The sequence below is a fragment of the Chamaea fasciata genome, unplaced genomic scaffold (assembly GCF_029207755.1).
Source record: "Chamaea fasciata isolate MVZ Bird 193981 ecotype frontalis unplaced genomic scaffold, bChaFas1.0.hap1 SCAF_2, whole genome shotgun sequence".
Lineage (NCBI taxonomy): Eukaryota > Metazoa > Chordata > Aves > Passeriformes > Sylviidae > Chamaea > Chamaea fasciata.
The window spans coordinates 83,186,879-83,307,252 of NW_027094087.1; the positions used below are offsets into that span (position 1 = coordinate 83,186,879).

The window sequence follows — 120,374 nt, forward strand, 5'->3', positions numbered from 1 at the left end:
GGTATTAAGACAATTCTGCCCTCAATATATAGGTTAGTATAACAATGATAATACATTTCAATTTCCAGTGTAATACCATGTTGATTTTATCACCCTTAGCATTTCCTTGTTGTTTGGGTGGATTTCTAAATTACATCTTGAGCAGTTTGCAAATCTAATATTTGTAGGTGAACAGTTTTATGAATATACTTTAGCACTGTAATAAATCCTTAGATGGTATTATTAGCTAACCTATACAGAATGTTTCTGTAATTGAAAAGGCTTTTTGAATGCAAGCATTTTCTTCTTGGCTCTCAGTTGAGAATTGTATTTAATTTGAAAATGATAGACAGCCTCTGGAAGTTGCTATTTTCTAGTATATGGAGGATGCTATTTTTTAGTATATGGAGAATATATATATATATATATATTCTATCTGAATTGCTGACACAGCCATTATTGCATGCCAAATGTTTTTAATTTCAACAGGTCTGTAATGGATATCTGAATATCTGTGTGGTGTATGCTTCCAAAGTCTCATGAAGATCTGTCCCAGTGGGCATACTCCACCGGCATTTCTAAAGCTACTTTTTCGAAGCTACTTTGCAAGTCAGAGAACAACATGCATCTCGAATATTTTATTAAGTGATGATTTTGAATTGACAATTTAAAGAAGTAACACAAAGAGCTACAGAGAATGAATTATTGTTGATGAGTTTAGAGATGTAGGATGAAATCTGATCAGACTGGTTTGGGCTGTAAAGCAAGAGACTCCCTGGATAGAAACACTGGGTCTGGCCTGGGGGAAGCAAAACAACCTTTTTTCTCTAATGGAAGACATAACCTGGAAAGCAAGCTTCTGGGCCTGTGTTTTTCTGGAAGACTAAAAACTTGTGTGGTTAGCATTGTGTGAGTAAGGCTATATGTATGAGTAAGGTTATATGAGGCTGAATTTCTGAGCTTAATGAAGTTGATGAAAACGTTACTGCTTGCTTTAACAAGGATGGGATTAGGTATAATATTAAAAATAATTAACTATGCAAAATGTAATTAACAGTGATTTCTAATTAGTTACCTGTGGAAATTGTGCCTTTATTGTCACAGTTTTTTTCACTCCTCTGTACTCTGAATTGCTTTTCCAACACCACCTCTGCAACTGGGCTGTGTCAGCTGTGCAATATACTGTGACTCACACAACACTTGTTTCACAAAGAAAAATTGTCACAAGAGAAGAACTTGTTAAAATTTTGACTTGTAAGCAATATTTGTCATCTTAAACTGGAATAATAAAAAACAGAGCGGAGTTAACCTAATTCTGTTTAATGGAGAAACAACACAGTTTCCACACTAGAACTTACATGACTGCCCAGTAAAGATATGAGTGAAATCACCTCGGAAGTGTGGAAGAATGTAAAGGATATAGGTTGAGAGGGAGATTCATTAGAGAAGTGGATGAGAAGTAGAAGAGAAGAGAGCTGTTACCACTGAAAATGAGAAAGGAGCAGAAAGCCATGGACACAGATGGAAGATCTTGTTTCATTGTTCTGAGGAGGTGTGAGGAAAGACAGGATACTGATTGCAAGAGGCTTGGGTTTCTGGATGTGGAAGCTGCTTCCTTTGTTTGGTTATTCTTCTCCTTATGTAAATGATATTTATTCAGTAATGAAAATGGTTAGTAGAAAGTGACATTGTGATTGTTTAGAAATAGTAAATATGGCAAAGGAGGAGAATCCTCTCGTGTCCTTACTGTCCTGTTTTCCCCCTGAAGAAGGCAGTGGTACAGCATAATAATACGTATTGATCAATTTGAACTGGTGGCATTCTTTGCAAATAACACAGTAAAGAAATAATGGGCCTTACCATGAGCTTTTAATTGTATAAAACTGAAATTTAGATCAACTGCTCAGTTCAGAGAGTATTAAAACAATAAAGGCTAATTGTAGGAATTCCTCACTTTCTTTGGGAAAGCCTCCATCCTTCAGAAGTAAGCCAGGGAATTCTTTGAGACTTGTTTTAAGCCTGAAGTGGACTGGATTTTGTGTTCTCTGTATAATAATACACAAAGGCTTCCAAACTCAGCGGGACAGCTCAACACAAATAGCTCTTGACAAAAAAAAAAAAATAATACAAACAAAACAGGCATTGTCTCGCAGTGGGCAGCTAGGCACTGGTCTTACAGAGATGGTTTTGTGTCCCATTCACATGCATAACACTTCTTGATATTCACTAATGAGAGACAAAAACGGCCCACATTCCACTGCTGTTAAAACTAGAATGGATTCCCTGGAGCGCATACATTTAAAATAATTATAAATCAGCAAAGATTTCATGCTGACACTGAGAAGACCTGCAGGTAGGACTAGATACTATTTTTATGTAAACATCTATTTGCTTATTTTTGTCCTTTTTTCATTAAAAAAATTGTTCTCACCATTTGTTCATTGGCTTTTGCAGTTTTGCATTTAGTTACTTGAGAATGCAATTGCCTCAATTTTTGAAAATGATCTTATCAATACTTATGAACTCATTTTCACAACTGAAATAGAAAGAAATATGGCGCTGTCCAGATTGCCCAAAGATATTTCTCCTTCTTCTGCCTGTTCTCCTTTAGATTCTTGTGATAGATTTACTTTATTCAATTAACATCCCACCTCCTTAGGCTGGCCTGACAGTGTTACAAATTGGAGGTGAGTGTACTAACTGCTTGGAGGTGAGAGGAGTACCATTCATGCTACCAACCCTACCTTCTTCAGCCTTCCATGGTCTTCACAGCACCACCATCCATCTTCCCTCTGCATCCTCCACCTCTACAGCACCTTGCCTCTTGTAGAAGGCAGTGTATCTCCTCTACCAGATTTACAACAAAAGAGAGGTCTCCTGCCCACAGCTTAACATTTTTAAAGTACTCTATATTGTTTGTAGGTGTTCCAAGAGGTGGAACAGAAAATGTGACCCCTTGGTTTTAGTGCGCCTTTCATTTTTATGTATTTAATTTTTGCTTTGATCTACAATAAGACTGAATTGATCTACAATATGCCTAGAAGTGGATACAAGTAAACGAGTGACTGTGTCTGAGCATGGAAACTAGATTTTTCCATGTTCAACAATTTTTCTGGAGCAAGTAAGAAAGATGGGCACAGATTTTGACAGACTTGTAGTGAATGCAGAGAGCTGACGTTCATTCCACCTCACTAGCTTTCTGCCCTGCAGCTTCTGAGGATGTTGGTGTCTTTAAGGCAAGGCCATCATAGAATCACAGGATGGTTTGGGCTGGAACAGATCTTAAAGGTCATCTCATTCTAAACCCCTTGCCATGGGCAGGGACACCTTCCATTAGACCAGGTTGCTCAGGGCCCCATCCAACCTGGCCTTGAACACTTCCAGGGATGGGGCATCCACAGCTTCTCTGGGAAACCTGTGCTAGTGCCTCAATACCCTCGCAGGGAAGAATTTCTTCCTAATATCTAACTGGGGTGTGCATTTGAAAATCCATCAGATCCACTTAATGATTATCTCGGATGTAAGGCAGGTTGCTTGAGCAAACTGCAGCACTAAGGATGATGCCTGGAGAACTGATTTGCAGGATCATATAACCCTGTTTTAAGATGGAAATATGCACCAGGAGAGTGAAGCACAAGGCTCGGAGTGGAAATACTTCAACAGCTTCTCTTGAACTTGCCTTCTGAAGTCTGTCAGACCTTCATGACCTTGGTCAGTCTGAAGTGATACAGCTCGCCATCATCATGTAAATAACATCAGAATAACAGCTATTGGTGGACTTAATACTGCAAATACTCTGTATGAAGACAAACTTCAAGTTCCTAAAACTTCAAATTTTCTGATTATTTGAAAATAAAATTATTTTTAATAATGTTATCAAAAAAATTATTCCTGTAGCCAGACATACTTTCTCTCTGGAAAATGTGGCAGGTGCTTTTTTTTATAATTGAGAATGCCATTTGATATTGCCCCATGCTATTACAGTGCATTTCAAATGGAAAGAAATGTTCATCAGAAGTGAAATCTAAATGTGGAAATACAAAATAATCCATAAATTCTTCATAAGTATCTCTAGCTTTGAATTTCCATGGTTACTGCATCCAAATATGATTTTTGTTGAAGTGAGTGTGTACCTGCTAATTGGACCAGTGATTCAAATCTAACGAGTTGGATCACTGAGTACTTTTCAAATTCCTTACATGAGGAGTTCTAGCAAAGGCTAATGCCATCTTTTGTTTAATAAAAGAAAGAAAACTTCTGGACATCAATGTAGACCGTCTAAAGATGATCATCTTGAAAAGCCAAACCAGAACTAGCAGTGAATGTCGCATATGCAAATTATCTCATTTAGGTATGACTTGCAAATAATTTAAACAAGCAGTAGGCACAATCAGTGGGCACTGTGGTTTCAAGCAAGTTTTCATAATTCCTTTTAGGTTGGGCACTACACATAAAATATAGAATTATAAAATACCCTGAGTTGGAAGGGACCGACATGCATCATTGAATCCAACTCCTGGCCCTGCACAGGACACCCCTAAGAGTTACACTCTGTGCCTGACAGTGCTGTCCAAATGCTTCCTGAATTCTGTCAGGCTGGTGCTGTGACCACTATCTTGGGGAGCCTGGTGTCCAACCACCCTTTGGGTGAAAATCACTTTCTTAATACCCAACATAAACCACCCCTGGCAACTTCAGGCCATTTCCTTGGGTCTTGTCGCTAACCAACATGAGGAACTGTGTCTGCCCCTCCTCTTCCCCTCATGAGGAAGTTGTAGACTGTGATGAGGTCTCCCTTCGGTCTCCTCTTATCCTGGCGGAAGAGACGGAGTGACCTCAGGGCCTACTCATACAGCTGCCCCTCAAGGACCTTCACCATCACTGTTTCCCTCCTCTGGACATTCTCTAAGAGCTTTATATCTTTGCTATATTGCATTGGCCAAAACCGCACACAATATTCAAGGTGAGGCTGCCCCAGTGTAGAGCAGACAATCCCCTCCCTTGCCCAGCTGGCCATGCTGTGCCTGATGCATCCCAGGACAGGGTTGTCCCCCCTGGCTTCCAGGGCACTGCTGACTCATGTTCAACTTGCCATCAACCAGGACCCCAAGATCTCCTGCTGCTCCTCCAGCATCTCGTTCCCCAGTTGGGACGCACATCCAGGGATGCCCCATCTCAGGTGTAGAATCTGGCACTTCTCCTTGTTGAAATTATTTTCCCAGACCTCCGATTTGTCAAGATCTCTCTGCAAGGTCTCTGTGTCTTTGGGGGAGTCAACAACTCCTGCCAATTTAATATCACTGGCAAACTTACTTGGTAAAAGTCATTTATGAAGATATTGAAGAGCACTGGCCCTAAAATGGAGCCCTGCCAAACTCCTCCTGTGACAGGTCACCAGCCTGATGGAACCCCACTTACACTATTACCCTTTGTGTCTGACCCATGAGACAGTTGCTCACCCATTGCATGGGTTTATCCTGCTGAATGATGCACAGGCATTGCAATGATGGGCCTGTAGTTACCAGGGCCATCCCTCTTGCCCTTCTTGAAAATCTTGAAAATGATGGATGCCGGCACCTTCAAAAGCATTTTCACAGGGGACCTTCCTAACTAGCTCCCTGACTGAGCAGCCTGAAGTCTGCTCTCCTCATATCCAGAGGTAAAGTTTTGAAGGCACGTTTCCTCCTGCCAAAAGAGAATTTAAACTGGGTTGCTTTGGGATTGCTGTGGCCAAGACAGCCACCAATCACCCCTTCACTCATGACACCCTCTCAATTAACGAACTAAAAAGTCAAGGAGGGCACCTTTCCTAGTCAGCTGCCTTAACACCTGCATTAAGTTATCATCTGGGTGTTTTAGGAATCTTCTGGACCTGTTTGTACCACCTGTGCAGTATTCCCATGTAACATCTCGCAAGTTGAAGTCCCCCATAAGGACAAGGGTGGTTGATTTAGAGGTGTTCCCTTAGTTCCTTAAAGAATAATTCAGCAGTGTTGTCATCCTGACGGGTGACCTATATTAGACTCCCATGAAAACATCTGCTTTATTTGTTTGTCCCTTAATCCTTACATTTCAAAGCACTTTTTATCCCTATCTGGATTATGTCAATATGACTACTTTCTTACATTTTCAGTCTGACAGGTAAGACAAGAGTAAAGTATTTCAGAAATTTTGTAGAGTATTTTCCTTCAAGTGCCTACTACATCTTGATCCAAGAAAGGTCTGTGATAAATGACAGGCTAATCAGTTAGGTCACAGTTGCATTTTTACTTTGAAAATGAAGCCTAGAGGATCATATTCCCTGTTTTATTACAATGCTTCTTACATAACAACAACTAAATGTTGTGTACCTTTGTCTAAATGCCAGCAAATGGTCTCAGTTCTGTTAGCATTTCATTGACATTCAGACTGTGGCTTCATGTTGGCCAAAGCCAATAATAGTCCCATCTGCCAAGTCTTGCTCTACATTCCTAATTCCTTAGCTGCCAGGGAACAGGAGTCTAAGTATTGTGAGAGACTTGACTTTTGGTTAATTTGAATTTCAAACTACTAATATATATCCCCAACAAACTTGTGCTGAAGGATGAGTATTTGCCCCAGAGCAGTTTCTCCCTTGAGGGATCAGTCAGCATTTGCTTCCAGTGTCCTGTCATTGCTTTCCATTAGCAAGTTCACATGTTATTCCCCAGCACCCTTATTCCTCCACGTGTAGTGGCATCACTTTACTGTTCCGAGCCTCTGTTCCTTCCCTGGTTATTGAAGATGCAGAGGAGGCAGAGTTACTGATGTCTTCTTCGCAATGGTCTTTACTTACAAGACCAGCAATGGGCAGAAACTGATGCACAGGAAGCTTCACCTGAATAAGAGTTTCTTTACTGTGTGGATGACCTTGCACTGGAACAGATTGTGTTGTGGAGTCCCCCTCATTGGAGATAGCCAGGAAGCATCAGGACACAGAATCAGGGTCACAGTATTATTAGGGTTGGCAAAGACTTTGGAGGTCATCCAGTCCAACACCTCTGCCAAGGCAGGGCCACCTAGAGCAGGTTACACAGGAACCCAGGGAGGTGGGTTCTGACTGTCTCCAGAGAGAGACACAATCCTGTGCCGCGTGCTCTAGGATGACCCGGCTTGAGCGGGGAGGCTGGACCAGACGCCCCAGTGCGGTCCCTTCCAACCTTACCCACTGCGACTCTGCCTCCGAGCTACTCGTTACAAACCTTTCTCGTCTGAAACGTTCAAAAGCCACTTTTTTTTTTTTAGAAATCAACAGCACAGTTTGCAGATGGCCCCTCAATGCCTTACACAACCTTTTTTTTTTTTTTTAATCTCGGCACGCCGGCGGTAGGGACGCCCGGATCTCCGTTAGCAGCAGCGCGGCTCCGCCCGCCGCCCCGCGCCGCTCCCCGCCCCGCTGCGGGACAGGATGTCCCGCCTCCCGCCGCTCTCCCGATTGGCAGAGAGCTCCCAATTATGTACGGGGGGGCCGAGCTTTCCCCGTCTCCAGTAGCGGAGGAGCGAGGGAGGGATCGCCGAGCGGCTCCGCCGGCGGAGGGGTGGGGGGTGGGCGGGCGAGGGAAGGAGGGGCGAGGATTACCCGGGGCCGAGCGGGCGGCGGTGGAGCGAGAGCCGGAGGCGCCGCCGTCGCTGCCGCGGCTGCCCGGTGAGTGTGAGAGCCCCGACAGCCCCGTCGGGCTCGGGGGGAGCGGGGAGGCAGGGGCGGGAGCGCCGTGGAGCGGTGGTGGGCGGGCAGGCGGCGGGGGGAGCGCGGCCTCCGCTCCGCATCCCGGGAGCCCCGCGGGAGGGGGAGGCAGGGCAGGGACGGCCCCCGCGCCGTGTGCGGCGACCCCTGCCCGGGCGGGGCTCTGCCCGCGCCTCCCGCCCCGCTGCCCGCGCCCCCCGCCCTGTCCCCGGGGCGGGTGAGAGCCGCGGCTGGCGGCCGTCAGGGGCGGTGACAGCGGGACGTGAGCGCGGGGGTGGGATGCTCCCGGGAGAGGGGGAGCCCCCGGCCTCGGCCGCCGCCGGGAGGAGGGGGTGCGGGTGACCCTGATAATCGCTTTATGTTGGCCTGCGGCTTGCGTAATCTGCGATCAATTATTTATTTCATGCACCACTTACGGGGCTGAGGGGCAGCGTTCAGGCCTTTGGTGTGGCTCAGTGCAGCAGAAGGGAGGCTTCCTTCACGCGGGTGTGATGGGGAAGGGATGTGGAGGTTTTTTCCTAGGTTCAGGTAGTATTCCTATTGCGTGTTCCTCTCCCCGTGCGAATTCAGGGGATGTGAACGAGGGAGCTCCTTCTTCGTGATACATTTTTAAAGATCGAGTGGAAGCCGTCCTAGCCTGAACAAAAATAACCTTGTGTGGTTTACTTCATGTGCTAGATTGTCTTTTTTAATTTTTTTTTCCCCTCCGCTCATTCTGTAGCAGGTTGGGCTGCTCAGCCAGCCTGGAGAGAAGGCTGAAGAAGGAAACATGTCTTCTGATTCTTTTTGTCTGTCTGCTCAAGCAAGGTTTGACTCCAAATGGTTGAAGACAGACTTGCAGGTAAGGAGTTTGATGGTCATATTGCGTTGTGACCTTTCAGGTGCTGATCAAGGATGCTTTTAGTCCAAAAAGTTGATAAGTAGAAGACTGCAGCTCTTGAGATAATGCATATGTTTTCCCAAGTATGCTGATTTATTAGTGGTTTTGAAGAAACGCTAGGTTATTTTGAGCTCAGAATAGATCTGCGTTTTCAGTCCAGTCCCTTCTGCTTTGAAAAGTGCTGGGCTACATATGTATGTTATCTTTGCTGAGTGCCAAAGCCCATAGCAGAGTATGTGGCATTTCTGCTAGAACTATAAATTCTTATTTAGGCTGTTGCTAAATGTCTTGCCTGCATATGAGCTGACAGTTTCAGTGCACAGGAGAACTGAAGCAAAAGGCGATGGAAATGTAATTTATAGTTTGAAGAGTTTAAATTAGATTTTGCTGTAGTTGTTTGCGTTAGGGTAAAGGGTTCCTTTAAATTTTGTCCTTTTTGAAGTGAGTTAATTTTTTGTCAAAGGTACAAGGTTGAAATGGAAGCGATCTTCATTGAAATATGCCAGTATTTGGTGAAAGTTTTCTTTTGTCTTAGAAGATTTCATTTAGCAAAGTTGTGTGATAGGAGGAGGATACTAACATGTTTTCCCAATTCAGGTTTTAGGGTTAAGTGGAAAATATAGAGAAAATAGAGCAGTTTGGATCAGTTATGTTTGTTTTAGATGAAATGAGTCACTGGATTAAGTCCTTGTCTCCTTTGTCTCTTTGCCTTCCTGTACCCAGATGTTGCATATAGATCCCTTACTTTGAATAGCCTTTCCAGGTTTCAGCTTAAAACTGTAACATTCTTTTTGGGATGGGCCAACTGGTGTTATTCTTTTGTTACTGTTACTAATAGTGCTGCTGAAAAACTCTTAAAAATTCTGTCGTTGTGACTTTATCCCAGATTACCTGCTGATAGTCTACATGCTTGAGTTGAGTTGTTCTTATGATTAGACAAGGATTTTCCCCTATGCAGTTGTGATTCGAAAGCAGCCTTTCTCCAGTATTTTACATCAAACAAGATAAATTGGAATCAGAAGTGACAGATATAGCCTAAGAGGTTCCATTATTCAGTAGATCTTGAATGTAAATGCTATGAAATGACAGGGCTTGCTCTTGATTTGGCTAGATTAATTCTCTTTTCATCTTTTGTTCCTACCAAAGTAAAAGTTTCAATCTAAAGCCAGATGTTTTCTTTAATGTAGTAAATAAAGGTGCTACACAACATTTTGGACATAAGCATATTAAGAAATAAGGAAATATTTTTATGTTTCCAGAAGGGTGGCTTTTAGATTACAAGTATATTGCTTCAATGATTGTTGAATACAGGAAGATTTATCTGAAAAAGTGGCAACCTTTGTTTGTAACACCTGCTGACTATGACATTGCCTTTTTTTTTCTTCTGTTTTATATGGGATGAAAAATGTGACTGTTCATGTGATTTATCAGATTTTTCCTTTTTTGTAGTGCCTTTTTTCTATATCCTTTTTTTTCCCTATTTATTTAAACTCTTGTTAGGAGGGTTTCAATTGTCATCTAAAGTTTTAAGGGTTGTTTTCAGTTGTGTGTATAAATGCAATGAAATATTTGTGGTGTATGAGACTGTTGTTCAGTTAATGTGTTACAAGAATTCCTTTTAATAATAAAAATCTTCATTTACAGCATGTTTCTATGAATAAATGCTCTTACTTAAATGAGTTCTTTATGAGTAATAGTAAGTTAGACTCTAATTGCAGAGTGCTCCTTTTTCTTTTTTTTTTTTTCTTTCAATCAAGCTGTAGTCAAAATAATGAGAATAATGAAATAAGAGAACAGTAATGATTTGTGATCTGCTGGACGCAAACATCACTTCTCTGGAATCTGAAGACAAGCCAGGTCTCCTGGGTATAATATAATTTTCTTATTAGGTTACCTGTTTTTGGTATTACACAGGTCCTCATCACAGAACTCTTAATTGAATGCGTGTGTTCAGTATTTTGAAAAATTGAGCATGTGAATCTTGAGTAGCATCTTTTAATGTATTAAATGGCACATGTCTTCTGTGAAGGAAAGGGGATTTTTGCTCTGGAGAATTTTTTAATACATGAATGGTTATTTTAGCTACTGGTTGACAAGCATGACCTGGCTGTGTGTGGTTATTTTTTTAATAGGTATTAATCCTGTGTCTTAATCCTTTAAGTTCTATGTGTACTGATTATGTAGATTTCTTACTGTGCATGTTTTTACTGGCTCAACTGTAGAAGAGCCCTATTGATGTTCAAGAGACTGTCAGCAGGAATTGAAATGGTGAACACAGTTCTATGAGAGGGTTGAAGAAGATGCACTAAATTTATGTGAAGGGATTAGGATGACTACAAATTGTTTGGAATTGGACCCTGGAACTCTTCATTTTACAGCTACCTTTTTAACTTCTCAGTGTACAATAGTTCAAGATTGAATAGGTGACAGTCCTTGGGGAAACACAATTATTCTGCGGAATTACCTTAGGAGACATACAGAGACTGATTAGTTTTTAAAATAAATTCTGCTGCTGCAAAACTTGGGGTGTATAGCTAGGATTGGAATTAAATTGGTTTCCTTTGGTGGCCTAGTAGTCTCTAAAGTACATTTTTTTTACTTTTTTCCTTTTGTCAGAGAGTTTGTTCTTAAGACTTGATAACTGGCAGTTATTGTAGATTAAGCCAATGAAATCTGTCTGAAAATAATCATTTTTTTTGTTTTAGCTCAAGATGATGTTGCATGAATAATGTAATACGCAGTATTCTAGTACTTTTTGCATTAATAAGTATTATATCGTGATATTAATACAATAAGAAAAGAATGACACAAGTGGATTGGAGCATGGCTTGTGTTTAATCACCTGTGTGCATCGCTGTTGTCCAGGCCAAATTTAAATGTACTTACTCAGTTTTGGGATGTTACTGCTGTGAGACAAAAGCAGTGTGATGTAGCATGTTATTACTGTTCCTAAGTGAATATCAAAGGCACAAGTCCTTTTGTAGTAGCAGTGAGCCTCTGGCCTGTGAGATTACCTGACGTGGTGTGAAACGTTAATGGAACTGTATCTTCACAATGTTTTTTGCTTACATTATTTTTTCTGAAACTGAACAATACTATTTTATTAAGCCAAAGTGCTCTACAGCGATCCAAATGCAACCTGTAACTGCTCCATGTCTTTTTACAAACTTTGTAATTATTTGTATGATTTATGGCTGCTAGTGTAATTTTGAAGTGCTCAGAAACATTAATTTTACTTAAAGAAAATCTAAATTTCCTGGTGGAGCAAAATAAGATACTCTGTGTTATCTGAAAAAATGAACTGTTACAGCAGCTGAAAATTCAGGGTAGTTCAGCTGAATATGAGAACATGAGTATACAATATGTAGTATGTTCCCCTATGACATGTCAATAGGGTGTGTATAACGTCACCATTAATCAAATAGTCCTATGAAGTTATGAAATAGGTGGATTTTAGTGCAGGCTGCTTTTTCATGTGTCATTCTTAATGCAGTCCCTTGAAAAGTTAATGTATTATTTCAATTTCTAAGTTATTTTTTAGAGTTGAATTAATACATTGCAAACACCTACCTATTGATGACTATTACTTTCACATTTATAGAAGCCATCCCATTTATAGCAAACACTGTGTGTAATGGGAGATTGTATTTCAATGACTATTCCTAAGAAAGACATCCTTTTTCATGAAAAGAGAAGATTAAAATTGTTTACTTAAACCTGGGTACCCAGTTTATGGAATCAAACTGTGCTTAAAATAATTCTGATTAAATAGATGTACTGTACAACTAAATTAGAATCTTATGCAGAGACCTTTAATTAGTGATGGATGAATAACTAAAAACTAGAATTGCTGTGAGCTAATGGGATGCATGTGTGTGTGTTCAAATGGAGTTTAATTAGGCTGCTTATTCTGGATCCTGTGGAGAGCTGTTGTGCTTAATAGCAGGAGTTAGAAGGAAAAACTTTCATTTTCCTGTAGTGTGGAGAAAAACTTTAGGCAACAGTCAAGGTGCAAGAGTTGTCTGCAAGAGGAATATGAGGCATTTTCATCAGTTTTCATTGAGTTCATGGTTGGCAGGCTATTTCTGTCATTATCTTTTGCCACAGAGATGAAAATGAGTTTTTTTTAATGAAATAGCGACCTTTAAGAGTTGCTTTGGTTGGAAATCTTTTCACCCTTACTTCAAAGTTATATTTGTCATTTTGATTTTCTTGAAAATCTCATTCTTCCAACATTTAGATCAGTGTCTTTACTTTTGAGAAGATTATGTGGAGAAATGATGTCTTGGCTATTAAAAGCACGAAGTTGGTGAAAGTTGCCTTCTCTATTTTATTGCTTTTATTGTTAATCTTTGTTTTGGTTTTCTGATGAAAAAATGAAGGGCTTTTTTGGAAGTTCTTGCAGCAAACTGCAAATGAGGACTCCTTTGTATTTAAAGGAAGTGAACTTTGCAATAGCAATTTCTAAAAGTTATTTTAAAAATGAAGTAATGCTGTCTCTCCGAAATAAGTGATTTCCAGATGGAGGGACAAACACTATATGTGGTGTGATAGGTTAGAGAAACTAGATTTAACACATTGGTTCAAATATTTGGGCTCAGGCAGAGCTATTCTTCAGCTGCATAGTTTCTAGGTTTGAGGGTATTTGCATAATATTTCTTTGTGTGTGACTATTAACTGGTACCTTTTCCAGCAAGTGGAAGATCAGCATCCTGCTATTATGGGGACATTTCTAGTTTAACCCCATATCTGGTGAAGTAACGTGGGGCTGCTGAATTTTTTTGACTTCGCTGTCCAAGCTTTTGAGCCCTGTGTTTAGGTCTGGTGATGTTGCACTGTGCTCTGCATAGGTGTGATAAGCAGCTGTGGTTTCAGGGCATGCTTCGTTCAGCAGGGAAGGAAGGAAGCTAGGACAAAATACTAACACAACAATGAAAAAGGAAACACAAATTGAATGGATTCAAAAAAGCAAAAACAAAAGAGAGAGTTAGGAAAGGACTTATTGTTCTGTGATTTTCTTCCCTACTACTGGGCTGAAAATGTTTTTCGCTTAAATATTTTTCTAACAAGAAAAGTTTTTTCATGTAGTCTTTAAAATATGGCCAGTGGCTAATGCAAAAATAAGTGAATAGAAGAACAGATTCTTCACTACCCTTGACAGTTCTGAGGTGAAGATTATTTAAGTAGCTTATATTTTAAATCCATATTGATGTTCTGTGGTTATGAAGTCAATTTCTTAAACTTCCAGTGCAACTATATAATGAAGAATCCTGAGTCAATCTTTGTCCTTTTATGTCATTTTATTTTCCTGGCTTCATTTTTCTTGAGTTCAAGTTAACTTTTATGAAGGCTTCTATGCTTTCTGCAGGGAAGTTTATGAAACCGCATTGAGAACATAATCTAACATACTACATAGAGTTTGTCTAATTAAAAAAGCTGACTTCAAAACAAAATCAGAATTGCTTTTTCCTCTTAAAATAACTTACTGAAAGCAAAATCGTTTCAGGGCTTTGAGGATTCTCAGGAGCTTACCCAGTTATGGTTGCAAGATTTAATTTTCTTGAAATGGAAGGAAATGTTAACGCCAGTGTGTTATTGTCTAGAGTTGATGGGATGGATGGGTATTTCACTGCCAGCCCTGTTGGAGGTTGGCAGCAGCCTATGTCAGTAACAAAACTAGATACCCCTTGAACATAATCAGATGTTGTACCAGACAGAATAAATTACAGTTCTACTGCAGGGATAAGATTAGCAAAAGATTAGAGTGGAGGCAGCCCAGTTTATAGTAGAAGTTCACTTCAAAGTCTCCTTAGGCCTTTGCGTTTTTAGTTTGGGATAAGTGAGCAAGACTGAGCCTTAGGTCTGCGTGGGAAGTATGGATTTGTTGAGATACATGGCTTTCAAGTGCAGGGATCGAGACATGATCTGGGGATGAGAAAGTGTGACAAATCATGGAAGAGGCTTGGGGTTTCTGAAGGTGAGATGCGTAGGAGATGGGGGTTGAGAGGAGGTCAGTAGATGTCATGGGAAAGGACAAAGGAGATTTTTAGCATAGGGAGTGAGTAGGAGGATTAAGAACATGGGCCAAAGTTGCAAGGCAGTGGATGGTAGTAATGGAATATAGAGCTGCTGTTGTCCTAGTCTTTGGAAGGAAGCATGTCAGTGGTGGGGCGAGCAGGGCCTTGAGCAGGAGATTCACAGAGAGTACATCGCTGGTACTGTTGTCAGTTGCAAAAGTTCAGTGAAAGCATTCCTAATTTGTTTATCGAGTTTAGTTTCATCCCTTTTAACACTTGCAAATGAAGTTACTAAATTATTAGAGGGAAAGATGTTCATATCAATCAAGCAATCTAGTGAGAGAGACTTCACAAAACACGAGTAGCTGCTCTTGTGTTTGGAACTCCAGTATGTCAGGAACAATGAAGACACCAAGTGTGATTTTCTTCTCTTGCACTGTACCACAAATTGCCTTGTGAACATTCTTCAAATAATTTAGTGGGAGAAGTACTTTTTTTTTTTTTTTAGTTTTCTAGTTTGAACTCTGAGATGTGTTGATAGATTCTTTATGAATGAGTGAATATGAGAGGTATTGGTGGGAGCAAAGGAAGAAAGTCATAAAATACTGTAGGAATAAAAAAATGCAGAACTGGGCAGTTAAAGCAGACACTTGACTTTTCTGCCACACAAATGAGTATTATCTTCAGCTGCAAGTTTCACTGGGTCACAAATGTTTGAAATTGGAAGGGACCTCTGGAGGTCATCTGGTTCAACTCCCCTGTTCAAGCAGGGCTACCTAGAGTCCAGTGCCTAGGTTTGTGTTTGGATGTCTTCTGAGTATCTCCAAGAATTGGGAATCTACAGCCTCTCTGGGCACCTTGTGCCAGTGCTTGGTCACTCTCTCACAGAGGAAGTGTGTTTCCTGGTGGTCAGAGGGAAGCTCCTGTGTTTCAGTTTACACTCACTCCCTCTGATCCTGTCACTGGGTACCACTGAGCAAAGTGTGGATCCATCTTTTTTTTTATACCTTCCCTTCAGATTTTATACATATATAGATACAGATATCTGCAGATTAGCTTCCCTCCCAAGCCCTTTCTTTCTGCCTTTCCTCATAAAAAAGGTGTTCTAATCCCTTAATAATTTTTATGCTTTTTGCTGGGCTCTCTCCTTTTTGTCCATGTCTCTTACACTCAGCCCAGCACTGGACCTATGCTGATGCTTGAGGCTGTTCCTCCCCAGCTGTAGGACTTTGCACTTCTTGTTTAACTTCATGAGGTTTCTGTCAACCCATTTCTCCAGCTTGTCAGCATGACCCTCCTTTGTATCAACTACTCCTCCCCATTTCTGTTGGCTAAAAGAAATACTTCTCTTAAGGGAGCTGTAAATTTTCTATTGTGATTATGTAATTTTGAGATAGTGAAAATAAAATTGCTTAAATAATTTCTTGCTTAAAAACTCAGACTTTTCTTTCACTTTTGGCTAATATATATAGCAAATACTAGATAGCTGCTGAATGTTGAGTAGATTAATAGTCATTTCATTACAGCTGAAGTTAAGTTACCCTCTGTTATGACACATGAATTGGTTGCAAATACTGTTTCTTAATTATCCATTTGGTTGGTTTCTTTAATTATTGCTGTAAAGCCAGTCCAGTGTTTCTTTACTTTAAACTTGTCTCCTTTTTCCCTTCCCCCAACACAGCTACTGCTGACAAAATGTCAACTACAACATGAGTAATAGGCAAAATTGTTTATCTGAGGGCTGCTTACAGTATTTGGAGAAGGAGCTGGAACTCTGTGACCTGTAGTCTTGGTGGTTCCTCTATCTTTTTGCAACATAACCAGAAAATTACTTTGATAAGACTTTGAACCAAACCCAAGGCCAAAGAAATTTTGTTTACTTTTTCAGTTTTTAGTTGCATGAAGGAGTTGAGTGAACTTTGTGCCATGTAAAAGGATTAGAGGTTGAAGTGGAGAAAACAGTTCCTGATTCTGCTGTATATGAATGCTTTCAAAAGTAATAAGTAAGTTTTCTGAAAAAGAACAGTGCTACATTATGAAGAATCTGGCATTTGAAACCTGGAGACATTTACATTCTATGGGCTGTGAGAATAATTTTCCATACCAAGGTGTTCTGAGAATGTGAAGTAAAATGTGTGAATGTAAAAGAAATGTGTGAGAAGACAGTTTATTAGAGAAAGATCTTTAATTTTTGAAAACTGTAATTTATTATGCAACCCATCTGGAGGGTTGCCCCACTTGCATTTTTTCAAGTTTGTCATTTACCATAGGTTAGCATTTAACAGGTGAAAGTTAAAAAAAAAAATCTATCACCACTATATGAACCAAAATCAGTGAAACAGCTGTTTTGCTATTTTACACAAGAAAAAAACCTATGAAAAGTATATTCCCTAGGTGTCCCACTAAAGTATATGACCACATCTAAAGAAGGAAAAAGTGCACAGCACTTGTAAAATATTCATAGACTGGGAACAATCAAGAAAAACGGTGAATGGCGAATGATTTTTTTCATTGTTGAAATGCAACTTCAGATTATTCAAATTTTTAAAAAATGAAGCCAGATGTAAAGTTCTTAGTGAAACACAAATATTTCCAAAAGCTCTTTGTGCTGTTTAACACTGGAGAATAGGGACTGTACTTTTCAGTAGAGCATGGTCAGAGTTTGATTCTGGTGCTGTACAATTGATACATCACAGGTAAGATGAATAATGTCTAGCTCACACTACATGATTCTGCCCTGATCAGGCAATAGTAAGTGACAGACATATACAATATGTCAACTCATATTTTATGCTGAAAGAAGAATTACTGAAATCATTAATACGTGTTGGAGTGGATTTCTGAAGTATGCAATATGAAGTCAAGGAATTACTATGGTCATTTAGTGTGTTACAGTGGTGTGAAAGCATGCAACTTTTCTTTCAACTGGTGTTAACTGTGATGAGCTGCATCAACAAATGTCTTCCCTGCTGGTGGGTGTGTCTTCTAAAACCTGTAATCCTTAATCATTACCATGTATTTTATTTGGAGCTATTTCCTCCAGACAAGTGGACTTCTCTATAGTGGTAAATATTTTATGGCAGTTGTTGAAAGCCACATCTTTGTATTACTTCTCAGCTAAAACACTTTGGATTTGAATGCTAGTTACATAACACAAAGACGCTTCTGAATAAGCCTTCAGCAGGTGCTGGGTTTTAAAATTTTTGTTTGTTTGGTTTTGTGGTGGTGAGGTTTTTTGTTTGTTTGTTTTTTGTTTTTGTGTTTTTTTAATGGGGTCCACTCCACCACTTTGGTATGCAGAAAGTATTCTGTTTTTCAGTTTCATGTCCTGCCCTCCTCCCTTACTCTATACAGTTGTGAATTACAGCCTAGTTATTATGGAATTCACTTGGGATGTAGCTACCTGTTTTGCAGCATTTTATAAAGCAAAAAACAACATCCGTAGAAGAGGAGTTATCCTGGTCATTAGGATTCTCCAAGGGAGATCCAAATTCCTAAATCATTAGGAGACTTGTGTTACAGCCAGTGCTTTTGTGAGTGGTTCTAGCTAGCAGAGTCTATGTTCTGTTGCCAGTATTTGTCCTCTTGAACACAAAGTGTATTGGGAACTGACCTGGGCTGAGGCAGCCCTTTGATCTTCCTCTGAGTGCAGCTGATTTTAGGCTTGATCCATTCCATAATCTGGTTCTCTTCTGGGAGAGGAGGCACTGTAGCAGTTGGAAAGAAGAAGCAGGTTTGTGAGAGATGCTTTTGCACAGCAGGACCAGATTGAACTGGCTGAATTCATTTACAAATCTGTGCCTTGATGTCATCATTCTGGTTAAGATGCCCAGCTCTTCAGTTGCTGGTTGGCGAGGGGACTGTATGCTTCTCTGTCTTGAGATTTTATGCAGCTTAACTTTTTTTGAGTAGCTTTTCCTGAACCAGAAGAAGGACACCCCACACCCTCTCCTGCCCTCCAGCTGATGTCATCTTGGAATGGATGGATAATTCTGAGGTGGCCAAATCCATGGCTTTGATGAGAATTTGTCTCAAAAAAAAAAGTTAATTTTGCTGGACTTGAACCTATCTAAAATTTACCATTTTGCACTTTTAACCTGAAAGTAGCATAGCTAGACAATCAGAGATTCTGAAGATAATATTAAGTCCTTACCACACACATGGAGTCTCATTTCCAGTGAGATGGTACATGTGTTTTCTTTCTTCTGGGATGATGTATAAAATCAGATGTGTTTTAAGTGTTAGCTTGAGTTGCCTTGAGAGAAAAGTGTATGTAATTATATATAATGTATTATTTTTAACAGCTTGCTTTTACACGAGATGGACTATGTGGCTTGTGGAATGAAATGGTAAAAGATGGAGAGATTGTGTATCCTGGAACAGAATTAATGCAGAGTGGTGAACTACCTCCAAGAAAAGGTATGAATTTTAAATTTCTTTCAGTTTGTTCATTTTTTCTTTCATTGTGATGGTGAAAATGGACTTCAGCTTCCATATTGTCGCTAAACTTTCATTTATCATCTATACAATTTGCAGGAGTTAGTGTTTTGAATTAAGAAATTACTTTCAATTGTATTTAAAAGTGTACAGAAAGGTAATGTCCAAGCCTCCAAATGAAGGCTTAAATCTGTTCCAGCCTTGTGAAATTTAACTTCATAACTAGGCATGTTATTCTGAGAGAGGCTTGGCAGTGTCTTTTTGTTTGGTATGCTTGGTGTGTTTACAGCTGAAGCCTTTGTTTAAAGGAAGTGGACTGAGGAATGGGATAAAGCTGATTCTGCTATTCCTAATTTTGTTTACAGTCTTCAGAAAGTAACTGAAAGGTCAGCTTAAAAACTGTCCCCAGTCTGCCTGAGAGTCTAGTGCTTTTTTTTTTTGGTTTTTTGTTTTTTGTTTTCCAGTGTACTTGAGAGCAGTTCTAACACTGCAAATACTGCAAATGGCTGAGTAATACATTTGTTTAGAGAGATTACTTTGGTGGGGGTTGATTTTGTTTTGTGATGGACAATGCTGGAATGGAGTGATTCTGCTCTTGGCCTTTTTTTCACCTTCACCGCAAAAGTGGTGCTCCTTTGACTCCTTACTGAACAGAAAATTAAACTAGTCGAAAAGGGAAATATTTGTTTCCTGATCTGGCTGAAAGGGACTCACCAAATGGTCAGATAAGTTTTGTCAGTAATTTGTAAGATTCCCAGATAAATGAGGAGATGGATAGAAATACTGCTGTTGGTAACAGTGAACTAGTATTTTGGTATCTATTTAATTTCCTGAACTGTGTGATTCACAGTGTATTACTGTGTGATAGACATGCTATTTCAAACCAATAATGCTCAGTTACTCATGTAGACAATTTTTTCCTAGCTCTATAGTATGCCTCCTTTAAAAATAGGAGGAATGGATATGTTTTTGACTAAAGGAGGTAATTTCTACAGGAAGTAAGATACAATAAAAAATTTATGAGAGAAGAATGAATTATACATTTACTTAACAAGAGCATAAGCTTTGTAGGTTATTGGTGGCTGCATGCTGTAGCAAAGAATCAGGTTATGCTCCTAACTGTTACAGAGTTAGAAAACTTTTGTCATCCCTATGCTTCTGGCCCTTTGGAATATTATTATTGACACTGGGTGAAAATACAGCTGATCTTATCAGAAAGGCTACTACAAAGCTGCTCATGAAATGAGTGGGGGTAGTGTAATATTTGGGTTGGCTAGTTCCATGTATATTAGTAAAAGGCATTGTAAAGTTGATGCAATAAAGGGAAGGATTGCCTCCTAAGGGAATTCTAGGAAATGCTTTCCCATTCACTGACTGCTCATGACAGAGGTGGTGTGGTTGTCATGGTGTAACCATTCAACACACTTGTGCTTTCATGTTGAAGAAGGGTAACAAACATCTGTAATACTGCAGGGGATAATAAAGTAGATACCTGTTTTGCAAATGAAATTGATGAATTGATCTTTTTTGTGCCAGATACTTACATATTGTTTTTAGAGTTGTACCTGTACTAGTCTTTGACAGAAAAGTGTTCTTCCAATATCTTTACAGCTAAGTAGCTGCAGAGAATTGAGATTTTTAGTTAGTTACGGTGCTGTAGTGCTTTTAGTAGTTCTGAGAAAACTTATAGAAAGATGTCATAGTATAATTGTTTTTAGTTTTCAGGATAATCCTTGAAATATCAGCTAGGAAAATGCAATCTTTCACTTCTGTTGCAAAATATAGACAGCAGTATAAAGTAAAAATCCTGAAGTGCTAAGTCAGTCATCTGTGACTTCATGTTTGTCCACGCTTAGGGCACTTATTCTGAGCAATGATGAGAATTTTTTTTTTAATGCTGGTTGTATGTATGTCTTAGAAGGTTCAGAAAATGAAGATTTAAAGTGTAAAGTGTTAAAGACTGTAGAACACTGTTATTTAAAAATACAGATTTTCTGATGCTTTACTGTAGGCGTAAGGCTTTTATGTTACTCTAAAATGTCCATGCTGTGATGAGGCTTTTGAAAGTTTTCTCATATGCACAGTGTGGTGGTAGTGAAGGCAGACTACAGCTTGTTTTTTCCAGTACTGTATTGTGGTGGGTGCCCACCCTTCCAGTTCCTTGCTTGCTGCCCCTCCTCGACAGGACAGAGGGAGAAAATAAAATAGGAAAGCTTGGGATAGTTGAGATAAAGCCAGGGAGATCACTTACCAGTTACTGTAATGAGCAAAATAGTCGTGGGAAAATTAATTTGGTTTATTTTAGTGCCAGTTAAGATGGAATTGGATGGTGAGTAACAAAAGTAAAAACTAAAACACCACCTTCCACTTGTCTTTGCTTCTGGAGGAGTTAAGTGTAGGTATTACATAGCACAGATCACACCTGTTCCTTTCCACAGCTGGAGGGTGTATGTTCTTCTACGTATTTCTTGAAACGCTTCAGTAGTTGAGAAATTTAAATGACAGCTTTTTCAGGCTCTTAACTTTTAGGATTAATGTATGAACTGTGTTTCAGTGAAGTTAGCCTTCATAAATGATATTATGTTGGCCTACAGGATTCTAAAATACAACTATCTTACTTACCAGGCTTGAGTTTTGAGGAAAAAAAAAGGCTAATCAAGGCTATTTTTGGTCACTGCCAAATCAGGTTGTATGTCTGATTCTGTTAGGCAGTAGTAAATCATGGAACCAGAAAAATTGAAGCTCAGTTTGCACCTCTGAACCTGTAGCTCAAATTGAGTTTCATAAAATTCAAATCAAAAGTATTTCCATCTGTTTAGTTGGTACTTACTTTTTTGCATAAATGATCTACAAATATGATTCAAAAGCAGAGGGAAAAGTACATACAAGTAATGAGATTTATATAAAACCCAATGGTTTTATATGGAAAGCAATATAGATTAATGTCAGTATTCAGAGTATGCAGCTAAATTGCCTAACCTGGAGATGAACAGGAAAGGTTGCTCTATGTAGTCCCTTTTATTCAGTCCTTTTAAAGAAGTTTTGATTTAAGCCCATCTACTATAAGTCTTACTTCTTTCCTACTGGTGCAGCTCTCTGTTGATGCTGACTAGACTGTTCAGAAGAGGCACTTCATTCTGTCAGTGGGTATTAGCAGTGGCAGTAGACTGAAAGAACATGCTGTTGATAGCTAAAAACATTCCTTTTCTCTCTAGGAAGAATATAGAAGTAGTGCATTATTTTTCTCCTGTTGGCAAGTAGGTTCAGTTAGAAATAAGGTCTTTGTTTTGAATTCATGGCACTTTAAGAAAAGCATGTTTGATAAATGTGCTCAACAGAATGTGTTTGTATGTTTCCAAGTATCATTTGAGGACACAGCTGTGACAGTAGTGATGTCCAAATACAGGTGCTGTTGTAGCAATGCATGTGTTTCAAAGACAATCAGGCTGCCCTCAGGAAATTTGGATTAGATTAATACCTCATATATGGGAAGATATGGTCTCAAAAGAATAAAAAGTATTAAATAATAGTATTCTTACTGAATTTTCAAGTTAGAGAACTGTTACTGTTAAGTTTTAAGACATAGCAGTCTCCTTAACACACACGGGTCTCATTTGTGGGTTGCTATTTCTTATTTATTTTTGATTTCTCAAACTTCGTAGGTGGAAAATTCTGTTTCATTTAGCTGTTTTAAGTTCCAGGAGAAAAATACGAAACCATCAGCTTCTTACCTCTGTCCTGCCTTTGGTAAACAGTGTGGGCTTCCTCTTCTGTTCCCCCTTTTCCTGAAAGTTGGACCTTTCTCCGCCTGGTGCCTCTGTATATACAAACCTCATTTAGTGTTGCACCTGCAAGCAGGTTAATTGAAGTCCAAATGCCACAAGCAATTCCAGGGAGGCTGGCAGAAACAAAATATTTATGACAAGAATAACAGTATGTGGGAGTTGGTTATGGTGGTTGCTGTTCAGACCACATTATAAATCAAACTGTAGTAGTTTGTAGGGATGTAGGCTGGCTCCTGCTTTGAGCCTCCTTTGCTGTGTAAGGGAGAACTTGTTAAAAGTGAGAAGTGGAACTTTTCTGCTTCCCCTGACCCAGCTGTGGGCTGTACCCAGTGGCTCAAGAGTTGGGTGCTCAGCTGTGGACTATCATTCTCTCTGCAGGATGGGGAAGTCTGTAGTCACTCTGGACAGTTTGACTTCAGGAGTGTGTAATGCTCTACTGTATATTCAAAAAATAATTTAATACTTTTTAAAAACATAGTATACCAGGGAAGAAAATAGACTTTATTTTTGATTAGGGTTAGGAAATCAGACTCTTACCATCTAACCTAGAAGGTTGTATAAATACAGTTTACATGTAGTAAGGCATGTATCTTTCCCTCACAAATTACTATCAATTTTGTGTATGTAGGTATGTATGTGTGTGTGTGTGTGTAAAAAATGAAGGATTTTTGACAGAAAACATGTTGCAGCCGAAATATTTCCTAGATCTGGGACTACCAAGTACTGGTTTCGGGTGGTTACAAGATACAGCCCTTGTCTAAAGCACACTGTGTGACTTTTTCCCTGTCAGTGGCAACATCTGTAGGGAAACTGTTGCAAGCTTTCTCTGTGGAGGGATTCCCAATTACATCAGTTCATTGGCATTTCAGAGCAGCGTAAGACAACAGGTGGCGGAGGCGACTATGCAGTGTCAGGTTTTTTCTTCATTGATTATGAAATCTAAGTTCCATTTTTAGTGCTTCCTTTTTGTCCTCTGTTTATACCAGATTAGGCTGTGGCTGTGCAAGATAGTGCACACATGGTGAGCTGCTGTGCTTTGATTTGGGAGCTAATTTCTAGTTGAGAATGGTTACTTCAGTTGCTTAGTTTTGGCTGCTGGCTGTATATACCTGCCTCAGTGTACAGGTCTAAGGCTGTAAACTGAAACACAATAAAGAGAAAGCTCTTTCAGGGAGGTGTTATGCATTTGTTTCCCCCACTGCAATATTCACAAAATTAGGTTAAATCATGCTGACACACTGCACTTGCTGTTTTTTTGCATACATTGTTTTGAAAACTGTCTTACTACTTGTTACTTTGGTCTGTTCTGGCTTCGCTCAAGATATTTCTCCTCCCTGCCCCTCTTTCTGGAAAATCTTTGGGTCTTCTTGTTTAAAAATCTTTCACGAAGCATAACAGAACTTCTGACATCTATGTTGCTGCTTTCAATCTAGACTGATACCAGCTTTGTCTGTTATGTGGCAAGTTGATTTTTTGCGAGTTTAGTAAACTGTCTTTGTGGAACAATTTGTCATGGTCTTTTGACGTGATTTTTAGCTCATTTCCTTCCCACTTTTTCTCTCATTGCTCCTCTTTTTGGTTCATACAGACAATTAAAAAAAGTCCTCCTCTGGATTTACATGCCAGGGTTGTTTTTATTCCATACAAAGCTTGAGTTCCCACCTGGACTGGGGTCTTCTCTGTTTGCAGCGAGGAGTTTGATAAAATGACGAAGTTTGTAGCCCTTGGTTGTTGTCATCCTTTGCCAAGGATCTGTTAAAAAGCGTCCCAAGTTCTCCCACAGCTGCCTGCAAAACAGTTTCTTGGCACAGCACCCTTCTACCCAACAACTAATATTCCAGACCCTGCAAAGTGTGTCTCTAGACATGTGGGTGAGTGGAGAAACAGTGAGATTGTGGTGTTACTGTGGAAATATTCTGGACCACTGGGGCTGAACAGGGTCCTTGGTCTGTACTGGGTTCTGTATTTTCAGTGTTATTTGCTTGTGCCTTTGAAACGAAACAGCTGGATTGAATTGCATTTTGGAATTGTTACCAAACTGGTGACTCACAGGCTGTTCCTCAGTGTTTGAGGGACACAGTCAGGTTCTCTGTTTGCCACTTGCAAGAGATATATCCAAATTTCATTTTCCTGTTCTCATGTGACGTTGCTATCTCTTCCTTGGCCCACAATCTCAGCTTCATCATCAATACTGCAGTTATGCCTCCTTTCCTTTTTTTTTCCTGCCCTTTAGTTTTCATCCTAACACCTCCTGAGCACTAGTGTCAATTATAGGTTAGGAAACAGTGATTACATTTAAAATTCGTGTAATTAAGGCTCCCCAAAAAAGCTTTATTTTGGGAAGTGTTGCCAGTTAGAACTTAACAAAGAGGCAATCACAGATCCAGTTCCAACAAGATGAAGCATTAATTTTCTGTTAGGCCAGATGGAAAGAATAGTTGAATGTTTTTGTACATTGTGATAGGTGTGTTTTGTACATTCTGAGGCCATGAGAGCCTTTGATCTCACTCTATGAGTGAGCCAGGCTGCAGCCAGATGTTCTGTGTCTGGCTACTGATGTAAACTTCTTGCTTATTATTTTCTTCTGATTTATGCTGGTACAAATGGTTTTTTGGTGGAGTATGTGGGGTAAGAGAGGAAAAAAGAGAAAATACTAGACCTTATCTGTCATGTTGTGACTGGGACATTTAGGGAGGGGAGTCTCTGGACTAGATTGGCAGATAGGAATGAAGGATTGGTCAGTTCTAGGAGCCAGCTAAAAAAGACTGGAACTGAACTCTTCATGGACAAATTTCAAATGCAGAACTTGAGAAATTTTGAGTGGTATGGTTTGAAAAGAAGGTCAGGGTGAGGAAAGTAGTTGGCCAGGTGTCCCTCAACTGCAAGGCAACTTTATGCATTGATCTGACTGGAGGTATGGATATGGAAATCCATAGTCCCAATATAAATAAAGAGAAACTTCCAGCTGTCTAGTTCTCCTGTGTTTAGAAAATTGAGACTTTCAGGCAGCCTTTAATTACAGAGATAAGTGACTAATGTCTGTGTTCTGGCTTTGTGAAAGTAGTCTCAAATGGATTGCGCATGCTGTTTCGTTGCTTGGGCAGAAAATGGTATTATTTTCATTACTTGCTAGTATTTACTTAGATGCTAGATGTTTTACAGATGTTGATATACTGATGCATAAAATTAGTGTAAATGACAATATATAGCTCTACTTGATTTTGCAATTAAGGCTATTGCTTTTTTTTTACATTCTGTTGGAAGTGAAATATAAAACCAAGTAAATACTACAGCAATATGGATAGTTGGGAGCACAGTCTGACTTCAAGTGCCTCCTTTGCATTACTGTGTATCGCAAATCCTTTTGCAATTCTTACATGATGGTATCTGTATTAAATGTTCATCATCCTGAGGAGGTTACAGAGTTGATTTCTGGATTGTAAGGTCACTGTCTTACAAAATGTAATATGAGACCCAGCACCTGTGACAGTTAACATGGTAAAATACTACTTCCCCCACACTGTGTTCTCTTAATGATAGACAATATATCTGTAAGCTTGTGGGCTGGGGATTTCACCTTTACATTTCTAATCTAGACCTGAATTCCAGCCTGAATTGAAGGTAGCTTATCTGGTCTTTTCTTTTCCCTCCCTTTTGTTTTCTTTAGATGATAGCACTGATTGCCAAACTGCATCAAAGAAAGAAGAGCAAAACGACAAAGAAAAGAAAGAAGAAGAAGAGACTCCACTGCCCACTTACCGGGCCAAATCGATTGTTGAGAGTTGGGTGTGGGGTAAACAACCAGGTATTACAGCTGTTTTGGTCATTATCACTGACATTGTGTACTTTTATAGCATCAGGAAGTATTTGTATCAAATGTACTTGCTGACCTATGCATCTGTTACGTTATTGAAATGAGTTGCATAAGTGTTAACTGTGATTGAAATGAAACATTTGCTGTAATTAATTTCAGGTTTAATTAGACTCTTGACTTGAAGAGTCAATTTGCCCCTTTCAGGCTGCTTGAAGGAATGATAGACTGACTTGGAATAAGTGAAGTTATCCAGTGAAAAGTTCCGGTGTCTTTAGAATATTTCTTTTCAGTTGCAGACATTATAAAGAAATGGCTTAGTTTCTGAAGCCTGAATTTTCTGTAGGCAATGATGGTTTAATAGATGATTTTTCTCTTTGGTTTCATGGTCTGGTAGATAGGTTTGTGTGAATCACAGGAGGAAGGTTGAAATGGTTAGTTCAGTAAACTGTTTGTCCTGACCTTTGCTGACAGTAATTGCAAATTGCAGGTGGTGACAGTGGTAAAGCAGTTTGTGTGTTCACATCTTCGTGTAGGGGTCTATAAAATACTTCTTTTGATACTGAAGCCAGTTGAAGTTCCTGGCTGGTTGTTACTGTAGAGCAGCAGTTCATTGTCTAAAATTGTCCATGTTTAAAAATAGCAGATCAGAAGAAGCCTCAGTTCAGTAGTTTATTTTACAGTTCCTGGTACATGATGTTGCCTGATTCAGATGTTGGCATGTACAAACTTCAGAGACATCTGTTGTGCCACTTGTCCTTTCCCCTTACCCAGAAGCACTTGAAGATCCCTGAGAAAAGTACTATCTCTTCGGTGCCAGAATCTGCATCTGTGTAGCTGTGTTTGCTAGGGGAGATACTTGTTTCTGTTGAGCCACAGGTCAGCTGCCAGTCTGCTGTCCTCTGCTGTGTGCCAGCCTGCTTGCTCCCTTTCCTTAAGGACAGGAGGACAGATGGATTTGCTGTCACTCTAGTAGTGGGACAGAATCTTGCAGTATATCAGGAATGATAAGAATTGCCACTACAGTGGAAGATGGAGAGAGAATTGAATGTGTTGGAGAGATGTGAGCTGAAGGTCACATTATTTATGTCCCATATTCTTATTAAATGTGTGTTGCTGAAAAGTAAAATGAAACTATTTTACAGAATGTTAATCTGAGTGTTAAAAATCTTACCAAATTTCTTCCAGCTGATCAAAGTGTTTAGGACAAGACTTGGCCTTTAAGCTCACCTTTCAATTATCTTTTAAAAATTGAAAAAATGGTTTTTCAGAATAAAAAGGATGGATGTGTTTTTGGAGTTTTCAGAAAGAAATATCTTTGTCTTGTAGTTACTTTTAGTCCTTATATATAGTATGGTTTATTGCTGCATATATGGATTCTTAATCTAGAAATCAATTTATAAGTTATCAGAAATAAATATTTATTCCTTGTTCTCTGTTACCATTTGTGCTTGAAGTTTGTATCAAAAATCCTTAAGCGGTACTATGAACACACTTGTGGTTTATTTATGCAATAAATATATTTATTGTATAAGTAAACTGCAAGTGTGGCTTTTGTTCATGACTGTAGGTTCCCTTGTTAATTTTTGTTTAGTGTTTGCCAGAAATATAGCTTAACAGCTACCTTTTGAGTCATCCTAAGTTTTGTAGCTTGGTAATTAATTTTGAAAAACAATATAGCATCACTTCCATTATGATACTTTCTGTTAATGTTTCATAAAATGAGAACTGTTTTATGCGTTTCTTCTGTTATCCTTCAAAAAATACTTTTAAAATTTTCCTTGTCAAAACCAGGAAGGAACTTTTTAAAAGGAGAATTGTTTCTTAAATATAGCATTGCTGATCAAGTATGAATTAAAGACTTACTATATCTTCATTTATGGTTTATATTCCTTAACAAGTAAGGTATAATTTGGAAATGGAGATTGGAAGTTATGTTGCAAAAGGAACTGAAGAGGCATTTAAAGGCAGTGTTTCAGGTCAATACACTGAAGTATTTCTACTGAGTTTAATGATTTACAGCTTTACATTATGAAAATAGTAACTAGATATTAGACACTGTATGTTTTAGAAGTGCTGTAATACAATCTTATTTTGCCAAGTGTGAAGGATCTTGGTGTTGAACTTGAACTAATCTAGGTCAGTGGGCCTTGTGACACCCCTCCCCCATGAGGGCTAAGAGATTGTGAGAGCACAGAGAAAAACCTGCTCATTAAATGTGTTGAGAAACAGTACTTCATGTGCCCCTCAACTCCGTGCTTGTTCTGTCATCCTGGCACAAGTTCAGAGAAACAAAATGCTTTCTGCAGGTCTCATTTATGCTGATATCACTGTGCTGTCAGAATAGGGCAAAGACATCACAGGGTTTTTTTCTTTTTTTTTCTTTTTTTTTTTTTTGTCATGGTCTTAACTGTTCCAAGTACTGTAAGAATACATAAGATAATAATAAATACATGCGTGTAAGTCATTATTTGACTTAAAGATGGTTTTTTTTCTTTCTCTTTGGCATCTTAGTGTTCTTCCATTTTGTGATCAGCTCTTTTGTGATACCACTGTTAAACTATTCATTTTTTACATGAATGCTCCCTTAAAATATCTTCTGCCTATTGTATTCATACCAGATTGAGTACATTCATAGAGTTATTCCTCTGATTTTTCCTAAAATTTCTGGTTTACTACCTTCATCAGTTTTCTTTTCTGAAGATACCTAGGTTTTAACATTTTAAATTATCTGAGGTCTAGGTGTTCAGCCCTAGGTATGGGGGGAAAAAAAGAGGAAACCCTTTGAAGTGGTTGTTCAAAGCCCACAGAAAACAGAGCAATATTTCATCTTCTTGGGCTTCTTTTTCTTAGTCATAATATGCTTGAGGTTGGCTATATTGAATCAAAATTTTTACAGACAGTGGTGCATCTTATTTTTCTGATATTGTTAGTACAATATATCACCAAGATTCCAACAAGAAATGCTTTTTTGCCACTACTGAAGAAGCGAGGTTAAAATTAATCATGTGACTTCAGTGGTCTTGTTGAGATACTTGTTTTTATCTAAGTACACTTGTATTCCTGCATTTGTGTTGTGAGAGGAGATAGGCAAAACTTCCATCCTTTAAGAGACTTTCAGTTACATGTTGAAATCTAAATTTACACTGTGTACAGAAGTAATTAAAAAGTAGTCATGACGCTGAAAATACCCTTCTTTTAGCCTTCTTCATTGAGATATTTTTGATTCATACTTCCAAGTTTGGATTTAGAAGTGCTGAGTCAAAGGATGAAATTTGACCTCCCTGTTTTACATTTCTCAGAACTCCTTCATCCCTGTATATTTTCTTTTACATTTTGCCTTTGCATCATCATCTCATCCTGTGCCCTCTACCTCAGCTTGAAACCACTTGTCCAGCTCCAAATATCTGGTTTTTTGCTGTTGGTGCTCTTAAGGAGCGTATGTGTTAGTGTGTGGTTTAACACACAGACAAGAATTTAAATTCTTGCTGTTTTGTTCCGTGCATGAGTGTTAGAACATCAAATTAAACAAGTTGAGGTGCTGATGATCTAAAACTTTCAAAATTATGGAACCGTAGAATATGCTGAGTTGGAAGAGACCCTTGAGGATCATCGAGTCCAGCTTTGCTCAGGGCAGCCCCAGGGGTCACACCATGTGCCTGAGAGCATTGTTCAAGTGTTTCTTGAACTCTGTCAGGCTGGTGCTGTGACCACTGCCCTGGGGAGCCTGTTCAGTGCCGAGCCACCCTCTGGGTGAGCAACATTTTCCTTATATCCAACCTAAACCTGCCCTGTCTCAGCTTTATGCCATATCCTTGAGTCCTGTCACTGGTTGCAAGAGTGGAGGATGGGTACTTGCCCCTCCACTTCCCCTCAGAAAGATGTTGAAGAGGTGTCCCCTCAGTCTCCTGCAGGCTGAACAAACCAAGTGTTCTCAGCTGCTTCTCATAAGGTTTCCCCTCCAGACCCTTCACTATCCTGCACCCAGCCACAAAATGAGAGGCATTCTGAATGCACATGCAGCTGATCAATATTTCTCCTGCTGAATACTAATAAGGTGAAGTCTGATGTTGTTCATCTTTTGAACAGGGGAGCAGAATTAAAAGCTAAATGCCCTTTAGGCATTATATTCTGTCTTGGTATGAAATAACATTGAAAGCCTATTTTGGTTTTATGTCTGAAGGAAATTATGTGTATGTGATGGCATTTTTGTCCTTCCCTCTGACTTTTCAATTTGCGCTTTCTAGAGGTTTGAAGGGTCATTAGAAGCCTTTTAAGCCAAGCCAGCTGCATCCTTTATCTCTTCTTTGTCCAGTGGAAATAGTGTGTAGTGGAAGAGGAAAGAGAAGACAAAATATGAAATTCTCTAGGAAATTAGAGCACATTAGTTCTGCTGGTGACAGGAATGTGTACTCATTATAACAGTAGATTCATGCCAGATTCTGCTTGAAATGTGTTTCCGAGTCTGAAATCTCTCCACACTGTAACATCTATGTTTGCTGTTACTAAAGTTTGAGAGTCAACCTTGTTTCAGTTTGATATTGGCACTTTTAAGGTGCCTAATTTATCTGTCAGAAGTGTGCAGTTTTCCCTAAAAGAGCTAATGAAGTGAGTGTTAAGGAACAAAAAAGCACGTTAATTTATTTCTTTGTGCTGCTAAAACAGGAGCAAATTGCCTTTGGACATGCTACCTACCTTAGGTTTGTGCCAGGTTAGTGTTCTGGCTGTGGCTGAGATGATTCAAGAAGCTGCTGTCTTCACCTGTTTGTTTTGTCCCGTTCTGCTCAAATATTGGAATAACACCATTTCTTAATGCTGTTCTGTCAAATGGACTGGGTTAAACAATTCCAGTGTTTTTCCTTCTAATGCAGGGAACTTTGGGCATGAGGAATTTTGAAGTGAAGATGTGTAGTTGTGCTCTTTGCTAAGAGGAGGGAGAGATGTGATAAATTTTAACAGAAGAGGGTAAAACCCTTCCCTGTCTCTACTGCAGCCAGCAACATACCTGACTGTAGCTGCCAGTTAACAACTATTCTACTACTGGTGGTTTGAGAATTTAAACTGGTGTGGTATGACTCCAACTCTTACAGTTGCAGGTGCAGATTAGGTAAATGAAGTGTCTCCAGCCTTCACAGAATAACTGGCAAAGCATAGCCTTGCAAAGGATGGTTAGCATCAAGGGCTGGTGTAGTGACATATGAACAGTTTTGTTTAAAGAGTTCCCTGTAACCTTCTCAGATGAAATTTGAATCGTTACTATTAATAAGCTATTCTCTCATTAGACTGTTCAGTTCATCAGTAACAAGTGTTGCTCAGATTTGAAGGTTTATTGAAATGAGTTTCACTGTGTTGATTCCCAGATGTATTTAAATCTTTCAAAAGATTAACTAATTTTTTTGTAAAGATAAATTTACCTGTGGAATAAGAGAAGATTTAAAGTGAGGAAGTGTGTAGATATATCTCATTTAAAAATAGTGTTACTTTTAATAAAACAAGACAGTCCTTGGTTCAGTTTTTAGATGTCTGAGTTGTAAGGATACTGTTACCTGTTCCAGCCTTTACTATACTTTGTAGATGAACTTTGTCTTGCATTCTTGAAATACTAAGGAAGTTTATATAAAATATTTATGAGCAGAATAATTTAATTTTGGTAGAAAGCCTTCCTGAAATTGCAGCCGTTTTTACTTGTGAAGGCACATCATTTCTCCCCCAGCTTGCTTAAGGTCCCCCTAGGTCTGAGATGGTTGAAACATGCCAAGCCCTAAACCTTAACAAGACAATTCTGCTGACAGGAAATGTATCTCTCTTAATTTATGTAACACCTGGATGTCATTGTGGCTGAATTGAAAGTGGTTTGAAAGGTATGCAGTTGCAGACTTTCAGAGAAAGTTCCTTCTGAAGTAATAGCTAGAGGATTGGTGAGTAGGTGGTTTCTGCTTGTCTTAAGTGTTTCTTTCTAGTAGTCTCCATGATGCATTTTTTGTAAGTATGTTGTTTTGAAACAAAGGGCTTTTTCATCTAAGTCTTCAAGTCTCAAGAAACAATTTTTGAGGGTTTTCACAATTAGGTAACTTGCCAGGCAGGAATGAAGGATGAGTGCTGTAGCTCTGTATTATCTGACAGACTCTGCTGAATCTATCACCCAGTGCTTGTTTTCTGTAGCACTAAACATAGAGTTTCTTCCTCGAATATAAGTGTTTAAGTGCCTTGTTTTTTCATCACTGAGTATTTCTTTACTTTTTGTATCAATATGAGACCATAATTTGGGAAATGAATCTGCAGGATGAAATTATTTGTCAAAGAGTGATAAGCAAAGTCTCTTTGTGAAGAAGAGAGCATGGTCATTCTGTACTTCTGTGTTGTAGCCTGGTGGTTATTTAGAGGTTGATAGGACTTTGGTGTTCAGGAAGTGGGGAAAACCATTGTCATTTGTATATCTTTGAATGGTTTACTTAAAGGGATCATGGACCTGGGATGTCAATGTTCTGTTGCGGTACTCTGAAGTACGCACTGCGAGATGGGGTTTTTCTTGTGTTTTTGCTTTGTGCTACAGAGTTCTTTGGGAAATTTTGTAGAGCTAAAATTAGGGATGATGTGGCTTTTTGTCAAATTTCTTGTTGGTTTTGTCGTATTTCTTGTTGTTTGAGTCAGCATGGATAGTTGCTGCTGTCGCTTTCATCTGAGAGGTCTAGACTGCAAGGGATATTTTCTAATCTATTCTCTCTTGTTAAAAAATAAGTCACTCATAGTCAGGTGGAAAGATATGAATTGCCTAGGGAAAGGAGTCTAACACATTATGAAATGGTGAAATATGAGTAGCAATATTGAAAACAGGCTGGGGGGATGGCTGACAGCAAACCATAAATGACTATGCAATGTGATCCAGTGGCAGAGAGGGCTGCTTGAATTCTTTCCTGGGTACACAAAGATGGGGGGCAAAACTTTGAAATGCTTTTTACAGCTGTGGTTGCAAAAGTAGTTCTGTGCCTCCTTAGATAAAACCTTTAACCATAGAGACTACCATAATTCTGTCTAAATTTCTATAGTTTGGAAGCACTTGTTCCAAAAAATATGTTGGTTTTGTATGGTTTTGGGGTTGGCTTTTTGTAATTATTTTGAAGTGTGTCCATCTTCTCACAAGCTGTTGTTACATGTATGCAGACATATGGTTTTTTCATACCCCTTAGTCAGGTGTCATTTAAAACAAAGATACTTCTGTGTAGCTGCCAGGCAACAAATGTGGTTGGCTTAGGGACAAGTATAGTAATGCAGTGCAAAGAGGAGTGGGATGGCTCAGTGATCAGACTGTTAATGAAGGGACAGAAAAGAAGCCCTTTAGAAATGTACTTTGTTGATATTTGTCCTAGGAATTAAAGCTACAGAGTATATAAAAATATTGTTTCCAAGTTCTTGTTTTAGAATGTTTTTTTTACCATTGCTTTTGCAATGTGCTTGCTACCATCTGTTATTAGATTACTAGGACTTTGGGCTGTTGTGTACTTACTCTGGTGAAGTGAAAGAAGAATTAATATTCTGGTGTTGGTACATAAATCAGATCTTTACTAATAGCTCTTGAAAGCATCTTAAATTTCGGACATTATTTGTTTCAGAAGCATAGCAGCTGTTGGCAGTGATCCTGGAGCTTCTGAGAGTAGTTTTATAACTTCTGAGAAACTTAAGATAATGTGTATCGGGTGCAAAATGAAAGCATAGTCTTGTGGTGACTTGCAAGGGACTTGCGTGCACTTAAGTCTGACTCTAAGGTTGGATGATGATAAGAATTTGTTGTCTAATTTGTTTTTTTTGGAATGCATAAATATTTCCTGTGATGTTTTTATTTCAGACATAAAATGTGAAGGTTTAGATATGTTTAGACAAAACCAGTTTTGATGATAAAATTTGTCTAAACACCTGTTAAGGATGATTGTATTTATGTCATACCATGTGCATTAAATATGGAAGCAGGGAGTTTCACTGGGTTCAGACTTCTGGTCAGTTTACAGTTTTCAATTTGTCTTTATTTTTTTTGATACTGTATATAACAAAGATGAATATCCATAAAATGATACCTCTCTCTGATTCTCAGACGTGAATGAATTGAAGGAATGCCTTCATGTGCTAGTGAAGGAGCAGCAAACTCTGGCCACACAAACTGCAACGACAGCTCTCTCAGCTATGAGGCTAAAGCAGAGGCTGGTTATCCTGGAACGATATTTCATTGCTTTGAACAGAGCAGTTCTTCAGGAGAACGTCAAAGTCAAGTGGAAAAGCAGTAGTGTTCCTCTGCCTGCTGTGGATAAGAAAAGGTAATAACACATGCATGAACAAGTTAATCCATTAGAAAAGCCATCAAAAGGTTATCAGCCTTTCTGTGAGAGCTTAATCTGATTTATTCCTCCTTGTGAAACATTAATTATAAAGAAACTTCTTACTTCTTAAGATGGCTTTACCTTATTAAGTGGTGTTACCTTCAATCAGTCCTCCTTCTTGCCTGGTGCTTTCTTATAGTATCTGTTTGTACTAGTAGGTTTCTATTGTAATACATTGTTGTAGATATTAAACTTTGAGCTATAAATATACATTTATTGAAGTATTTCTTATGTTCTGCTGAGCTCGAAAGTATGGAGAAGCCTGTTTCAGAAATGGTGCTAATGGAAATTACATCATTTGAAAAACAATGTATTTTTGGCCATAGTTGCTCAGTTAAGTAGTTCCTCAGCTCACATAAATTAAAAAATACAAATACATAAAAGCAGAACATAGAACCTTAGCTTGGGTGAGAAGTGATGCAATCGTACATTTTATATGCAACTATTTAATACAAATACAAAAAAAAGCTGAACATGGTTTTCCTTAGTTTGAGTGAGAAATGATGTAATTATGCATTTTATATGCAGCTATTTCAAGAGAAGTAACTGAGTAAGGAATCATCTGATTACTTTTCATGTCTGGATAACTATCTAGACCTAAAAATAGAAAAATCTATCAGATAAGGCATTAAATAAAGTGTTCAGTAGCTGTCTGACAGAACAAGCAATTTGGCTAGGGAAATTTTTGTTAGATTGTCTCTAGCTTCAGATATGAAGGGAGAATGTAAGCAGATATCACAACTAGTTATTATGGAATTGGAGTTCTGACAAGGATATCTTTCTCTTAGTAGGCTGTTCCCTTGAAATTTTTTTTCAGCTCTGATTAAATAGAGCACTGATATGTCTAAGTTATCAGTTTGTTAAAAATGCTAGTAAAATTTCTTGAAAAAGTCCTAAGCTGTTCGCTTTCTTTGTAATATCACAACCAAACAAAATAGACTTGGTGATTCAGTGTTGGGAGTGGTAGGGAATCTCTTGCTGCTGACTACAGAAGGGAGCTTATTTAAATTAATTTGATTGTCTCTGTTAGAAGAGAAGTTAACAGAAATGAATGTGAGTCCATGGTGGATATTACCAAAAGTTGAAGCTATTTCTCTTCCTTACACACACAAGTACAGAAAGTGCAAAGAGAGATTTTTACCACTGACACTTGAATAGAAAGATAAGTAATGACAAAATGGGTGGAATTAATTATCAATAATTAAAGGTTAATTTTAAGAAGTATACAAGCTTAGCTTATGCAATCCAAACTAACTAAAAATACAGACTTCCCAAGTAAATAATTAGTGGGTGAAGTACCTTATGTTTGTGTATTTTAAGTAAAGAGTCGTAATTTCACTAGGAGTAACAATGGGCAATTTTTTTTGGCAGTCCATTATGCTGGTCTGGTTTATATTTTTCTCTGTGAAGCTTTTTGATATTGGACATTGAGTTGTTTCTTTGAAGTGGTTGAGGTTGAATTTTGGTTGCCGACATTTTGTTGTTGTTCACCTTGTTTGTCAAGGCACAGCTATGGTTCTTTACAAATAAAAATTGTGTAGTTGTGTATGCATGCATATGGCTAAATTATAAAATCTTTGAATATATGTTATACAAAATAATCGTAACATACATATAGGTTATTGTAATACAAATTTATTGAAACTATTCATACGTAATTTTATTTAGCTCAAGACCTGTAGGCAAAGGTGTGGAAGGACTTGCACGTGTTGGATCCCGAGCAGCACTTTCATTTGCGTTTGCTTTTCTACGTAGAGCCTGGCGATCAGGTATGTCTCCTCTTGAGCATATTGCATATGTATTTCATTTGAAGCCAGGTGATTCATTGAAGTGTGTGTGTTAAATATTGGCATAGAACTATAAATTTATGAATGATAGATTTGCATAATTGCATTTATGTGTTACTGTGCCCAACCGTGTTGTTGCTGATCAAAATCACCCAAGCCAGTATCAATGTTGGGTTTTTCTGGGGTATTTTATGCTGAGGAAGGTAAGTTGGGATTTCATGAAAAGCATGTATTTTTAGAGCTAGATTTCAGAAAAGTTACATTTATTCTTCAGACAAGGTCAAGCCACTATGTTATTACATGACTAGCAGCTTAGAAAAAGCTTTGAGTGTGAAGCTTTTGTTTAGTTTATGTACTTGTCAGCTATTGTCAAATTGCAGAGGTTGGCAGAATCGTCACCTGCGCCACTAAACCTGCCTGTGTCAGTCTGCACCATTTTGTCACATGGCAGGTGTGGCCTTACTACAGCCAGCCCTAGCTCTCCTCTTTTCTCAGTGGGTGCCTAGTAAAATGAGCTGGTTTGGGTTTTCACCTTTCTGAATTTTGTTTTTTTTTTGGTGAAAATTTCTTCAGAATCTTGCAGTCAGATGTTCATGTGGAAATTGTGAACTTTGTCTATAGGAAGTAACTGGTACCTTGTGTTGGAGGAAGGCTCCACAAAATATTGCGTACAACAATTTCTCTAACTTCTGTAAAAGTAGGAATGTAACTGCTGATGCTGTGTTCCTTAGGTGAAGATGCAGACTTGTGCAGTGAATTGTTACAGGAATCACTTGATGCACTGCGAGCTCTACCAGAGGCATCCCTCTTTGATGAAGGGACTGTATCTTCTGTGTGGCTGGAAGTGGTAGAAAGAGCTACTAAATTCCTAAGGTCTGTTGTGACCGGGTAAGTTTCTTTTTTTGAGCTGTTAAGTGGCAAGCTTGCATCTCTCAGAAGGTAGTGATGTAAACATAGTGATTTATAGAAAATTCGTAAGATTTCCTTCCTTTTCTGTTGTTATACAAGCAAGAAAAAAATAAATGAACTATTTAAATGATGCTCTTTAAATATGATTTAATGATTTTAGCTGCTTAAGAAAAATCTGAATTGGAATATTCTGAATCACTGCAGGAAGACTTACCAAAGGAATTGTGTTTTACTAATGTAAATATATCCACAGAAGAATGCTTTGATAGTACTATATGTATGCAATCTTAATTGTGCCCTTCAAGTATAGTAAAATAATACAGATTTTTTGTGCATGAGGGAGAATATACTCGTGTTGGACTTGGAACAGTCCCCTGCTTTTCCCTGTTAAGTAGGCTTCAAATTGTTACCTTCTTTCAGTAGTTACTAGAAATGTCTTTTCAATACTGGAACTGCATCCTTAAGGTGATTATCATAAAACATACTTGAATTTTACCTGTGAAAAATGTTTTTCATGTTCTTAACATGTTTAATAGAACTGTAGATAGATAGTGAAGCTTGGGGCATTTTTAAAGCCTAGCTGTTGCTCTAAAACTTGATCCAGACTGGAATGTGTGGGCTTTTCTTCTCAGTTGCTTTTATCACCCCTTTGATATTTTTCTGTAAGTTTAGTGGTTCTTGGGGGGCTGTAAATGCTTTTGCTAAGCTATTGTGTATTATTTCTCATTAGTTAATGTATACTGTTTGACTTTTAAATAGAGATGTGCATGGAGCTCCCAGTACCAAGGGGCCAGGAAACATTCCTTTGCAAGACCAGCACTTGGCACTTGCCATATTGCTTGAACTGGCAGTGCAGAGGGGTACGCTAAGGTGAGAAGCACGAGCACTCTGATTTTTAACCATCACTGTTGGAATGGGCCGACAGTCTTCAGTTTTCATGGATTTGGGTTAATGTAGTAATCGTGGTTCAAAGCTTATGCACCTTTTCACTCCGACAGTGGTGATTGAGACCTAATACTATCAAGACTGCAAAATCCATTGTTTATATTTTGATAATCTGGTTAAAACAGAAAGCCCTGACATCCAATTTCGCTAAACTTCAAAATGTAGAGATTGAATTGTATGGATAACCTAACCCAATGGTTTTAGGAATGCTTATTAATAGAAAATGTTGATTCCCTCTTTCAGCCAAATGTTGTCTGCAGTTATGTTGCTGCTTCAACTTTGGGATAACGGAACAAGGGAAACAGATAATGAGCGATCTGCACAGGGAACAAGTGCACCCCTTCTACCTTTGCTACAAAGATTTCAGAGTATAATATGTAATAAAGACGTGCCCAATACTGAGGAAGAGATTCAGGTACTTATTCTTGGATTATTTGAAAGGGGCATCATGTTGAAATCAAATTTCATTTGCCTAGCTAAAATCTCAAAATTATTCAAACAAAATGGGTGGTGGTGTTTTCCATGTAAGATGTCATGTGTGAACAATTGAGTTTCTTGAGGTAGGGGGAAGAATGTCATAGCATGTTTAGAGGTAAGCATTGTGTTTCATAGTTAATGCTGATGTCATAATGAACTTAGATGAACTTTTCTGCATATTTGGATTGTTTTTGTGTTTAAAATTAATTGAACTATAACTTTTAGTGTATTACTGAGGTTGATAAAACATAATTAATTTTATTATGCTTGTAACTTTCTATTATGTACACAGTCTGATTATTTTTTCAATGTTCATGTTTGAAATTTTTTCTGTAATGTAAAAGAGAGGATGTACAGAGTTAATTCATTTTCTCTTACTCTTGTGCAGATAGTCATCTTGTCTAAACTTCATTGTGTATCTGTGTGTGCAGTCTCATAGATATAACTTGAATGTTTTACTGACTGCTCTTTTCTCTTTTCCAGCTCCTGACTTACCCTCTAAGTCCAAATGAAAGTTTTCTGAGGTATTTGACTTTGCCACAGGACAATGAGCTGGCGATTGATCTGAGACAAACAGCTGTGGTGATCATGGCCCATTTAGACCGCCTTGCCACCCCATGTATGCCTCCACAGTGTAGCTCTCCTACATCTCATAAGGTAATTGTTTGCAGTATCAAATACAGTAGGATGTTTTCCCTAAAAGCATAACTGAATTTCAGAATGCAAGGAGAACAGCTCCTAAGATTCTTCAAATTCCTTTCTGATTTTCACATTATAACCTTGAGTTCTGGAATTTGTCTTATTTGGGTAACTTACTACATCGGCCCTTTTTCAGTGAGGTTTGGAGTGTAATTTTTTGGTTTATGAACTATTTCTTACCACACTATGGCTAATTCTGCCATATTTCGAGCTGTTCCTTGTGTTTCTCAGAGTAACCTCCCAAGACCGGACTTTATAGAAGTTGAAGGTCTGACGTACTAAAACATTAAAAGAAAGAAAAAAGTAAAGCCAGACTTTCCTACCTGAAAAATCTCTGAATCTCTTACCATACATACTTGTTGTTCATTTAGTAACAGACTGAACTGAATATGATGCATTCAAGTCTTTAGTTTTGGTGTCTTCTAGTTAGGTAGGTTTTATTGAGTATTGGAAAGCATGACGGTCTCAGATTTGAACGTATTTGGCATATAAAGGTTTTAAAAATAATTTGCTCTGTGGATTTTCTTAAGCTGTGTGTTTCAAAATTTAGTTCTTACAGAATTTCTTATTTCCTAGGGATCACTGCAAGAAGTCATTGCTTGGGGATTAATAGGTTGGAAGTATTATGCTAATGTGAGCGGTCCAATTCAGTGTGAAGGACTGGCCAACCTTGGTGTTGTACAGGTTGCTTGTGCAGAGAAACGTTTTCTGATATTATCTAGAAATGGAAGAGTTTATACACAAGCATATAACAGCGATACACTGGTGAGAATTTTTTATGTGTTTTTAAAAATTCGTTCTGTATTACTTCATAAGTTTCTTCTTCTAAATATTTACAGATCTTAGGAGAGTCGATGGAGACATGCTGATTTTTGTAAGCTTTCTGTACTGTTGTATTTGAAGTTGCAGAAGTAGTGGGGTTTGTCTCTTGGGTTGATTTGATGAAGAGCATATGGATTCGGTAATTTCTGTCAGGCTAGAGGTTATGGATACCGTGATAATTGCTTTTATTGATATGCTGGTCTTGGTAACTTCAGAAATTAGCAGATATGAAACGGATTTTACTTTAGTGATATAACTGTGTCCAAGCTGTGTAGTTTCTCAAACAAGAAGATACTGTAAGTAGAAGTCTTTGTCACTAAAGTATCCTGTAATGTTAAGATAAACACCATTTTCATTTGTACTCAAGACCTAGATTAATGGGAAAAATAACTTCAAAGCATTTCTTTTGTCATATTTGACCGTATTTTTCTTCATGCCTTCACCGCGTTAATTTGAGAGCAAAGTTTTGGTAAAACTGGAAATAGGAAAAGTATACCTGGCTATGTGATGGAAAATGTCAGCAGATTTTGTAAGCATTTTGCTTTTGTTTGGTTTACAGGGACCACAGCTGGTGCAGAGTCTAGCTTCCAGAAATATTGTGAAGATAGCAGCACATTCAGATGGGCATCACTATCTAGCTTTGTCAGCAAATGGTGAAGTTTTCTCTTGGGGCTGTGGTGATGGTGGAAGACTAGGTCATGGGGATACAGTGTACGTATTAGAAATAATCATAACATTTATTTGCAAATGGTCTGAATTCATAGTAAAAAATTCTTTTGTTGTGTATGTAAGCAATGTTCAGCATTTGACATTTGGCTCTATTCTGAACAGTGCCTTCATTCTCCCTGCGTATTTTCTCTGTCTAGAATATTCCCAGTTCTCTATTAATGCTACTTTCTGAATTGAGGGTGTGGTAGTGAGCAGTGTTATTAGGCCTTTTATTAATGGTTTTATGAATCTAGAGCACATTTTCTCTGAAATGTTGACTCACATGTTGGAGCAGGGTCATTATTTTTTATGCAGTCGTGTTGTACATTATTCCATTTTTCCCAGACATAACTCTCCTGCTTTTTGTGTAGAAGCAGTCCTCTACAACAGTATTATCTAGGGTGTGTACATCCATATATTTTAGAGATTTTAAGTGTCTTCCCCCAGTGCAGAATTCCCTCTAAAGCAAGAGAGATTACACAAGGGTTATCAGTGTCATGAAATTATTGGTCAGATACAGTAATTAAAGGTAGTATTTTTAACAATAGACAAAGGTAGTATTTTTAACAGTAACAGTAGGCAAACATTTTTAAAAAATGTTGCATGAACTCAGCTGGAAACAAGTTGCAGTTGTTAGACCTTCCTTCAGTGGTTTGTATGTTGTTGAACAGTTTGAACTTAATTTTAGCTTCTAACTCTATTTATATGTTGTTACTTCAGATTAATAATAAGCTTTGCAAGTAGAATTCAGCAATTCTAACGAGTATGTCACACCTTTTATCTACTACTCATCAAATCACCTTTTGCGGAATATGTCACCTTCTCTTTAAATAGGCCTCTGGAGGAACCTAAGATGATATCTGCCTTATCTGGGAAGCAAGCTGGGAAACATGTTGTTCATATTGCATGTGGAAGCACCTACAGTGCAGCCATTACTGCTGAAGGAGAGCTGTATACCTGGGGGCGAGGAAACTATGGCAGGCTTGGTCATGGTGAGTTGGTTGGTATCTTCAGAGAAGTTGTTGAAGATTTTAGTGCCTGTTGCAAATTATCTTTCATCCCACCTGAAGCTGATTTGAGAACCTTATGTGGCTTCATGTGAATTGAAATAATTATGGGAGGGATTGTCTCAAACCCATTAAATCGCCTTTGTGATCTGGAAGTAAGCAATTGAATGGAGAAGAAAAATCTGTGGTGTTATCTGTTCCTTTCCTTGTGAAGTTAAGGCTATTTCATGGAATAAATCTTTGTTGGATGTCACAGAAATCATAAGGGAGCTTAGTCCTGATACTCAAATCTCAAAACAAAGCTAAACAGCACCATCCTACACCCACATAACAAAACATCCAAAAGCAAACAGGCAAAAAACAAACAAACAAACAAACCTGTCAGGCCTTCTGGGTTTTGCTTCTCACAGAACTACTTTGTTTTGAAGGTTCCAGTGAAGATCAGACCATCCCAATGCTGGTCACGGGGTTGAAAGGACTCAAAGTTATTGATGTGTCATGTGGGAGTGGAGATGCTCAGACTCTTGCAGTTACTGAGAATGGTTAGTAGCAAAAAAAAAAAAATTAAGTAAGGTTACCTGTCCTTCCTTTTACTTTGAATATATTTATACTGCAGATATGCTTATTTCTAGCAGCTTGAATTCTGTAAGTATTTGAAGCTGAAATTCCTTATGGGGAGATAAATATGTACATTTATACATTTTGCATATAATGTTGCAGAGGTATTTCCGTGCATAGATATGCAGTATGTTCCTTAGGAATATGCAAATATATTGAGCTATGGTATATATTTCATGTAAATGTGTAATGGAAGCACAAAATAATACATATATGTGTATATGTCTAAGTTTTATTTGTTACTGTATAAGTGCAAATATTTCATGTTGTCACAAGAGCCAGAATTCAGAATAGGAGAGCTGTCTCTTTTAGCTCTTTGGGAGTGTCAAAGAGAAGCTGCATGGAAGTTCATCTTTCCAACATCCGTGATCAAGGTGCCTAGAATGAGGCAGATTCAAAACCTGCATTTCATTGTGTGAGGTTAAACCCCAAAGTCATCTTTTAGAAAGCAGATAGCTCTTGGAAGTTAGTTTTTTCTTTGAATTATAGTTAGTTAATATGATGTGCATTATTTAATAACTGAAATGTTTACTCATATAGGAAATGGAAACTCAGATTTTATCAATTTTTCTTTTCTCTCTGGTCTCTTCCTTGCATGCTTCCATTGTTTATCAGACAGAATACGTTAGGGATTCTGCTTATGCAAGTAGGGAATGCAAATACATCAGAATGGGAAACGGGAGTTTCATTTTGGACATGCATGGGTTTACCATTCTTGAACCATTATTTTATTTCCTGCAGATGCAGAATGACTTGACTGTTTCTAAGTTCCTACTTATTCCTATCAGAACTAAGAGTTAGTAGTATATTTCAAAAGAACATGATAGATGTGGTGATCTCATTTGATTTTGAGAAATGCTTGAATGATATAAACTGAAAATAAAAATAGGTTTAATAGACAGTTTGGCCATTTGATGTGGAAAACATTCTGTAAGTTCTTTTAAACAATAAAGCCGTTTTTAACTTGCTTGATTTACACTAAATCCTATGCTTCATGTATTTTTAAGAAGGACTTTTTGTACACTGATAGATTTTCAGTGCAGGTTATACATTGCACTTCTTATGTTTAGTTCTTGTCAGCGTGAACATTTTTCAAATATTCTTTCTTATTGTCACAAACAATTAGAAATTATTTTGGAGCTGCTTTTCTTAAAACACTGTTTAAAATTTGTGCTTGTTACAGAATCTTGGATTTTTAAGTACTTACTTGTTAATACAGATGACTTGATTACACAAAAAAGGAGTACAATTTTTTTTTTTTCTTTCTCCTAATTTAAAGGCCAGGTGTGGTCTTGGGGTGATGGAGACTATGGAAAACTGGGAAGAGGAGGTAGTGATGGTTGCAAAACTCCCAAGTTGATAGAAAAGCTTCAAGATCTGGACATTGTGAAAGTACGCTGTGGAAGTCAGTTCTCTATTGCTTTAACCAAAGATGGCCAGGTCTACACCTGGGGGAAAGGGGACAATCAGAGACTTGGGCATGGGACGGAAGAGCACGTTCGATATCCCAAACTGCTGGAAGGCTTGAAAGGTAATTATCAGAGTTGGAAATATTCCAGAGATCTTTCTGTTGTTGGAGCTTTTTACCCAACACAGATGAACTCTACTGTGAGTGATGATACCATGTACTCTGTCATATTTTATGCTGGTACTATTGAAAAAGGTAATAATGTGCATTTCCCATCACTTCTGCATTTACACCTGCAAGATTTTAGCAGACTTAAAGACAGTGTGTTATGACTACTTTAAATGCTGCATGCCTTGTGTTCTCTTTATTCTTATTGCTTTTCTTTTATTAAGTTAACAGAAATGCTTATTTAAAGCAAGTATGTTTGCATTGTCATGCAAATAAATATATATATAATATATGCTTAGATTAAGGCAGGTGAATGGAGTAAATGAAGATAACAGACAACAAATAACGTCAATAAAGTTTTGCTTGACTTTTTACTGGTTTGTAATGGAGTGAAAATTACTTCCTTCATTTGTGAGAAACCTGAGGTTCTGTAGGGGAAGATGGGAGAGAAACCTTTTTTATTGCCTTGTCTTTCCTTTAAAGTGTTATTCATATATGTTGAATGATCAAAGTGAGAATAACTTTACAGTCTCTCATGGGAGATCTTTAAATAACTCTTTCCCAAAAAAAGTTTCTAAGTAGAAGGGACACAAAGTAGAAGATTTTTTTTTTTAACTTGAAAATTCTGTACTTATCTGTCTCTTGGTTTATGCTTTGCTGTACTCTTCCCATCCTCTGTTGAGGCAGAAATAAGACTCATAGCATCCATAATATTTCCTAGTTAGGCATGGTTGTAATTAACGTAGTTTTCCTTACCTCTGCTATTTTTCTGTCAATGATTGTAATATCTAAGTTATATTTTCAATATCTAACTTTCCTACCAGGAAAGAAAGTGATAGATGTGGCAGCTGGATCTACCCATTGTTTAGCACTGACTGAAGACAGTGAAGTGCACAGCTGGGGAAGCAATGATCAGTGTCAGCATTTTGATACTTTGCGTATCACTAAACCAGAGCCCGCAGCTCTCCCGGGGTTAGACACAAAGCATATCGTTGGAATTGCTTGTGGACCTGCTCAGGTAGGTTTTACTTTTGAATTACTTGGTTTTACTTCCCAGTGAGGTTAGTTCTGTATTCTAATCCTGGTTATTCACTATGCATTTGCATAACTTTCTGTATTTTTTTTCTTACTCTGAATAAATTAAGGCTTTGGGAAAAACAAAAAGTCTTTTTCAGTTGTTCTGCCCAAAAGGGGTGATTAGATTTCCCTCTTGGGTGTTCTGAGAAGTAGCTATTTACCTGTTTTCTTTTGTCTGGTACAGCGGTTGAGGAGTTGTCAGCAGAATGTTTTCTGTGGCAGAAATACTGAGGTATCTGGACTGGGTATGACAACATTGGAAAATTTTATAAGAGAGTTCTGGATCAGTAGGGTTTTATTTATGTTTACAACAAAGCAAGTAGAGCATTCTTTTCAACAGTTGTGCTGGTATTATTTCCACACCATCTATTACTGGTTGAAAGCAGATTTAGCTTTACACTCTTATCTGTAATCAGTGTCACAGTTAGAAATTAACTAACTGTGGAACTTTGTATATTGTTTCCATTTATAGAGTTTTGCTTGGTCGTCATGTTCAGAGTGGTCAATAGGCTTGCGGGTACCTTTTGTGGTGGATATTTGCCCTATGACGTTTGAGCAGCTGGATCTGTTACTGAGACAAGTGACTGAGGGAATGGATGGATCCTCTGACTGGCCCCCTCCTCAGGAAAAGGAGTGCATGGCTGTGGCAACATTAAATCTTCTAAGACTTCAGGTGCCTTCAATTTGTTACACTTTGAGCAGTCGTTGAGCTGAATGTTTTCACTAAATTGCTTGGATGGAAGCTATGACCTTTAATGTGCCTTAAAAAGCTTCTATTGATTTTAAAAAGTGAAATAACTACACTATCATTTTATACTCTCTGAAATTTGGCATCTAGTGGTTTTTTTTTGTTGTTCTTGACAGCTTCTGGGTTTCATTAAGAATGAACTATAGAAACAGTATCTAAATGTATTAAAGCTTTGTATACTCAGAGATTTTGAGCATTTTTATGAATTTTAAATACCATTTTTAAAAGTGACTGACCTCTTTAATTGGTGTCTGACAATCACTGAAAATGTGCTGTTTTTCCCAGCATAATGTAGTGATGCAGAAACAGCTTAGATTATTCTTTAGGTTTACTTCAAACTTTGGGACTTATAGCTGTAATCTTATCCTGTAATCTTTGAGTATTGGTTTAAATTCAGGATGTAGGCAAGCCAGTATTTCCCTTAAATTTTACAGATTTGCAGGTGAAAGTTTGTATCTTGGTCACGGTACTTACTCACTTGCTCTGGAAGTGACTTTTCCCCATCCCCACCAAGTTCATATGACTTGTTAATTAAAATTTACCTTTTTTCCCACTGCCCCCTTTTTTTTCCAGCTTCATGCTGCCATTAGTCATCAGGTGGATCCAGAATGCCTTGGCTTAGGTTTGGGCAGTATCCTGCTCAACAGCCTGAAGCAGACAGTGGTGACACTGGCCAGCAATGCCGGGGTTCTCAACACGGTGCAGTCGGCGGCGCAGGCGGTGCTGCAGAGCGGCTGGTCTGTGCTGCTGCCCACGGCGGAGGAGCGTGCCAGGGCGCTCTCTGCGCTCCTGCCCAGTGCAGGTCAGTCCTCACATTGAAGCCTCTTTGTTTGGCCCTTGGTTTTGACTTCATTAACAGCTTCTTTCATTCTTAGTTTCAGGAAATGAGATGAATGTAAGCCCAGGACGTAGATTTATGATTGACCTCTTGGTGGGCAGCCTGATGGCTGACGGAGGCTTAGAGTCTGCACTGAACGCTGCTATTACGGCAGAAATTCAGGTATGGTTCTTCAGCTTTGCACTTCAGGTTCTTCTGCAGGGCACTGGATTTGTTACTTTTATAAATGCAAGAGTAAATGTGCCTTCAGATGTGAGCTGAGTAGCAGCTACTGGCATGTGTCCACCATGGTTTTGTGGAGTTTCTCTATTTTTTTTTTTTTTTGCCTTCACAACCCTCATCCCTCCGTTCACCCTTCTGTTTACGTTATAATTGTTTTTTGAAAAGTGTGCCCATGTGCTTGTTGCAGAATATATAATACACATTTTGTTTGGTAGTAATTGTTTCATTTTTGCTGTAGGTAAAAGTAACTGTATCTTACTACCGTGAATACTTGTTAGCAAATTGTTTCGTAATCATCCTGGAAGTTTGTGTGCTTTCTTTAACTTGGTTTACTCTTTTAGGATATTGAAGCAAAAAAAGAAGCACAGAAAGAAAAAGAAATTGATGAACAAGAAGCAAATGCATCAACACTTCATAGGAGCAGAACTCCATTGGACAAAGACCTTATTAACACTGGAATCTATGAATCTGCAGGAAAACAAAGTTTACCATTAGTTCAGTTAATTCAGCAGTTACTAAGGTAATCACTTTGAATTTGTCTTTTACTTTTGTACAGAATATGTATTTAGACATTCTATGAACTAGTCAGCTAAACAACGGTTAATTTTGGTTAGCAAATAAAGTCTCTTGCTAGCATTTTTAGCTCCTCAAAATTCAAAATATTGAACATTCTTGTAACTTATCTGTAGTTCTGCTCTGTTATGTTTGGTAAGGAGCAATGTTCTATACTAAATTACCTAATTTTAGAAAGGCTGCCTTGCTTTTATGGATTTTGATACTTCTCTGAAAAAAGTATTGAAAGATTTTGTACCAAGTATAGGACAAATGTTTAAAAGACTGTACTTACAAAGTGTGAGAATCACTACAAATTTGTTTAGAACTGAGTACTTTGTCCTATTTATTTAGAACTGCCTCAAGGAGACTGTAAGTGAGGAAGAAACCTCAATTTCATATTCTTGACTGAGAGTTGTAAATGGATGACCAATTAGGGTGCTGAGAACAAAGCTGCTTTATATGAGCCAGAGGAGCTACAGGAGTACTTAGCATATAGGATGTATAGCAGGAAATAATTACAAGTTTACCAAGAAATTTGCTGTACTTTTTCACTTAATTGTGGTGACAACCATGTAATTTAATCAATACTGAGACTCTTTTGAGCTATGTAGTGTCATGGCTTTCACTGAAGCTTCTCACTGAAGATTGTCAGATTGTGTTTTGTAGCGAGTGATTACAAAAAGCACAAACCTGAGATATTTTACAAATCCTGGTAACTAAAATGTATCCACAAAACCACTGACTTTTTGAGCACTACAGTGCAAAGAAGTGAAAGTTCTGCATAGAAACTTCACACAGGTTTCTTATATATTTATGCAAAATTGTAGCAAAAGCTTAACGCATGGACTGTGGACTGTCTTCACTCTGAGCTCCTCATAAGTGATACTTTTAAACCACTCAGGAACATCGCTTCACAGACAATTGCCAAACTGAAAGATGTTGCTCGTCGCATTTCTTCCTGCATGGAGCAAGAACTTTATAGCAAGGAGAGATCTGCTTCTCTGGACCTGTTGCTCCGTTTTCAGCGTCTGCTTGTTAGCAAACTTTACCCAGCAGATTGTGTTGGCCAGGTCCCTAATACATACAGTAAGTTTTAATTTTAAAAAGCAGAGAACCTCTGACCCCCTCCCCAAGTATTTCTGTAACGGTTTTCACAGGATAGCAGTTTCTTTCTTTAGTTTATCTTCTTGTTGCATTTATCAGCCTGGTTGCTGTCTCAGCAGTGTTTGAAAGTAGTTAGTTTATCTTGTTTCCTGTAAGTGAAATTTTTTATGGGGATAGGTAATGGGATCTAGATAATAAACTTCTTAAAATATTTAAAAATTTATGATTTCTTAAGTTCGGGCTAATATCAAGTGGCATAATTTCGAAGAGTATGTCAACTTTTGGAGTCTGTTTCCTAAATATGACTATGTGATGGTTTTCTGTGCTCTTCCTTTATTTTTATACAGGTCCTGACCTATTAGGTGTTGGTTCTTTGCTGAAGAAATACACTGCTCTTCTATGCACTCACATTGGTGATATACTTCCTGTGGCAACCAGCATTGCTTGTAGTAGTCATAGGCATTTTGCAGAAGTATCTTGTGTCGTGGATGGAGATTTAACAGGTAGGTTTTTACTTGTTGTCCTCTTTTCTTCCCCTTCCATGGCATTTTAAGACTTCCTTGAAAGTTTTAAATTTCTAAGAAGGAGTCAGTTCAATTTCTTGGTTAATGGGAGAGAAGGAGGGAAAATCCAGTGAGAAAGGCAAGAGCTTTGTACTGAACACTAGTCGAGGGCAGAATATATTAATGGTGATTTACTTCTGCAGTGCAATGAATGTAGAACTTGAACTAAATGTGAGTATCTTCTGTGTTTGTTTTTTGTTTTAGGCATTCTTCTTCCAGAACTGGTGGTTTCTATAGTGCTACTCCTCAGCAAAAACGCTGGATTAATGCAGGAAGCTGGTGCTATCCCTCTGTTGGCTGGCTTGCTGGAACATCTAGACAGATTTAACCACTTAGCCCCTGGAAAGGAAAGGGATGACAATGAGGATTTAGCATGGCCAGGAATAATGGGTATGAACTTAGCAGCATCTGGACTACTTTCATGAGAGCTGTTCATGAACAACTCTCAGGAAGGGAATCCTACTTGACAGTACAAAGTTTCATTAACCAAATTATATGGCAGTCATAAGGCAGTGTTTATTTCTGTCAGTACATTCTTAAGGAAGTTACTTATAGAGGTAGTATTAGGCAGAGTACAGATGCAGCTTTTTCAAGAAGTAGTTCGCATCATTTCACATTTTGAGTGAAGGAAGTTGCAGTGAAAACCTGAGTAGTGTATCTAAGCATTTTGTTACTAAATTCTGTCTGTAATACAAAGGATGAGTAATGTGAAAGCTTTGAAATAAGGAAATTTTATTTTCTCAAGGCACTTTGTAATATGAGCTGTATCTGGTCAAAAGAGAGGCTTCTTTGATATTAAAATAATCTAGATTCAAGCTGAAATGAAATACACAGCAAATTCCTTGCAGGCAAGTGAGTAATAAAACCAAAGTAATTTGGAGGAAGAAGCAATTAGAACAGTGATTTACCAGAAAACTGATTTGTTCTGCTCCACCTCCCCACAAAACAGCCATATAGCTGGGCAATGCTAGGTGACATGAAAGATTAGTGCATAGAAGAACACAGTATTCAGACAATTTAATTGCACAATATGTAGACAGGAACATATTAATAGCCACTTTTACTTCTGAGCATATAAAATAATAAGCAGGTTTTGAACAGATGTGAGGAACTGGATTAGGCAACTATTAGAAGAGTGTTCAGAAAAAATCCCTTACTTTCTGATTTTATGTTGATAAATTCTCTCTTCTGTTCTATATGGATAGGTTCCTTTTTTACTGGTCAGAGTTGCAGAAATAATGAGGAGGTGACACTTATACGTAAGGCTGATCTAGAGAATCACAACAAAGACGGAGGATTTTGGACAGTGATCGATGGGAAAGTGTATGACATAAAGGACTTCCAAACCCAGTCTTTAACTGGCAGTAGCATACTTGGTGAGAATTTTCATTTGACTTAAAGACACAAGTTACTTTTGTTTCAAAACCAGGTGGAATTAACAGATTTTTAGATACTGTATTGACTACTTCATTTTTTCTTTAGCTCAGTTTGCTGGTGAGGACCCAGTTGTTGCTTTGGAAGCTGCTTTGCAATTTGAGGACACACGGGAATCAATGCACGCCTTTTGTGTTGGTCAATATATAGAGGTAAAAAATGTTACTAATGGGTAAATGCTTACTAAAGCACTGCTTTGATGTCAGATTTCTTGTTGGAGCTCAGTTGTAGCTTACAATTGCTATTTCTTTTGTGCAGCCTGACCAGGAAGTGATTACAACGCCAGATCTCAGCACTTTGTCATCGCCTCTGATAGACACAGAACGGAATTTGGGTCTTCTCCTTGGGCTGCATGCTTCCTACCTGGCAATGAGCACACCACTTTCTCCTCTGGAAATTGAATGTGCCAGTAAGCAGGATGTTATTTTGAGCTTTAATAAGTGATAAATACTTGTCAAAGCATGCAAGGAAAAGACAAAGGACAAATAAGTTAACTGAACATTTAGCACTTCTTTTGTCTTGATATCTTCTGTAGGAGTTCTTTATTCTTAACTTTAACTACCACACTTATCTCAGTAATTTAGCAAGATTTAAATAGGGATTAGGTAATTTTGAAATTATGAATTTAGCATTTCATAGTATGCAACATAAAATTGGAAATGCTACACAGTCTCCTATCTCACCAATTTGTTGTCAGTTAAGAGTGCCTAGATCATGTGGCATTGGATGTTTTCTTATTGGGTGTTTTGGTTTGGTGAATAGAAGGTATAATTCAATATAAATAGTGGAAAAATTGCTAAGGCCCTAAACCTCTAAACATATGCCAGTTGTCCTGTTAGTTAATTGTTTCTTGGTTACAGACCCTTTTCTTTTCCTGTGAAAAAGTTTCAGCAGATGAGAAACTTGCTAAGTGTTGTTGAAGCCTTTGAATGCATTTTATTAGAGGAAATTGAGTCTTGGTAGTTTAGTCTTTGATCAGAATATTTACTCATGTTTTCTTTATTTTAGAATGGTTGAAGTCATCAATCTTTTCTGGAGGCTTGCAAACTAGTCAGATTCATTACAGTTACAATGAGGAAAAAGATGAAGACCATTGCAGTTCACCTGGTAACACTACCCCAAATAAATCAAAACTATATACACATCGATTAACTTTGAGTGACCATTCACAACCCTTTCTCCAAGCTATTGCAGATAATAATATTCAGGATCACACTGTGAAGGTAAGCCCTCAGTAGTTCTGTGCACACTCGTTCTCTTTCTGACAAGTGATAGTGGTGGTGAAAATTCTCCAAAGGTTATAGCAAAACAATTGAAAAAGTTGTTTCAGAATTACTTTTTGTGAAAGGAATGGTTGAGTACTACTAATGGATAGAATGTGTATATTTTACTTAATAACACAACAGTATGTTATTTTTTCCAAATTTTTGAGTGGGAGAACTAAAAAATTTGAATATTCTTACAAAAAAAATTAGTAATGCATTACTTCTCATGTCAGGTTTCAGTAGCATGCAGAGGTCCTGCTCACCTCCAGTTGAACTAAGATGGAGTTTTTTTTCAAGATGCAAATGTATTTTATGTTTCGGATTCACGTATGCTTTTGTCTTAAAATCCCTTTGGGCCTTGAGGTTCAGGTTGGAATTGTGGATATTATGAAAAACCCTGTGATTTACATGGATCACTATCTTCTATAATACATTTAGATTTTCTAACCCTTTGAGTTCAGCTCCTTTATGAAAAAAAACCTAAATAGGTCTTTGGGAATATTGATAATGGTGAATCATGATTTATCAGAAGACAATTGAAAATAGTGTTAGGTGACCTGACTGTCGCATGAAGAGATCAAAGTAGTAGCAGCTTTATTCTTTGAGTCATGTTGCTCTTCATACAGGAGGAAGGGTTTAGGGTATTTATAGTATTGAGTTGTAGTTGCTGTGTGTTAAATTGCACATACTGCCTATTGTATCTCAGGAATGTTAGTTCAGATTGTGGAGATTATTCAGTGGTATTTAAATGCTGCCTGTGGTATTTTGAATCCTTTCATTGTATTTTAAAACCGAAGTTAAACAGAGGCTGTTGTGTGTTTTCTTAGGATTTCTTGTGTCAAATAGAGAGATACTGTAAACAGTGTCACTTAACAACACCAATCACATTCCCTCCTGAGCATCCTGTGGAAGAAGTAGGACGTCTGTTACTGTGTTGTCTTCTAAAGCATGAAGATTTGGGTAGGTAGGCTTGTGATGTGTTTGTTTTGACCAGTTTGAACTCTGCCACGCATGGTTTTGGAAATGCATATTCAAACATTGTCTTTTCCCATTAAGGTCATGTAGCACTGTCTCTTGTTCATCCTGGTACCCTTGGAGTTGACCAGGTAAAGCACAAAACCTTACCAAAATCTGTAGTGGATGTGTGTCGTGTTGTCTACCAAGCAAAATGCTCACTGATTAAGGTAAGCCTCTTAGCTGCTGATGTTAAGATTAATTTTAATTTGAAGTGTTATATTGAAAAGTTATGTATTGTTCATTTTATTGTGTATTATACAATAATTTGATCTTTCAATGTCTTTTGTAGACACATCAGGAACAGGGGCGTTCTTACAAGGAAGTTTGTGCTCCTGTCATTGAGCGTTTGAGATTCTTATTCAATGAGCTGCGTCCTGCAGTTTGCAATGATCTCTCTATAATGTCCAAGTTTAAACTCCTTAGTTCCTTGCCCCGGTGGCGAAGGGTAGCTCAGAAAATCATTAGAGAAAAAAGGAAAAAAAGAGGTAAGGCAGAATTAATGTTGTATTCTCTTTGAAACAATGAAAATCCATCTTATTTCAAGGTTTACTGCTCTATGAGACTCTGCTTAGATAATGCATCAAAACCATTTGCTTTCTGCTGCTTTTTCATAAGGTTTCCTAAACCAGTGGTTGCCTGTCAGGTCCTACCACAAGAACTGGCAAACAAAAATGTCAAGTTTAGTTGAGGCGTGTTTCTTCATGTTCCAGTGTATTTAAAATAATCCTTCAATATCAGACCCTCTGAACTGATTTTAGTAACATTCCAGTGGAAGTGACATCTTTTTAGAAATCATGTTTTATTAAAGTGTAGTCAAACAGTGATTTAACCGGAAGTAAATTAATGTGATGAGCAGACACCAAAGGACTTTACAAGTTTGTCGTTAAAGATAAAAGCATATTGCAGGTAATACCAGAGTTAATTTGGTAATAGCTGGACATAAAGTTTACAGAGGATACATTTCCATTTTACCACAGACATATCTTAAGTATTCTGTGCGCTTAGATTACCATGCAAACCTAAAGATGTGACGCTGTAAAATCTAATCAGACTGCATGAAAAAATAGTACTTCTTTTTTATAGTGCCTAAAAAATCTGAATCTGCTGATGTAGAAGAATCCAAAATAGGAAATGAAGAGAGTGATTTAGAAGAATCTTGTGTGGTACCTCACAGTCCTGTACCTATAGATAAAAAGCCCATACCAATCAAATCACCCAAGGTAGGATATCAGATTTTGAATCACCCTTGAAAATAAAAACAACAAGAGAAAAAAGAATGAGCTGAAGCATGATTGCCATAACTTGACATTTAATGTGCTGATAATGATGTTTGGGATGTATAATTAAGTGTGACATGTTGTTTCAGTGAAGCCTGGAATGATTTTTAAAAACAAGGTTGTACTATGTATTTAGCATATGTAAAGATACCTTCTCTAATTTTTAAATTATTGATGATCTTAAATAAAGCTTCATTTCAAAATAAAATGTTGCGATGGGTTACTTCCTCCTTTTTTTGAACATTAACGCATTTGAAATTTTATGTAGCAGTAGAGATAATGAGTTAAAATAGTACTAAGCTTTTTCCTGACTTTGAAGAAGTTTTCATTTTTCCCCCAGGCCCCCCAGTATTTTAAATTTGGAAATTGTTTTGCATGAAATAACTTATATTTTCAAGAATTTAAAGTTGTTTTAAAAAGTTTTAACTTGCTACCTTCTTCTTTTGCAGGATAAGTGGCAGCCAATTTTGAGTACAGTTACAGGCGTCCACAAATACAAATGGCTGAAGCAAAATGTTCAAGGCTTGTATCCACAGTCTGCCCTCCTTAACACCATTGTTGAATTTGCACTTAAAGAAGAGCCGGTGGATGTAGAAAAAATGAGAAAATGTTTATTGAAACAGGTAACATGAACGAAAATGTGCCACTTACATAATTATGACAGTTATTAGCAGTTTACATAAGTATGACAATTTGTTTTTTCTCTTTGACAGTTGGAAAGAGCAGAAGTTCGTCTGGAGGGAATAGACACTATTCTGAAATTGTCAGCTAAAAATTTTTTGCTCCCATCTGTGCAGTATGCTGTGTTCTGTGGATGGCAGAGGCTTATTCCAGAAGGAGCCAATATAGGGTAAAACTTCTTGTTCCTTTTGCTTCCACAATTCTTTAATAAGAAAACAATACTTACTTTTGTTGTTGTTTTTCTTTGAAGGGAGCCTCTTACTGACTGCTTGAAGGATGTTGATCTGATCCCACCGTTTAACAGAATGCTGCTGGAAGTAACTTTTGGGAAGTTGTATGCCTGGGCTATTCAGAATGTCCGGAACATCTTGCTAGATGCTAATGCAAAGTTTAAAGAGCTAGGTGAATCTCATCTTGTTGCTGTTTTCTGTGGAGAAAGCTGTTTAATAGCAATACTGTTGCTTATTTTTTTAAAGTTCCCTATGATTAGGATGTTGAAATCTGTTCCCCTGATATGTGTTGAGAATTACTTTATTTCTGTGTGTTGTTCCAACCTTCCCACCTTGACCCCCCGTTAATTCACTTTTCAATGTTTGAGTATATTGCTGATTTCCCAGCAACAGGTGATTGATTACTCATTAGTAACATTTTAGCATTAAAATACAAATTATAATCAGCTTCTTGGAACTTCTGCTTGTAAGTTCTCAAAGCCAGGCAGGGAATGAAAATATTTTAAACCATCATTCAAACAAATCTATAACCTATTCTATTGTAGCTCCTCAATGTCAGCTGACTTTGTTATTTATTTTACATTTGAACTAGGTCTACAGCCTGTTCCTCTTCAAACAATTACTAATGAGAATCCAGCAGGACCAAGTCTTGGAACGATTCCACAAGCACGTTTTCTGTTGGTCATGCTGAACATGTTGACGCTGCAGCATGGCGCGAATACCTTGAGCCTCCTCCTCAATTCTGGCATGCTGGCCTTGACACAAACCACACTGCGGTTGATAGGTACAGTTCTTCTTTCTTACTTGGAAGAAAGCACTTGTTTTGCGAATCTCCTGTGTTTTTTACCTGTTTGTGTACCCAAATTGCAGAATCACTTTGCTGCTTGAAGATAGTGCTTAATGCTATTTCCCTTTACCCTGATACAAAAGACAGATCTGCAAGCATGATTGAGGGGGAGATTAATTTAGTTGCAGCCTTTATTCAGTCATTATTTTTTTAAGTGTTTGCTTTGACCATCCTTTGCTAAAATTTCAGTTAATGCGTAGTTTTGGTGTAGCTTTTGCAAATAAATTAAAAATGGAAAATTTAAAATTAAAGTAGTAAAAACTGCCTACTTTCTACACTCCATTTCATTTGTTCTACTTAAGAAAAATGTTTCCAGTCTGCATATTTAAACTTGAGGCTTTTTTTGTTCTGTTACAGAAGTTCTCTGGTGTGTTTTGCTATGATTCAAATTGCCATGGTTTTTCTGTTTCCTTAGATGATAGCAAACATTTGTTCCTGTAACTTGTGTTCAACTGGAGTGTGCATCAAAAGTTTTTAAAAAAATTATGTCTGTAGAACCATTGAGCCAATGGAGTTGTTATTATTAATGTATCTTATCTGTCACTTGTTTCTTTGTTCAAAATTAAATATTTCAATTCCTGTGCATTCAAAACCATTGCATCCCAGTTTTCCGAAAGGTCATTTGACTTAGCACCTGCTAGTCAGTGTCCCTGATTGTTACTGCTTTTGTATTACAAAGTTTATGTGCCTGTAAGTTTGTGTGACAAAGGTACGGATATACATGTATAGCTGGATTTAATCTCATTTGTGTTTTTTTCCTTGTTAGGACCCAGTTCTGATAACATTGAAGAAGATATGATTGCCTCTTCTCATGGGGCTTCTGCCACGGTCCTAGAAGAGTCAAGAAAGGAAACTACGCCTGTTCAGCTCCCTGTTTCTGGACCAGAGCTGGCAGCCATGATGAAAATTGGTACCAGGGTGGTGAGAGGGGTTGACTGGAAGTGGGGTGATCAGGTACAACTTCTTTTATACACATTTTGGGTGCGTTCTTATATAAAGTCCCTGTTCAGTAGACTGTCTCTAAAGTTTCTGGTCAATCAAACTTAAGGGCATTTTACATTCCAAAAATGTTGAATTAAGGATATAGGAATTTACCAGAAAATAAACCTTGCATTCCAGCTGATCCTCAGACGTCAGAGGGGCTGGTTGCAGCTGGTTAATTTCTGCTTGCAGCCCAGTTTAGCATTGTAAGTCTGGCTGGGTTCAGAGGAGAACTTCCCTGAGCACAGAAGCACAAATAATGCAGTTCACCAGTGCCGTTTTATAGGTCTGATGGATTCAGTGAGGGCTTGCATGATCCTGATTCACAAATAGTGTGGTTAATTGAAGCACCAGAAAAGTAGGCTCAGGATTGCTGGTGATAAGTACAGAGTCTTAGTAAGCGTTGTGACACACATCTGTATCTCTGTGTATGTGAATTACTCTTCCTGGGTGTGCTGCAGTGCTGTTGGAGATGCAAAGCTCACATAAAGGCTTCTGTTTGGGAAAAGAAGAGAGATGTAGTCTGTCAATAGATCTTGAGCAGGCAGAATTTTCCCCCTCCAGTCCTTTCTGCCCCTGAAGCCACTCTTCTACGCTGTAGATTTTGGCCTGTCCCAATGGGGTGGAACAGTCATGTTATAGGTGGGGTTTGGTGACTTTGGCCATACATACATTATTACACATCCCATGTTTTCCTTCATCTGCATCCTGAGAGGTGCCTAAGTTAATAATAGCGCTTAATGAGGGTCTCTGTTACACTTTGTCTGAATTTATAGTTGACAAAAGAGGTAGAACAAACACTTTGGTCCTCCTCCATGTACTGAGGCAGCAGTAGGGGCTCTCTGACCTTGATCAGTGGGTCTTTGTGTGCATCCTTATCTCCTGTATGAACTGGGTTTATAACAGGCTTGTTTTCCAGGGTGAAGGGAGTGTGTCTGTTGGGTTGGGCCCAGGTGCCCTTCTGTGCCTCACTGAAACATGAGAGCTCCATGTCACTCCAGATGTCACTCTGTTCTTAGGCCTTGCTGGAACTAGGTGCGAGATAAGCAAGAGGCCCAGCTTGTGTTTTTCACAACCAGCTTTATCAATCCTTCACTGTCTTACAGCAATGCTGTGCAATTCTGACCATTTGCCACAAAAGCCTTGGAGAATTAACATGAAATACGTTAATTATTTGTTCAGCTTCATTTTTGGAGATGTTTAAAATTCTCTTTTAGTGAGACTCTGCTAGTTCACCACTTAACAGGAAATAACTAATATTTGCTATTTTAGTATACATTTCCAACTATGTAAGACATAACTTCTACTTATGTAAGACATAATTAAAAAAAAAAAATCTATTTGTGACTGTCCAAATATGCAGCTTACTGGGGTAATTGTTTTGAAAATTGTGAAATGCTTTCGAACTTCATGCCTAATTTTTGAAACCTCATTGAATGTATACTGCCTTATCATTGGGTTAGCAGCAAAAAGAAGCAATTGCATTATTATTTTATGAGCTTTGGGTATGAATTAGTGTTGTTGATTGAGTAATTTGAACCTCTCTCTTGTCAGGATGGACCCACACCAGGTTTGGGTCGTGTGATCGGAGAACTGGGAGAAGATGGCTGGATTAGAGTGCAGTGGGACACTGGAAGTACAAATTCTTACAGAATGGGAAAGGAGGGAAAATATGATCTCAAACTAGCTGAGCCACCACCTGCAACGCAGCCCACAACAGAGGATTCAGATACTGAGGATGATTCTGGTAAAAAAAAAAATTATAAAAGTGGAGGCACAGTTTTAGTTGAATTTTAAAATTGGTATCTTGTAATATAAAATAGTTTTTTCACAGGAGCAAGTGCTTCATCAAAGAAGATTTATTTAATAGGTGTACACTTCTGACCAGAATCTTTCTTAATATAACTTTACTGTGAGAAAGGAAGATAGACAAGATGGTGTCACTTTTGTTGCATATTCACGGGTCAGAGAAAATACTGTTGTTCAGTTGAAATAGTTTCAGTTGCAGATACCTGGAGGTATACATTTTAACATATGTTAATAGCATTCTGAAGTGGGATTTTTATATGGCTTAATTATACAGTTAGTCAGAGTGTTTCCCTGTTCTTGGCAATACTTTGGAATTCCTTTCAACTGGGTACTGCTAGAGAAAAACTTGAGAATATGTGTGCAAAGTACCTGGTTTATATTTTGCTCTTAGAGTTGGCAATAAGGAATCGTCAGGTCAGATGATTTCAGAGTAGATATTTATGACAAACCATTTACATAATGTTTGTTTGAAAACCTTTGTGAAATAAAATAACTCAATATTAATGTGTTCCTTTGCCTTTTGTGTCTCCCTTCAGAAGGAGAACAAGTTGAGAGGAATCTCCACCCTACTTCCATGATGCTGACAAGTACTGTGAACCTGTTGCAGACACTGTGTCTCTCTGCTGGTGTCCATGCTGAAGTCATGCAAAGTGATGCTACTCGGACTTTGTGTGGTCTGCTCCGTATGCTTGTGGAGAGTGGAACAATAGATAAATCAGGTATATTACACAGCAACAGTCTGGTTGAGTTGTGTGCTTCTGTTTTGTGCTTTGTGTCTTGTAAGTTTGTAAATCTTTTCTTACTAGTTTTTAATTCTTTTAAGGCTAAAGGCTGGAAAATGCATTTTCAGAGCTTTTAAAATCCTTATTTTTAAAGGTACTATAATTGATTCTGTGCATTCTTAGAATATAAACAGTAAAAGCAGAAGAAATGCACGAGATGTGAATTGTTGACTTTGACAGTTAATTTATTGGCAGCCTTTTTGTGCTTGGCAACAACAGTACGACTGGGTGTGTTATACTCCTTTTTGTAGAGTTTTTGTATTTTCAGAAGTAATGCTGTTAACTGCTTTGGAATGAGGAAGCAGTGTAATGATGAGAATTGTTTTAAAGGCATGTTTAATAAAATAAATTACAGGCTCTAAAATTGAAATTAATAGATCATGTAAAGACAGTGAAATAGCTTGGTGTTCTGATTTGTCCAGAAAAGCCCCATATAGCATACAGAGAACTACATAGCTGGTGAAAAAATCAACTGTTACATGTATATATCTTTTTGTTTTTAGCTTCCTTGCCAAATAAATTAGTTTATAAAGAACAGCATAGGAGTTGGTGCACGTTGGGATTCATTCGAAGCATAGCACTCATGCCTCAGATGTGCAGCACTCTTAGTACATCTCAGTGGATAACTTTGCTAATGAAAATTGTTGAGGGGCATGAATCTTTCACTGCTGCTTCACTACAGAGACAGGTAATGTGTGTATTTCCAAATTACTTCAATAGGCAATAAAATGAGTAGACTTTAGTTGTCTTGAAAAGAAAGGTGTATTTTACAAAACAGCTGGGAGATGTCCATAAGTCAGTTTTTAGTTAGCTGGGAAAAAAAGGTAACATTTTCTTTATATTTAGCACTTACTGTTCTAAATTTACATCTCTTGAATTTTGAGCCTTCGGGATACTATGGACTCCCTTGCTCTATTGAAAGAAAGGTCAAAATAGTGTTCCAAAATTCTGCTTCAGAAATTCTCAAATAATGTCCTATAAGTTGAATAAATAAAAGAATAACAGGTGTATGGTTTGGAAGAAGTTAAATTCCATTTAAAGTTACCAGATTATGTGTTGTCTACTGTCCCTCTTTCCATAGGAAACTGTTAATATTACTTAAACTACAATCTCTTTTAAGAAGCAACATCTTTGCATCCTATTTTGGTATTGTATTTCCCTTGTCATCTTTCCCCTTTTCTCATCCTTTCTTTTTAATTTTTTCTCTTTTTTTTTTCCTCTCTTTTGCCATTCCTTAGTGTCTTGTTAGTGCCTTTTACTTGAGACTGAAAAGAAACTATATTATGGAATAACTGCCAAATTTTAAGGCTTGGGGAACAAAAGATCATCTTATTCCTTTCCTTGATAAGCTATCAGCATTTGTTAACTAAAGCCTTGTGTCATAAAGGCCTGTTGATTTTTGTGTGATCTTCCAGTAAATTCTTGCCAGTATTTTTATTATGCTGAGACTTCTATTATTATCCAGGACTTAGTGCAGTAGAGTCACCTGTGCTGTTCAGGGAAAACTCAAGAGAAATGATCATTCCTCATGTACCAGCACCTAACTTAAGGAAAATGAAAAGATGAAACCTTGAAGTTCTATAAAGACATGTTATTGACAGAACTTTGCAAGAGGAGAGTTCTTTTTGTTGTTAGTCACTTGTATTGGTCTTCTCGGTAGAAGAGGAGGAAGCTCAAAACCTGAAGTGCTTCCTACTCAACATACACAGCTCCCTCTGCTCTTTGATGCTGCAGTGCTGCACCTTCCCCTGTTCCTTGTCAGTCCTGCCCTGAGTGTCTGGGTTCAGGGATGCCAGTCTGTTCCTTCTTTACTGTGTTGGAGGCCCTGGTTTCGCTGTGGCTACTTTTGAGTGTCACTGTGGCTGCTGTTGCCTGCCTTCCACCATTCAGCTATCTCATGAATTTTAACTATTATAGCTTCTTTGCAGAACACTTGGAAACTTTCATTCTGAAATACATCTTAATACTAATTTCTGAGTCTGCAATCTGAACAGACTTTCCCATTCTGTATTCCTATTTTTCCTATTTGTTTTTGTTTCTCAGTGTGCGTGTGTGTCTCATGTCCTAAGTTTTTAAGAGATTGGTTCACTAATATAATGTACCGTTAGAATTGTTACTGACTCTACCCACTTCTTTTAAAGTATTCCTTAGCAAACTCAAGATCAGTAGCTCTGTAATTTCCACAGCTGGAAAGAAATCAGCAGTTTAGAAAGAGCTACAAAGGAAAATGGACTGCAAAAATGTCGTTCTTCTGTGCTTAATATGTTTGAGAGTTTCTTTAGTATTTGGTGACTTAGACTAGAATAACACTAATTTTGTTCTCTTTTTAGATTCTTGCTGTACATTTATTGAAAGCAGTACTTCCATCCTGGGATAAAAATGAAAGGTCAAGAGACATGAAATTTCTTGTGGAAAAACTGTTTGGATTTTTAGGGAGCCTGCTTAGTACTTGTTCTTCGGATATCCCACTACTCAGAGGTAGAGGAGTTTTCCCTCAGTGGCTTATTTTTATGTATGGTAAATGCATGCACTAAACTCATAACTGTGTGCCACTGCTTTGCCTTTTCAGAATCTACTCTGAGGAGGAGAAAGGCCAGGCCCCAAGCATCTCTAACTGCCACTCATAGTAGTACTTTAGCAGAAGAGATAGTGGCACTGCTGAGGACGCTGCATTCGCTCAGCCAGTGGAATGGACTCATAAACAAGTACATCAACTCTCAGCTAACCTCCATCACCCACATCTTTGCAGGAAAACAGTCAGAAGGGGTAGTTTCCACGTTTTAAAATAAGCTCATTTTTATAGCAATATTTATTTTGAAATTATAAATACTAAATCTTTGTAAACAATATTAAGCTTAATATTGAAACCATTTTTCTGTTTTTATATATATTTGTGTTGTAATTTTTAAGTTGCAATTTGTGTGATTAACTTTGTATTTTAAAGCAGATAGAAGGGTATGTTTTCTCCCTACAGTTAAATTTTATTGTTCTTTGTTAGGCTGTGTTGGATGACTACTTCCCTGACACTGAGAATCCAGAGGTGGGAGCTCTGATGGCAGTCTTGGCTGTGATTGGTGGCATAGACAGTCGCTTGAGACTGGGTGGACAAGTAGTTCATGATGAATTTGGAGAGGGCACAGTGACACGCATCACCCCGAAAGGGAAAATCACTGTGCAGTTTTACGACATGAGGACATGCAGAGTGTGCCCTCTCAACCAACTGAAACCAGTAAGTTTGTTTTATTGAGGCTTTAATACTGGGAAGGTTTAAAACTCTAATATAGACCAAAGAAAACATTTGTTCTTCATTGGCTAAATACACTGACATTCAACACACAATGCTCTGAATGTACATCTAAGGTGGTCCTCATGCAAACCTCTGTAGAACCTTTAAATGCCATCCTCCTTTGCTGGGGAGGTGAAAGGAAGAGGGATTTTAACTGGAGTTGTTTGACTTGAGGTAAAATCCCAAGTTATTGTAATGTTGTTTATAGCTCTTAGATGAGAGGAACTTTCTGTTTAACTTGATTTGCTAACTGATGTAGAAAGTCTTGGGTATTTGCAATTGCATCTTGATTTAGTTGATACAACTTTGGTGAAAGCACAGGCCAAGTGCTTGGTCTGCTTCAGAGTCTGGAGTTCTTTCTTGTTCTGACTCTTCTCCTTTTTCACCAAGAAGAGCTGCAATTGTGTGGTGCAAATACAGGGCAGGCTTAGGAGCTATGTAGGGAATAGAAATCCTCTCTATTTATTCTTGGTCAAGAACAGTAAGACAAATGCTACTTTTCCTCTTCTGCAGTTAATAACCATTGAAACTTTTTAATGACTTGGTAAGATTTTAGGAAAACGCTTACATGGTTTTTTTGTTAGTTTTTTTTGTCTGGTTCTTCTCCCACTGTCTAGCTTCCAGTTGTGGCTTTTAATGTGAACAACTTGCCTTTCACTGAACCTATGCTATCCATTTGGGCTCAACTAGTAAATCTGGCTGGAAGTAAAATAGAAAAACAAAGAACGAAGTCTCCCAATCAGGGTCTTTCAGGTACAGTTGGGGGCTTTTTGCTGTTTGTTTTCTTTGGAAGTAGATGAATATGCTCTGAGAAAAATACTAGTATCAGCAAACATAGATAAGGAAAAGGGTCTCCTGGAACCTTACCTGTTTTGTTATTCAGCACTGGATAAAAGGCACTTAAGAGACAAGTTTAGCTTGTGAATTGCTCTGGACTGTAAGTGAAGTATCTTTGATTGGAAAATGTAAATAAGGTTTGGGGCTGATCCTAGTCTACTGAGTTGTTTGAGTACTGGTTCCAAGTAAGATCTCAGCTGCACTTACTGTGTTATAAGTCAGCTATGAGATTGTCCAGGGTGTGAAAAGTAAGAAGGCAGTGTTTTTAATACCACGAGTCATACAATGTGTGCAGACTTTTGATCCATGTGCTTTTTAAACTGACTTGTGTAGCAGTAGACAGTGAGTTAAGATGTAAACAGATGTTTGGGCTGAGGTTGTATGAAAGATAATCTTTCTTCTCTAATACAGCAGATTTCTAGCACTAATGACTGCTTAATATTTCTGATAGGTCAAGTTGATCTGGATCTGCTGCGGTGCCAGCAGTTAAAGCTGTACATACTAAAAGCCGGACGAGCTCTGCTTTCTCACCAGGATACGCTGAGGCAGATCTTATCTCAGCCAGCTGTTCAGGAGTCTGCATTAAATCCTGCAGGTATTCTGAAATGCTACCTGACTGTGCTGGTCTTTGTTTAAATGGTAGATAGAGTATGGGACCATAACCCTTGCTAGTGGCAGTTGGACAGCAGAAATTCAGTTTGCTCTCTAAAGATTAGAAGTTAAAATTCATGCATCTTTTAAGCCTCTATGTTATAAAGATTTTGACTTTTTAACTTAAGTTTTATAAACTAAGAATGTCAAGTGTTTGAAGCTTGAAATACTGGAACTAGCTAAATTTGTACGTCTTCTACAGTTAGTAAGGTTTGTAAGTAATTTTAAAGTACATAATACTTTTTGCAATTGTTTTATTTTTCTGTTTCAAAAGTTAAAATTGGCTATTGATTTTACTTCAAATGTCTTGCAGTTTCCAGTCAAACAAGTGTAGAAATGCAACTTCTTAAGCATAATATTAAAGGAGTTGAAGGAGTTGTAGTTCTAATAATTTGAATTATTTCTTCTACCTGCATTCTGCGTATAAAAGTATTTACATTAACTGTCAGCTTTCAGGGTGGCTATCAATGCCTTTTGGAGTATGTATTTATTCCTTGGGTATTTTTGAAGCATGCAATATCTTTAAATATAGTAATATATTTGTCTTATATGGGTATTTCTGTGGGACTTTTCGTCAATTTCCAGATTTTAAGTCAACAGGGTTTTTTTAGGAGTGGCGCATGGTTTCACTCTTACCATCATTTTTAAAGGGGGGAAAAAGGTACCACTTTTTTTTAACTGTAACAACATATGTTGAGGACTATTAACTGTTTTATTATTGTTTAATGAGGAGAGAAAATTTTTATGTTATAGTCACAGTAAAGATTTAGGAAACCCAAATATTTATGGCAACAGCAATACAAAATTAAATATGAAAGGTGCAGAATTGTGAGCAAGTTCGTTCAATAAAAGTATGCTGTTTTGAAGGGACAATTAATGCTTACAGGGAGCTCTTCCCAAGGGGTACATTATAGGGAAAATAACTCCTATAATTGATGCATTGTATTTTGAAGGAAATCCAAAAAGCATGCACCGGGGTTTTGGGATCACTAAAATTCTTGGTTGTCTGTATCAAGTGGTTTATCCTGGAAGTACCTCAAACTAATAGTCTTCTTGCAAAAAAGATGGACTCAAAAGACACGAGGTGCAAATTCACTGTCCACTGAGTAGTTTCAGTTAGACATGTCTTCCATATATTTTAATAAATATATTGTTTATCTACAAATTTTGTACTTGCTTTTTTGAATGGGGATTGTAGTACATATGGCTTAATCTTAAATGCATTGTATCTCTGGAGAAGAAACGTGTGAAAAATAAAAAAAGACCTAGAATAAGTCTCCTGATTTGCCGTGTTGTTACATGCGTTTGGTTAAAATAATGTTTTTCTTTAAGAGGATGGAGCAGTTGCCTCTCCCGACATAGGAGATATGTCTCCTGAAGGACCTCAGCCTCCCATGATCCTTTTGCAGCAACTTTTGTCAGCTGCTACACAACCATCACCTGTGAAAGCCATATTTGACAAACAGGAGCTTGAGGTAGAGTCTGTTTTCTGCTAAGTAACCTAAGAAATAACTCTTTATAATTCACATTCCAGTTGAAGGCTATTAAACTATAGGTTGAAAAAAAAAGTGGCACAGGACCCTTTTGAGCATATAATGTTTAATTTAAGGCATGCATGTTCACACACACAAATGTACTAAATATTCTTGTTTTGCTTGTACTGATTTATTTGTTCTCCTGTAGGCTGCTGCTTTGGCAGTGTGCCAGTATCTGGCTGTAGAGTCTACACATCCTTCAACTCCACTGTTTGAGGACTGCAGCTCTAGTGAAGCTACAACACCCATCACAGTGCAACATATCCGACCCACAAAAGTGAAGAAACGCAAGCAGTCTCCAATTCCACCCCTCCCCATTGTAGTTCAACTGATGGAAATGGGATTTCCTAGGAAAAACATAGAATTTGCACTAAAATCTCTGTCGGGAACCTCTGGGAGTGCTTCTGGATTACCAGGTATTTTGTTTAGTAAAATTAATAATATTCGAAGGAAAAGAAGAGTTGCAAGCTGATTAAAACAGTACTTAGGAGGGAGCAGTTGGTATCCTCTTTTTGGATACGGTCTTAATGTCAGAGAATCCCTGGGAGACAAACTGAGTTTGTTTTCTGTGTCAGGAGTGGAAGCCTTAGTTGGCTGGTTGTTGGATCACCCTGATGTTCAAGTTACGGATCTTTCTGATGCTGATACCATCTCCGATGAATATTCAGATGAGGAAATAGCAGAAGAAGTGGAAGAAGCTGAAGCTGCTTGTCCTGTTGTGAGTATTAGCTTAGTAAGCTTAAGTTATACTAGCTAGCTGCAAATTTTGTAATTCTTCCCTTTTTGGGAAAATGGTGAGAATACAAGGACAATCTGCTTTCAAAACAGTAACAAGGATCATGTTTGCCCCGTGTTTCTAAGACAGTACATAAAACAACTGAGAATAATCCATAAATACTTTGTGAGTTAGCACAGGGGAGAGTAGAAAGCTGGTAGATGTTTCACGGGTGGTAGCTCCAAGTATCCCTGATAGATGCTTTTAGTTTCTTCAAAAATAGTTGATGTTACAGTGTAACGCTGGTAAAAGAGTTCTCCCTTCTCCTTTCCCTTGGTCTGAAAAACAAACATATGTTACCTACAAGAAAGGACTTAAGAACTAGTGAATAAATGCCAAAAAAAGTCCATTAAATAACTTAGCCTTTTCCATATAAAAGCTTTTTCCGCTTACTGATGATAAAATTACTGTTACAGTGCCTATTGAGTGTGATAGCTTGAATGTGAATTTATATTAGTCTTTTGTTGACTTTCAAGAACTGTTTCAAAAAAGGACTTGTCAATGAAATTAAATGGGTTTTATATTTCCATTTATCCTTGAAGGACTTAGGTTTTCTTGCACATGTGGGATTTTACAATTGAAATTAATGCTTTGTATTTTGAAGGAAATTAACTTGACAGCTTTTGGTATCTTAATCAGTATTGCAGTGAAAAACTGCTATGTATTGCCTTTAATGAAAAAAAACTCCATTTAATACTCAGAAGAGAACAAAGTTTTCTGAAAATTCTCCTTACAGTTAGAATGCAGTAGTTCTCTTAAAAAATAAATCTAATCAAACTTGAAAGGAATATTTTTTAATAACTATTTCATTTTTCTTAGCTTGTTTTTCTAAAGAAGTACTTTAAATCTATTGTACTATCTAAAGAAAAGTTAGTAAGCTTCAGGTTAGAGATTACCATTCACCACTTTTTTTCCTTTTTTTTTCTCGCCCAACAAATGTCCTAAGAAGTGAAGTGTGAATGTGCATCTTCAAGGCTAATTAGAGCAGTGATAAATCCTCTCTGTTCTGATTTTCCTTGGCAATCAGGTTTCACAGAAGCAACTTGCAGCTTCTTTCAAACATTTTGAGAATTGGCATCTATGTTCCTTGATCAGTAATTTTGTAAAGTAAATTTTAATTTAAAATCAAGTAGATCATAAATGTTATCCTTATAGTGAGTTGAACCTGTTGAAGTTTTTTTCCTGTTTTGGCATGCAGCCCGGATATTGTATGGATTTATTTTTGTTGGGTCATTTTCATTCTTTGCCAACAGTCTTATTTATCTGACTTGAAAATGAATTTTGTAATTTTCATGGTTTTTTTGGGTTTGTTTTTTTTTACAGTCAAGTGGTGCTGTTGTAACAGAGAGCCAGACCTATAAAAAACGAGCTGATTTCTTAAGCAATGATGACTATGCTGTCTATGTTAGGGAGAACATTCAGGTAAGTACGATGATCAAAAGCAACATAGACACTGCTTTCCTGTTGGTACTAAAGCCTTTACAGAGTTATTGCATTCTAGTGTCCTTTTTTCCCTAGGTGGGGATGATGGTTAGGTGCTGCAGAACCTATGAGGAGGTTTGTGAAGGAGATGTAGGCAAAGTTATTAAATTGGATCGAGATGGATTGCATGACCTGAACGTGCAGTGTGATTGGCAACAAAAGGGTGGTACTTACTGGGTCAGATACATCCATGTTGAGCTTTTAGGTGAGTTCTCTTCTGACTACTTTTTAACTAAAAAAGTGAATGGTAGACTAAGGGAGATGTATTTTGGAGCGAGGAAACCCCACTCACTATACATTTATTCTTGGATCTGCTAGGATTCCCGCCACAGAGTTCTGCCTCTCATATCAAGATCGGTGACAAAGTGCGTGTGAAGAGCTCTGTCACCACACCCAAATACAAATGGGGATCAGTCACTCACCGGAGCGTGGGCATCGTCAAAGGTAATGTGTGTTCAAAATGGGGCATGGGGAGGAAATAAACTCACAACCACGCAGGCTTTCTTCTAGATACGCTTAAGAGTCACACTGTTTTCGTGAAGTATTGTATGATGGTAGAGAATGCAGAATGCATGTGAAATCTGTGGTGAATTCATAGACATGTACTCTGTGGCAGCCCATTTTGTTAGTGTGTCCTTTTGAGGACACAAAGACTTTGACACAAAGTCTGCTTTTGAGACACTTCATTTGCACACAGTAAAAGTCTTTAAGCATCTGTGCTTCCTGCTGTAGTTCTCTTTTACACTTTGGATGAACCACAAATGATTTTCCTTTAAGAAGTAATTGTAACTTGAAGGCTTCATAAGGAAGTGAGGAGAAAGTGGAATGCATTGGTGTCAGGCTGTAAGGGACGTTATTGAGGCAATTTTTGGCACACAAGCTCTTTGAAGAGGTACAGATTTTGGCCATACTGTATTTGTGCTTAGAAGTACATGCTTGCTTGGGAACTGCTTCTAAATAAAATTAAGAAAAAAATCAGAGTAGAGGAATTCAAATGGAATCCTACTCTAAGGACTTTCAGCTTCATTTTACAGAGATTTGCAACACTTTGTATTTTCTCCACGTTTTTGTCACAGCATTTAGTGCCAATGGAAAAGATGTTATTGTAGACTTTCCTCAACAGTCACATTGGACTGGCTTGTTGTCAGAAATGGAATTGGTCCCCAGCATTCATCCTGGAGTCACGTAAGTGATGATTTGTTATCTTGTCTCATGTTAATGATTAACTTGTACCATGTATATGTTGACTTGTTCTTCTCTTGTCAAATCAGGTGTGATGGCTGTCAGATGTTCCCTATCAATGGGCCTAGATTCAAATGCAGAAACTGTGATGATTTTGATTTCTGTGAAACGTGTTTTAAAACCAGGAAACATAACACCCGACATACTTTTGGCAGAATAAATGAACCAGGTAAGTTTTGCAGTCTTAAGTGTTTCTTAGATTAATTAAAAATGCATGCAAGTGGTTTTGAAAAAAAAAATATTTAAATTTCAGTTCCTTAATATGATGAAGTGTTCAGATTGACCCCCTAGGCAATAAAACATTTATAGCACTGCTACAATTGCATGTGATAGACTACAACAAAACATTAACCCCTAAGCCCTTTTTGTAGTGTTGAAAAGTTTAGAAAATATCTGTGACAGTAACTCTATGTGTCAGAATGGCATTTTTACCTACGCCAAGAGTAAAATTGTGTAATTTTCTAATCCTTCTGCCTTTTGCTGTCAGCCTGATCTACATCATATGTAGATGAATGGAATCCTCATGGTGCCAGGGGCAGCTGAAAATACTCAAGATGCCTTCTTATACCTCACTTGCTCTTCAGCTATTTTGCCTGTCAGTGTGTGATGGCTGTTGCCTCATTTCCTCTGTGATGTGGAGGCTCCAGAGGAGTGTGGTGGGAAAAGGAAGCCTTTTAAAAGACTCATAATCAGACTTCTTTTTTTCCTAGGGCAGGAACAGCTACAGCCATTTTACCTCCAAAATTTTTTGGCTTTGCATTGTTATGCAAAACTTACCTGACATTTCGTTTTATTTCTTTTCCATCCACCTGTCTAAGAAATAATCTCATCCTTAGTATTTGCGGGATAATGCTGAATTCTGTACTAAATTTCTCTGTATTTACACATTACCAGTGTAATTGTTTTGGAAAATGAATAAACCTGATTCTTCCCTAGAGATTGTGAACATGGATTACATGTGCATGATGGTTTGTCTAATGGGCAAGAAAGACATTCATTTAATAAGTCAGTTGACATGGTTGTGCAGCTGGAATGATGTGAATCTGTAATCCTTCCCCTGGCCCTGTGTAGGGCAGAGGAGTTAAAACACTCTTTTCGTCAAGATTTCTGGATGCTGCAAAAGCAGTGAAGGAAAGTAGAAGTAGGGTTTTTGTAGGGAAATCTACATCTCACTAAACCACCTTCTTCTGGAACAAGATTTGAATTTTCCAGTGTTCCAACTTTTTTATTTCTGTTCTTTGGTAGGGGATTTTTGTTGAGGTTTAGTTGTGTGCTTTTCATATGCTGTAGTGGTGTAAAGAATTCGTGTGCTGTGGGGCCTGTATTTTGAATTACATATTATAAACCTTGATCTGTATTTTAAAGAGAAGGACCTTTTCATGTAGGTGTCTAGTCAAGAACTTGGGAAGTTGAAACTCCTTTAGGAAAAGGAGCTTTAAGCATGAGTGTTGTGTACTGTGTACTATCATTATGCTAATGGGACATGTGCCTGTGTTCTAAATGTAGCCAGCACACCCAAAATGTTGGATTTGGGACATTTCCTTTCACCCTGCCTTTGAGTTTCAAAGAAGCAATTTTCTTTCAGAGGTGCATGCCTTATGTGTCACTTTGCCATGCAGGTCAGTCTCCCGTGTTCAGTGGGCGTTCTGGCAAGCAGCTGAAGAGACGGCACAGCAGCCAGCGGGGAATGTTACTGGATGATTGGTCAAGGATAGTCAAGAATTTGAATGTCTCGTCCTCGGTGAATCAGGCTTCCCGTCTTATTGATGGTAGTGAGCAGTGCTGGCAGTCTTCTGGTTCACAAGGAAAGGTAACTTTAAGCCCTAAATGCTTTATTCTGGTATACTTCATGCTTAAAAGGATCTCCCCAGAGCCTTCCCTTCTCCAGGCTGAACAAGCCCAACTCTCTCAGCCTGTTTTTGTAGGAGAGGTGATCCGTCTCTCTGATTGCTTTTGTGGCCCTCTTCTGACCCACTCTATCAGGTCCATGAGGGTGTTTTGTGCTGAGGACCCCAGAGCTGGATGCAGCACTCCAAGTGGGGTCTCACAGGAGCAGAGCAGAGGGGGAGAATCCCCTCTCTTGACCTGCTGGTCACTGCTCTTTTGATGCAGGATGCAGTTGGCTTTCTGTGCTGTGAACGCACACTGGTGACCCGTGTTCAGCTGTTCATCCACTAGAACCCCCAGCTTGCTTTCTGTGAGGCTGCTCTCCAGCCTCTCATCTCCCAGTTTGTAAGTGTAAGCAGGATTACCCCATCCCAGATGGAGAGTGCCACACTTGCCCTGGTTAAATTTCAAACAGTTGGTGATTACTCGGCCCTCTAGTCTATCAAGGCTTCTCTGCCTTGGATGGAGTCAACAACTTCTCCTGGTTTAGTGTCATTGCCAAAGTTGCTTAATGTTGCTTCCTGCAGCCAGATAATTTATAAAATACATTAAAAAGGTGTTGTTCCTTAGTTTATGGTTTACTAGTTTCACTGGCCTGCAGCAGTGCTTTGTGACCAGCCTAGGCACCAGGATTTGCAGCTGGGCATCTGTCCAGTGTGTTTTGATGCTCTGTTGATGGCCAAGCTGAGAATATCCCCAGGTACCCTTACTCCAGGTTTTCTACAGACTGTAACCTAATACTTTATGCCCCATTACTTAACCTCCAGTGTTACTGTGCTTTCTGTGTTCTCAGTGGTATTGGTCTTGGCTGAAATAAATTGTTTACTACAACTGTTCCTCTTGTAATTGGAGGTAGGACAAACAAGAAGTTCACAAGGTCACTTCCATTTGGCCAGTTGCCATACATTGCAGCTGTTCTGTACCATTCAGAGATGTTTTCCATTCTTTCTTCAAAAACATCCCTTATATGTTCTTGTTAATCGTATGGTGGTCATAACAATACTATCTGAAAATGAAATTCTGTGTTTCCACTAGCACTGGATTCGCTTGGAGATTTTTCCAGATGTTCTTGTTCACAGACTAAAGATGATAGTGGACCCTGCAGATAGCAGCTACATGCCCTCCTTAGTTGTGGTTTCAGGTATGTGTATGTTCTCCAATAAGTCAATTTTTTTTTTTTTTTTTTGCATACAAGAGCAGGTATTTATCTGTTTTTTGTTAACATAGTCATCTGTTTAACATGCCCAGTGTCTGTGAAACAATCACAGTATCCTAAAATGTTTTTTATTCTGTGTTTTGTTTTCTAGGGGGTAATTCATTAAATAACCTTATAGAGCTAAAGACAATCAATATAAATCCTGCAGACACCACAGTGCCTCTACTCAGTGATTGTACTGAAGTAAGTGAAGTATGTGTGAGAATTGCTCTTGTGCGCAACAGAAAAATATTGTGCTGCAAGTGGTGGATGAAAAGCATTGTTGTGATCATTAAAGCCTGGTATTTTATTTTTCCTCTTACCTTAGCAGTATTTCTGGCAAGTTAGTAAAGTTAATAATTTACCATAATCACAAAGTAACACTATAATAGACTTAGATATTTTGGGGGTTTTATGTAAATCAATATACCTGTGAACCAGTAAGACATTCTGATAAACTTAAATTTTGGGCATAATTTTGGATAGCAGTTCTGATCTTTTCTGGCAACAACAAGGAGAAATGCATAATGAATTCTTTAAGATTGGGAGTGGAATTTCTCATATGAATGAGGCCATATGCTAATGATAAAGTATGAGTTATTTAGAGCTGAAATGACAAGCATTTGAAGTGACAGGTTCATTTTCTTAAACTGAAAAAGTCAAGCAAAAGTTCTAGTTCTTTCCTGTGTTTTATGAAGTTAAATAGAACCCAAAAGATGTCAATAGAGTATTTTTCTTCTTAGTACCACAGATATATTGAGATTGCAATCAAGCAGTGCAGAAGCTCTGGCATTGATTGCAAAATACATGGCCTCAGCATACTGGGTCGTATACGTGCTGAGGATGAAGATTTGGCTGCAGTCCCTTTCCTGGCTTCTGATAATGAGGAAGAGGATGATGATAAAGCTAACACTGGGAGGTAGGTAACTGCAGTGGTGAAGGAAGAGGGAAATAGTAAAGAACCTTAGTGTCTATATATTCCTGTAACTCTGGAGATGATTGGAGGAAGAACAAATTAATTAAGTTGAATGGTAGTAAAGAGAATTCAGTATCATAGTTTACAGGAATTGTAAGCAGATCCTTTGTCAATAAATGCATTCTCTGAGATGATCACACTGGTGAGGTGTAACATTTTGTATGACACATGCCCTTTTGCCGTATACTTGGGGTTGAAAACTGAGCTGAAAACTTGATGTGCTTATATTTGGTACATGGCACGTGGTTTGATTTTCTTTCTCTCCCCCCCCCCCCCCCCCCCCCGCCTCTGGTAGTGTAGTTTGAGTCTTGAAATTGTTCCAAACTGTAAAAATAAATAAATACAATAAAAAGATGCCTATGCTACAGCATGCTGTTGTTGGCTAAACTGATCATGCTTTCTTTTCTCAAAATGTTCAGTCTTGTTAGAAAGAAGGCAGCTGGGCTTGAATCAGCAGCTACAATAAGAACCAAAGTTTTTGTCTGGGGACTGAATGACAAAGACCAATTGGGAGGACTAAAAGGTTCCAAGGTATGTTGTTTTCACGCTTAAGTACAAAAGAGAAACAGTGAAAAATAAAATGTAGAAAAATAAAATTAAGAGTTACACAACTTAAAATTAATTCAGATTTAATCAGAATTTTGCAGTTTATTACTGAAAGCTACAAAGAGCAGGTTTGGTGGCTTTTTAGTGTTTAGACGTGTAGATGTGTGCTGGGTGGAAAATTGGAGAAAGATTGCATTTTGGTTGATTTTTAGCTTGGTTTTTAGCAGCCGCTCAATCATTTGTTTTAGATGATAATGAACTAATTGTTTAAATAATGTATAACACTCTACATATTCTGTTCCCGTTGAGTTTGCATGCATAAAATAAAACTTCCAGTGAATGAACTTATGTATTATACCTGGCAATTGTACTATAGGAATTTCAACCCACTGTGCAGCCATTTACATGTAATTTTAATATAATACAAGATGAGATACATTGCAAATGTGTAATCAATTTAAAACACCATTCATTAATGTGAAAATAATGTTGAGAGCATTTCTTCAATTGATGTTTCAATAGTGAAAATATAGTATTGTATCCGTAGAGTACCTTTGAAGAATCAAAAAGTTAACCTTTCCTGTACTCTTCAGTTTTCTCAAGAAAACTTTACTAAAAGAAAGTCCTTGTTTATATCACTTTTCATTTTTTCTCTGGTTTTCTATTTATCGTAGTTTCAGTATTAAATTATTTTAATTGCTTTTTGTCTTTTGCCTGGTGTAATATTAATTGGCATGTGTGAAGCATCTGAAAGTACCTGTTAGAGTAACTGGTTTATCACTTCAGAGCTCTTCTTTTTAAAGTGAAAAACATAAAGTGAATTGTAATGATTTTTATTTCCTGTCTGTTCTAGATAAAAGTCCCTTCTTTTTCTGAAACCCTATCTGCCTTGAATGTTGTGCAAGTAGCTGGAGGATCCAAAAGCCTTTTTGCAGGTAACGTAAGTTTAAAATAAGTATAATTATTTCAGGCCAGAGACAGATTTTGAATTGTGAAACACTAATGGTGTTCCAAACTTTTTTCTTAATTTTAGTGACTGTAGAGGGTAAAGTGTATGCCTGTGGAGAAGCCACAAATGGAAGGCTGGGTTTAGGAATATCTAGTGGAACTGTGCCTATTCCCCGCCAGATTACAGCTCTCAGCAATTATGTGGTAAAGAAGGTGGCTGTCCACTCAGGTACTGACTATTGCTATCTTTATGTATATAAACATAACACACTAAGCCTGAAAATAGTTGGTTTGCAGTTTTCTTGGGTGCTGTGATGCCCTGTCATATCAGTTTGTTGTTGTTGTTTGGTTTTGTTGGGTTTTTTTTTTTTAATAAATACAGGTTATTGAATTCTGTCTGTTGTTTATAATGTCAGATTAAATCTAATGGTTCTTTTATTAAAATCAGAGAATTTAGACCATGCAAGTTTTCTTCTCTGCTGGAAGGTAACTTTGGTGTTTCCATTTGATTGAAAGGAAGTGTTTTCACTTTTAGTATTTCCAAATGGTGGGTTTGTTTTTCTCATTATTTTTTCTTGCAGCTCTGAAAATAGAAAATTGAGTGATTATTGGTTTGGTGGGGGGTTTTTTTTGGGTTGTTTTTTTTGTTGTTGTTGTTTTTTTTTTTTGTGCCAGGAGACCTACTGTCACAAAAGTTTTTTATTTTAAATTAAATCAAATCACATAAAAGCTCCAAAGAAAATAAGTAGTGTCTGTGGAGCTAAAAAAGCTGATACAGTTGCATTGTAGAAGAACAGCAGTGTCAAATTGTTGCTGAGACCTGCTGTCTACTTGAAAGCTCAAAAATGTCAATTTATGTTTACAATTTTAGGTGGCCGGCATGCCATGGCATTAACTGTTGATGGAAAGGTGTTTTCGTGGGGTGAAGGAGATGATGGAAAACTTGGTCACTTCAGTCGAATGTAAGGGTACCAAATTTGTCTGTATTTCAGTAAAAGTTTCATGTTGAATGTTATAGCACAGCTGACCACCACTGTTGACAGCAACAGTATTCTTAATACAGTAGAAATAAAAAAATGTGTTGTAAGAAGACTTTTTTCCACAGTATATGCAAATTTATGGTGCAGCATTTGTAGCAGGCTTCAGCCATTTAGAAAGGAGGCATTCAATTAAATATAATACTTAAAAAGATGGATAAAGTCTTGACTGGTATTTTCAAATTTCTCTGATGAAATTCCATACTTTTGGACATGCAGTTTTTTGGTTACTTTTATAAGGTATGGTTTTCAGAGGTGCCTTGAGGAGTAAAAGCAATTCGATATTCCTGAGCTGTAACAGCTGTAACAGTTCAGAATTTAAGCTGTCATTTTATAGCCCCTTTCTTTAGACTTCAGTTTACAGATGTGTTAGCCAGAAATAAGCTTCTTCCACTTTTTAGTAATATGTAGTTTAATCTTCCACAGGATATCTTTGAGAAAAATCTGAATTTTCTCAGATTTTACTTGGTATGTACCCACAAAACAGTATTTTGAAAGAAAAAAAACCCTGATAAAGAAAGCCCATGGGTAAATATTTTTGTCATTCTGATATATTTTGAGAACCTGCCTATAATACATACAAAATTAAATCAGATGGCTAATATGTTACAGCAAATAAATGTTTATAAGGTTAGGTCAGACTAATGAAAAGGGAAATCCAGATGAGAGCAGTATTAGAGTTTATTGCTCAACTGCCTCATGTTTTATGTTATTTTACTGAAAGCAAGATTTGGAACTCCTGGGCATTTCATAGTAGCAATATTTCCAGAGGCCATTTCCATAATTTTATGGAATGTTGTTAGTGATTCTGGTACAGCCAGTATTAGAAAATCTTGAGTTGAATCTTTTTTTGAAACTAAGAGAACACTGAAGAACCACATGAAGAACAAATGTTAATGGTACTCACATAGAAGTCTAACATTAAATTCTAGTTTTGATTTCTTATTGTGAAGAGCAAAGTTGGGATGGGAGTGTAATCTCTTAATCTTTACTGCGTGTCCACTGCTACTAAGCCCCTCAACTTTGGGCAGTGACAAGAAATTGATTTTCACTTTTTATTATGCACTGTTTAATTGTGTTGGATTAATTCATTGTGTTGACATTTCGAATTTCTCACCTAAGTTTGGTAGCATGTACATAAAATATTCTTCAAATAAACTTTGAAGTACATTACAATAGTGTAAACTTTGGATTTATGGTGCTGCTAAAGAGTATATCTTGGAATCAGAGTATTGCATATAACTTTGAGATTACTTTCACTTATTGCACAATTTGTGTTGCAGCAGTTGGAGTATATTGTGTGGCTGTTTTATGATTAACACAATGGGTTTGTTGTTCATTTTCTTCAGGAACTGTGATAAACCCAGGCTGATAGAAGCATTGAAAACCAAACGCATCCGTGATATTGCCTGTGGCAGTTCCCACAGTGCTGCTATTACCTCTAGTGGTGAACTGTATACCTGGGGTCTTGGGGAATACGGAAGACTAGGACACGGAGATAATACCACACAACTGAAGCCTAAGATGGTAAAATTAATGTTTCTTGTTTCTGATGAAATGCCAATGTGTTTAACAAATGACAGCAGCATGAAGGTGAAGTAACAAAAAACATGAAGGCGGTATGAAGATATTGTTTTGGAGTGGTCTAAATTAGGTTTTGGTACCCATACCTCTAGTGAAAGTAAAGAAAGCTATTTCAGAAAGGCTGAAAAGATCCAGTGTCTTTCTCGGGAAGTGATGTAAAATGGCAAGTGCTGCTTTCAGCATTCATGTCCTGTATCTGCTTTGATACATATCTGGAAGCTACCATGTAGTAATGTTGGATTCTGAGCATGGCTGGATAGTTCTTCATCCAGGCTGGGCCTAATGACCAAGATGAGTCATAAGATCTTGGAAATGTAAGGTTTTGAAATATAATTTCTTTGAGAACTTCTTTCTTACTCCTTCTCTTTTGTAGGTTAAAGTGCTCCTTGGCCACCGAGTCATTCAGGTTGCCTGTGGAAGCAGAGATGCTCAGACTCTTGCTTTGACAGATGAAGGTAGGAGTATCCTGTTTTGGAAGCTTTTTAGCATACAGGAGTACTGTGATCATTGTTTGATGTGCAATTTGATGTTTGTTAGGTTTGGTGTTTTCTTGGGGCGATGGCGATTTTGGAAAACTGGGCCGAGGAGGAAGTGAAGGATGCAACATTCCTCAGAACATTGAAAGACTGAACGGCCAAGGCGTTTGTCAGATTGAGTGTGGTGCACAGTTCTCCTTGGCACTGACCAAGTCAGGAGTGGTATGGACATGGTATGTTACATTTGCCCGGAAGTATTAACAAAGCACTTGCTAACTGTGTGCTGTGTTTAATGCTATTCAACTCAATTTGTGCCTTATCTGTGTGCTTTGTCTTTTAAGTTGGCAGCTCTTCCAGGCAAGCTGCATCCATTCAGTCACTCTAACACTCTGTTTGTAGCATGCTTTCTTGTTTGCTGTACTCTGTTAGAATGCCTGCCTCCTATTCAATTAGTGGCAGAAAGGGAAGATCATTTCTTCGATAGGTCACCCTGAGACATGTAAAGGAATGTTAAGAGTGGAGAGGAAAGAAGAAAACTTGAGAGCCATAGCTTGGATTATGAGGCCTACAGCTAAAGCAGGGACTTGAGAGAGTAAGGATGCAAGAGAGTAAGGAAGTAAGTTGAAAGTCAGCAGATGAGAAGAACTTCCTTGGGAATACAGGAACACAACAACAGCTTGTTGCTGCTCAGAAGGCCACTGAGTTGTCAGTAATGATGCCTTGGAGTGAGAATTGGTATGAGATGATCACTGAGAGCTACTCAGATATGGTTTGATTTTTCTTCTATTTGCCTGCTTGCTTCTGCTTTGTTTTGACCACAAATCTGGCTTTTTGAATTTATAAACCTTTTTGTAAAATCTGAGCGCTTACTGCGTGGCAGGTCAGCTTCAGAGCACTAATCAGATCAAGGTCTTAACCCATCCTTGTGTAATAAGACTGTGACCTATTTGATGTATATCAAGACTAAGTAGACTTAAACCAATCATTTTTGTTGTGTTGTCAGCAGTTGCTGAATAACATGAAGAGAAATCCTTGAAATTTTTGTTTTAATAAGTTACTGCTATTGTTAAAGGGGAGAGAAGTTTTTAACAGAGATGATGTTTCTCAGAATGGCTATTGGAATCTGTATTTCTATCTTACTTTTTTTTTTTTTTTTTTTTTTGTAGTGGAAAAAGGAGCAAGAAGAAAGATAGATAGTTTGATGGTATTTTTTTTTAACTAAGAACTCATGCCAAAATTCTCATTTGTTCATTCCTTGCCCTAGTTTTTCTTAGCACTGTTACGTCTACTCAAAAATCTACAGCTATTTCATGTCATTACAGGTCTACAAGTAGACTTCTGGGTCTGTTTCAGCTGGGAATGGCTGAATTGCTTTAAAACTTTTATTCTTCTTGAATTTGTAATAGTTTGAGTAAAAAATCATCACTTCTGGCTTATAAGTTTAGGTAGTTGACAGTACTCTATATCGTATTTCTCTTCAGCATAATGTAACCTTTCTTGAGAAAAATTGGTGGTGAGCAAAAGAACTGAGTGAATGATTACTAAAAACATAGTGGAAGAAATATGAGGGTTTTTTTATTTACTGACTTTTGGTAGAGGCAACTTTTTGTCAACAAAAGGCTTACATTAATTTTTGTGCATGCTATTTATTTTTAGTGCAGTTTGTGTACAACAATTTCAGAAGGATTTAAATTATGGAGACTTGAAAATCTATACTGAGGCTTCCAACAATGTGAAAAAACTCAATTCTGAAAACATTTTTAGTTCCCTGTGTATTTTTTCCATTGAAGCAGATGCAGGTTAAAGGTTCTGTTGTTAGGTTCATCTTCAGTAGTTAAATATGCCCAAGTCTTACCAAACTACGTGAATTTTGTAAGTGTTTATAATGACAGTGTTTCTGCAGCAGAGGAAATGAAATGTAATATCAGTTGCTTTGCATATAAAAATAGTCATAATCAGGCTTTTCTTTATTGAGGTGAGAAGCTACAGTGTAGTAGAACTGCAGTTACCCTCATTCTTATGCCTTTGGGATTCAGATTTAGCATTTGCTAGTTGGTGTGTGTGTTTCAGGCAGTGATAAATGAAGTATGTTCAGTTGAGTAGCTGCATTGAAGAGGAATGTGTAAACAGAATGTTGTTCTGAATGTTAAATTTACTGTCTGTTACAGGGGTAAGGGTGACTACTTCAGGCTAGGCCATGGCACAGATGTGCATGTACGAAAGCCACAGGTTGTGGAAGGACTGAGGGGTAAAAAGATTGTGCATGTGGCTGTGGGAGCACTCCACTGTCTGGCAGTGACTGACACTGGACAGGTATGTTGTGCATCACCCTCCTTTGCCCTCTTTCCTTCATGCAGAAAGGAATAAACTGTTTAGGAAGGAAAGTATAACAGTGTTGGTGCTGATTAAATGAAATAAAAACTTCTGATGATATTTATTTTCTTTTAAAAGTCCTGCATAAATATAAGCATGATTGTAATTTAAAATGTATTAGTATCTAAAATATTAGTATTGGAGTTGAAATACTTTTGTCATAGTAGCTTTTGTAGTGTTCTGCTTCTATTATCTCATGATCAGTTTTCTGCTTCTTACTCGGGAAATGCAGCAGCACTAATAGTATTCTGGACAGATTTTTCAGCTTTATCATAATATTGTTTCAGATCTCCAATGTAATTACTAAGCAATTAATTCTTCCAACTTACTATGAACATTGAGTGATTTATGAATCAACTGATCAGTTATGATTCAGCAATAATTTATGAATCATCTGATAAATCAAAACTTTGGTTTTTATTTTCTTTTCTTTTAATGTATTATAATGCCTGCTTTATTTAATGGAGAGGGGGAATGTTACAATAGATTGTCTAAAGCGTCTTAGATTACTAGCACAAATCACAAACATTCTTTTTAGGAATTTTTAAGAAAGCATTTAAATAAGATAAGCAGGGAAGCTAAGTGATACATGGAAATTTTTCCTGGCAGGTTTATGCTTGGGGTGACAATGACCATGGGCAGCAAGGCAATGGAACTACTACAGTCAACAGAAAACCCACTCTTGTCCAGGGCTTGGAAGGCCAGAAAATCACTCGGGTTGCTTGTGGGTCTTCCCACAGTGTAGCATGGACAACAGTGGATGTAGCTACACCATCTGTTCATGAACCAGTCCTTTTCCAGACAGCGAGGGACCCTTTAGGTGCTTCCTATCTTGGTTGGTATTTGTTGTCTTACATTGTTTTTCATTTACTGCCATTGGAGTGTTTGTTTTGTGTGTGGTTTAATAGGTGATAGAAGAGTGTAAAAGAAAATGGTTTAAAAAAAACCAAACAAAATCACAAACCAATGAAATATACCTCTGGTGAAAAAAAAAGACCAACCAAAAGTCTTCATGAAGGTGGAACTTTTAAATTAAAATGCAACATGCTTTCTCAAACACCCAAAGGAGTTTCTCTTTATGGAGGTAATGATAGATGAATGCTACACAAGTATTTATCTTCTTACACATTACCTCTTGTTTCTAAGGTAGGTGACTTAAGAATTAGGGAATCAAACAGCAGTGTTTTGTGTTGAATATAATAACATCAAACATCTTGCTAATTAAGCTTTTTCATGACCAAGGCAATTTGTACATAATAAATATTCTTCTTATTTCAGAACATTTGTGTACGTCAAACTTGTTTAAGGTGCTGATCACTAAAATATTTGTCTGTATTACCTTAATCCTCATAAGTGAGTAGTAATATCAAATACCGTTTTTTGAAAGTCCTTGTTGGAAAGCCTCAGTATTAACTTTATATTGTAGACGCTGCAGTTTAAGAATCTCCTGTAGAGTTAGTTTCAGTCATCTCTTCTGATTTAACAAGAAATTAGATAAACCATTTTCCTTTATGTATTATGCCAATAAATAATGCTTACCTTCTCTTTCCCCCTGCCTCTTTTTAGGTGTTCCTTCAGATGCAGATTCTTCTGCTGCCAGTAACAAAATCAGTGGGGCGAATAGTTCCAAGCCGAATCGCCCTTCCCTTGCTAAGATTCTCCTGTCACTTGATGGGAATGTTGCCAAACAGCAGGCATTGTCTCACATATTGATTGCATTACAAATCATGTATGCCAGGTAGGCATGGGAACATTCTTTCTGTCACAGAGCAAAAGATGACATAGCTTGCCATCTATCAGGAACTCTTGAGTGAGGTATAAATTGTTTTAACAAGTTTGAACTCCTCAGGATGGGGCTAAGCATCATTTAAATTTTCTTTTTATGTCGATGTTAGCTTTATTTTGTTATGTTTACAAAAGTTTCCATTGCCTGGGGAAAAATCATTCATTCTGAAATGCTCAAATAAATAATGTAGAAGCCGTGTAAGTACATCATGATGGATGATATAGAGGAAGCAGTAGAGGGCACAGTGGAAATAACTATAAAACTTTGCAGTGCCAACAATGTTAGTAGAGAACAGAGAATTTGTGCTACAATTTATAAAGAGAAACTCGTGTTAAATATTGAAGTGTCAGGCCCAAAAGAGAATAGCAGTGAACTACCCTATAAATTCTAGAGCTTGGAAACTTTACCTTATTTTATTAAGACAAGCTAATAAAATTTTTCTAGTTCAACAAGGGAATACAATTAGGTTTATGTTAATCCATCCTAAATGATTTCAGGGATGCAGTCGTTGGAGCATTGATGCCTGCAAGTATGATTGCACCAGTAGAATGTCCCTCTTCATCACCAGCCCCCCCATCAGATGCTGCTTCTGCCATCAGCCCTGCAAATGGAGATGAGTGTGTGCTTGTAGGAGATATTGAGGAGAGGCTGAGCCCAAACCCATGGCAGGACAGGAGAGGGGAGGTAAAGTGTCACGTTATTTTTTTTTCATTAGTTTCTAACTGTAAAGCTGACAAATATGTCAATTAGTCTGACAGTAGCAGAGAATAAAAAATTCCTTCATGCTCTAATTTCAGGACTAGGTTCTCTGCACATGTCAGATTTGAAAAAAACTAAAATTTTAGTGTAAGATCAGTTTTGAACTTTCAGAAAGCATTGTGTCATTTAATTGTGATGGTTGTCATGCAATTGTGATGATTTCTAGCAATATTTTAGAGATACTGAAGTCATTTTACAGAAGCAATATTTAAAAAATGTCAAGAATAGCAGAATATTTGACCATTATTTAATGAAATTTAGTTGTGAACTTAGATCAATTGATGTAGACACGAGACCCTGAATGAAATTTAACTGTGTTGATTCCCAACTGCTAACAAAAGGAGTAAAAAGAAAAGGCTTGCTACTGAAGAGGTCTTTTGCATTTACAAACTGTGAACTTGATATGTATTGTCAGGGCTTGCCTTTTAAGGCTTTGTAAACTTCTCTGCAGATGTTTTATTGTATATTTGTGTAGCAGCTGGCATTGAGGGGAGTGTTTGCTGTTTTACTCACACGAGGACCATAGAATAGAAGCTAAAAATACAGGCACTGAATCTATTGGTTTTGAACTTATGACTGTTTTTAAATTGCTGCTATCTTTGGGCACTAGCCCTTTTAATAAATAGTTAAATTCTTAAAGGTTTTACAGTGTCTTGTTGAAGATTTCATTAGTTACTGTTTGTTCTGGCTAGGTTGTTCCCTCAGAAGATGCTGTGACACCATCTGCTGTAACTCCCTCAGCTGCTGCTGCCTCTTCCCGTCCTTTCATTCCAGTCACAGATGATCCTGGAGCTGCCAGTATTATTGCAGAAACCATGACAAAAACCAAAGAAGTAATGTCAATACTCTTCTCAAAACTTAAGTCCTTGCTGTCTTTTATCAAGCAGTTTTCTGTTTTTTATGCTTTAGAAGTTATTCTGTGAATGACTGCATTTTAAAAAATCTATCCAAAGATAGAAGAATGTTTGTTGATTTGTTTTGTAGGATGTAGAAAGCCAGAGTAAGGTATCTGGCCCAGAACCACAGTACTTGGATGAGTTTACAAGTCTCCTGGTCCCAGATGACACACGGGTCATGGTTGACCTGCTGAAGCTCGCGGTGTCCAACCGAGCGGGCGAGAAGGGAAGAGATGTTCTCTCAGCTGTGCTGTCTGGCATGGGCACGGCTTACCCACAGGTCAGGTTTTGTTCCTGTTGCATTTTAACTGGGTCCTTTTTATTACTAGCTTGTTGGAATACTTCCTTGTATTGGAAGTACAGCTCGGCATCCTGAGAAACTTCTTACACATGAAAATTTGAGTTGAACTTTAATGCATGTGAGCTTCAACCATTTTAATGAAAATATTACGTGCTGCAGATGTCAGTTTTAAACTAATTTCTCCATTTTTCATGCTGCAATTAAACATTAAGATAGTATGTATTTGTGTATTGACCAAGTGTTGGTGAGTATTGGAATGAAGCTGTATTAACCAAGCTCTATTTACTCGACTTGTAGAATGTTAGTTTAAAAACTTCCATGACAGGTTTTTTTTGCATCTGAGTTTATTTCTCAAATTGATGCAGTCATTATTGCTAGCTAAAAATGCTTTTAGTATATTGTATTGTTAACGATACAATAATTCTTCTGAACTGTTAAGATTTACATTTCATGCATTGAAGTTTCTAACTTTTTACAAAGTATCCATGGGCATGGGATTTTTTGGCACAGCTGGCAGAATGTTAAAATTATTTTTGTCATAAATTATTATCAAAGAAATTAGTTCTAGAATATGCATGTGCACTAATGAACTGAAAGTAGTTTAATATTTCTTGTAGCTTTACTTTTCAACTAGTAATTTTCCTAATGAGTAACAATACATTTTTTAAGATTTCTGAAACTGTTACTCCCCCTGCCCAATTCTTGGTGATTAGCTATGAATATTTATGTTGGGCCTGAGTTTTACCAGTCAAATTACACACACCCTATATGTGCATTAATTCTGGGTTTTTTATCATTGGTAGTGAGTAACTGAACAGCTTTGGGTTTGTGTGGGGTTTTTTGTGTTTTAGATCCGGAGTTTTTATTAGAAAGTCTTTTAAAATTAGTAAATTTTGGCATTTCCTCCCTAAACAGCGTTTTGCAATATTATGTACTAACAAAATATTTATACCTTTCTATGCTGGTGTATACTCCATAGCTTAGATTTAATAGTTTGCTTTTTCTGTAAGGGAAAACAATTATTTGTGTTGTAATTTACTTACTGAGAACTGAAGTTTTTTGGCTTTTAGTTTTAGGAGTTTTTCTAGCCCTAACAGGATCAAAAAGAATATTTTTGAGGTAATAAGATGGTTTATGAATCAGATTTCCAAAAACAACTTATTTTAAATTTGGAAAGAATGGTAATTTACTTAGATTTCTTGGGTTAATCATACTGTTTATAAAGTGAGTATTTTTCTTTTCTCAGGTTGCTGATATGTTGTTGGAGCTTTGTGTTACAGAACTAGAAGATGTAGCAACTGATTCACAAAGTGGTCGCCTCTCTTCACAACCAGTTGTGGTAGAGAGCAGCCATCCATACACTGATGATACATCTTCTAGTGGCACAGTTAAAATACCAGGTACAGAATTCTTAGTTATGTTGCTAAGATTCAATTATTTTTAAGCCTGCCTGCATTAAATTGTTCCTTAGCTTACAAAAATATGTATTGAACTTTTAAAGCCATGTTGTATGTCCTGTTGCTATAAAAAAGTATTTCTTGAAGCTGATTTGTTACATGTTGATGAAAATCTCTCTATACAATGTGCATTTCTGGATTCACTGGGTGTGATTCCAGTTGCATATCATTGCTGTTCTCCATTCAGTTATGAAGCTGAGAAAGACTGTGTCTTTTTCAGGTTTAGTAATTGAAAACTCATCTTCTAGTCTTGAGCAAGCAAAATACTACTGTGTTTTAATGCTTTCCATTTAGTGCTTCCTTTAGTAATTTACCTAGTACTTACCAAAAGTTACAGACTTCAGTGTAAATAGGCATTTTTTTGTCTTTTGCAACTTGAGTTTTGAATGTTCTGGTATGGTCTTTTGTCTGCCAGCCCCTACTCACATGAGCTTGCTGTGATTTAAGCCTTGCAAGGAGAAGAAATTATGGGCAAACAATGTCATTAAATCAAAAGAAGTTATTTTTATTAATGGGCACTATGGCTTCTGAACAATTGTTTGATTTCATGTGGATTGCTAAAATACTGCATTTGTCTGTGATATTGATTCCTCTGTTGAGCTGTGTGAACTCTTTGTTGCTGTTTAGGTGCTGAGGGGCTGAGGGTGGAGTTTGACCGCCAGTGTTCCACCGAGCGGCGCCACGATCCCCTCACCATAATGGACGGCGTCAACAGGATCGTGTCTGTCCGATCAGGTACGGAGGGCGAGTGCTTTTCTAAAGTGTCGTCTGTGATTCCCTCTTAAATGCTGAATGAAATGAGCCACTGCCTCTGGCTGACTTCCTCTTAGCGATATGCCAGTAAACAAGAGGCAAACCTGTGTAAATTGATGCTGTCTTTTAAACTAAAAAGTCTGTAAGATCTAGACACGAAGATTGGTCTTGCATCTTTGGATATAGAGACTCTATGGGAAGTGAATGTTAGGTTGTCCAGTTCTTCTGAAGAGCGGATAGAGTGTAAAACTCACTGTTCAGCACCTCTGCCAACTTGTGTGAATTTCTATGTAATCAAATCGTATTTTAACAAATCGGAGAAGGATACTTACTTTACTAGCTCTTTCCTTTTTCAGGTAGTACTTAGAGAAATTTCAGTCTTCATACGGGCAAGACAAATGCTCTTCTGCTGTCAAATGTCCAAAATAATAGCTTGGTGTTCTTTCTTTCTGTTTCCTGCTCTGGCCTTTGTATGTGACACTACATGAATTCTTCGCATCTTTAGTCTTGCTATCTCTGATTTAATTTTTAAGCACTATTAATTTGTAGTAGGTTTTGGGGGAATATTTTTAATCTCATCAAATTTTATGCTGAACCTACCCATAGACTACATTATGTGCAAGGATCTCAGTAGTTAATGCCTGTGCAGTCATAATGTGGGCTTTTCGTGTTGACCCATTTTTCCCCAAAGGTATTTCATTGCTGAGATATTTCTGCTTGGTCCCTGGTTGGAAGCTGTAAAGCTTAATTTAATGTGTAGGTTATTATCTATTTTTGTAATGTGAAAGATAGTTTGAAAATAGGACAAGGGATTTAAGTAAGCTCTTGTAGTTGACTCTTGATTGTAGTACTAGGCTATCTGCTTAGCAGTGCTAATTGAACTTTTCAAGACTTGGTTTTCAACTTCTTATGACTTAATGTAACATCTCTACATTTATGTTCATGTACTTGATTTAGTTAGGTTTTTTTCTTGGATGCCTTTGTGCGATGTTTATAAAATTTAACTGGTTGCTGTTGATGAGTGGCTAGGGTATTGGCTCAGACAGTATAGCTGAGATTGTTTGTCTTGTCTACTGTAACAGGTCGTGAGTGGTCAGATTGGTCTAGTGAACTGCGAATTCCAGGGGATGAGTTAAAGTGGAAGTTCATCAGTGATGGGTCTGTGAATGGATGGGGATGGCGATTCACAGTCTACCCTATCATGCCAGCTGCAGGTAAGGTATCACATACAACATTTACAGGAGGGTAAGAGTAGATTTTATTGTTTGCTTTTTACACTGCACTTACTGCATGGTATTTACATGCCAAAGTTCCATAGTTCATTAACATTTATACTAAGAAAACATTTTCATTCATACTTAGGAAGCATTTTCAGCTAAGTCCTGAGAGTTGCATTTGTATATAGAGAAAAGGAAAAAAAATTTGTAGTCACTCTAGTTTGCCTCTTCATCAGTAAAGAGAGGATGCTTCTGGGACACAAGTCATCTGAAATGCTGTTATTTTTTTAAATCCATCTCTTTTAAATCATGTAAATTAAGTCATGAAAGTACATCTTTCTTCCTGTCTCTTTAAAGGCAAGTAGAATTGATAACTCATGCAGACTAGCACTCTAGAGTACTGTGTTTGGTTAGCTAAATCCTGCCTATGTTCTGTTGTTATTTCAGTCTGAGGAGAAACCTTCCTCAGCTTTTTTTTTGTTGTTCCTTTTTGTTTCCTGCAGGCCCTAAAGACCTTCTCTCAGATCGTTGCATTCTTTCATGTCCCTCAATGGACTTGGTTACGTGTTTGTTGGATTTTCGCTTAAATTTTGCTTCCAACAGGAGCATAGTTCCTCGCTTGGCAGCTTCCCTTGCAGCTTGTGCTCAACTGAGTGCCTTAGGTGAGTATAGTCTTAAAATTAGGTCTGTTTGTTTGAAGTTAGGATGCTTGTTTTAAGTAATTGCTTTCTTTGTGTGCTTATTTTTCCTTAGCTGCTGGCCACAGAATGTGGGCCTTGCAGAGACTACGGAAGCTGCTCACCACGGAGTTTGGCCAGTCCATTAACATCAACCGGATCCTAGGGGATAATGAGGGAGAAACACGAGCTTTGGTAAGAAGGCAGTGGTGCTCTCCTCTTCACATCTTTCACATTAAGATTAAAGTGTCAGCCCTGATGTATGATGTTTTTTTGTGTTCATGGCAAAATAGGAAATGGGCAAATGAATAGTCTGCTTGCACAGGTCTGAAAGTCTGTAAAAGTACTCCAGTTTAGAAAAGAAAAAATGGCCAATTCCAAGACTTAGCAGTTGTGCTTTTTGAATTGCCAAAAAGGTGTAAAAATAACTTTGAGCAAGTGGATGGAAATGGTATTTCCCACAGCTAGCTGTAGTTTGGGAAGCTGTGTTTTGTCACAGTCATCTAAATAATGTGCTTCCTGTAATGCGTGCACTATGACTAACTATCTAGTTGTATGGTGTCTCTAGAGTTTCACAGGGAGTGCTTTAGCTGCTTTGGTTAAAGGCCTTCCAGAAGCTTTGCAACGACAGTTTGACTATGAAGACCCCATTGTGAGAGGTGGCAAACAATTGCTCCACAGCCCTTTCTTTAAGGTAATGCAGTACCATCAGTAAAGAATACATTAAAGTAGTTCTGGCATTTTTTTTGAGATCTGTTAATAAGCTCACTTAGTCCTATATCAGTAACGTTTAGTCACAAAATCAGAATACTGCTTCTAAAAGGAGAATCAAATACACAAAACCAGAATCGTACTTTTAAAAGGAGAATCAGTTATGAAACTGAAAAATAGAGAGTACCTAGCTAGGCAGAGAAACTCAGGAGAATATCTTGTAAGCACGCTTTTTGATAAGTGATTTTGAGTTTTCCTAATAAGAGTGTTGTGTATTTCTATTTAGTTAGTTTAGTACTCTGAAGGTTTTATTTACATCCAGTTGAAAAAAATGACAATGTCTTAAATGGACCCTGGACTTCAAAGTAAAAATAAACAAGCTGAGGAAGTCTAGAGAAGAGCAGGAAGAATAAAAGGTGAAAAAGTCCCCTTTGTAGTATAAAAGTAAAACTAAGAGGGTGTACCTATCAGAAAAGAAAATCTTAAAAGTTTGTAGAAGGAGGAAGAAATATGTTCTTCACAATATTAATTTGAAACACCGATTTCAAATTGAATCAAACTTTGAAAATCAATTGAAAATTCATTGAATTGTAGAAATGAGACTGTTTAGAAATGGAAGGTAAAATGTTAAGCACATGGAATTTGATGTGGAAAATGTGATTAGTCTGGGAATGTTTTTTAGAGGGAGGCTATGAAAATTTCTGGATTGAAAGAGGAAATTAGATACCTAACCATGTAAGATAGTGGGCTAAACTTGATATTACCCCATCTGTGAGGGTAATGAAGATGGCTCTTAGTGACTTTACATGGCTTTGAGATTGTTCAGGCCCTACTGGCCTATGTGCTGATTTTTTTTGCATATTTTTGATACCTCTCTAAAATGTTTTTTTGATTGTCTGAAGGTGCTTGTGGCTCTTGCTTGTGATCTGGAGTTGGACACTCTCCCTTGCTGTGCAGAGACACACAAATGGGCCTGGTTCAGGAGATACTGCATGGCATCCAGGGTTGCTGTGGCTCTTGATAAAAGGACACCCTTACCTCGCCTCTTCCTTGATGAGGTACTGTAGGAGTACTTCAAATGGTTAATGGAACATGTGGAAGTGTCTCATGTGAAAAGATACACAAATGAATTATTTTATGCCAACTGTGATAGGAGTAATCGATAATTTGAATAATGTTATTTAATGCAAAATATTTCACAGGTGGCAAAGAAAATCCGAGAATTAATGGCAGATAATGAAAATATGGATGTTCTTCATGAGTGCCATGATGTCTTTAAGAGAGAACAGGATGAGCAGCTTGTCCAGTGGATGAATAGGTAATTTCTTTCAACTGTTACTGTTTTGGTCTTGTGCTGCTTTGTTGTTGTACAATGATAAGCTGCATTTTTTGTGACTTTTAGAAAGCTTTTTTAAGATTCTGTTTGTTTTGCATTTCCTGCAGACGACCTGATGATTGGACACTTTCAGCTGGAGGCAGTGGAACTATTTATGGTTGGGGTCATAATCACAGAGGACAACTTGGTGGCATTGAAGGAGCAAAGGTCAAAGTCCCAACTCCGTGTGAAGCTCTTGCCACCCTTAGACCCGTGCAGTTAATTGGTGGTGAACAGACTCTGTTTGCAGTGACTGCTGATGGGAAAGTAAGGATACAACAAATGATTGCTTGTTTGACTCTCTTGAAATATTTCACCCTCAATCAGAATGGGTTTGGCTAAATGAAAAATAGTGTGCATAGCATACTATGCATTATTATTGGTAGTAGTAACTTTGTTTTTTTTTAAAGAATCGGAACTGTACCAACTCCACCAGTACTTTCTAGGACTGCAGTTACTAATGCGTTAGATGGCTGAAACAAGAAACGTATTTGAGTTCTCAGTTCAAAAATGTGGTCAGATTTTGTCAAACTAAGTTGGCTACAAGCAGCATGCTCATGGAGTTCCCTAAAACAGGGGTGATTATTTCTCTCTAAAAGGAGAGAGGTGTAATGTGAGATTGTTCACAGTTGGCTAAATGTAAGTTATACATTGCAGGATCTAATTTCCAGGTGCTGAAATCCTGAGTGAAAAGAAATCTCAGTGCAGAAGTTTAGTGTAAGGTATAGGAGAAGAAAGTCAGTTCCTGAGTTTGAAAAGTTTTTATTTTTATACAGATGGCAGCTGTTAAGGACATGATGGAGAATTTTAGCTAGAGCTTTGTGTAAGAGTTACATTCATCTAGTGAGGTACTGTAATGATTCCTTTGGGTCAGTATCATCCTAATTAACAATTCACAGAAGGGTAAAAGGCAGATTAGTGGCATTTCTTGACATCATTCTGTTGAAACAGATTATTTCAGAGAGATTAAAAAAAGAGCAGTAATTAAAACTATTTGTGGGATAGAAGGAAAAGAAGCAACTGTGTTTAGGTGTGTATATTTTACAGAAGAAAGAAAGTAGTGCTTCTTGGAAGGAGAGCTACAGGCGATAGATGATTTTGTAATGCTATCAAGCAAAGCTGTGGTCTCTTGATAGTTTTACAAAATAAGCTTTAGTATTTCACACTAAATCCATTAAGTCAGTGAGAGTTCTTATTGACTTGAATGTAGCCACATTTTCCCAAAGTTTTTTTGTGAAATATTTCAAAATATTTCCTGATTTTCTAAAAGAGAGAAAATAAGAAGCCTGTAAGTATCAGGGGTTTTTTAGACTTCCCTTGAACTGCATTCTGACATATATACATTAAGAATTCTTCTCTAGAATTCATTTCTAGGGAATGTTCTGCTTGAGGCAAACAAAACTAAATTTTATTCTTTGCTTTAAAGCTGTATGCCACTGGATATGGAGCAGGTGGTAGGCTTGGAATTGGAGGAACAGAATCAGTTTCTACTCCAACTTTACTGGAATCCATTCAACACGTGTTCATTAAGAAAGTTGCAGTGAACTCAGGAGGAAAGCACTGTTTGGCATTGTCTTTTGAGGGGGAAGTTTATTCTTGGGGTGAAGCAGAAGATGGCAAACTTGGTCACGGAAACCGAAGGTAAGTAACACTTGAAAATGTTATTTTAAAAAAAACGTTAATGGATACTTATAGTTGCTGTATATTAATGAATTTTTCTAGTCAACAATAAATCCTTAGGATATTAAACTAGAGCAAAGCAACTACTCAGCGATTTTAGGTCTGCATTCTCATTTTAAAAGAGGACTCTCCATGCACTGGTGAATGTGAATGGTCTATCCCAGGAGTTTTGTCCAGACAGATGTTTTCTTTTCAGCCCGTGTGATCGCCCTCGTGTGATTGAATCTCTGAGAGGTATAGAGGTGGTTGACATTGCTGCTGGGGGAGCACACAGTGCTTGTATCACAGCTGCAGGAGACCTCTTCACATGGGGAAAGGGACGGTATGGACGCCTTGGCCATGGAGATAGTGAGGACCAGCTAAAACCTAAACTGGTAAGGGACCTTTGGAGCACTCAACAGTCTTCGTCCAGTTAATACCTTCTGATTTATAGCTTTTTGTATTTCTGCTTACAAAGAATGGAAGGGCAAAACAGTGGCATATATTTCTAAGGAATGAACAAGCTGCCATGATTGAAAGGATAAAATGAAACAGGAGCTGCAAAACTTTGCTAGTGGTCACCAAACAGCTTACAAGGAATTTATTTTAGAGATTAAAGAAAAAATCAAAGAAATAAGTGAAGTTTCTTGGCTGCTTTGAATGATGGGATTGTGCCCCCTGGAATCTGTTTCAGGCAGTGGCAAGGATAGGAAGGATGTGATGTATGTGAGTCACCAACCTTTTACTTTGTGATTCCAAATCCCATACTTCATCACTAGGTGGCATCATTTCAAAAGATGTCGACTAAATTCCGGTTATGATGTAAGTGCTCAAAAATTGTAAACTAGTAAAAGACTATTTGAAAATAAGACTTTCTTTTTCCCCTTACTGTATTCAGTACATGCCCAGAGTGCCTGAAATTATTTCAACAGAATGTAGTCTTTGATAACCTTAGATGTTTTGTATTGTTTTCCCTGACACTGAGGTAAAAAAATTCAACTAGTTCACCAATAAAAAAATAAAAATCCTGTATTTAAAATTCATAGTTGGTTTTCATTTTGCTGTTTGAAAAGAGCAAAGCTTTTAGACTTGCCTTTATTTCCTTGTTCCTGTGCTGTTTCAGACTTGTAGTTTCCAGTCATCACCTCTCTGAGCTGAGTTTGTCATCTTTTGTGAAACTTAATAACTGTGTCTTTTACAGTGAACAAAAATGGGTGATTTCATTGCAGGTGGAAGCTCTCCAGGGTTACCGTGTGATTGATATAGCCTGTGGCAGTGGAGATGCACAGACACTGTGCCTCACTGATGATGATACAGTCTGGTCCTGGGGTGATGGAGATTATGGAAAACTTGGGAGAGGAGGCAGTGATGGCTGTAAAGTACCAATGAAGGTATTTCTGTGTAATTTTTTCATCTCTTCAGAAACTATGGTGTTGGTGGAGGATGGTGGAGACGGATTTGTCAATATGTGTGAACTTTCATCCATCCTGGAACATCAGGATTCTTCTGGTGTTTGTTAAGAATGAGCTTTGTAGGCTACAATAACTAGACTTGAAGCTTTGTGGTCACTGTTGAAGTTGCACTTGTATGTTTTTCTTTGGAAAACATTGCTGCTTTAAATAATTATCATTTTAATTTTGGTTCACGTCAAAACATTAGGTTTTGTCAAGAAGTCTTCATGTTTCCTTGTGCTAATAAATTTACAATAGTCATAAGGTCAGTCCAGAAAGGGATATCAATTCATTGAAAAGTAATCTTACTCCATATTAAACCCTTTCTGTGAATGCATGGTTGGCTTGGAATTTCTTCACATGTTATGGAAGAAATCCACATAGCCAATAAATTTGAATTTCAGCATTTGTTATGAAGGTGAATGCTGCTTGTGTTTGAGAAATGTGTCTGTCACTGTGTATACCTATGCACAGTGGATTTTAGATCCTAAATCCAGAATCACACTTAATTACTTGGATGGAAGTATCCCCATTCTGTTTCCAAATGTTTCCAGTGTGATGTAACATAATGCGAAAATAGCTTGTTTATGTTTCATCAATCAGTTCCATCCCATAGGACTGATGGTAAAGCAGCATAAAGTCCTACACAGAATAAATATGAAGGGTCTGCTGGAGATAGAAATATTTCTGTTATGTCAGCAGAATCACATCCATGTCATACAAGCTAAGGATGATTATGAGTATTAGTAGATAAAGCCTTATCATTTCTACTCTGGGCAATTGCAGAATAAGTATGGGCAAAACATACTGGAGCTGAGTTTCAACAGTTTGTGAAATCTGAGCTTCTTTTTAGTACTTAAGCAGAAAATGGTAGAAAGATGAAAGGAGTGTAATTCTTCTAAATCATCTACATAAACATTTGAATTTGTAAATATACATAACAGACATACAGTAGTGTGTTATATTTTATTTAAGACAGTTCAGTCTACAGGCTCCTTAATTAACTCATTTAATTTTCATTTGATTTAATTTTCCTAGATTGATTCCCTCACAGGTCTTGGAGTGGTTAAAGTAGAATGTGGATCACAGTTTTCTGTGGCCCTTACCAAATCTGGAGCTGTGTATACGTGGTGAGTATTCTCAATTTGTTATTTCTACAGTGTTAGGTGTCACTTTGTCTGTAACAGATATCGGTGTTACACTTCCTTCACTGTTTTGATCTTTTTCAAAATTTTTTTGAGCTCCTGAGTCTTGATTAGTAATAAAATCCCCCACTTTGGGGAAGATTTTCTAGTGGCATGAATGAAAAATCCAAGTATTTTGTCTTGGAAAGTTAAGCACAGGGTTGTCATTCCAGACACTGCCCACTGCAAGACGCAGAACTTCTAAGGAGGTCAGTAGCATTATATGCATGGGGTGCCATGCAGGGCAGAAGGCAATAGCATAAATAACATTCTCATGTATTACCAAAATTGTCTAGCTCGTGGCTGTTGTCTGAGAATTTGACTTTAGAAATCATTGTTTTAATCTTCCTTACACCATTCCAAATTTTGTAGTTTAAACTGCTAGAATGAAATGTTTAAAAAGACTTAGCAAAATACCTTTCCAACTTCCCTCAGCTACCTTGTTTGTATGACATTTAGGTATCTTTAAATTGTATGAAGTTGCAGTCTCTGAGGTCCATAAATACACTGTTTTTGCAGACAATGTTTCTAATACTTGACTTGAAAACACTTTTAAGAGTTAAAAATAAAGACCACCCTCTGGAAAAGTGACAAAAGGAGCGACCCAGATTAAGCAGGAATATTGTTTTGGATGTGTAAGAATCTGTACTGAGTCAGCAGAATTACATCCATGCAAAGTAATTGAACGTTTGGAGAATATTTTGGTATTGGACTTTATAAGTATATCTGCAGGTCAGATGTCAGACATAGCCTGTGATTTCATTTTCTCCACAGTTAAAACAGTTTTTAAATGTTGACTTCTCTGTGCAGGGGCAAGGGAGATTATCATCGCTTAGGCCATGGATCTGACGACCATGTTAGAAGACCACGACAAGTGCAGGGACTGCAAGGAAAGAAAGTTATTGCAATTGCTACGGGGTCTTTGCACTGTGTTTGCTGCACTGAAGATGGTATAAAAATCAAATAATTTACCTAGTTCTTAGCACTGAATTTGGAAAAATTGAAACTTTATCTTTCAGTCAACTGTTGACAGGTTGTCCTTGCTAAAAATGCTGGTTCTCTCTGTGCATAGACATATTTTGTATTTGCAGATGTTGCATATTGAGCAGCAAGCATGGCATTGATTTAAAGGGATCACATAAAACTAAATTAATGAAAATTAATAAATTCAAGTTGCATAAGCACTGATAATCAAACTAAAATATAGAGCTCTGAAAATGATTACAGAATGGTCAAGCAGTAGCATTGAATGGACTTGGCTTTTTTTTTTTTTTTGCAGTGTCTTAGGAGTTTCTTGAAGTATTTAACTTGGTAAATGAAGCACTGCACAAGCAATATTGGTTCTTACATAGCAGGCTGAGATAATGAATGTTCCTTCTAGCAGATTCACTCCCACAATTAACAAGTCTGCACAAATGAGTGTTTTATAGGTGCTAGTGAAATATAGATGCCAAAAATGAATGTGAGTAATGAACGTAGTTGCAGAAAATGAATGCTCAGGATTGAGGTTGTTACTTTAAAAGTATTCCCCAATTATCTTGCAACAGAAAGTAACTGTTTTATTATCTTGTCCGGTAATACAGCTTATTATAGCATTTTTGTCTTATACAAAATATTAAGCCTTTTAATTTTTTTTTTTTTTTTTCTCATATTGGCTTTGCTTTTGCTATGAAACTATCAAGTACAGGCTTTCCTGATGTTCTGTTACAGGGTGTGGTGCTCTACCATCTCCTGTTCGGGAGCAGAAAATTTCAGTTATACAGACTATGAGGAAAGATATGCATCTTGTGCTAGCTGCTCTATAGAGACTATGGACCTGACTGAGTCAATCAAGATTTGTCTGCACTAGATAGCGGATTTCAGGATGGCCATCAGTCACAGAAAGCTTGTTTACAGCCCAAGGCCTTATCTGGTTAAATAATTGGTAATTTTATAAAAAGGTTGTATATTAGCCTGAGGATAATACATTCTTTTTATTGGTTTAGGGGAAGTGTATACATGGGGAGATAATGATGAGGGGCAGCTTGGAGATGGAACAACTAATGCCATCCAAAGACCACGCCTGGTTGCAGCGCTTCAGGGTAAAAAGATCAACAGGGTAGCCTGTGGCTCAGCACATACTTTAGCTTGGTCGACCAGTAAACCTGCTAATGCTGGCAAGCTGCCTACACAGGTAATGTTTTTGGCTTATTGAATTCAGATTTTAAACATACTTAGTGTGCTTATTGCTGACCTTTCAGTAGATGTATTTCCTTACCAAATCCCTGCATAAGCTCAGTGTGCTTTAGTTTGACTTCAAGTTTGAGCCAGTTATTTTGTTTTACTTCAGTATTTCTGAAGCATTTCATTTTTCTGAGCTGGAAAAGCCTCTTCATTCAGTTTTTAATCCAAATGTGGTAAAGTAACTCAGTTTGAGAATTGGCAGGAATTTAATTCTGCCTTGCAGCTATGAAAATGTTATGCCTTCCAAGGGAGTTCTTAGTTGCTTGCTTAATATTGACAAGACTTGTTTTTTGAATATTCTGTATTTCAGCTATGCCTGGAAGTAGTGATGACAGGATGTAGAATGTATTTGTTTATGGATAAATTGTAAAATATGAAACATCATTTGTATTCTAGCCATCACATAATTCTTGGTTCAGTTTTGATGAATACTCTTAGTATCTTTTATAAACAACTGAACTCCATGTATGAAGTTTTGATAGATAAACAAATATCTGAATTTCTAATACAAGTTTACCTACAAATCTAATGATTGTGGTTCTGTTGAATACAATAAAGTGTATAATAATTCTAATTTACATTTGGATATCGTTGCCTTATAATAGGTTCCTATGGAGTACAATCATCTGCAGGAAATTCCCATCATTTCATTAAGAAACAGGCTTCTGCTCCTGCATCACATTTCAGAACTCTTCTGTCCTTGCATTCCAATGTTTGATCTTGAAGGAAGACTTGATGAAACTGGCCAAGGACCCTCAGTTGGGTTTGACACATTACGGGGAATACTGATATCACAGGGAAAGGTATTTTATCAAAATGTTTCTGAGGGAGAGATTTGTAACCATAACAGAGAAGTGCTGTTTAAGTTGTTTCTGAAGAAAAAAGAACTGTGTATCTCCATTTTTTCTGTAAGTTGTGTATCAGATACTTGCAATCTGATGATGCAGACTTCTTTGTGTTCTTTCTGCAGCGTTTTCCTCAGTTCTTCATCATAGTGCTTTTGTGTGTTGATCTTGAAAAAAAGATTCACGCTGTAAATCTTCAGTTTGTAGTATAGCTGAATTCTTCTAGAGTATTAAGTGGATGATATCCTGGAAAAAATGCAGGATAGCAGACAATGACCAATTCATACCTGTTTGTATTTCAGTTATCAAGGTCAGGTGATATACTAGTTAATGCAAAGCTCTGTGCAGGTACAAACTTGTTTTAGACTAAGCTCAAAGTGAAAATAGAATACCTAGGAGTTCAATCTCAATTGGTAGTGAAAGGGGGTTTCTGTAGTTAAGTTAGGTTAGTCATGAGGAAATGTAGATAACTGTTATGTTTCGAAGCTGCAACACTTATTCAAAACTTCAGGTCTGATAAGCCATAAAAACATGATTTGCCTTCAGTATAATCATCAGTTTTGGGTCTGAATTTTCTCACTGTCACAGTAATATGTCTGACTGAAAAAGAAAACATTATACAAACAGACAGAATCTGCTGGGAGATAACCAATTCTCTTTTCATAGATAAGTTTCCCCCTGCAGTGCTGTTCTGTGTCCTTAAATAAGACACATGGCCTGTAACTATTCTTCTTCGTATTTGTTGTCTCAGGGTCTCTTTCTCTAGACTCCAGTAAAATTGTGTAGTAGAACAACCAAGCTGTGTACATACTTCCCAGGCCAAGGGAAGTCATCAAGAAAGGAAAGGAAGGAAATCCTAGAAAGGAAATCCTTGCTGTTCCATTAATGAGACTTTTATTTGTTAATGCCATTAATTGTGAGTCCTTACATACGTAATGTTACATATAAGATGTGTGTACAGGAGGCACATTCAACCTAACCTACTTGAGTCTGCAGAATAGTTACAGAAAGGCTTCAGACATAAGATAAAATGGGATATCAGGCATAAATGCATCAGAAGCATTCATGAGACATCAGAGGTTGTGATGCCATATTCATATCTAGGCTTTAACTCAAGCTTACCTTCAGAGGTTCTAAAGACTTCACAATCTTCTTAATCTTGCTTGAAATCGACTGTAAAATTATATCCAAATATTTTGTGAGGGAGCCTCAGATAATTGAATTTGCTTTTTTAAAAAAAATTATTTATTGTTTATTTTTTGCATTCCATAGCAATATGATCTCTTTGGCTTTTTTGATTGTCATTCTCTGATGTTAATTATTCTCTTTATACTTATATTTTTCTGGTGTAAGCTAATTTATACGTGTACTCAGCAATATGTTGGTTGGTTAATAATTGTATCTGGGTGCAATGCAACCTTTCAAGCCATGGGTTTAAGTGATACAGATGAGACTTTCCTCTTTACTTTTTTAGTATCCCCACTGTTTCAGACACGAAACATCTTAGCACAAATAACATGATCACTCACTTACATCTTGCACCTTCATATTCGAGTGCTCTTTTATTTCCTGGGTTGAACTATGTGTTTGTCTACAAAATGTGTGCAGGGTTCTTACTTGATTTCAGTTTTGCCATTATCTGTTTGGTTTTTTTTTTTCAGGAGGCAGCTTTCAGAAAAGTTGTGCAAGCTACTATGGTGAGAGATCGTCAGCATGGGCCAGTGGTGGAGCTCAACAGGATACAGGTAACTTCAGCTGAAGTTATGATTCACTCTCTGTATGATTAGACTACAGTGCTGTGTTGGTCAAAGCTCTTTCTTTGTTTCAGGTGTTTGGTATCTGAATGCTAAAGAGTTGAATTTTTATCAGAGAATCAAACAATAAAGAAGAATAACCGCAGTTTCAGAGCTGCTTATATTCTTCTCAGTATGTTTTTATCCATACTGCAGTTGTTTGGGGAGGGAGTGACACTTGTTGAAATGTTAAGTGAATGATTTAGACTCTTAAGGAGCAAAGTATGTCCTTGATAAAGGACTACCTTTTCAGAACTCACTACATTAGATAGTTTAAAAGAGTAGTGATTCTGTTGCTTTTCTGACCTTTCCAAATGCTCAGCAAATGAATGAAGGGTAAAAAAAGAAAAAAAAAATTAAGGGTGAGGAAAAAAAAAGCAAGGAAAGAAAGCTCTTGAATATAATTAAAATTCAGGATGTTGAACTCTTGTCCTTTGTTGGTCATCACATGTAGTCATATTGATTGCAGAAATCTTTGATACAAAAAGGCTTTTTTCTTTATCATTGATGTTAGAAAATGTAATGTTGTGCCTTAGGCCAGATATGCCTTTTTTCCCTAGATACTTCTGTAACACAGAATAGTAAAACACTGTTTTCATTTAAATGAATTGCAGCCTGATCCTAGATTCCTGATGCATTTCTTTCCTGTTGTGGAGGGTTCCTTTTTTTTTTTTCCCCCTTCATATTGCAAAACCGTTACCATTTGTGAGGTTAGAGTGGAGAAATTGTGAAAATTTAAACTTGTTATTTTCTGTTACTGAACAGAAATGCATCCTGTTTTGACTGGACCCTCTTTCTACTTCTTTGCAATTTTCTGTGGATATTTAAAATTTCTTGTGCTTATGTTCTGTGACTGTGTTGTTCTAGTTTATTAGAATCATAGAATCACTAAGTTTTTACTTATTGAGTCTAACTGTATTATTTGGGAAGCTGAAGAGAGTACCAGAGATTTTTTAATTACTTTTTAAGTGTGCGAATTCAGAAAGTACAATAAATATTGCTGGTATTTTAAACAGGAAACTAGAGATGAGTAGGTTTTGGGATAGTCTCCTAGTGTCTTCCTTCATTAATTGGGATAGGCTTTCTCTTGTATTTGTTATTTAAATCTGTCTTGAACCCTAGAAAAGAACTGGCAGCTTCCCTTCTTCATAGCTTCTGGGAAAAATAAAATATTGGTGTAACTAACTGTCAACTTAGCCAAGTGAATACTAAAAAAGGTCACATTCATAATGTGGCCTGATTACACAGTACCAGATATGGCTTACAATATCGTGAGTTAGCTTTTGCTCAGAATGAAAATGTGGATTCTGAAACTGTTTGATCCTTTATAATATTTAATTGAAGATTCAAGGCTGTTTTACATAGTCTCAGTAAAGCTAAATGTCAGTGTTAATAAATTTCATCTTATTTGCAGTTGTAAGTTAAAGTGCAGCTGGACTTTAAGACCCCTTGGCTTTCAGAAGACTCCTCTTGCAGTTTATAGATTATATGGTGTAGTCAGTTCACTTCCTCTTCCTTGGTATAAAAAAAACAGATGTGTTTTTAAATTTGTTTTCCAGGTATTGACTTGTCTTTTACAATACTTCCTCAGCCAGCCATGCTGTTTTTTTAGTGGTTTCTTTGGAAGCACCAGAACTGAACATAACGGCAGTGTAAACCCAAGCAAAGCAACACTCCCTTATCCTGGTGTCCGGTGTTACAGGGACCAGATTCCTTTAGAGTAGATCACATTCACCTTACATACTTCTTGGCCCTGAGTCCTTTCTGTTGGGAGCCTTGTAATGGTGGGACATGGTAGTTTTCTGTAGTTTTTCTGCTCAGAGTATGTGAAAAACAATGTGATGGCTGTACTGTAACTCAGCTAAGTGCCAGCCTGGTGTTTCAATAGAAGAAAATGGACTGTAGGTATTTTGTGCTTTGAACTGTAGCATGGAGGCAAGCTTGGATGCACAAACAATAGGAGATGTTTTTGGAAGATGGCATAGGGCAGAAAAAACCAAATTTCATGCAGGTTTATCCATACTACTTTTTGGGAATAGGCATTAAGTAAAATGTTCCAAAACAGCACCTGGGCCCTGTTCTGGAAAGGTGTAATACAAACAGTCAAAAATTAAGCCAGAAGTGAGCCAACAGTTAAATGACTAGACAGGGTTCCAGTGCTCAGGTTGACTTACGGACCCTCTTACTTGCAGATCAGATTTTCCTAGTGTTTAGATTGTGGTGTAGTTCATGCAGTGTCAAATGGACAGCGTGTTTGCCCTATAGGCAGATACTTTCATAATGCTGTTAAAACATCTTTGCACAGCAATTGAAAGGAATTTCTTCCTTTTCCAAAGGAAGTGAATTTCAGTCATTAAGGAGAATGTCTACTTTCATGACTGTAATATGGCAAAGAATCTCCTGGTTTAATGTTCTTTACTCTCAAGGAAGGAATGTGATACGTGTGGATATGTGAAATACCACTTTAAGACTAGTTTCTTCCTCATTACAAAGACCCCTTATGAAATGTGGGTTGTAGGAATCTCACTAACATGATGCGTAAAAATGATCTGATCTTCAAGTAGGCACCACATATGAATGAATTATTGGATTGTTCTTTTTGAGTGTCATTTCAAATTAAATAACATCTCTCTTTCCTGGTTATTGTCTTCTCCTTTATCAAGTTTACTTTTATAGGATACTCATTTCATGATAGCCTTTATTTTCCTACACTGATCAGGCAAAAGGTTTTTTTGTCTGTAGAATAGTCTTTTCTCTACTCTTTATCTTTTTATAATTTTATTTATTCTGTAGCATTTAAGTTTGAGCACAGAAAACTGAAACTCGGGGTACGAGTGAGAACTGTGTCTGTGCTTTTATAATTATTACAGTGATACATGGCTACCTCGTCTGGTGATTTTGTGACCTGTCTTGGAACTGAGTTTGTTTCCTTCATAGATCTGTCTTAACTGTATATGTTTCTCTTTCTTAGCTGATTCCAACTTAGAAGCTGTCATCTTTTTGTAAACCCTTTTTGTTAGTGTCTGAGTGCATGGCTTTATGTACTAGATTTCTCCCAGCTTCTGGAAAAGAATTCTACTGGGTTGAAGAGAGGATGACAAGTATTTTTCAAGCTGCTTAAGACTAAGTTTCTCAGTTTAAAACTTCTTGGGCATACAGTTTTCTCAGAAATCCACTGAATTAAAACCAGCTTGTGTTTATAGAGAACATCTTACACATGAGGAGAATCTGGGTGTCTATGCCTTTCACTAAAACCTGAAAGAAATCTGGTGGTTGTTTTGTCCAGAGCCATCAGAAATATGCAGCATGAGAACACCTGGATTTTGAGATGCACTGTAGTTTGTAGTGTGACTAAGTATAGTGGGATAAGTTTCAGCTATTTCTGAATGAACAGTCTCATGGATATTGGTGATCTATGTGCATGTAGGAGTCCATTTGGACTCAGGACAGATGGAGAAGATAAATTGCAGAACACCAAGTGGGAAGAAAATGAACCCTCTGTTCACTTTCCATTTCTTTCCTCTCTATACTGGTGAAATACTTTTTGTATTCTTACCTCGTTGTGTGCGTCTCTTCCAGCAAAATCCTTGGAAATTTACTTGCATGCCAATCTTAAGGATCTCCATCAAATATTAAAATACACTTTTTCTGTAGATGCCTAAGAACACACTACCTGTGTATTTTTATATATATATATATATATGTATTTTGATAGCATTTACTCATTTTTAGAGGCTCCTAGTAAGCATCATAGATGCATGTTTAGTCATTACTATTAAGGTATATAAGAATAACACATATTCAGTTTTCTGGCCAACAGCACTGTCTCTAATCTGTCTCATGTGTGAAAAACTTAATCAGATTTGTCAGTTGAATTTATGAATAGAGATAGATTGAATTAACTAAATGGACTGAAATCAGAAAAACTCAATTAGCCAATTCATCACCTGCTTCTTTAGAAACGAGAAGAAGTCTTTATCATCAGACTTCATCTTTGCTGTACCTCTGTCTTTCCATTTTCCTTTAAAGATGAACAGATAAGGTGCTGATTAGTGACAGATGAACAAAGAACCCTTGGAAGTTAAAGATAAGGTCTTGGTGTTTGGGGGACTGGAAATTCCTTATTTATCTGCACAGTGATGCCAGTTGAAATAAGTTCTTACAGTGACTTTTATAATGTGCTCAATAGGTAAAACGCTCCAGGAGTAAAGGAGGACTGGCTGGACCTGATGGTACAAAGTCAGTGTTTGGGCAGATGTGTTCTAAAATGAGTTCCTTTAGCCCTGATAGCCTTCTGCTTCCTCATCGTGTTTGGAAAGTCAAGTTTGTTGGTAAGAAAATTCTCAACACTCCACCCCTTCCTCCTTTGCACTTAACTTTGCAGTTTTCTTGGGATTTACTCTTTTGGAGAACCTGAAGGAAGGAGGAAAGGGATCCAGAAAAACAATGTATATGTATGGGCAGAGGAAGGTGCTTAAAATGTTGGGAGGTAAAAAAACCTTTCAAAATTATTTTATAAAATCCCTCAAGATTTATCGAAGTGTGTCTGTAATTCTCTTCATGCTCTGGGGCAGCTCTTCCTGTTTACAACAAACGTTCTGCAAAACCTAAACCTAATTTTTCAGCTGTCTGAATTTGCAAATAATCCTGGCTAGCTAATTTTACTGCTAGGAGTGTTTTTACAATTCACGTATGACTCTGAGCTTTTTTAATGAAAAATACTTAAGGAGCCATTATATCTATTGTATATGGACTAAAGAAAACATACCTACTTTAAAATGTCACTCATGAAAAAGCAACACTATTCCTTTTCTAATTTCTGTTGTATTTTATTGTGATTAGCATACAGCACAAATTATTTTTGCACTCTGTTAAAATAGCATTTTTGGCATTGTGATATGTCATATAATCCAAATAATATGTTTTTAAATGAACTGGAAGCACGCAAATGCAGAGCCAGACTTCTAGGGTTTTGCTATGAAGGGATACAACACTGCAGCTTTTAGTAAACGTTTGTTTGCTCAATCATCCCCAGAGAGGAAATACAGCTTGTTTCAATACTTCAGTTATTTTTGAAAGAATATTTAATTTTGAGCCTTTTTTCTTCTCCAAGGTGAATCTGTGGATGATTGTGGTGGAGGCTATAGTGAATCAATAGCAGAAATGTGTGAAGAACTTCAGAATGGGCTGACCCCTCTGTTAATTGTGACACCAAATGGAAGAGATGAGTCTGGAGCAAACAGAGATTGTTTCCTCTTAAATCCTGCTGCTAAGTCACTCCTGCATATGAACATGTTTCGCTTTCTTGGTAATTTCTTAGCAACTTTGTGACATTCTGTGTTCTTTATGTATAATCAGAATATTGGGAATTTAACAAAACCAATAAACAATGTTTAAACTTACAGGTGTACTTTTGGGCATTGCTATCCGGACTGGCAGCCCTCTGAGCCTCAACCTGGCTGAGCCAGTGTGGAAACAGCTTGCAGGAATGAACCTAACAATTGCTGATCTCAGTGAGGTGAGAAGGAAGGAAGGTCCTGGGTAGGATATAGCTTACAGAGGACAAGCAGACTCCAGCATAAACTTCTCAAGTGATTGGTCTCCCTGGTTTTTATTTGCTTGTTTGACTGGCCTTTTATATTTTGAAGCATTATACAAGGATGATTTGTACTGACTCTTAAAACTGTAAATTTAAGTTGTTCAGGGGTAGTTAAATACTGTATTTGAGTTCTAGACCATTCTCAAATCTTCTCATGGGTTTGACTAAGCAATCTTTGTGGTTCAATTCCTACATCCCAGTAGACCTTTCTGTAGCTGTCACTGTCTGTTGTACCAAGATGTGATAGCTGATTTGAGGGCAGGTGCCTGCACTGTTTTGAAGTAAAAGAAAGTAAGTTCAAACTGTTACGAGTTTGTGCTCATAGACTGAATGTCACAAGCTTTCAGTTTCTGTTTACTGAGCTCAGTAGATGCGGAGTAATACTTGGGTCTTCATTATGAAGAAAAGTTCCTTCTTAAATACTGTCTTGTAGAAATGCACTTCTTATAAAAGCATTGGGTCATTTACTTGTCAGTGAGGAGATTCCTTTTGTGCCAAACCCAGTGCTGGTGGGGATGATGATGCTTTTAAGCTTTAAATCCATTTTCTTGTATGATACATTTTCTTGGCAAATGCCCTTCGGAAAGATTGAAATCTAGAATACGTGCACTCTCCCACATCCAACATAGTGAAATTTTATATAAAGTACTAAGCCATTTTATTGCTTTGTATTCAAGTTAGATGAATTGTGGTCAGACACTGCTCAAAGCTTTTGTTGAGTGACACATTATGCACTGATATTGGTATGCAAGAGATGCTGTTGTGTAGTGCTAGTAAACTGACTTCATCTCGGGTTCTTACTTTCAAAGGTTGATAAAGATTTTATTCCTGGACTTATGTACATTCGAGACAATGAAGCTACTTCAGAAGAATTTGAAGCTATGAGCCTCCCATTCACTGTGCCTAATGCAAGTGGTCAAGATATTCAGTTGAGTTCCAAGTACACCCATATTACACTGGATAACAGAGCGGAGTATGTGAGGCTGGCAATAAACTACAGGTTTGTTGAATAAATCATTAAAATTACTGATATGAATATGCATTTTGTTTTTAGAAATATAAATCAGCTTTTAAACAATATGCCACTTTAGCCTGATATATACAAGTATTTTAATATTTTCATGTGATTACAGTGTTGATTTTCTGAATTCACTTATTGTATCCAAGGAGAAAAATCTTAAACTTAATTTTTAGGAAGCAAAATAAATGAGCAGGTGTGCCTCTAGACTTGTCCTGACTAAGCAGTTTTGGCAGGCAGTTTTACAGGTGGAGAAGTGTCCCATGCCTCTAATGTTTCCTATGGGCTAAAGTAACAGGGCTTGATCAGTAAGCTCTTTGTGAAGAGAGCTTAAATCTAGTACTGCTGCACTCGTACCTTTTCATATCATCAACTGCAGTCAAGGGCAGTAGCAGCTGAATACTTACTCCAAGTTGGAATGTACAAACCAAAATGTTCATTCCTTGGGTAGGACACTGATGCACACCCATGGGTGCCACAAGCTGAACATTGCACAGAAATCAGTGGGAAATAACTGCTTGGTGTTTGAGAAGACTGCCTTTGGTTGCTTATGTGGCCAGGTAGTTAATCTAGATGAGTGCATCTCAGAAACAATCATAAGCATCTTGTATCTGAAGCAGTGGGCCTAGTGCCTACTGAAATATGTAAATTTAGATAATTTGGATAAGAAACTGGTTCAGGCTTGTTTTATTCAGTCCACCATATTCCTCTTCTTTAGAGAGTGCTTAAGCAAGACTGTATCATCACAGTCTTATATACTTGCCTATTAATTCATAGTTCAAGTGTCTGCCAACAATTATGAATTATAGCCTTAGTTTTTATCTTTTTTTCCCCACTGTAAGTGGTTGTGAACCAAACTTAGACCTATTTCTGACAGTAAAGAGAGAGGTCTCATTTGGAGCTGATAATCCTTAGACGAAATGTCTTTGCTCTCTTGCCAGTTCTGGCTGTCCTCAGAGGACAGGAGCATTTCTAAAGCATTTTACAGTTAAAAGGCCTTGTGGAGAAACACTTAAAGGTTAAGTATCAAGTTTTTTAACTATATGAAGCCCTTGAGAGGGAAAACTAGCACCTGAATAGAATCCATGTGGAAAAGTAGATGCAAAAGATCAAACTTGTCCTGACATCTTTGTTTACTTTGGTGATGACTAGCCTGAGGACAGCCCTTGTAGGAGATGTGTCTCTGCTCTGGAGGGCTCTGTTAAACATCTCAGAAATTACTTGACAGGGAAAAAAATTAAGCCAAACACACATCACGTGTGGCATCAAAAGCAGCAGTGTGTTACTTATCTAAGCCTGTCTTGAAATAAAAAAAAAACTACTGTCCCCTCAAACATCCTATTTTGGTTCAGACCTTTTTTTTTTTTTTTGTTAGAGTTTCAAATACAGTCACTCTTTTTCCAAGAGCATATTGTTTCCAAATGGGGTATTGGTTTGTTTTTGCCAGGCATAGCATATGAATGAAACTGGAAATAAAATATCTAAAACATTGGGAGATATCTCCTCCATACTGAGCTTTCCTGTGCAATAAGAATTAGTGTAGAAAATCAAGTATCTTGTAATAAATGTTTGTTAATGTTCTTTGGTACATAGCTGAACATTTGAGGAGAATGGTTAAAGTTGCTTTGGTAATACAGTAATTGCTATAAATAATTGCTAGAAATGGCATTCATAGAAACTCTGAAAATGTTTCTTTACAGGCTTCATGAATTTGATGAGCAGGTTGCAGCAGTTCGTGAGGGGATGGCCCGTGTTGTTCCAGTTCCTCTACTTTCACTCTTTACAGGATATGAACTGGAAACGATGGTATCAATTTCTGCTTTGTTACTTCTCTCAGACTAATTGGGAGTGAGATTATTTACTCATTTGTTTTAATACAAACCCCACATCAAATGCTGTTTACAATGGTTGCTGTGTGGTTGAAAACATCAGTTCAAGGAAAGACCAGAAAATTATATTTAAAAGTTTAATTTCTCTCTTGGTATTAGTAAAATTGTTTTGACACAGCTGACCAGTGTTGCAATGAATTATTTCCGGAAGAAACAAACAAGCAAAACCAAGACTACATGCCAGTGATCTATAAAGTAAATTGGAGGTATTTGTCCTAAATTCAGGAGTGTGAAAGAAGTTCATTACTGTCACCTGACAGGAAGATGTATATTCAGTATTATTCTACTAGGAGATTGCATGGCATTTCAAAGATCTGAATGCTCAGTTTGTCAGAGTAAAAGCTGATTAAATGTTTTAAAGGAAGGAAGGGGACAAATTACATGTCATTGACTCGACTGGACTCATGCAGCCTATCACTATGTTTCATTTCTCAGGTATGTGGAAGCCCAGATATTCCACTTCATCTCCTGAAATCTGTAGCAACGTACAAAGGCATTGAACCAACTGCTTCCTTGATACAGTGGTTCTGGGAAGTGATGGAGTCCTTCTCCAACACAGAGCGATCTCTCTTCCTGCGTTTTGTGTGGGGCAGAACAAGGCTGCCCAGGACTATTGCAGACTTCAGGGGGAGGGACTTTGTTATTCAGGTAAGGTGTGTGGGATGGGGAAAGTTGGGGGCATCTTAAAAAGCTGGTAGTGGAGAAATAGCAGCGTGACATAACAAAAGCCTGATTTCATTAAGCTGTTCTGCAGCTTTGTAGATTGAACAGTGCAACAGTTGAATAAGGTCTGTGACAGTTATATAACGTATAGAACTATTCTTCCCTCTTGACTTAGACAAGTGGATGTTAATTTAATTACTCAGCCATTTGTTCCTGTGAATTTTGATAGTTGTCAGGCAACTTTTTGCTGCCATTTATTTAGCATTTAATTCAGTTCAGTTAATAATTTCAGCTATTAAAACCAAGCTTCAAATCATCTTTTGATATCTTCTGAAATAATAGCATCCTTTTTAGATTGCTCCATACCACATATTCATAATCAAAGCAGCTTATACTTGTCTGTTTTTATTTATTGATTTAGTGGAGGGAAAATGGATTTGGCCTCTTCATTGTTCTTCTAAGAAACTTCAGCATCAGAATCAAAAATATATCTAGCTGCTAAAAATAAAAAAAATCTGAGTTTTTATTTTGATACTTATTTGTGTTTTGGACAGTGAATCAAAAATCAAAAAACAAAATGCTTTTTTTTCTTTATTTGTTAACAGGTGTTGGATAAATACAATCCTCCAGACCACTTCCTTCCTGAGTCATACACATGCTTCTTTCTCCTGAAGCTGCCCAGGTATTCCTGTAAGCAGGTGCTAGAGGAAAAACTGAAGTATGCCATTCACTTCTGCAAGTCCATAGACACGGACGACTATGCCCGCATAGCGCTGACGGGAGAGCCGGCGGCTGATGACAGCAGCGACGAGACTGATAATGAAGATGCAGATTCTTTTGCTTCAGATTCTACACAGGACTACTTAACAGGCCACTGAAAAGTAATACAAGGAATAGTTGTTCAAAGCACTGAGGCAAAAATGCCAAAATGACAATGAAGCCAAGGACAGTTTAGGTTTGAGAATAGAGACTGTATAGCCAGAGGGATGGTAATCTTCTGAACATGGGGAAAGTGTGTTTGCTACTCACAGTAGGACTTAAGGATTACAGCTTAATCCATCAGCTTAAAATAAATGGCACAGTATATGGGCATTTAACATTTATTTTAAGAGCTGAAAATGGCCCCCCATAATGCTGCACTACATTTAGAACCTTTGTGTTTACTGAAGTGTTGTAAATGTTTATATAAATATGGTAGTGCAGCATCCAAAAGGCAGTGAAACCTTTAAATTGTGGGTGCAATAGGTTTTTTCATATTAAGTGTTGTGTTCTGTGCATCTTCTTGATTGTATATTGGAAATACTGTGCAACAACGGAATAGTATTATAAATATTTCAATTAACTTTACTAGAAGTTTGTTAAAAGTTTTTGAACATTGAATAAACATTATTCCTTGAAATTCTTCTATAGATAATTAAAAATGGCCAATAGTTTCACCTCCACCCCTGGTTTGTATATTTTAGCTTATGCATTATTTATCTCAAATTTGATACCTTTCTGTGAACAGCATCATAATTCTTATCATGGAAAGTGTACTGTATATAATTGGTGCCATGTAAATGCAAAAGTTATAATTTCCCTCTAAATAAAAGTTCTGCCACATTAAAAACCAGGATGTGTTTTTTCATGGTAATGCAGCTTGGACGTGGGATGAACATTGAAACACCTCTGCTAGGAAATGTTTCTGGAATTTACAGCTTTTGACCAAACTGCTCCACCAATAGTAGGTGCATTGCCGGAGAGATTTTGTGAGCTACAGTAAACTTGAGCAAGTCCAGATCACATGTTAATTGTAATGATTAGGTAAACCTTATTCATGCAGTTGTACCTAAAGCCACTGCTGTCAGTAATGGTGAATTTATTCTTGGATACTTGGGAAAAAAAATTTGAGGAAGTGTAAGGGAGAGGTGTCAGGAGTACCTGAACACGAGGTGAAGATTCTGATGACATTCATGTAACATCATATCACTGAGAAAATTTAGTCACCTTACAGGGTCTGGTCATGACACATTGGCACAGGACACTTAGATCATGACCCACTCCTGGCCACACAGTTTATGCGCTAGTTTTTCAAAATAGGAGAATAAGATTAATTGTGCTAAAGCACTAGTATTTTACTTTAAAATCTATTAGTAGGTGATGCCATACCATTGCTTCTGTAATTATTAGGATAGTTATATGTGAGTATTCAAGATTTTACAATTATGAGTGGGTTCGTTCATTTTGAGTGTGTGCATTTGACTTCTGTTCCAACCAGATTAAATATTAACTGTGATCATGAACTAAGTTTTCCTGAGACAAACTTGATATTTCAGTATAATGGTGAAACTACTGGTAGTTAGATGTCAGTGGTTTGAAGTATGTTACCTTTAGAGTCCTCTGTTTAGTGCTAAAGATCTCTTGCAATAAATGCCCCTTTCCTGATCTTCTGTCTCATTGGAGGTTCCAGAAGTCAGGCCCATGCTAGGTTCTCCAAATTTTCTCTGTCTGCTGGTGAAAAATGCTGTGTCTTTTTGAGTCTTTAAGCTGCAAAACTCAAAAACCTTTAAGAAACCTTTTTTATCTTTGCTGCTGGCTTGAATTTCTCCTGAGGGTAAGGATTGAAGAAGTAGTACAGCTCATGTGGTCGTCTGCTGCCTTTCGTCATGCTAACACCGGAGCCCTGTAGGCATCCAACTCAATCAAAGAGATTCTGTAGTCAGCTTTTCAGGAGAGGGCATGAGTGAGGCATGCCCAAATCTCAGTACAAGGTCTTGGACCAAGTTCAGTTGCCATTCTGGAATTTCAAGCCCCATTTAAAGAAGCATATGGACTATTGTAACATGGAGTTTATGACTTCTTTATCAGAAAGAAAAACAATGTCAGGGTTTTCTATCCAAGAAAAGCAAAAGGGAATTATTCTTAATGTAAGGAATTTGTATGCGTTGTTGCATTGAACATTGCATTGTTGCATAGAGTTGCACTGAACTGTAACAGAAGTTTATTAGGCCTCCTTCTTTGCTTTCTCATCCTAACGGAAGAGGCACCTTCTTACAGTGTGATACTTGTCACCAGTGGCCTGACTCATAGCATTTCATAGAATATCAGGTTGGAAGGGGCATCAAGGGTCATCTGTTCTAACCTTTATTGGCAAAAGCACAATATAGACGAGATGGTTCAGCATTTTGTCCAGCTGAATCTTAGGTGTCCGTGTTGGGGAATCTGCCACCTCCCTGCTGAGATTATTCTGTGAAAATATTTTCTCTTCTGTCTAATAGTAATCTCCTCAAGAATAATTTGTACCATTGCCCCTTTTCTTTTCCATGTGACGCCTTGTAAAAAAGGAGTCTCCATCTTCTTTGTAAGCGCCCTTTACATACTGAAACGTGTTGATAAGGTCTCCCATAAAGCTTCTTTCCTCAAGGCTGAACAAACCCAGTGCTTACAGCCTTTCCTCACATGGCAGGCCTCCCAATCCTGTGTTCCTCTTTGTGGTCCTTCTCTGGATCCTCTGCAGCCTTTCCACATCTTTTTTTCACAGTAGGGACCGAAACAGCACAGTATTCCAGGTGTGGCCTCACAAGTGCCAAATGGGATAAAGACTACTTTTATCAGTGCTGGTGATTCCATCTTGATGTAACCCAGTATCTCGTTGGGTTTCTTTTCTGCAGCAGCACACTGTTGACTTGTATTGACTAGACAATGTGCACCACTTGCCACACATCAACCAAGTCAGTGAATGTGTTATAAAAGATGAGCAGGTTTGCCAAGTGCCATTTGCCCTTCATGAATCCCTGCTTGCTTTTCCCAGTCATGTGCTTTGTCTGACTTGAGATAGCCCCCCAGGAGGATTTGCTCCATAATTTTCCCAGGGTCTGAAGTAAGACTGGTGAGCCTGTAACTTCCTGGATCATCCTTTAAGACCTTCTTTTAAATGGCGGTCACATTAGCCTCCTTGCTACCTTTTGGGATATCCCCCGATCTCCACAGTTCTCCAAGGTTGTGAAAAGTGAAGCCCCATGTTGCCCTGATTCTTTAGCCTTCTGATGACTGTTTACATATTTCTAGTGGAGTCTCTCAGGAATGTAACATAAACAAGTAGATTGTTTTCATACCAGTCTGTGATGGACTGGTGAACTGACCACTACGGTCAGAAAGGTGTTCCTCTCATCTACCAATCCTTGATCAAACTCCAAATTCTATTTAAATCCCAAATCATGATAAACTCTCTCTCTGCTCACCTCTGAACCTGAGTGAATGTGGTTCTTTCATGTCCCTACCAGTGACACACCCATAATGATGTCAGCCAGCTCTCTTAAACACTCTCAGGTGGATAATGTCAGGGCCCATCAATTTGGAGGGGTTGAGCTCCTGTAACACTTCACACACCAGCTCCTTCTTCACTGATGGCGAATCTATGTTTGCATCAACCTGGACTTTTTTCCAAAGGCCAGAGGCCCAACAGTGCTGGTAAAAGACCAAGGTGAAGAAAGGGTTGAGAACTGCCTTTGAAACATTGCTGGTGACTAATTCACCTTTCCTGTTGCACAGCAACTCCATGTTTTCCTTCTGTTTTTACTGGTTGTTTACATATCTGAAAAAACTTTTTTTGTGGGTTTTTTTTTGCATCTCTGTCCAGTTTCAGTTCAAGCCGAGCTTTTGTTTTCCCAGCACCATCTCTGCAAATCCTGGCAATGCCCTTGTCATTCTCAGTGGGTATTGACCCCTTTTTCCTTTAGCCTGTACTCATCCACTGTGATCCTACAGCCACGTGAGTTGTTTGTTGTACCACGTTTCCATTATTCCTGTGACATCATAAATTCCTGACTGGATGCAGATCCCAATTCCTTGTTTTTGTTCCCCAGGCTGCATGGATTGATATACATATACTTGAGGTGGTTAGTCCTGATGAACATTTGTCCCTGCTCACGTCTAGAGTTAGAGAATCTTTAACATCCCTTCCAACTCAAACCATTCTGTGATTCTAAGAGCCAGCAAACTTAAATGAAAGATTTACCTTTCCTAAGAATGTGGGAAAAAGCAACCCCTCCAGGCAGGGGTGCAACAAGGAAAAGAAGAGGAGAACTCTCTCTGGCAGCCAGCCCCATGACTTTTGTTTTCGGGGTGAGGCTAAGACAGAACTAGTGGTTTATTCAGTCCTTAGTGATACTAAACAAACCTACCCTGCACTCTGCTACTATTGGAGGTCTCTGAGTGTTTCATATCATGCTACAATTGTAATTGCACTGCTCAGCCCAGCAAGGAGCGTCCCTCGCCAGCACTGGGATGGCCCACAGAGAAAGCAAAGCATCCATGAACTTCTGATCCTTGCTCAGAGTGTGCCCCTGGCAAGAACACAGACACACATCCCAGCCCTGTTGGCTGTGCTTGGATGTTCTCTGAAAGGCTCCACGCAACAGGTCATGGGATGTGGTCAGGAAGGAATGCAGATAACAACGGTACCCTTTCGGCTCTGGGCCCTGAAGGGTGGCATTCAGTGCCTGCCTGGCGCTCCTCCCGCTCCTGGCCATAGCCCCTGCTATGCAGCTGCTCCACAGGCCAATGCCCATCCTCACAGGCCAGGGAGCTGCTGGACATTTAGACCTTGCTTCAGGGGCACCAGGGCAGGACAGCCGTGTCCAGGTGATACAGGATGGTCTACCAGGACCACTGCATTACTCTCTGTGTAGGACAAGAGCGAATGCCCTTTTATGCCTGAGCACGTGTCAAAAGAAGCATGAGAGAGTACTTATTTCACAAGGGGAGCTTCCTGTCCAGAAGTCATCCCTTATCCTTAGGATTAATTATAACTTAGCTGAGGCAATTACAAAGATAAACCTTTACCTGTGTGGATCTTTCATTGACACAGAGAAACAAATCCTGAAAGGCTTCAAATTCTGCATCTCATTGCACCTATGCTGGTCTCCACATCTATTCCAGAGTAACCACATAACCCCTCTCCACTTTCCCACTCTGCACTGGTCTGGAATAGGGCAAGATAAATAATATTCCAGGACTCTTACACTGGAGAGGCAAGTCCATGCAGAGGCAAATCTTAGTCTTGAATGGGGTTATGGAGCCATTCTTTTTGTGTGTGAGACAGAACAGAGAATGTTTCTAGTAGAGGTGAAACTAATTTGCTTAAGCTGGGAAGTTTTCTGAATTTTTGGTAAAAGGAGTTATTTGACTGTCAAGATTTTTCAGTAAAGTTTAATAGCGGTTAACAAAGCTTTTTCTTCCCTTCAAAGTGACATATTCCTTTACCATTTTTTTTTCTAAATATGTGTATAAGTAATAGTGATACATTATGATAATTAATGATACCTATTTTATATATGATTCTTCTAGGAAAGTCATAACATTGTTAAATATTACTTAACATGTCCCAGTCTGTTGTACAAAATCCATTGTGTCAGTTGTTGAGCAGAAACATCTCTACCTCAGCATTTTCCAAACTGGTGAGAACTTTCTTTCCAGATTCTTTAAAGCAGGAGTGGCTCCCATAACCTCACCGGTAAGAACATCTCACCATATATTGTTGTTCCCATGCTGGATTTGGACAGAGGAGAGATATATTTCACAAGACACTCACTTTCACCTCACTTGACAGTTTTTTGTTTCTGACCTTTATTTTCCACTGATCAAAATGCCATTCTGAAAGGAAAACAGCTCTGCAACATCACCAGGGATGACCTGCAGGGACCTTGGCCAACTTTGCATTTCTGCAAAAATGTTCATCTCTGTTCATCTCTGAAAGGTGGATCTGATCACACAGGGTGCTGAGGACTGCTCAACCCTGGCAATGCAAAGTCCATCTCACTGGCAGGAGAGCATCATGCCACTTCATGACATGGATAGCTCACCAGATGAAAGACCTCTGTCATGCCAAAATCTCACCCTACACAGTATAGCCCCTTCTCACAGCCGACTGTCATTCCCAAGTTAGCTTTTCAGGCTAGTGGATGCTTAACCCAGAGCAGATACTTTGCAACCCCTCCCAACCCAGCAGTGCCATGGTTATGATGTTATTAGAACTGCTGTCTTCATCAGGTAACCGACAAGTTACTGAAAACTCATTAAATGATCACAAGACCAGCCATGTCAGTAAATGAGTGCTCCGTAGTTTCAATTCACCTCTTTCCCAAAAGCAGCAGAAGTGAATCCAGGCTCTGATGGGTAGAAGGGGCACTGACTATTCCTGCAAATGCTACAGTCTCAGGGTTGCTTTGAGACCATAAAATAACCTGAATCTCCCAGAAGTGCCACAGAACAGTTGTTTTACCATCTCCTGTGAGGCCTTAGCAGCAACTGTTACCACTCCATAAGGAATGAGAAGATGATATTGCCTGGCAATAGTGAAGCATTTGTTGCGTCAAAGAACTGCGTGTAGAGATAATTTTTATCAATGCAGCCTTTGTGATGAAACAGCCTTTCTGTACAACACAGGAACTTTGGTCTCCTGACTCCTGGTCCTGTGCCTTAACCACACAGGAAGCTTGAAAATGTCCAACAGGCTTGTCGTCCCCTATACACGGGTATTTTATCCACATTACAAACTGCCTGAGAGCAAGAAAGACCATCTTGGAAACAACTATTAACCCAGTACTGACACCCTGCAGCACACAAGACAGGATATTTTTGGGAAATCCCGACTGAGAGGTAAAACCAGGACTGAAGCCAAAAGTGATTTATTGCAGTTTGTCCTGTCTTCTTACAACTTCTTATTAAATCCTTTAGTAACTACGGCTCTGCATCACTGCACTCCCTATCCTGTGTGTACACTCAGCCACAAGGACTGAGTTCTGGCCACCACTGTGAAGCATTTGGGTGTGTGGGAAAGGTGGTGCTAGCTGCTGGCACAAGTGGAACCCTGGCAGCAGCTGCTGGAACAGTTGAGGGTCCTTAACTGCTTTGTTCCAAAATGAAAAATTCCAAAGGCTGCCAGGCAGTGCCCTACATGGGTAACTCTGGTCATAAGTACCACAGACTGAAGCCTGGTCAGTGTCTCTGCCAGGAGGCAGCAGCCCCAGGATCACAGGAAGAAAGGTGTGTGATTTGTACTGCAAAGTTCGGTTTTTTTTTTCCCAGTTTTGTCCAGCCAGTTTCCCCCTAGGCATCCCTGTCCTCTGCAGGAGCATGGAGGAAGAACAACTCACCCAAGGCAGCCCAAATCTCGCTACGTATACCCACACAGGTATTTCATGCATTTCATTTCTTCTTCCTGCTATGCACACCACTTCATATCCCACTGACTTCTGCATTGCTCAGGTCAGACAGCCCTTCTCCTGTCAACCTAATTTTGGGCATGAACCCTGTTCTCCATGATGTTTCTCGGCCAATGTGATGAAACTGATGAAAAACATGAGAAGCAGCAGAACCAGAAAGGACATCTGCAGGAGTCTTGCTTAAAAAGTCTTCCCAGTTTAGGAGAAACCTTCATATTTCACCTGTAGCTTTACTGGTAAAATGTTGATGCTACACTTTTTTGCTTTTTTTCTCCTACACGTTGCTGCCAAACAGCATAACAAAGCTCAGCTCACCAAAACACATTGGCACTTTTTGCCCTCACACACTGATGAAGTTTTCACAGAGAAACAAGAAGGTTTACACTTCTAGCTTAGACTTTATTTTCTAGAAGTCATGTACCCCATTCTTATTATGGCTTATTGGCTGCAATAAGTACATGTAAGTGCCGATTAAAACTGAAGTTTCTTTTCACTTAACACTGACCATTTACAAAAGAGAATCTTGGAGTATTTTACATTATATCCATGTCTTCCAAACAAATTTCTCAAAATGCTTCTGCTGAAAACTTTTTCAGGTGTGATGCTAGTGCACCACATATGGAGAGAGGTGATCAAAGATGAAGAGTCAGGAAACAACTGAGAAAATTCTACTCTATCTTTTTGAGAAATCTTTGCACAATTGTAGTCACTGGCCATCAGATGACTAAATACAAAGAAGAATGATGCCTTGCAGATATACCAATAGCATTCACATTTGAGATGGATGCTCAAATCAGCCAAATCTTTTCCAAGTACCAGGAGCATCAATTCACAAGTAGTTTCTGTGTCACATTCACAGTTGTGTTGCTTTGGTGCAGCTTTCACTTAAGACCAGGACATGACACCATGACAGAATATTTTCTCCACCAATTCCACACCTTTCAACTCCAGTTGAGTAAAAGAACTGTGTTGACATGTTTTAGTTAACACCACAATTTTTAATAATTGGGAGATTCGCCTTGAAAGGCAACATCTGCAAGAAACTCTACATCTATACATTTTCTTTCATCTAGAAAGGGAAAATGTTTTACCAATGAGATCTTTGGAATCCACTGCTTCTGCTTTTTCTAGAAGAGTACTGCGTGATTTACTTTTTCATATATGCTGATTAAGATGCTTATAGGGGAGGCAAGTATATTCTGGCCTGAAGGCTTCTTTCACTAACATGATAAGGAATATATACTATGTTTATAAATGGGTCACATCCCCTAAACTCCCTGATGGGACTCAATGACCTTCTGTCTTTATTCAGAGGTTTTTTAACAGCCTTTAAATATAGTTTTGGAAGGTTGATTCCTTTTCCTTCTCAGACTAGGAATTTGCACCTAAAAGCCCATTAAGAGCAAATCCCACTTTTTGACCACTTAAACTTTTTTTTCAAGAACAACAACTGGCTGCTCAGAAATACTACAACCTGTTAGGAGTGGTGGTATCTACCTGTCTAAAAAGGCAAAGGAATCTCTGCCAGTGGGCTGGGCAGCTTGGTGAATCAGGCTGTAGGCTGAAGGACTGGGATGGTACAATCTGAAGTGGCAACACTCCCACCATCACAACTCACAGGGGAGTAAGTCAGGTGTCTAAGTCACCATCTGTGAACTCAGCGTTTATTCTCCACATTTTGGGAAAGAAGGCTTATTTAATAGAGCTGATACAGTCTGGAAAGTCTTTAACCTCATCCCGCAGTGAACAGCTGGCCATGGTCAGGGTGTCGCTTCTTAAACTGCTGATTGTACTGATCCTTCATCTCCTGGGACTACAGCTGGGAGTTTAGACCTGTGACTTCTGCGTAGCCAGCCTCGTAAAGTTTGTCACAAGGCACCTCTTCCCTACCGCAGCCTGGGATAATTTGTCTATTTGAGGTGCCTGCGTTCTAAGGAGAGCGGGCCGGCCGCTCGCCCACCCAGCTTTCACACAGCAGGGGCGGCACGGTGGGTGGAGGAGTCGCTCCCTCCCGCGGGGGAGGCGCTGCTGCTGGCCTTTCCTGCCACCCCTCCTCCCCGGACTGGGCGGGCAGCGCTCTGCGGCCTGGAAAGTCCATCAGGAATGCGCAACCCCCTCTGTGTTGGTCTGAGCTCTGTCGTTTCATACAACAGCCATCCTATTTTCAGGGACTTACTCCCTACTGAGAAACGAGTCCTTCCTTCACCCTCTATCAGGCAGGGGTTATCTCTCTGTCTGTCTGTCTGTCTATCTCAACTTCAAACCCAGAATTTTCTCCAAAAAAACCTCGATGTGGGTTTGGAACCCCCGTTTTTGCTCTGAAAAGACAGACAACTAGAACCAACCATGGTTTGCCACACAGCTCTGGTTGGTTCTGTGGAAACCAAGATGTGTAAGAACTTGGTATTACAAAAATGGTCCGTTTGAGTCCAAATACCAGTTAGCTCCTGTTTCACTCTACAGACTTGCAGACTTAAAATCCTAAATGAAAGGAGTAACATCACTGCTTTCTCTTAGCAGTCTTTTCTAGATGTGATTTTCTAATTAACTAGTATTTTTTGCATCTTTTTGTTCCCATTACAGATTCTTCTGCAAGTGCAAGGACTGATGTTCCTTCCATTTGGGGCATCAGCAGCAAGCGCCACTTTGTCTAGTACAAATATATAATGCTTCTTTGCATTTTTCCCTTAAATTTACTGATAGAATTAGGGAAGAAGAAATTTTTTTCTTAGCAATATATGGACAATGTTGTGTCCCCAGCTTTCCCAATTCCAGTGTATTCCCCGAATAAATGAGAATATCACAAATGTTTACTATGAGCGTAGTAAAGGCCACAGTATTCCACATTCCATTAACCTGCCACCAAATTGGAGTGTTTCTGCCAGCTCCATTGTGTGTGGCGTTCTCTAATTAATTCTCTGGGTTTCTGCCTGGCCCTCCACTGTTAACTCAGTGATGTAGCACAAGTCTTAATGGAAATGTAGGTTAAATGGGGTGATGGCTATTTGGTGAACTCTCACAGTAAACAGAACAGTCTGTATCCTTTTGATGCGTGCCCTCTGGAAATCCTAGAATTACTATACTAATCACTGATGTCTTGCTCATTACTTTGCTGTCTTCTGCATT

General features: G+C 38.0%; 1 protein-coding gene across 3 annotated transcripts; it reads left to right on the forward strand.

The window, feature by feature from the left end:
• Positions 1-7,560: 7,560 nt before the first annotated feature.
• Positions 7,561-110,653, forward strand: HERC2 (HECT and RLD domain containing E3 ubiquitin protein ligase 2). 3 transcript variants are annotated; one of them, XM_066176515.1, is made up of 93 exons: positions 7,561-7,642; positions 8,403-8,522; positions 18,883-18,997; positions 26,468-26,605; positions 34,698-34,917; positions 36,649-36,749; positions 37,499-37,655; positions 38,436-38,546; positions 38,865-39,036; positions 39,582-39,755; positions 40,374-40,562; positions 41,179-41,330; positions 42,162-42,319; positions 42,763-42,876; positions 44,232-44,483; positions 45,353-45,546; positions 46,078-46,278; positions 46,927-47,155; positions 47,229-47,353; positions 47,755-47,933; positions 48,870-49,054; positions 49,420-49,575; positions 49,840-50,025; positions 50,841-51,011; positions 51,118-51,221; positions 51,328-51,478; positions 52,078-52,292; positions 53,162-53,294; positions 53,391-53,518; positions 53,641-53,836; positions 54,435-54,571; positions 55,078-55,251; positions 55,342-55,478; positions 55,560-55,711; positions 56,132-56,323; positions 57,153-57,340; positions 58,922-59,114; positions 59,713-59,895; positions 60,462-60,646; positions 62,289-62,436; positions 62,528-62,724; positions 62,957-63,187; positions 63,862-63,997; positions 64,533-64,676; positions 66,065-66,207; positions 66,416-66,683; positions 66,843-66,985; positions 68,366-68,464; positions 68,561-68,729; positions 68,843-68,968; positions 69,601-69,709; positions 69,796-69,935; positions 71,386-71,576; positions 72,689-72,794; positions 72,961-73,052; positions 73,592-73,767; positions 74,244-74,355; positions 75,224-75,305; positions 75,404-75,547; positions 76,190-76,280; positions 77,705-77,882; positions 78,313-78,394; positions 78,477-78,648; positions 80,584-80,728; positions 81,398-81,623; positions 82,355-82,526; positions 83,072-83,258; positions 84,026-84,166; positions 84,318-84,509; positions 85,777-85,930; positions 86,615-86,722; positions 87,823-87,954; positions 88,461-88,619; positions 88,711-88,829; positions 89,203-89,328; positions 90,248-90,403; positions 90,548-90,663; positions 90,789-90,987; positions 92,147-92,361; positions 92,597-92,774; positions 93,609-93,770; positions 94,869-94,960; positions 95,825-95,964; positions 97,000-97,187; positions 97,843-98,040; positions 99,744-99,827; positions 104,065-104,206; positions 104,989-105,183; positions 105,281-105,393; positions 106,284-106,474; positions 108,193-108,298; positions 108,817-109,029; positions 109,650-110,653. In XM_066176515.1, the coding sequence occupies exons 2-93, from the start codon at positions 8,451-8,453 to the stop codon at positions 109,920-109,922; spliced, it is 14,520 nt and encodes a 4,839-aa protein (XP_066032612.1). In that variant the 5' UTR covers positions 7,561-7,642; positions 8,403-8,450; the 3' UTR covers positions 109,923-110,653. The 3 variants fall into 3 exon arrangements, with proteins under 3 accessions (XP_066032612.1, XP_066032614.1, XP_066032613.1); XM_066176517.1 differs by having other exon boundaries at positions 37,499-37,640; XM_066176516.1 differs by having other exon boundaries at positions 7,567-7,642; positions 8,406-8,522.
• Positions 110,654-120,374: the final 9,721 nt, after the last annotated feature.

Coding starts and splice junctions, on each gene's coding strand:
- HERC2 (XM_066176515.1), top strand. CDS start 8,451: ATGTCTTCTGATTCTTTTTGTCTGTCTGCTCAAGCAAGGTTTGACTCC. Junction 42,320..42,762: donor CTATGGCAGGCTTGGTCATG/GTGAGTTGGTTG, acceptor TTTGTTTTGAAG/GTTCCAGTGAAGATCAGACC. Junction 68,969..69,600: donor GAGCGTGGGCATCGTCAAAG/GTAATGTGTGTT, acceptor TTTTTGTCACAG/CATTTAGTGCCAATGGAAAA.